This window comes from Rhinoderma darwinii, chromosome 3 (genome assembly GCF_050947455.1).
Source record: "Rhinoderma darwinii isolate aRhiDar2 chromosome 3, aRhiDar2.hap1, whole genome shotgun sequence".
Lineage (NCBI taxonomy): Eukaryota > Metazoa > Chordata > Amphibia > Anura > Rhinodermatidae > Rhinoderma > Rhinoderma darwinii.
In genome coordinates, this window is record NC_134689.1 from 326864101 (window position 1) to 326985996 (window position 121896).

The following is a 121896-nucleotide window of genomic DNA, read 5'->3' on the forward strand; positions in this document are numbered from 1 at the left end:
CTTAGGCCCTGTTCACACAGAGTTTTTTGACACGTTTTTGATGTGGAAACCGCGTCGGAAAATGCGCCAAAAAACGGCCGAAAACGCCTCCCATTGATTTCAATGGGAGGCGGAGGCATTTTTTTCCTGCGAGCAGTAAAACCGGCTCACAGGAGAAAGAAGCGACATGCCCTATCTTCGGGCGTTTACGTCTCTGACCTCCCATTAACATCAATGGGATGTAGAGATAGCGTTTTTTGCTGCGTTTCTGCCTACGGCGCCCAATGGCCGCAGGCGAAAAAGGCAGTGAAATACGTGGCAAACGACGTGCAGCAGATCAAAATCTGACTCAAAATTTCAGACAGAATTTTGAGGCAGAATTTTCTGCGTGCAAAAAAAACTCTGTGTTAACATCAGCGTTACCCTTCCGTTCATGGGTTCCGTCAGACCTTTCCATCGGAGGAACCCATGAACGAAAAGACAAACGGAAACCATAGCTTCCGTTTGCATAACCATTGATTGCAATGGTAATGCTTCTGTTGCAAATGGTTTCCGTCTGTCTCTGTTCTGTAAGGTTTCAGTTTTTTTGGCAGAAACAATAAGGCAGTTGACTACACTATTGTCTCTGGAAACAAAAATGGAAACCTTACAGAATGGAGACAAACGGAAACCATTTGAAACAGAAGCATTACCATTGGAATCAATGGTAATGCAAATGGCAGCAATGGTTTCCGTTTGTCTTTCCGTTCATGGGTTCCTCCGACGGAAAGGTCTAGCGGAACCCATTAACGGAAGGGTGACGCTGATGTGAACAGGCCCTTATAGTACAGTAAACTGAGATGTGGCCCTGCCAGATTGCATGGTTGGCATGCCCTGAATGTGGGGACTGGCGTAACAAGGTGTTAAAAAAAACTACAAAAACTGTTAAAAGAACAGAAAAACAAAAATGTCTAAATTATATACTTACCTTTGGTATTTTTTACAATGCCGCCAGCCTCTGTGTGTTCCCTTGGCCTCCATGACGCTTCATCCATATGACATCACGTGGCCACACATCTTCTAATGACTGTAGGCTGCAGTGATGTTTTTGTCTGTAGGGATAGTTATAGGAACACTAGTTATAGGAACCACAATGGCAATTATTAGTAGTTTTCATTTGTGAGAAATAGAGAGCGAAGAAACAAATATCAAGACAACGTTTGACAGACAGTCAACTCCAGGACTGCTCCAGAGTTATCATAGCGTCACTGTACTTATCACGTACTGTACATTAGCAGCATAGCACCAGGAACTGCATGGCATCACTGGTATCATCATATTGTTATTAGTAACAAGGGTATCATAGTATCTCTGCTGATTTTGCATGCATTTTTAAGCCAAAACCAAAATTGAATTCAGGAAAGGAAACAGAAAAGGCCTTCATTTACATCTTTCTTCTCTTCGGTTCCCTATCTGGTTTTGGTTTAAAAAGATACATGCAAAATAAAGGCCTTCATTTACATCTTTCTTCTCTTCGGTTCCCTATCTGGTTTTGGTTTAAAAAGATACATGCAAAATCTGCAGAAAATCTGCACTGTGTGAACAAGCCCTTAAGGGAAGAGGATTTCCACCCAAAGAAATAAACTGGCCATATATTGTTAGTATTTTGATAAATATGTTTTATTTATTTACAGAGATATTGGCATGTAACCTTCACTACATTTGACACAAATACTCCCCATGCCACACTCACAGGGGCTCAGGAAGCTGAGATATAAGGTGTTGTATGGTGCTGTCCTCACACTATAGAGTTCATTTAACTGTCCCGATGCCATCCTGCGACAGTGGAAAATAGATGATCACTTGTGAGTTTCTATTCTTATCTAAGAAAATAATGAAGTGCATAATTGTGACCCTGGAGAGCAACTGCATGATTAAAGAAAGTCACCAGGCGCCATCTTTTTTCCTCCACGTCAAAAGGCAGACATTGGAACATGCATATATTTTTACTTCTAACCAAGATTTTGGTTAGTTCTAGCACAGCAACCCCACTCCAAGCTACCTAGGTTTGTGTGGAATAACAGGTTAATAAAACAGCAAAAAATTTAACCTTCTGTACACTCAGCATGGCATTAAGCAAATAAAGATAAAAGTAGACTGAACACCCTAATAGAAGAACTGGATAAGTGTGGCTTCCTGTAAAATCACATCAGGAAATCCCTCAAATCTGGCCCTTATCCTCCATACACAGCCCAGTTAATCTAAGTATACATAGAGTCCTGATTTATATATACAGAGACTGAGAGAGATTATATACAGATGAAAATCAAAGCAGTGCATTCATGAGGTAGTACATCACTCCGAGCATATAGTGCATGAAAGGGAAATTCTGCTCAAACCGCAGTTCTGGGAATCCTACTGACCTTCACACTACATATAGAAACCCTTTCTCCATTCCTAAATCAACATAGTAAATATTTAACTGTCTAAATTTCAGGTGGACTGAATGGCTAGATGAACCAACCAACAGTGCCCACAATCCTACAGCTGAGGGCCAACTGGAACCCTCCTGTTTCATGTACTGTAGCTGGTGGGACTAAGGCGATCCCGATCTGGAGCTATTTGAGGAGTGCATTACTTTCCCCCTGCTCCAAACAATTGGTTGCTTTCAGATTTAGACCTCATTCAGACGGCAGAATTTAGGTCAGTATCTTGCATCAATATATGGAAGCCAAGATGTGCACTCAATCTTGGTTTTGTTTCACAAATACTGAACCAAAATACTGCCAAACTACTGCTATCTGAATGAGGCCTCTAAGCGGCCCTCCGGTCCCGGGACAACATTTTAAATATGATGGTGTATTTAGAGTAATAATATCTGATGGCCTCCAGTTGTGCCCCTTCGCTGTGGATCCACCGTTTTATGGACCCCTCTGTGCTGTCCCAAAATGGCTGCAGCGCTTCGTAATCTACGAGTCTGAGACATTCCCACTGTTCTCAGGTTGGCCAGAGCTTCTCACATGAGCAGTTCTGTCCAATCCATGAACAGAGGGAGTGCCTGAGAAGCGCTGTTGCCTTTTTGAGACAATACAGAGGGGACTCTAGGATGGCAGATCCATGGCAGAGGGGCACAACTGGAGGGCACCAGGTATTATTACTCCATATACACCATCATATTTAAAGAGGCTCTGTCACCAGATTTTGCAACCCCTATCTGCTATTGCAGCAGATCGGCGCTGCAATGTAGATTACAGTAACGTTTTTATTTTTAAAAAACGAGCATTTTTGGCCAAGTTATGACCATTTTTGTATTTATGCAAATGAGGCTTGCAAAAGTACAACTGGGCGTGTTGAAGAGTAAAAGTCCAACTGGGCGTGTATTATGTGCGTATATCGGGGCGTTTTTACTTCTTTTACTAGCTGGGCGTTCTGATGAGAAGTATCATCCACTTCTCTTCAGAACGCCCAGCTTCTGGCAGATCACGCTGTGACGTCACTTCCCCAGGTCCTGCATCGTGTCAGACGAGCGAGGACACATCGGCACCAGAGGCTACAGTTGATTCTGCAGCAGCATCGGCGTTTGCAGGTAAGTAGCTACATCGACTTACCTGCAAACGCCGATGCTGCTGCAGAATCATCTGTAGCCTCTGGTGCCGATGTGTCCTCGCTCGTCCGACACGATGCAGGACCTGTGAGTGACGTCACAGCGTGATCTCTAGAGAACACGCTGTCTGCACTGCCAGAAGCTGGGCGTTCTGAAGAGAAGTGGATGATACTTCTCGTCAGAACGCCCAGCTAGTAAAAGAAGTAAAAACGCCCCGATGTACGCACATAATACACACCCAGTTGTACTTTTACTTTTCAACACGCCCAGTTGTACTTTTGCAAGCCTCATTTGCATAAATACAAAAATGGTCATAACTTGGCCAAAAATGCTCGTTTTTTAAAAATAAAAACGTTACTGTAATCTACATTGCAGCGCCTATCTGCTGCAATAGCAGATATGGGTTGCAAAATCTGGTGACAGAGCCTCTTTAAAATGTCCTTGGCGCTTGTTACCGGGCACAAAATCTGTGTAAATGAGCCTTTAGTCTTGTCACTAGTACTGCTACAGGGGTTAAAGTTGGTCTCAGGCGGCCCTAATATTATGTATACTTAATCACAGGAAGCGATTACCAGTTGGCATGTAATAGTGTAGGTATGTCACCCTATAAATGAATCTGGGCTTGATATAGGTCCATGATGCAATTCGGCAAACTGTAGAATTGAAACATCTGGGTAGGTCTTCTACCTGGGCTAGCAGATATTGCCAAACCTTCACATCTGTATAAAGGATCGATACCAATTATCTTTTAGAATGGAGGTTAATTTATTAGCCACTTGAACAATTTCCTGTGACTATCATATTGTGTGGATTAGAATTCCATCTGGATTTGCTCATGCACTTGGCCAAGCCGTGTGCACAAAGCCTATACGGCAGTGCATGGAGGCTGTACAGTTCACTAGTGTGAAGCCGCATGGCCTCTGTGCACTGCCGTACAGACTCCGTTGGGTGCCCTATCTATGGAAGCAATGTTTCTAGGGGAGAATACCGCCTTACATACAGATGGATCACAATTTTTTTCTTTCGGATGTGTACGTAATCAAACAGAAAAAACTTCCGTATGTCCCTGTACAGTAAGGTGAGGTACAACAAAGCCCTATACACTTGCATGGCCATGTGCATGAGCCCTTAAAAATGGATTTCCATGATTGTAGATTCATGTTGTTAGTATATATGTTAGGGATCTGCCAGGTACTTCATCTAGGTATACTCCTGGGATTAATCAATCCACACCTGAGGCCAGACCTGTTCGACTGACACCATCTCCCACCAACCAGGGTGGCAGGCTCAGGAGTGGGAGAGCCTATCGCGGCCTGGTCTGTCGGAGTTAGCTCCGCCCCCTGTCCTTTATTACCTGCCCTGTTCTCTCCCTCAGTGCTTGTAATTCTTTTGGATTCCTGGCCCCACTGCTGCTTGCTCCAGCCTGCTTCTGCCGTGCTTCTGCCTTGCTGCAGTTCTGCTTGACCTTCTTTGCTTTGCCCCTGGCTTGCTTCTGTCTCCTTGCCCGCTTGGGTGTACTCACTTCGTCCTGGTCCTGACTGTCCGTTCGCCGCTCCGTTTCCTCGTGGCGTTCCGTGGCTACTGCCCCTTCCCTTGCATGTTCCCTGTTTGTTTTCCTGTGCACTTAGACAGCGTAGGGACCGCCGCCCAGTTGTACCTCGTCGCCTAGGGCGAGTCGTTGCAAGTAGGCAGGGACAGGGCGGTGGGTAGATTAGGGCTCACTTTCCCTTCACCTCCTTCCTGCCATTACATAATTACAAGCCCTTACCTAGTCTACCATTTCTCCTACGCTGACGCTATCATGGACCCCCTTGAGACCCTGGCCCAGCAGATGCAGGGCCTCTCCCTACAGGTCCAGGCCCTGGCCCAAAGGGTCAATCAGGGTGACGCTGCTTTAGTAGTACCCCTCACCTCACCTCTAGAACCCGACCTCAAATTACCTGACCGGTTCTCAGGGGACCGTAAGACGTTTCTCTCCTTCCGGGAGAGTTGCAGACTGTATTTCCGCCTAAAGCCCCACTCCTCAGGTTCCGAGAACCAGCGGGTGGGTATCATCATATCCCGACTCCAGGAAGGGCCCCAAGAGTGGGCCTTCTCCTTGGCTCCTGACGCCCCTGAACTTTCCTCTGTTGATAGTTTTTTCTCTGCCCTCGGACTCATTTACGACGAGACTGACAGGACTGCCTTAGCCGAGAGTCAGCTGGTGACCTTACGTCAGGGTAGGAGACCGGTTGAGGAATACTGTTCTGATTTTAGGAAGTGGTGCGTAGCTTCTCAGTGGAACGATCCGGCCCTAAGGTGCCAGTTTAGGTTAGGATTATCTGACGCCCTGAAGGATCTGCTGGTTAGCTACCCCTCGTCTGACTCCCTTGACCAGGTTATGGCCCTAGCAGTACGACTTGACCGACGTCTCAGGGAACGTCAGCTAGAACGCTTCAGTGTGCTCTACTCTGACTTTTCTGCGATCCCCCCCGAGGTCCCGTCTCCTCGCCCCTTCACGGAGGACTCCGAGGTACCTATGCAACTCGGGGCCTCCATGTCCCCTCGACAACGTAGGGAGTTTCGCAGAATGAATGGTCTCTGCTTCTACTGTGGGGACGACAAGCATCTACTGAACACCTGTCCCAGGCGCAAGAATAAGAAGCCGGAAAACTTCCGCGCCTAAGTGATCATCGGGGAGGTCACTTGGGCGCACAGGTATTTCCCGTTAATGTGAAACGCAATAAAATTTTGCTTCCCTTTCAGGTCTCGTTTGCTGGCCGGGCTGCCATGGGCAGTGCTTTCGTGGATTCAGGGTCATCTGCTAATATCATGTCTGCGGAATTTGCTATGTCTCTAAAGATGCCTTGTATTGATTTACCTTATCCTATCCCTGTAGTAGGAATCGACTCAACTCCCCTTGCTAATGGTTATTTTACTCAGCATACTCCTGTTTTTGAACTCCTTGTTGGCTCCATGCATTTGGAGCAGTGCTCTGTACTGGTGATGCAGGGATTATCGTCTGATCTGGTTTTAGGCCTTCCCTGGTTGCAGTTGCATAATCCCACGTTTGATTGGAATACTGGGGATCTCACCAAATGGGGTAATGAATGTCTTATGTCATGTCTTTCTGTTAACTCTATTTCTCCCCGGGAGGAGGTAAACACGCTTACTGAGTTTGTTCAGGACTTCGCCGATGTGTTTTCTAAGGAGGCCTCCGAGGTGTTGCCCTCCCATAGAGATTACGATTGCGCTATCGATTTGGTGCCTGGTGCCAAGCTTCCTAAGGGGAGGATATTTAATCTTTCATGTCCTGAACGTAAAGCTATGAGGGAATATATCCAAGAATGCCTGGCCAAGGGTTTCATTCGCCCCTCGACTTCTCCTGTAGGTGCTGGCTTCTTCTTCGTGGGGAAGAAGGATGGTGGTCTTAGGCCGTGCATTGATTATCGTAACCTGAATAAGGTCACCGTAAGGAACCAGTACCCACTTCCTTTGATTCCGGATCTTTTTAATCAGGTTCAGGGAGCCCAATGGTTTTCTAAGTTCGATCTACGGGGGGCATATAACCTTATCCGCATCAAAGAGGGGGATGAGTGGAAAACTGCGTTCAACACACCCGAGGGTCATTTCGAATACCTGGTCATGCCCTTTGGGTTGTGTAATGCCCCTGCTGTCTTCCAGAATTTTATTAATGAAATCCTGAGAGAGTACCTGGGTAATTTTCTTGTTGTGTACCTTGATGACATACTGGTGTTTTCCAAGGACTGGTCCTCCCACGTGGAGCATGTCAGGAAGGTCCTCCAGGTCCTTCGGGAGAATAATCTGTTTGCTAAGACTGAAAAATGTGTCTTTGGGGTACAGGAGATACCATTTTTAGGGCAAATCCTCACTCCTCATGAATTCCGCATGGACCCTGCCAAGGTTCAGGCTGTGGCGGAATGGGTCCAACCTGCCTCCCTTAAGGCGTTACAGTGTTTTTTAGGGTTCGCCAACTATTACAGGAGATTTATTGCCAACTTCTCGGTCGTCGCTAAGCCTCTTACGGACCTTACCCGCAAGGGTGCTGATGTCTTCCATTGGCCCCCTGAGGCCGTCCAGGCCTTTGAGACCCTCAAGAAGTGCTTTATCTCGGCCCCCGTGCTGATTCAGCCCAACCAAGAGGAGCCATTTATTGTGGAGGTTGACGCTTCCGAGGTGGGAGTGGGGGCCGTCTTGTCCCAGGGTACCAGCTCCCTCACCCATCTCCGCCCCTGTGCTTACTTCTCTAGGAAGTTTTCGCCCACGGAGAGTAACTATGATATTGGCAACCGCGAACTTCTAGCCATTAAATGGGCTTTTGAGGAGTGGCGGCACTTCCTGGAGGGGGCCAGACACCAGGTAACGGTCCTTACGGATCACAAGAATCTGGTTTTCCTAGAATCGGCCCGGAGGCTTAATCCTAGACAAGCTCGGTGGGCACTATTCTTTACCAGATTTAATTTCTTGGTTACCTATAGGGCTGGGTCCAAGAATATTAAGGCTGATGCTCTGTCACGTAGTTTCATGGCCAATCCTCCTTCTGAGAAGGATCCTGCTTGTATTTTACCCCCTGGTATAATCGTCTCTGCCACGGATTCTGATTTAGCTTCTGATATCGCGGCTGATCAGGGTGCAGCTCCCGGGAACGTCCCTGGGGACAAACTGTTTGTTCCCCTGCAATACCGGCTGAGGGTACTCAGGGAAAACCATGACTCCGCTCTATCTGGTCATCCTGGCATCTTGGGCACCAAACACCTCATTACCAGAAACTATTGGTGGCCTGGGTTGCCTAAAGACGTTAGGGCTTACGTCGCCGCTTGTGAGGTTTGCGCTAGGTCCAAAACCCCTAGGTCCCGACCTGCGGGCCTACTACGTTCCTTGCCCATTCCCCAGAGACCTTGGACCCATATCTCCATGGATTTTATCACCGATTTGCCTCCATCTCAGGGCAAGTCGGTGGTGTGGGTGGTAGTCGACCGCTTCAGCAAGATGTGCCACTTTGTGCCCCTTAAGAAGCTACCTAACGCCAAGACGTTAGCTTCTTTGTTTGTGAAACACATCCTGCGTCTCCATGGGGCCCCAGTCAATATCGTTTCTGACAGAGGGGTACAATTTGTTTCCTTATTTTGGAGAGCTTTTTGTAAAAAGTTGGAGATTGATCTGTCCTTCTCCTCCGCCTTCCATCCCGAAACTAATGGCCAAACGGAAAGGACCAACCAATCCCTGGAACAATATTTAAGGTGTTTCATCTCTGACTGTCAATTCGATTGGGTCTCATTCCTTCCCCTTGCTGAATTTTCCTTGAATAACCGGGTCAGTAACTCATCAGGGGTCTCCCCGTTTTTCTGTAATTTCGGGTTTAACCCAAGATTCTCCTCCGTCTCCCCTGGTTGTTCCAATAATCCTGAGGTAGAGGATGTTCATCGGGAACTGTGCACCGTCTGGGCCCAGGTTCAGAAGAACCTAGAGGCGTCCCAGAGCGCACAAAAGATTCAGGCGGATAGTAGACGTTCTGCTAACCCCCGGTTTGTCGTCGGGGATTTGGTCTGGTTGTCGTCCAGGAACTTGCGCCTTAAGGTCCCGTCCAGGAAGTTTTCTCCCCGATTTATTGGACCTTATAAGATCATTGAAGTCCTCAACCCTGTATCCTTCCGTCTGGAGCTCCCCCCATCCTTTCGCATACATGACGTCTTCCATGCCTCCCTCCTTAAACGCTGCTCCCCGTCCTGGTCCCCCTTGAGGATACCTCCTGTTCCCGTTCTCACCCCTGAGGGGGTGGAATTCGAGGTGGCCAAGATTATGGACAGTAGGATGGTCCAGGGCTCCCTCCAGTACCTGGTCCATTGGAGAGGATACGGGCCGGAGGAGAGGACTTGGGTACCTGCCCGTGATGTTCACGCTGGGGTATTGATCAGGAGGTTCCACCTTCTCTTCCCCACTAAACCGGGTCCCCTTAGTAAGGGTCCGGTGGCCCCTCATAAAAGGGGGAGTACTGTTAGGGATCTGCCAGGTACTTCATCTAGGTATACTCCTGGGATTAATCAATCCACACCTGAGGCCAGACCTGTTCGACTGACACCATCTCCCACCAACCAGGGTGGCAGGCTCAGGAGTGGGAGAGCCTATCGCGGCCTGGTCTGTCGGAGTTAGCTCCGCCCCCTGTCCTTTATTACCTGCCCTGTTCTCTCCCTCAGTGCTTGTAATTCTTTTGGATTCCTGGCCCCACTGCTGCTTGCTCCAGCCTGCTTCTGCCGTGCTTCTGCCTTGCTGCAGTTCTGCTTGACCTTCTTTGCTTTGCCCCTGGCTTGCTTCTGTCTCCTTGCCCGCTTGGGTGTACTCACTTCGTCCTGGTCCTGACTGTCCGTTCGCCGCTCCGTTTCCTCGTGGCGTTCCGTGGCTACTGCCCCTTCCCTTGCATGTTCCCTGTTTGTTTTCCTGTGCACTTAGACAGCGTAGGGACCGCCGCCCAGTTGTACCTCGTCGCCTAGGGCGAGTCGTTGCAAGTAGGCAGGGACAGGGCGGTGGGTAGATTAGGGCTCACTTTCCCTTCACCTCCTTCCGGCCATTACAATATAAAGTTTTTATTATATTACCCAGAGTCCTTTGTAGATAACTAGGATAATCCCTGTGTGAGTCTAGTAAGTTAGATGTTGTTTTGGATCTGTTTAGGGAAAATTAGTACTCGTGTATTATGAATCTGTAATGTGATCACAATAAATACTCATGCTTTACAAAGTTAAACAAAGATGGTATCCAGAAGATAATTCCCATGACCTCCGTCCTGCCGACTGACCTACCAGTAACTTTCTCTCAAACTTTGCTGGTTTTGTATCCAGCGGTTTGAGTAGAGGAATGTCATTAACACAGAACTGTGGTCTCATGTGGAAAAATACCCTATTGAATAATGCCTTCATATACATACATGATATATTTCATTATTCTCAGCAATTTTAGAGTTAATAGTATACACAGAACAAAAGCATCAAACCAATGCAGTCTTACTATACAACTCCTCATCCTCAAGTGTCTAATATTGTGATAATAAGCATTGAAAATAGAAAATGTAATGTAACCTAAGGCATGTATGCAGCCTGGCACCACTGGGTGAGTGATGGGGCACATGTGGGGTGTACGTAGATACTATTTGTTTGTATGTGTGCAGCTGAGAATAGCAGGGCCTGGGAAACCCGCATCACTGACATACTCATTAACCCTTCACAAGTATGCAGTCCCCACTGTATAATGGGCAGCAGATGGTGACCTCCTCATAAGCCGCCTGCAGTAATACAAACTCACACGATGGCTGCCAGTTATTTGACATATAGGTTATGTGCACAATGTGCGACTTTACAATCTGTTTGTAGAGGTTTGATGTCTGACACTTCCTTCTGAATGTATGATATTATATTTCTGTATGCTGTAGTAAGGAATCCAGCACTCACAGAGTAGTGACCTTGAAGGGCAAATCCATTGGATAATGTTGTAATATAAGGTCTGCAATGAAAAACAGCATGAAAGATAATGTTATTTTATTTATAGAATTAAAAGTTACACAATATTAAAAGTTATTCAATTCTCTAATATACGTTCTGTATTAATTTCTGTTTTTCAAGATCTCTGCTTGTTGTTATTCAGTAGGAACATTCCTTGTTTACTTCCAGTGGATAAATTCTGTCCATGGTCATGTGATGGACACACAGGTTCAGGGATTGTTAGATGACAGCGCTGATACACACACTGTAAGGCCTCGTTTACATGAGCGTGATATACGTCTGGAAACAGTGCGTGTGAACATACCCTGTTAAAATTAAAATTTTAGTTGTGTCGCCATATTCCGAGAGCCATAACTTTTTTATTTTTCCGTCGATTGAGCAATGTGACCGCAGCATCTAAGGGGTTAAACGAGCGGGATCCCGTTCGTTACACTGAAGTGTCGGCTGTAACATACAGCCGACACGCTCGTCTTATACAGCGGATTTTGCGAGGGGGTTATGTAACATTCCCCTTGTTCTCGCTGTCATTTTTCGTTAAAAAGCAGGGGACAGACTACAGAGATTATGAATGTGTGAACAAGGCTGAAATGTTATATAAATATCCTGTGGCCAGTTATTATGACAGCACAGTGTGGTTAGATGACATTATATGAATGCTATACAAAGTAAGCCCAGGTTCTACGTTACACTTTGTAATCTTGTACAGGGCAGGGAGAGGCTGGCACTAGTAGCTGCCTTGTCAGAAATAACAGGAGGTCTGCTACGCCTGGCGCATACCATCACATGAGCAATGCTATCTTTAGCAAAAGACATGTTAGCTCCTTCACTTCACAGATTAAATACAGAAACCCATCAGGAAGAGAAAGACACAGCGGCCTAAAGATACCCATGCTTTTTATCATTTTTAAAAATGGCCAAGCTTCATGTTACTGTAGAAGGGACAGTTTTTACCACGGATAAGGAATTGTTGGTGAAGCACAGTGAATATTTCCGTGCTCTTTTCCAGTCTGGAATGCGGGAGAGCTCCCAAGATGAAATCCAGTTGCACAACTTAGGCGCGATGGGCTTCTTGATAACACTAAGAGTATTGGATGGCGAGAGGCCTCTCTTGAGCTGTGAGGAGATCTTGGAAGCTGTGGAGTGTGCAGCCTTCTTACAAGTTGAACTCCTTATGAAGCATTTGGTCAATCTGATTGACTCTGACAATTGTCTGGTAATGTATGAAGCTGCTGCCACCTATGGACTGCTTGACCTGTTCCATGATGCGGCCTTGTACATCCGAGATATATATGACCTTTTGGAAAAAGAGATACAATCCTTGCCCGAAGATCTCATTCAACATGTTGACTCTCTTATGCCCAGCACTTTTGTTGCAGTGGGTGCTCACACTCCTACCACAGAGTTCCTTGATGATCCATCACGGACAATGTGCTTCTTAAATGAGAAAGATAATCAGTGGGTGAGTCTTGGATGTATCCCAGAGAATGCCAGCACATTTATAGCTGGTGTCACCACTCTAAACAATAAAGTTTTCATTGTTGGTGGAGCTCGAGGAGCAAACAAACAAGTGGTGGAAAAAAGTTTCTGTTATGATGCGGATAACCACACCTGGAGTGAATTCACAAGCCCACATCAGCTCCGCTATGAAGTGACACTAGTAGGACATGAAGGACATTTATATGCCTTTGGTGGGGAGTACGAGAGGGTTCCTGTTGCTTCTGTGGAGAAATATTCTTTATCTTCCCAGATTTGGACCTTTGGGAAGGAGCTACCACAACCTATGGCAGGTCCTCCTGCCGCAAAAGCCATGGGAAGGATTTTTATCTCTCTCTGGAAGCCACAAGATACAACTATCATTTATGAATATGATACCAACAAAGACGATCTAATTCCTATCTCGACAATAAAACGACTGCAGAGCTATGGTCATTGCATGGTGGGACACAGAGACAATCTGTACATCATGAGAAATGGTCCATCTGATGACTTTTTGCGCTGCACAATTGAGAACTTTAACCTCAGCACGCAACAGTGGACAACACTTTCTGGACAATACGTGAACAGTAAAGGAGCCCTTTTTACTGCCGTTATCCGAGGAGACACTGTCTTCACTCTGAACAGGGTCATGACCTTGCTCTATAAGATAGATACTTGCACCTGGAAGCCAATAAAGGAGAAGTGTGGATTCAATAAAGGAGGTTCTATGCACACCTTCTTCCTGAGACTTCCCATGAAGACAAAGCTAATGGCCAGCAAATTATACAAGAATCCTCACCAGAGCTATTAATAATTGTTTGTAGGTGACTCATTTGATACTTTATCATATTCTTTAAATATAATGTTTCTTAATGGGACTGAAATATTTGTATGTACTTTGTATTTGTCCAGTATTAATATTAAAGGGCAAATTTATAATGAATATTCTTGAGTATTAAGCTTCCATTTTCATACAGTACCATACTTTGCCTTCTCATCTACAGAATTATTTTATCTTCCCTTTCATATCTTGATAGACTGGAGATGTGATTTAGTGGTAAGACAAAAAAACAATGAAGAAATTGAGAGTTATATTTAGCATATACTGTATGCATATGTAAGGATTATTTAGCCAACATTTGGAGTTCACAGTAGTCTCCTTAACATGCAAATGTTCAGCAAAACAAAGGGGCAGCAGTGCTCATTGCCGTACCTGACTCATTGAAGTCCATATTCATGTGGTTCTGTCTGGTACTGCAGCTCAGTACCGCTCAGCCTATTCACTTGAATGGGCTGAGCTGCAATACCAGACAGAACCACACCTGCATGGATGTTACTGTGTTGGGTTCTGTTAATTGTTGGGTCAAACCCTAGAAAACCACTTTATTGACATTAAACCACTTTATTGTATGTATGTATGTATGTATGTATGTTTGTATGTATGTATGTATGTATGTATGTACGTACGTACGTACGTACGTACGTACGTACGTACGTACGTGAGTACAAAAACATCACACTTTGATGCATAGACAATGATGTCATATGACTGAGGCATCACATCCCATGGCAGTGATTGATTGCTGTGGTCAGATGACATGATGCCCTTATTGACAAGAAGTATTACAAAGTTTTGCCGTTTTTGTATTTTTGGAAGATACAAAGCTAATTAAGAATTGCATAAAACCCCTTAAAAGTTTATATTTCAGAGTTTAAATTCACATAAATTGTTGAGTAACTTTGCTTTATTTTGCATTAATTATGTTACATGTATTTTATAAGTAAAGCTAAATTAAAAAAATATTCTATTAATAGATTGCTGAGCACTGCATATATGTCAGAGATACAGTTCCTTTCCCATACCTCCCAACCAACCCGGATTCAGCGGGACAGTCCCAGATTCTGGGCGGTGTGCCGCTGTCCTCGGCGGCTGGTGGCGTGTCCCGATTTCAACTGTATCTGAGTCCCCAAGTCGCAGATACAGTTCTATCAAATGCTGAAGCAGGGAACCGTCAGCTCCCTGCTTCAGCATTCAACTATAGAGTCCCGGGCCAGAGCAGTGCAAGCTCCTTGCCCGGGGACTCCAGTCTTGAAAAAGCCCTTCTCGCCATTGTCCAAATATGGACAGTGACGTTAGTGGCTCCTCTAGAACCAGAATCCCTGGCCAGAGCATTTCCGATGCTCTGGCCGGGGAGTCTGACATCTTAAAGCCACTACCATCACTGTCCATATATGGACAGTGACGTCAGGGGCTCCTCCTGGAGCGGAATCTCTGTCTGGGCATAGGGATGTCAGGGGCTCCTCCTGGAGAGGAATCTCCAGCCAGAATGTTGCCGACGCTCTGGCCGGGGATTCCCCTCCTGAAGAAGCCCCTGGCATCACTATCCATATATGGACAGTTAAGTCAGGGGCTCCTCCTGGAGAGAAATACTGGCCAGAGCGTTGACGACGCTCTGGCCAGGGATTCCGCTCCTGGACAAGCCCCTGACGTGACCATCCATATATGGTAGCGCTATCTACAGGCAGGGTGGCGCTACCTTGAAGGGGGAGTATCTACAGAGGGGGTAGCGCTATCTACAGGGGGTGGCTCTATCTTCAAGGAGGGTGTGGCACTATCTAGATGGGCACTGTGGCACTATTTGGGCACCATATACATGGGCACTGTGGCACTGTGTGGGCACTAGCACTTTGTATTTGGGCACTGTGGTACTATGTGGGCACTGTGGTGGTATGTGGGCACTGGCATCATCTATGTGGGCATTGGGCACTGTGGCACTATCTACAGGGGAATTGTGGTACTATGGGGCATTATACTGTATGGGGGCATCTGTGTGGGCATTATATTGTATGGAGGCAGCTATGGGGGCATTATACTGTATGGAGCATTTATGGGGGTGTTAGGCTGTATGGGGGCATCTGTATAGGCATTATACTGTATGTGGGCATCTGTGTGGGCATTATACTGTATGGGTGCATCTATGGGGTATTATACTGTATGAGGCAGGTATTTGGCATTATACTGTGTGGGATACACTATGGGGTATTATACTGTGTGGGGGCAGCTATAGTGGCATTATACTGTGTGGGGGTTCTATGGGGGCATTATACTGGGGGGAGGCACTATGAGAGCATGATACTGTGTAAGCTGAACCAGGTTTTTATAGGTACGGATTGGGCAGAGTTAGAGGTGTGGCTTAAAATGAAAAAAAATTGCCTCACTACTATCACCTCATCGGTTGTTCCTTTGTGCGATACTTGAAAGTTGGGAGGTATAGGTTCTGTCACTAGGTCATATTAGTTACATAGTACGGTTGAAAAAAGACATGTCCATCAAGTACAGCCAAGGGATGGGAAAAAGGGAAGGGATGAAACAAAGATTCTACACATTGACACAGGAGCTGATATTTTTTCGTTCCAGAAATTGATGTAAGCCTTTTTTAAAGCCATCTCCTGTCCATGCTGTGACCAGCTCCTGCGGTAGGCTAATCCGCAGTTCTCACAGTAAAGAAGACTTGTTGCCTCGGGAGATTAAACCTTTCTTTCTCCAGACGGGACAGGGGGGGGGGGTTTACATGGAGCAGGTTTTCACTATATTTCTTGTTTGGGCCATTCATATATTTATGTAAGTTAACCTCTTTCCGCGCTGCGCCGCAATAGTACGTCCTGCAGAGGGGTTAGTTCCCGCATCCAGACGTACTATTGCGGAGTAGTTCCCGGCGCACACTGTTCTAACGGACAGTGTCCGGGAACCGGGAGGTCAGCTGCCCCTGACAGCTGACACTCCAGCCTTGCCGGTCAGCGGACCATCGCCGCTGATTTCGGCAATTAACCCCATAAATGCGGCAATGGATTGCCGTCGCCGCATTTAAGGGGTTTGAAGCACATCGCCAGCCCCCACAAAGTGATCGTGGGGGCTACCGATGCTTGTCACAGCAATCGGAGGTCAGACAATGACCTCCGGGTTGCCATGTACGGAAGCCTCCGAGGCTTCCTGTCAGTGTGACTGTCACGTCACAATGACAGTTAGAGTACATTACACTACGTGTGTAGTGTAATGTATTCCAGCAGCGATCAAAGCTGCAAGTCTAAGTGTCCCCTAGTGGGACAAGTGAAAAAAGTAAAAAAAAGAATAAAAATGTTTTCAAAAAAGTGTAAAAATAAAAGTTATAAGTTATATAAACAAACACTGCATTTTTTTCCTATAATAAGACTTTCATTATAGGAAAAAGATGAACACGTTAAAAAAAGTACACATATTTGGTATCCCCGCGTTCGTAACGACCCCAACTATAAAACTAGAATGTTATTTTTCCCGCACGATGAACACCTCAAAAAAAATCTATAAAAAACGACACCAGAATCGCTATTTTTTGGTCACCGCCCCTCACAAAATAGAGAATAAAAAGTGATCAAAAAGTCGCATGTACCCGAAAATAATACCGATAAAAACTACAACCCGTCCCGCAAAAAACAAGCTCTTACACAGCTTTTTTGACTGAAAAATAAAAAAGGTACGGCTCTAAGAATATGGTGACAGAAAATAAATTATTTTATAAAAAAGTGATTTTATTGCGCAAACGCTGCAAAACATAAAAAAAACCCTATATACATATGGTATCGCCGTAATCGTACCGACCCGCAGAATAAAATATAATGGTCATTTATAGTGCACGGTGAACGCCGCAAAAAATAAACTAAAAAACATTGTCAGAATTGCTTGTTTTTGGTCACCCGGCTTGCAAAAAAATTTAATAAAAAGTGATCAAAAAAAATCGCATGTACCCCAAAATGGTACCAATGAAAACTACAGATTGTCCCGCAACAAATAAGCCCTCACGCAGCTCCGGTGGTGAAAAAATAAAGACGTTCTGGCTCCCAGGAATATGGCGATGCAAAATGTGCAGTGTTTTCTAAAAGCGGGTAACATCCGACACCATTTATCAGTGCGACACTGGCCACACATCTATGAATTATTATTTATTTACTGCATTATTATACCCTCTTATTATGCCCTGATGTTCTCCGCACAGATTACATATGCCCCCACATTATAAACTGAAATACCAGCAAAACCCAAAACAGAAAAACTACCAACTTGAAATCTGCGCTCCAAAAGCAAAATGGCGTCCCTCCCTTCTGAGCCCTGCAGCGTGCCCAAACAGCTGTTTGCGTCCACATATATGGCATCGCCATACCCGGGAGAACCCGCTTAACGCTTTATGAGGTATTTGTCTTCAGGGGCACAAACTGGGCACGACATATGCACTAAAATGGCATATCAGTGGAAAATTGCAATATTCACACCATCCGCTGTGCATTAACCCCTTTGAGCACTATGACTTAATAGCACGTCATGGTGCGGGGGTTGATGTATGGAGCGGGCTCACGTGCTGAGCCTGCTCCATACGCTGCGGGTGTCAGCTGTCTATTACAGCTGACACCCGGGACTAACGGACAGGAACAGCGATCGCGCTGTTACAGGAGTCTGTAAATATAACAATATACTGCAATACATTAGTATCGCAGCATATTGTACCCGCGATCCAATGATTGCTGGTACAAGTCCCCTAAGGGGACTAATAAAATGTGTAGAAGAATTAAAGTTATTAGTAGTCAGAAAGAAAAAAGTTTAGTTAAATTGGAAAAGGTTTTTTTTTTTTTCTTCAAAAGTAATGTAAAAAAATAAACAGAATTGTTATCGCTACGTCCGTAAAAGGCCGAACTATTACAATATACCATTATTTAACTCGCACAGTGAACACCGTAAAAAACGTAAATAATTGAAACCATCAAAATCGCTGTAGTTTTTGTTTTTACTGCACGGCGAAAGCTGTAAAAACGAAAACCCCAAAAAATGGAATCAGATTTTTTTCCTATATTCCTATATTTTCCAGTTTTTTTACAGTTTCCCAGTACTTTTTATGGCACTTTAAATGGTACCAATAGAAACTACAATTCCTCCCGCAAGAAATAAGCCCTCACATCACTCTACTGACGAAAAAAGAAAAAAGTTATGGCTCTTGGAAGGCGGGTAGTGAAAAACGAAAATAAGAAAGCAAAAAATGGATCAGTCCTGAAAGGGTTAATTCATTTCTAATGAAAAAAATACATGACCCCATGTGGGGTATTTCCGTACCCGGGAGAAATAGCTTTACAAAAATTGGTTGTTTATTTCTCCTTTATCCCTTGTGAAAATGAGAAAATTCAACATTTTAGTGGAAAAAAATTGTGATATTAATTCTCTCCGCCTAATTCTAATAAATTCTGCAAAAGACCCGTGGAGTCTAAATGCTCACTGTACCCCTAGAAAAATTCCTTGAGGGGTGTTTCCAAAATGGGGAAACTTGGGCGGCTTCCACTGTTTTGGTCCCTCCAGGGCGTTGCAAAGGCGGCATGGCACCGAAAAACAATCCATCAAAATCCGTGCTCCAAAATCCAAATGGCGCTACTTCCCTTCTGAGCGCTGCCGTGGTCCAATCAGCAGTTTATTACCACATTTGGGATATTGCCGTAATCAGGAGAAAGTGCTTTACAAATGTTGTGGTTCTTTTTTCCTTTATTCCTTGTAAAAATTTAACATTTCTATGCTTTTTCAGAAAAAAAGTTGATTTTCATTTTCACTGCCTAATTCCACTAAATTCTGCAAAAAACCTGTGTCGTCAAAATGCTAACAATACCCCTAGATAAATTCCTTGAGAGGTGTAGTTTCCAAAATGGGTCACTTTTGGGGGGTTTCCCCTGTTTTGGTCTCTCCAGGCCATTGCAAACGCGACATGGCACCGAAAACCAATCCAGCAAAATCCGTGCTCCAAAGTCCAAATGGCACTCCTTTCCTTCTGAGCCCTGCTGTGGGTCTAATCAGCAGTTTATTACCATATATGGGATATTGCTGTAATCAGGAGACATTGCTTTACAAATGTTGGGGTGATTTTCTTCATTATTCCTCGTAAATATTACAAATTTCTATGTTTTTTCAGAAAAAAAGTAGATTTTCATTTTTACAGACTAATTCCAATATATTTAGCGAAAAACCTGTGTGGTCAAAATGCTAACTATACCCCTAGATAAATTCCTTGATAGGTGTAGTTTCCAAAATGGGGTCACTTTTGGAGAGTTTCCCCTGTTTTGGTCCCTCCAGGGGGTTGCAAACGTTACATGGAACCGAAAACCAATGTAGCAAAATCCATGCTCCAAAATCCAAATGGCGCTCCTTCCCTTCTGAGCCTTGCTGTGGGTCCAATCAGCAGTTTATTACCACATATGGGATATTGCCGTAATCGGGAGACATTGCTTTACATATGTTGGGGTGCATTTTCTATATAGACATATGGGAAATGTTAACTAGTAACTATTTTGTGTGGTATTACTATCTGTTTTACAAGCAGATACGTTTAAATTTAGAAAAATGCTAATTTTTGCAATTTTTTTCTAAATTGTGGTGTTTTTCAGAAATAAATACCAAAATTATCGACAACTTTTTTTCACTAACATAAAGTACAACATGTCACGAGAAAAAAATCTCAGAATCGCTTGGATAGGTAAAAGCATTCCAACGTTATTACTACATAAAGTAACACATGTCAGATTTGAAAAAATTGGCTGGGTCCTGAAGGCCAAAACAGGCTGGGTCTTGAAGGGGTTAATCATGTCCCGCCTTAGTCGTCTCTTTTCAAGGCTACATAGATTTAATTCTTTTAATCTTTCCTCATAACTTAGATTCTCCGTGCCCCTTATTAGCTTCGTTGCTCTTCGTTGCTCTTCTTTTTATTTTTTCTAACTCCTGGGCATTCTTTCTATGTACTGGGGCCCAGAACTGAACTGCATATTCTAGATGAGGCCACACTAATGCTTTGTAAAGTGGTAATATTATATCCCTGTCCCGCGAGCCTCTTATAATACACGACAATATCTTGCTGGCCTTAGATTCTCTGGCTGGGGATTCCGCTTCTAGAGGGAGCCCCAATGGTGCCATCTATAGAGGGGGTAGCACTATCTACAGGGGGGTGGCTCTATCTTCAAGGGGGGTGTGGCACTGTCTACATGGGAACTGTGGCACCATATGGGCACTATCTACAGCGAGAGGAGATGGGGTCCAGGACACAGAAAGGGAGGGGGGCGTGGACACTGCGAGAGGCGGCGGGAAGGCAGTGGGACCATAGGTGGAGCACTAAAGAGTTCTGGGGACATCCGATCGGCCCACTGCCCTGTTCATGTAATTGATGACGAGCTGTGCCTTGGCTCAGCCGGATGTACAGGAAGTTAAAAATTTACAGACCGCATTAAAGAACCCAGAACCCCTGGGACCTCGAAAAAGCAAGTATATTAGAAAATCACCTTAATAAAGCAAGTATATTAGATAATGACTTGTAATGGGCAAATTAATGTATATTAAAAAATTAAAATTATTCCTGGCCAACCCCTTTAAGACGTGCTCTACCCAGGGGCATAGCTGGGGGGCAGGCGGGGCATGTCCCCCGGGCTCAACTAGAAGGGAAGGAAGGGGAGGCGCCGGGCCAGACGGCACAGGCTTTGTTGCCAACAGTCCCGAAATTACGGGGACTGTCCCAAATTTACAAAGACAGTCCCGGCAAATTAATGTCCCGGACGTGACTCGGCAACTGCCATATTCAATTGTATCTGTGTCCTCAGGACACAGATACAATTGAATACTATGGCAGAGAAGGAAACTATCCACTCCCTGCTCTGCCATTCACTCCTCCTAGAGCGGAATCCCCGGCCAGAGCGTTGCCGATGCACTGGCCGGGGATTCTGCTCCTGTAGAAGCCCCTGACGTCACTATTCATATATGGACAGTGACGTCAGCGGCTCCTGCAGCAGCGAAACGACAGGCAGGAGCGTTACCGATGCTCTGGCCAGGGATTCCGCTCCTAGAGGTAACTACTGACATCCCTGTCAATATATGGACAGTTACGTCAGGGGCTCCTCCAGGAGAGGAATACCCGGCCAGTGCATTGTCGACGCTATGGCTGTGTATTCGGCTCCTAGAGGGAGCCCCTGTTGTCCCTGTCCATATATGGACAGAGGCATCAGGGGCTCCTCCTGGGGCAGAATACCCGGACAGAGCGTCCACAATGTTCTGGCTGGAGATTCCACTCCTAGAGGGAGCCCTAATGGTGCTATCTACAGGGAGGGGGAGGGGGTGTAGCGCTATATACAGGGAATGAGTGTAGCACTATCTACAAGGGGGCTGTGTGGCTTCATGTATAAGGGGGGTGTGGCACTATCTACAGGGGGTGTGTTCGGAACTATCTACAAGGGGTGTGTGGCACTATCTACTATGGAGGGAGTGTGGCAGTGTCTACAAGGGGGATGTGTGGCACTCCCTATGGGGGGGGGGGTTGGCACTATCTACAAGAGGAGGCTGTTCGTTATGTCGCCATATAGTCTCATTAGCCCCAGTTATACAATCTATTTTAATCAGGCACGCTGACCTCTTTATTTTCTTTTAATTTATTGTTATGTTAACTAGCTTATATACATGGGCGTAGCTAAAGGCTCATGGGCCCTGATGCAAAGGTTCTTCTTGGGCCCCCCAAACTTCTCATGGCCGACGGCCCTCAGCTCTCAGCTGCATCGCTGGGTCTCCTAAGTGACCCAACGATGCAGTACTAGCAGCCAGGGACGTCACTAAGGTCTTGAAACTTAAGGGGAAATATCCCCAATACATATCCCACCCCATATCTATAGCACTACGACCCTATAGCTATGGATAGGATTAGATATATGGGCTCAGCAGAAAGGTAAGTATAAGAATTGTTTTGCTTTTTTATGTGTTACTAATTATTTTTGTGTGTTGGTGTTTTTTTGCAAGTTCAGTTGTTGGACTACTTCGGATTCGAGGACTACTTGGATAACGGCTTTTTTTTGTTCTCAATAAAATGGTTAATGAGGGTTGTGTGGGATTTTTATTTCAATAAATTATTTTTTCTATGTCTTTGTATTTTTCTAAACTTTATTACTACCGCCTTAGTAATGGCCGCTGGTTGATTGACAACAACCATTACTAAGGCGGGGCTTAATGTTAGACATGAAGAGGCTAACACTAAGCCCCATTATTACCCCGATACCCACCGCCGCCAGGGGTACCGGGAAGAGCCGGGTACGATCCAATACCCAACCATCTGTAGTGATGGAGGGGCACTGGTGCGGCCGCAGGTTGGTATCATTAGGCTGGGAAAGCCCAAAAACAGTGGCCTTTCCCTTGTAGGCAATGACCCGTTTAGGGAAAGTGCCAAGGACTGCAAGGGATGGAGGAGGAGAGGTGAAAAGTTCATGAAATGCCTAAGGATCCAGGATTGGTTAAAGGGTGGTGCGAGGAGTGTGGTAAAGTTAATAAATATGAAGGTTCAAGTGCAGTTGGCGCGTTTCGGGGTGCCAATTTCTGAAGGAAAGACCGAAGGTCCATCCACGGTTTTGACCTTCCTAAGAATCGATATTGATACTGATAAGATGCTTTTTAAGTTAACTGATGATAAGTTGGCTAGTTTAGTGTCACAAATTGAGCAAGTGGCAGGGTCACGGAAGGTGACGCTGTGACAACTGCAATCCTTACTGGGATTGTTGGTTTTTGCATGTTGTATAGACCCTATGGGTAGGGTTTTTTCGAGGCGTTTGTCCCTGGCTACTAAAGGTGTGCGACATCCTGATCACTTTATACAGGTTTCTGCCAATATGCGTAAAGATTTGCTTGTTTGGCAGGATTTCTTGGCTTCTTTTAATGGGCGCACGGTATGTCAAGAAATGGAAGTCTCGAATGTAGATTTTCAGTTGTTTACTGATTCTGCAGGTGGTAATAGTTTTGGTGCGATATTTGGCCGTAGATGGTGCAGGTCCCCTTGGCCAGTTTCTTGGTTTGACCTCGGGTTGACCAGGATTTAACCTTGTTGGAGCTCTTTCCTGTCATTATTCGTTTTTGGACGAATAATATATCAGTGGTGCCCGCTGTAAATGGCTTGTCGTCTGGTTCATTGCCCGTGTTAGCTTTGTTGTGTTATTTAGTTTTGAAATGCTTGCATTTTAATGTATGGTTTCGGGCGAAGCGTGTACCGGATGTTTGTGATAAAATGGCTGACGCATTGTCTCGTTCGCAGATGTCGTTGTTCCGGGTCTTGCATCCAATGGCGTTTGGAGAGGGGGAGACCACCCCCCCGTCACTTATGGGCCCTGGTAGAAGAGAACTTGTAAGTCTGTTGATGGGGTCTGCTTTGCCATCTACGTGGAAGAGCCATTGTAAGTCGTGGTCCTTGTGGATGGAGGTAGCAGATGTTTTTCAGGCTAATGATAACCGGCATTTGGATGTTACTCTAGAATTAATGGTTCACTTGCGTAACTCAATCTGTAGCACCACTACTGCGGGCCGAAATTTGGCCGGCGTGGCTTTTATGTTCAAGTTATGGGGGGTTACTAATATCAAAAAATCCTTCACGAGATATGAGACGTCCTGGTTCTTTTGTATTACTAGCAGAGGCGGATTACAATGAGGGCAATATGGGCAAGTGCCCGGGGCCCGAGGCTGGAAGGGGGCCCAGTTCGCCCCGTTCTCCCTTACCGGCTGTTAAAATTACAGCCGGTTCAGAGAACCGGAGTGAAGCGGGACCGCTCACCAAACCAGTAGCGTAGATATACACTACACTACGCACTACACAATAAAAAAGTTACTATAGTAACGGGAGCCGCGGCCCATTACTATAGTAACTACAGTACTTACCTTCCTGTTTCCGGTGTGCAGTGCATGACGTCACCACCATCCTGAGTCAGGACATCCGCCACGGTTGAAGAGCAGGGTAAGTTTAATACCCCTTCTGCTTGAAGCTGATCGCTTGGGTTCCGACTCCCAGGACCCCCACCAATCACCTGTATTGAAGGGGAAGCAGCTATCGTACGAGTGCTGCGGCCCCTTCAAAACAGGTGATTGGGGGGTCCCGGGAGACGGACCCCAGGCCATCAGCTATTGATGGCCTATCCTGAGGATAGGCCATCAATGTTTAGGGACTGGACAATCCCTTTAAGCCTACGATGTTGCAGGCTTAGAGGGCCCATGAGACAGGATCACAGATTGTGTGATGCTGTCTGCTGGGCCCTGTATCTAAGCCAATCACATGGTAGGCTTAGATACAAGGCCCATGTGTGATCCTGTCTGCTGGGCCCTGTATCTAAGCCTACCACAGGTGTTACTAATCGTTTTTGTTGTGTTTGTGTTTTTTTACAGGTTCGGTCGTTGGACTACGTCGGATTCCAGGACTACTTCGGTGACGGCATTTTTATTATCAATAAAATGGTTAATGAGGGTTGTCTGGGTGGTTTTTATTTCAGTAAAATATTTTTTCTATGTCTGTGTTTGTTTTTTATACTTTATAACTACCGCCTTAGTAATGGACGCCGGCTGAATGACAGCGTCCATTACTAAGGCGAGGCTTAGTGTTAGCCGGTACAGAGGCTAACACTAACCCCCATTATTACCCCGTTACCCACCGCCACCGTGGTGCCCGGAAAAGCCGGGTATGATCCAGTACCTGACCATCTGTAGTGATGGTCGGGCAATGGGCGGCCGCAAGCTGGTATTATTAGGCTGGGAAAGGCCAAAAACTGTGGCCCTTCCCCCCTGGTAATGTTAACCTGCTGCTGCTGGGTGGTTATGAAAAATGGGGGGGACCCCGCCAGATACAACAGCAGCAGCCTAGCATTACCAGGGGGGGAAGGGTCACTGCTTTTGGCCTTTCCCAGGCTGATATTACCAGCCTGTGGCTGACCGGTACCCGACCATCACTACAGATGGTCGGGTACTGGTTCGTACCCGGCTCTTCCCAGTACCACTGGTGGCGGTGGGTACCGGGGTAATGGGGGTTAGTGTTAGCCTCTCTGCCTGCTAACATTAAGCCTCGCCTTAGTAATGGATGTTGTCAATCAGCCAGCAGCTATTGAGGCGGTAATAATAAAGTTTAAAAAAATACAAGGACATAGAAAAAATATTTTATTGAAATAAAAAAACAAACACAACCCTCATTAACCATTTTATTGAGAATAAAAAAAAACGCTGTCATTGAAGTAGTCCTCGAATCCGACGTAGTCCAACAACCGAACCTGTAAAATAACACAAACACACAAAAATAAATAGTAACACATTAAAAAATAAAAAAGCAAAACAATTCTTATACTTACCATTTCTGGGTCCAGTGCTGGAACCGCAATGTCAGCAAGCTGGTCCCTATATCTAATCCTATAATGTGTGATACTGTCTGTTGAGCTACTGTATCTAATCCTATCATGTGTGATACTGTGCTGAGCCACTGTATCTAATCATATCCATAGTTTGTAGGGTCGTAGTGGTATAGATATGCTGTCTCCTATACACACATACACACACACACACACACACACACACACACACACATATTCAGGAGCACAGTGTATAGTACTATTATATTCAGGAGCACAGTGTATAGTATTATTATATTCAGGAGTACAGTGTATAATACTATTATATACAGGGGCGCAGTGTATTGTACTATTATATTCAGGGGTGCAGTTTATAGTACTATTATATTCAGGGGCACAGTGTATACTAATATTATATTCAGGAGCACAGTGTATAGTACTATTATATTCAGGGGCGCAGTGTATAGTACTATTATATTCAGGAGTACAGTGTATAGTACTATAATATTCATTGTATGATACTATTATAGTTAGAAGTATAGAGTGTGGCATCATGAGAACTTTATCTTCGTTTACAGGTGCGGAAATGTTGGAAAAGTGAGGAGCCGAAGACATCTGAGCTGCAAACTGCAGAAATTGGCCGTGCCCGGGAGAAGTAATCATAGCGGTCTGGACCGGATGGAGAAGAAAATAGAAAAAGAACGAAAAAGAATCTGAGACATCACCGGTGAGTCATGTTTATTCTACCTGTGACTGATCAGTACTGTAGTCACTGCATAATCTGCAGCAAGATGACAGATGGTAGCATTCTTTTTGTTAAACAGCAACTCCCAGCATATCCTAACCATTGTTCAGGCTATACTGGGAGCTGTCGTTTTATGATGTACAAATTTATATGGCAGGGGTTTAACTGAATTTGCAAATGATCTCTGTACTGAACTGTATTTGTTCTGGTGCTGTATATATGTACTGAGCTTGATTCTGGTGCTGTGTGTGTATATATATTTATATATATATATATGTGTGTACTGAGCTTGGTTCTGGTGCTGTATATATATATACTGAGTTTGGTTCTGGAGTAATACTGAGTAGTACTGAGCTTGGTTCTGGCGTTGTATATATGTACTGAGCTTGCTTTCGGGGATGTATATATGTACTGAGCTTGGTTCTAGTGCTGTATATATGTACTGAGCTTGGTTCTGGTGCTGTATTTATGTACTGAGCTTGGTTCTGGGGCTGTATTTATGTACTGAGCTTTGTTCTAGTGCTGTATATATATACTGAGCTTGGTTCTGGTGCTGTATTTATGTACTGAGCTTGGTTCTGGGGCTGTATTTATGTACTGAGCTTTGTTCTAGTGCTGTATATATGTACTGAGCTTGGTTCTGGTGTTGTATATATGTACTGAGCTTGGTTCTGGGGCTGTATATATGTGCTGAGCTTGGTTCTGGGTCTGTATATATTTACCTTCTCTTAAAGAGGCTCTGTCACCAGATTTTGCAACCCCTATCTGCTATTAGCTGCAATGTAGATTACAGTAACGTTTTTATTTTTAAAAAACAAGCATTTTTGGCCAAGTTATGACCATTTTTGTAGTTATGCAAATGAGGCTTGCAAAAGTCCAAGTGGGCGTGTATTATGTGCGTACATCGGGGCGTTTATACTACTTTTACTAGCTGGGCGTTCTGACGAGAAGTATCATCCACTTCTCTTCAGAACGCCCAGCTTCTGCCAGATCACGCTGTGACGTCACTCACAGGTCCTGCATCGTGTCAGACGAGCGAGGACACATCGGCACCAGAGGCTACAGTTGATTCTGCAGCAGCATCGGCGTTTGCAGCTTACCTGCTAACGCCGATGCTGCTGCAGAATCAACTGAAGCCTCTGGTGCCGATGTGTCCTCGCTCGTCTGACACGATGCAGGACCTGTGAGTGACGTCACAGCGTGATCTGGCAGAAGCTGGGCGTTCTGAAGAGAAGTGGATGATACTTCTCGTCAGAACGCCCAGCTAGTAAAAGTAGTAAAAACGCCCCGATGTACGCACATAATACACGCCCACTTGGACTTTTACTTTTAAACACACCCACTTGGACTTTTGCAAGCCTCATTTGCATAACTACAAAAATGGTCATAACTTGGCCAAAAATGCTCGTTTTTTAAAAATAAAAACGTTACTGTAATCTACATTGCAGCGCCTATCTGCTGCAATAGCAGATAGGGGTTGCAAAATCTGGTGACAGAGCCTCTTTAAGGTAAAAGTATATGTTAAATCTACTTTTACCTTACGAGAAGGTAAATATATACAGTAAAAACTAAATCCAAAAAACCATGGAGGAATCTCAGTTATTTCCAATTCACCCATTATATGGTACTTTACATGGTGCCAATAAAAACTATAACTCCTCCTGAAAAAAAAAATCCTTCTCACACCCCTACATTGACGTAAAAATAAAAAAGTTATAAAGCTCCTGACCACTTCAGTGTCTCAAAGTATTCTGCTTTCTTTCTTCTATATGGCTCATTCTGCTTTTACAGCTAAATTAAAACCATGCCAGATCTGTGGCCGCCTAAACAGAAATCTGCAAATATATACGGTACAGCGTCTTCGGAGTTCGCGCGGGGGTGGCGGGGGGGTCCCAGACCTGAAAAAGTGCCCGGGGCCCATGGTACCCTTAATCCGCCCCTAATTACTAGGTAAAATCTTGGTGGCAGTGTTGCAAGTGTGTCGAGATCATTATGAAGCTTCACTGTTTCTTGTAGCATTTTCCTTGGCTTTCTTCGCTGCATTGCTCATTAGCGAATTGGTGCCCCCTAGTGCTGTCAAGGCAGGGGGTCTGGCATTTTCGGATGTTGTGGTTGGTTCAGAATTCTTGTAAGTTTGTGTGCGTAGATCTAAGACCGATCAGTTGGGAAGGGGGTTCCTGGTTATCCATCGGTCAGTTAGGTGGGTGGCATTGCCCAATGGCTGTGGTGTCTGAGTTTTTGAAGGTACGTGCCCCAGGGCTGCAGTGTTTGTTATACGGAAACTCCTCCCCCTTACTAGTTCACCTCAGTTGTTAAGTCATGCCTACGGCAAATGGGTCTGCCCACACATGAATTTGGGACACAATTCTTCCACATAGGTGCAGCCACTGAAGCGGATGCGCTGGGTTTGGAAGACGCTGCAATAATGCGGTTAGGCAGGTGGACTTCTGGGAGTTTTAAATCTTACGTATGCCCGGATTTAGTGGTCAAGGAGGGTTGAGATGTTTTAATTCTTGTTTCGTTTTCTTGATTGTTTGGTTGGGAATGGTTGGTGATATTAACTTCCTGTTTGTGGCACATTAGTATATGGGAGGGGGGGAAACTTTTCAAGCTGGGTGTTGACCATGGTGGCCATTTTGAAGTCGGCCATTTTGTATCCAACTTTAATTTTTTTCAATGGGAAGAGGGTCATGTGACACATCAAACTTATCGAGAATTTCACAAGAAAAACAATGGTGTGCTTGGTTTTAACGTTACTTTATTCTTTCATGAGTTATTTACAAGTTTTTGACCACTTATAAAATGTGTTCAAAGTGCTGCCGATTGTGTTGGATTGTCAATGCAACCCTCTTCTCCCACTCTTCACACACTGATAGCAACACCGCAGAAGAAATGCCTCCCGATCTGACCCCCTTAGACTCTTATCTTTGGGCTCATCTGAAAGCAATTGTCTATGCTGCGAAGATACGAGATGTGCAGCAACTGAAACTACGGATACTGGAAGCCTGTGCTAGCATTTCTTCTGCTGTGTTGCTATCAGTGTGTGAAGAGTGGGAGAAGAGGGTTGCATTGACAATCCAACACAATGGGCAGCACTTTGAACACATTTTATAAGTGGTCAGAAACTTGTAAATAACTCATGAAAGAATAAAGTAACGTTAAAACCAAGCACACCATTGTTTTTCTTGTGAAATTCTCGATAAGTTTGATGTGTCACATGACCCTCTTCCCATTGAAAAAACTAAAGTTGGATACAAAATGGCCGACTTCAAAATTGCCACCATGGTCAACACCCAGCTTAAAAAGTTTCCCCCCTCCCATATACTAATGTGCCACAAACAGGAAGTTAATATCACCAACCATTCCCATTTTATTTAGGTGTATCCATATAAATGGCCCACCCTGTAGAATAAAGAGTTAACTGATCCTGGGCGGTATGATGGTAAATATCCTTGCAGTCTTGTAGGCAATGAACCGTTTAGGGTAAGTGCCAGGGACTGCAAGGGATGAAGGAGGAGAGGTGAAAAGTTCATGAAATGCCCAGGGATCCAGGATTGGTTACAGAGTGGTGTGAGGCGGGTAGTAAAGTTAATAAATGTGAAGGTTCAAGTGCAGTTCCCCCTCTTACCTTCTGCTCCAACGAGAAGTACACCCGCCCTACCTCCCCTGTGGTTATTACGGTCTTGAGTGTGGTTAAGTTCTGTATTTTTTGGCGTTTTCTTGTTGCAGATGTCACAACTGGCTGAGTTTTTTTTGCTATGAATGCAGTTTAGTACCCTACATGCCCACTGTAAGGCCTCATGCACACGACCGTGGTGTTTTTCTGGTCCGCAAATTCCAGGACCGTGTTCCGTGGAATGTCATCCGCAGTTCATCCGTATGTAATCCGCAGTTCATCCGTATGTAATCCGCAAAATGCGGATGAAAAAAAAAAAGCCTAGGTAAAACAGGATGACGACAGAACTCATTCCCGGTCGTCGCCTAGCAACATTTCCGCAAATCCGCAAACTGCGGATGACACACGGAGGTGCATCCGCAATTTCCACGGGCCCATTGACTTCTATTGGCATGTCCGCAGCGCATTTGCGGCCCGTAATAAGACATGTCCGGAGTTTCTGCGGCACGGATGTGCGGACATGCGGAGAGCCGTGAAAACACGGATAGTGGGTATGGCCACATAGAAATGAATGGGTCCGCAATTAACCCGTGGATTTGCGGTGGAATTGCGGACGCAAAAACACGGTCGTGTGCATGAGGCCTAACAGGTTCAATGGCATCTCAGGCTTTGGAAGAACATTAAAGAGGATAAAGCCTTCAAGCTGATTCAATTGTTATTTTATTAATCAAAATATATTGTTTTGAAATAAAGCTGTGGCCACTTCCACTTTCCAATACAACGTGTCTTGGTTTTATTATAGAATAAAGAGTTAACGGATCCTGGGCGGTATGATGATAAGAAGTTGAATATCCTTGCAGTCACCCTGGTAATGCTAGCCTGCTGCTGCTATGTTGTATTTTACTGGTTATAAAAATGGGGGAACCCCACATCATTCTTTCCAATTATTATTTTTATTTTTTAAATGACGTGGGGTCCCCCCCATTTTTCATAACCAGTCCGATACAACACAGCAGCAGTAGCCTAGCATTACCAGGGTGGGAAGGGTCACTGTGTTTGGCCTTTCCCAGCCTAATAGTACCGGCCTGCGGCCGCCCCAGTTCCCGGCCATCACTGCAGAGGGTCGGGTACTGGATCGTACCCGACTCTTCCCAGTACCCCTGTCGGTGGTGGGTACCGGGGTAATAATGGTAGTTAGCGTTAGCCTTTTCACCGGCTAACACTAAGCCCCGCCTTAGTAATGGACGCTGTCAATCAGTCAGCGGCCATTACTAAGGCGGTAGTAATAAAGTTTTAAAAAAATACAGACATAAAAAAAGGTTTATTGAAATAAAAAACCCCCACACAACCCTCATTAACCATTTTATTGATAACAAAAAAAAGCCATCACCGAAGTAGTCCTCGAATCTGACGTAGTCCAACGACCGAACCTGTAAAAAAACACAAACACAAAAAAAAAAATATTAGTAAGGGCCTGTTCACATCACCGCTGAGATCAACGGTGAGAGAAATGGAAGCCGAGGTTATAGTTTGCCTTTCCGTTGAGGGGAAACCCGACAGAACCTCTCAACGGAAGGGCAACGGTGATGTGAACACAGCCTAACACATATGGTAGGCTTAGATACAGGGCCCATGTGCATGTGTGATACTGTTTGCTGGGGCCCTGTATCTAAGCCTACTACATGGTAGGCTACCCATTGATGGCCTATCCTCAGGATAGACCATCAATATCTGATGGGTCGGGGTCCGACTCCCGGGACCCCCGCCACTCAGCCGTTTTGAAGGGGGTACAGCGCTTGTAAAAGCGCTGCTTCCCCTTCATTTCCCTTACTTTCTCACACTGTGAATCGCTGAAACGTCCATGTCAGCAATTCAGAGTGTGAGAAAGTGACTGGAATGAAGGGGAAGTTGCGCTCGTACGAGCGCTGCACCCCTTTCAAAACAGCTGATTGGTGGGGGTCCTGGGAGTCGGACCCCGACCTATCAGCTCCAGCAGACAGTGGTATTAAACTTACCGCCCTCTTCGGCCGCAGCGGAGGTCCAGACTCCATCCAGGGTCGGGATGTTGTCCGTAGCGCATAGCGTTGTGACGTCATGCGCTGCGCACAGCGTTGTGATGTCAGGACCTCCGCTGCGCTCCGGAAACAGGAAGGTGCGAACTGTCAGTTACTATAGTAATGGGGGCCCATGTCGTTTATTACATAGGCTCCAGTTACTATAGTACGTTTTCATTGATGTGGTGCAGGGGGCCATGGGCCCCCTGGTTACGGGGCCCGGTCGCAATTGCGACCACTGCGACCCCTATAGTTACGCCACTGCTTATATAACTATATTGTTTGGCTTGAGTTATATAAAAAAAATGTGCAATAAAAATGACCCCTCATTGATTGGTAGAGAAAGCAAACATGGCGAGGGGGAAGGAGATGTCGGGAAAGAAGTTTGGGAAGGGGGCGCCAAACTAAATATTTGCCCCGGGTGCAGGAGAACGTAGCTATGCCTCTGCTCTACCTTTCACTTGTGTGTTCATTGTAGATATATGAGTTATTAAAAAATATCAGCAGATGTGAATGATACAAGAGGAAAATGCTTAAGACCTGCATCCTAATCGTTCACTATAAGTGCCTAAGCAGATCATAAACACTTCCTCCTACAGGAAGAATAATAAATTGGAGGGCATTTCAGTAAACCATTGCCCCAATTAACCAGACAGTGATGTGTTAAGGATATATACCATTATTCCCGCTAGCAGCTTCCTGGAACCAATCGTTCCCTGTGACTCATGATGGATGCCACAGAATATAATCATTCATTAAAAAATAATACTATTAGGCCTCATGCACACAGCAGCATTAGGGATCTGTGTTGTGTGGCTCCATATTACGGTGTCAATAGTCTTTTATGGGCCTATACTGTACTAATTTCATACAGATGGCATACAGATGTCTTTTTCATAAGAATAAGAATGTGGCACGTATACTATTGTACGGAAGTATTCTTCTTTAAAAGCATTGCTACTGAGCCAAGATGGCCGACCGGAACGGTCGCATGAAGTGAGAGTTCCTGCCTAACCTGTGCTTCAAGTGGCCTTCAGCGGCTCCCAGCGTTCATATCCCGCAGAACGCTGCTTTATATTGAGCGTTACACTGACCTTTGCAGATGGGAATTTCCGAGATCGACTGAAGAGTATAAGAACACAGCGGACATATTACATATCCCGTGACATTTTACCTACTTGGTGGTAGCCCTGGACACAGCGGACACAGCGGACGCAGAGGATACAGCAGACACAGCGGTGGTGGTGGTGCACTTACTAGTTCCTGGACGACTCTGACGGTGCATTGGTGAGGTTCCGAGGGACTTCTGGTGCCTCCACGAGGCGAGGCTCCGGCTCCTGTCGGCATCCGCAGGCAGCAACTGTTTCCTGGGACTTCTGGTACCTCTGCAAAAAAAGGTTGGTGGCTATACTTACCCCGGGCTTTTGGGAGATCCCCTTTCTGTAAGAACCCGCTGATCGGACCTCTGGATTAAATCACGTTGCGGTCGGCCTCACTGGCATTTCCGGCATTTGCGCATAATTAGCTGGCCTTGCTCTGCTACACAGGGAGTCCTGTGTGTTCCCCGCTATTATTCAAGCAGGGGCTATGGTGAAGCGGAGGGGCAAAACAGTGGGTCCATAAAAGCTGACAGCTTATTTTTACTAATGTGGAGTCTGAAATTGAACCAGCCACAGGAGGGGAGGCCATACTTGGTGCATCTCTATCTCCCCCTGCTCTTTCACGCTTGGGGAGACCTTCTATTTCTCGGATGGAGCCTGAGACATGTCTGCCGGATATAAGTCCCTTATCACAGTAATCTCATACATGTGTTGGAGCAGCAGATTCCCATGGAAGGGGACTGTGTAATACCACGACTATGGGCTCCGATACCTTGGAGGGGTTCCCGTCCTCCTCAGCTCCGCTGACTGAAGACTTCCTTAAATCTATGTTGATTATGTTGCAGAATAATATTTCACAGCGTATCTCTGCTCTAGCTACCAATCTCCAAACCAATATTGGGGTTAGAACTGACCAAGTTGAGAGAAAGATGGCAGAGTTTTCTGCGGCTCATAACGAGTTAGTGGATGCCCATACCGCATTTGAAGAAGAAGTTCATTGGCTTAAATCTAAGGTTGCAGATGCGGAGGATAGGTCCAGGCGCAATAATATAAAAGTGAGAGGGATTTCTGAAAGTGTTCCGCCACCTGATATTCCGGGCTACCTTGCACAAGTGTTTGAAGCTTTGATCCCTACTCTTACGGACATGGATTTGATTCTTGATAGAGCTCACCATATACCCAAACACAAGATGGTTCCGGATAATGTTCCTAGGGAAGTTATAGTGAGAGTTAATTTTTTCCTTATTAAGGAACAATTGATGTTGGGGCTAGAAAATTGGATCGTCTTCCAGCTCCTTTTAATGATGTCTCTCTTTTTCCGGATTTGTCGGCAGCAACGTTACAGGCCAGGAGGCAATTGTCTGTTATTACGCAAACCTTGCGTGAATCCCACATCAAATACAGATGGGGGTTCCCAGTCAAGCTTTTGATTCCTAAAAATGGAGGCCTGACAGTGATCTCTTCAGTAGAAGAAGGTTTCTCCTTGTTAATACAGTGGAACATCTCCTTAACGCGCCCTGCTCTTTCCTCTGACCATCCCTTGGCCCCTTCACCTTCGCGGATCACGGAGGAATGGTTCTCAGTTGCCCGAGCTGGGGGTATTACCTGAACTAGGCTGATGTTTGTTATGTCTGATGGTGATTTGTACGTTGTGTACTTTTATAAGAATGGGAGTGCATTGAATTTTTTGTTAAACTTTTTGTTTTTCCCCCTTGGGGGTTTTGCTCTTCTGGCTATTACCCCGGCGGTTTGGTGTGATGGTGCACCAAGAATTTTTTTCCCCTTTGTTCTCCCCTTATTATTTTTATTTGTCTTACTTGTTTTTCATTATGTCAGAGTCTAATTGTTTTCCTTCACAGGGATGCTATGTACAGCTCTTCTCATGTTATGTACAGGATATCGGGCCTTTCTTTTTTCCAATTTGTAGGTTGGATTATTCTATCGGCTGTCTCGTGGTATTTCCTTTCTAGATTTAATGCCTCTTAAAATCTCCTCTATTAACGGCCATGGACTTAATAGTCCGTTCAAACGTAGTTTGTTATGGAAAGAAGCTCGTAGTTTAAAATGTGATGTTTTGCTGGTTCAAGAGACTCATTTCCATAAGTCCTCGGCCCCCAGCATGTACGCATAAGGCCTTCCCTCATGTTTTCGTCGCTTCAGCTGATATTAAGAAAAAAGGGGTGCTTATAGCGGTTAAAAATTCTGTAGTCTTTGTTACTCGTATTGTGGTGTCGGACCCCTTAGGTCGTTTTCTTATATTAATCTGTGATATGAACAATGTGAAATATACTATTGTAAATTCGTATTTTCCAAATAAGAGGCAAGGCAAGTTTTTTTTTCTAAATTAGCTTTAACCCCTTAATGACCAGCCTATTTTAGACGTTAATGACCAAGCTATTTTTTAGGTTTTTCTATCGTCGCATTCCAAGAGCTATAACCTTTTTATCTTTGCGTCGACATAGCTGTATAAGGTCTTGTTTTTTGCGGGACAAGTTGTATTTTTTAATAGCACCATTTTGAGGTACATATTATTTATTGATTAACTTTTATTAACTTTTTTTTGGGGGGGGGGAATAGAAAAAAATCTGAAATTTCGCTACTCTTTTTTGCGTCCTAAATCTACGCCGTTTACTGTGTGCTATAAATAACACAATAACTTTATTCAGCGTGTTGTTACGATACCAAATATGTATAGTTTTTGTATGTTTTACTACTTTTACACAGTAAAAACGCTTTTTTTTCAAAATTATTTGTTTTTGTGTCTCCATATTTGAAGAGCCGTAACGTTTTTATTTTTTCGCCGATGCAGTTGTATGAGGGCTTTTTTTTTGCGGGACGACTTGTAGTTTTTATTGGTACCATTTTGGAGTAGATGCGACTTTTTGATCACTTTTTAATCACATTTTTTTAAAGTCAGGATTCACAGAAAACAGCAATTTTTCCATCTTTTTTTATTAAATTTTTTACGGCGTTCACCGTGCAGGTTAAGTAATGTAATAGATTTATAGTCGGGGTCGTTACGGACGCGGCGATACCAAATATGTGTAACTTTTTTTACTTTATTTTGGTCTTTTAATACTAAAGCAGTTTGTAAGGGGAAAAAGTGGGTTTTTCATTTTTTTTTCACATTTTTTTTTTATTAACTTTATTAAACTTATTTTTTTACTTTTTTACTAGTCCCACTAGGGCACTTTAATATGCGATTCTGCGATCGCATTTATAATACACTGCAATACTTCTGTATTGCAGTGTATTATGCCTGTCCGTTTAAAACGGACAGGCATCTGCTAGGTCATGCCTGCGGCATGATCTAGCAGGCATTCGCTCCAGGCAGACCTGGGGGCCTTTATTAGGCCCCCGGCTGCAATGGGAGACACTGACACTCGACACTCGGCGATGAATGGACTGCCCAAGGCCATCAATCCTGTTCTGCTGGGCCTGCCTTGGCTTCGACTGCATGCCCCAGTCCTGGACTGGAATTCTGGAGAGGTTCTCCAATGGGGCTCCAAGTGCCTTGGTCGTTGTCTGTTGCAGATTCTTCCTGTCCAGCCTCCTCTGCCTCAGTCATTGGCAGGACTGCCCCCCTAGTTCGCTCAGTTTGCAGATGTCTTCAGCAAAAGGGAGACTGAGACGCTGCCTCCACATCGGACTTATGACTGCCCCATTGAACTGGCTCCTAATGCCTCTCTCCCCCGTGGCCGAGTATATCCTCTCTCCTTGCCAGAGTCTCTGTCCATGTCGGCCTGCATCAAGGAGAATTTGAAGAGGGGTTTCATATGAAAGTCTTCCTCCCCGGCCGGGGCTGGGTTCTTCTTTGTTAAAAAGAAAGACAGATCCCTTCGACTCTGCATTGACTACTGTGGTCTCAACCAGATCACGGTCAAGAACAAATACCCGTTGCCACTTATATCTGAACTGTTTGACCGTATACGAGGAGCTAGAATTTTTTCTAAACTAGACTTGTGTGGTGCTTGTAATTTGATCCGAATCCGTCAAGGGGACGAGTGGCAGATGGCGTTCAACACTAGAGACAGGCACTATGAATACCTGGTGATGCCATTTGGACTGTGTAACGCTCCCGCAATCTTCCAGGAATTTGTTAATGATATCTTCCAAGATCTCCTCTATATCTGTGTTGTTGTTTATCTTGATGATAATTTAATTTTCTCCCCAGATCCGACGACTCATCGGAGGCATGTCCGTCAAGTTCTACTACAATTAAGGGAGAATCGTTTATATGCCAAGCTGGAGAAGTGTGTCTTTGAGAGGAGTTCTCTGCCCTTCCTGGGCTACATCATCTCAGATCAAGGTCTCAAGATGGATCCTGAGAAAGTGAGAGCTGTCCTGGACTGACCACGTCCACAAGGCCTGATGTCCATTCAGCGTTTCCTGGGATTCGCCAATTTCTACCGGCAGTTTATCCCAAACTTCGATTCACTAACATCTCTCATTTCCACCCTTACCAAGAAGGGTGTGAACGCCAAGGTGTGGACCCCAGAGGCAGAGTCCGCATTTATTAGTCTCAAAAAAAGACTTCAGGTTGCTCCGCATCATTCCAGACCTTATCTCCCCTGATCAAGTGGGCTTTATTGCTGGGAGACAGGCACCTGATGGTACCAGACATTTCATTGATTTAATTCAATGGGTTGAGCACAACAAAACACCCCCTTTATTATTAGCTTTGGATGCAGAAAAAGCTTTTAATCGAGTGAGCTGGGCATATCTTTCTAACACCTTGGAGAAATTTGGTATTTCGGGTTATATAAAATATGCCATTCTAGCGTTATACTCCAAACCTTCAGCTAAAGTGTTAGTTTCTGGTTTCCTCTCTGAGCCCTTTCAGATTACGACTGGTACTCGTCAGGGGTGTCCACTCTCTCCACTTATTTTTGCTCTAGTGATGGAACCTATTGCTGCTGCAATTAGAGAGAATAGGGAGATTCAAGGTATACAGATAGGAGGGATGACTCACAAAATCGGTTTATATGCCGATGATGTTCTTTTAGCATTATCACATCCTGAGTCCTCTTTAGCAGCAGTGCAGGCTACTTTGGAGGAGTTTGGCCAAGTCTCTTACTATAAGGTTAATCCAAGTAAATTTCAAGTTCTGAATATGGGAATATCTACACTACCGTTCAAAAGTGTGGGGTCACCCAGACAATTTTGTGTTTTCCATGAAAACTCACACTTATATTTATCAAATGAGTTGCAAAATGACTAGAAAATATAGTCAAAACATTGACAAGGTTAATGATTTTTATTTGAAGTAATAATTTTCTCCTTCAAACTTTGCTTTTGTCAAAGAATGCTCCATTTGCAGCAATTACAGCATTGCAGACCTTTGGCATTCTAGCTGTTAATTTGCTGAGGTAATCGGGAGAAATTTCACCCCATGCTTCCAGAAGGCCCTCCCACAAGTTGGATTGGCTTGATGGGCACTTCTTGCGTACCATACGGTCAAGCTGCTCCCACAACAGCTCTATGGGGTTGAGATCTGGTGACTGCGCTGGCCACTCCATTACAGATAGAATACCAGCTGCCTGCTTCTTCCCTAAATAGTTCTTGCATAATTTGGAGGTGTGCTTTGGGTCATTGTCCTGTTGTAGGATGAAATTGGCTCCAATCAAGCGCTGTCCACGGGGTATGGCATGGCGTTGCAAAATGTAGTGATAGCCTTCCTTATTCAAAATCCCTTTTACCTTGTACAAATCTCCCACTTTACCAGCACCAAAGCAACCCCAGACCGTCACATTACCTCCACCATGCTTGACAGATGGCGTCAGGCACTCTTCCAGCATCTTTTCAGTTGTTCTGCGTCTCACAAATGTTCTTCTGTGTGATCCAAACACCTCAAAGTTTGATTCGTCTGTCCATAACACTTTTTTCCAATCTTCCTCTGTCCAATGTCTGTGTGCTTTTGCCCATATTAATCTTTTCCTTTTATTAGCCAGTCTTAGATATGGCTTTTTCTTTACCACTCTGCCCTGAAGGCCAGCATCCCGGAGTCGCCTCTTCACTGTAGACATTGACACTGGCGTTTTGCGGGTACTATTTAATGAAGCTGCCAGTTGAGGACCTGTGAGGCGTCTATTTCTCAAACTAGAGACTCTAATGTACTTGTCTTGTTGCTCAGTTGTGCAGCGGGGCCTCCCACTTCTCTTTCTACTCTGGTTACAGCCTGTTTGTGCTGTCCTCTGAAGGGAGTAGTACACACCGTTGTAGGAAATCTTCAGTTTCTTGGCAATTTCTCGCATGGAATAGCCTTCATTTCTAAGAACAAGAATAGACTATCGAGTTTCACATGAAAGCTCTCTTTTTCTAGCCATTTTGAGAGTTTAATCGAACCCACAAATGTAATGCTCCAGATTCTCAACTAGCTCAAATGAAGGTCAGTTTTAAACTGTTTACAGCGGTGCTAACATAATTGCACAAGGGTTTTCAAGTGTTTTCTAATCATCCATTAGCTTTCTAACACAGTTAGCAAACACAATGTACCATTAGAACACTGGAGTGATGGTTGCTGGAAATGGGCCTCTATACACCTATGTAGATATTGCATTAAAAACCGGACGTTTGCAGCTAGAATAGTCATTTAGCACATTAACAATGTATAGAGTGTATTTCTGATTAATTTAATGTTATCTTCATTGAAAAAAACTGTGCTTTTCTTTCAAAAATAAGGAAATTTCTAAGTGACCCTAAACTTTTGAACGGTAGTGTACCTCTTTACAATCGAGGCTAGCTGTTAAGTATCCGTACAAGTGGAATTCCGATAATATACAGTACTTGGGAATCAAACTTGCATATAAAAAGCTCCTTGCTGTTTGGTCATAATTACTCTCTGTTAGTTTCTAGAGTGTCGAACCTATTGGGGAAACTGTCTATTCCATTTATTTCCTGGGCCGGTAGGTCTAATTAAAATGGGGGTCCTTCCAATCATTTTATATACATTTCGGACGTTCTCTATACCCTTACCGCCCTCCTTTATTCCAAGATTACAAAGGGAAATGTCCCAATTTATCTGGAGGAAAAAGCCCCCCAGAGTTAGGATGTCTCCTTTGATTAGACCATGGCAGTTCGGGGGGATGGGAGTTCCTGACCTGTATAAGTACTATATGGCGACTATCCTAGATCAGGTTGGCAGCTGGTGGATGTCTAATAGTGGGAAACGATGCGTGGGCATAGAACGGTGTGCGGTGGGTTCATCCCTCATAGCGTGTTTGAGAAAATCTTCTCTTTCTCTGGTGCCTCCTCGAGGGTTAAGCTGTTGGGGATACAGGCCTCAATTCAAGCGTGGTCTTATTTGCTTCGCTGCTATACAGGTGATGATGGTGGGTCACTGACAGATCTGCCTCTTAGATACCTGTATTCTATGTTAGATAATGTTAATATTGACGCTTGGGAGTCTGCAGGTATGATGACCATTTTGTCTCTCTATAGTGAATCTACCTTTAGATCGTTTGAGGATTTATCTTCTTGTTATGGAATTCCTAGAACAGATTTTTATAAGTATCTCTGTATTAGACATGCGCTTTCCTCGGTGGATATTTTTACCTCGCTTCTCCCACGTCAGGCTGTACTCTTTTATGCTAATAAGCTTCCTGCGGTTAAAGGTATTTCTTTATTTTATGGCCTATTTACTACTTATTCCCCTACCACTAAACTTTCGTATATGTCCTCATGGGATATTGATCTGGGGCTGGATATTTCTCTTCAAGATTGGTTTAAAGCATTGGCTTGGGTGAGAAGATCTTCCAAGAGTTCGATACATTGGGAAATGTCTCGGAAAATTGCTTTCCGTTGGTATCTTACACCTGCACGTGTCTCTAAATTGTTGGGTTCGGGTTCGGAGTCATGTTGGAGGGGATGTGGAGCAAAAGTTACATACATGCATATGTGGTGGGAATGCCCAATTGTCTTCTCCCTCTGGCTGGCTGCTTTCCAGCTCATCTCAAAAATTTGGAAATCTAAGATAACGGTCTCTCCTGGATTGGCCTTATGCTTTCTAGGTGTGGACCTCCTTTATCCCTCTGGGCGTATAGTTGTGTCACATATTATTATGGCTGCGAGACTTATGATAGCACGCCAATGGAAACTGGCTGACCCTCGGAGTAAAGCGGAGTTAGTTAATCAAATTAAATTTTCCTATCATGTGGAGAAGTCGTGGGCCTTTAGATCCACTCGATAGCCAAATTCGAAACAGTTTGGAAACTTTGGAGCGAATTTGCTCTAACCGTAGACTGAAACCCCCCTCCCCTCTTTACCTGACTCTGAAAGTAGAATATGTATTTTGGCGGTTGCATGTATATCTTATATTGCCCTATCCTTTAGCCTTACAAATGGTTATATGTAAATCAATGCTTTATTTTCATATTTTCTGTATATTATACTGGATTATCTATGAATCCCTGTGATGTTTGTTTTGCTTTGTATGTGATATTCTATGTCTGTGTGACGAGGAGATCCTCATGTTAAGCATTCTCTCCCTTTGGTTGTTTTTGTTTCTGTCTAAAAAATTCAATAAAAACTGTATTGGAAAAAATAAATAAAAGCATTGCTACTAGGGAAAAATACAGTGTCTCACATAGGTACCATACAGTAGTAGACACAGTGCCTATGACTCTGTAATATGAGATTTAGGAGTACAAATATTATATATTACAGACAAATAAAAGAACATTAGAATCCTTTATCAGGGAAGCTAGAGTGGTGCCAGATTACCAGATTTTCTGTATGATAGGACTGGGAAAAACCCACTCTGGAAATTAACATGCTTGTTCCTACTTGTGATACATAGGCAGCCAAACAATTCTTGATGAAACGGTTTTAAAGAATTAAGGCTGTGGCTAGATGTCCAAACCCTATTTAGCTTCAAAGGACTTTGTGTGCCACAGTTTTAAATGTATGTATATATTTGCTGCATATTAAAAGGGGTTATCCACTTTATAAAAACTGATGACCTATCCATAGGGACCCTGTTACGGATTTTGCATTGGGGCCCAGGTGCTTCAACTTATGCCTCTAGGTTCACAGGCATGATTGACAGGCTGATACTGGCTTAACTAGTCATACTGTAAATCTGGACATAAATTAACCTCTTTTCCATATGCATTTGTAGATGTTTTCCTGGCTTCTGTTTTTCATCAGTGTCCTCGCATTAAGGAAGAAAAATTGGCACAAAAATGCAAATGAGAATACAGGTATAGGGAATGTAGTGTAAAAAATGCAACATAGCATATAGTTTTGAAATACATATCTTCACGAAACATCTGGATGATGCGGTAAAATGTTGCAACAGTCAAAACACACTAGGGCAGATATATTTTATGTGTGTGAAATTGAGACAGCTTAAAACTAGATCAGGCAGGCAAAAGATTGGCCAAATTTATCACACTAGTGCACGCTGAATGATAGATTTGGCGCCTTTTGCTAGACATCTTAGACATTTTACTCTTCTATACACCACCTCTCGACTAACTTACTGTACGTTGCTCCTGTATGTTGTGCCCAAATTTTGGTGAACACCATTAATAAATCCGGCGCATTTTAAGACTCCACGTCTTCATTTCTAGACACTTTTCAACACTGTCTAGTGAGGCACAGAAAGTGTCTAAAACACATTATAAATCTAGCGCACCAGATTTTTGGCGCAATTTGAGCCAGAGTTAGTAAATCTGCCCATTGTGTGTGAGTGAAGACTAAGGGTATGTTCACACGCTTACAAAAAAACTTCTGAAAATACGGAGCTGTTTTCAAGGGAAAACAGCTCCTGATTTTCAGAAGTTTTTTAAGCAATTCGCGTTTTTTGCGGCGTTTTTTATGGCTGTTTTTGGAGCTGTTTTTCTATAGACTCAATGAAAAACGGTCGAAAATAAGCCGTGTGAACATACCCTAAGGCTATGTTCACACGCTTACTAAAAAATTCTGAAAATACGGAGCTGTTTTCAAGGGAAAACAGCTCCTGATTTTCAGCCGCTTTTTTAATCAAACTCGTGCTTTTCGCAGCGTTTTTTACGACCGTTTTTGGAGCTATTTTTCTATAGAGTCAATGAAAAACGGCTCCAAAAATGGCTCAAGAAGTGACATGCACTTCTTTTTCGCAGGCTTTTTTTTAACGTGGGCATTTTTCAAAGCGACCGTGTAAAAAAACGCCTTGTCGCAACAGAACGCCGTTTTTCCCATTAAAATCAATGTGCAGATTTTTGGAGGCATTCTGCTTCCGATTTATCAGCCTTTTTTCGGCTGTTTACGGCCCGAAAAATGGCCGAAAATAAGCCGTGTGATCATAGCCTAATACCTTCTTTCCAGATTTATAAAAACCACAGAATGGGGCACATTTATAACAAGTGTGGTACTTGTGACATTTGCTAAATTAATAAAAGTGGTGTCTGCACAGTAGTAAAATTGGTGCAAGTACAGCACTTTTCCTCTTTTACACTGTACGCCTTGTCTGGCTTCGCATTTTCAGTGCAAAACAATTTCAGACAAGCTTTATAAATTTTGTAAACTTTCAAAATATGACTGAATGGCGGAAGTCCATATTCCAGAGTATAAAGGGAAAGTCCAAGGTACCCTGTTTAATGAACAAACTTCAACAAAAATAAAACTCGGTGTATTAGGGAATATTGCAACAGATCCAGTTTGAGTAACTCACCACCCTTTTACACTCAAGGGAAAAAATTTTGTGTAAAGTGGTTGATATGTGTCCAATCCCTTTTTTCTGAACATCCGCTGGCAGAATTCAAAGCCTCATGTGCTGATCCTATATAAGCACTGTGCAGTATCCCTGCATTAAGATGGGAAAACACTTCCAAATGAAAGTAATTTTATTTCAGGTTTTATCATAAACTCCAATACAAAAATATATGGCGTGCTGAAAACAGACCGACTCTGGGGATCATGGGTTCTTGGCTTCTTCAATAAGAATAAACACAATAAGGGTATGTGCACACACAAACTCCTAAACCGCTCCAAAAACGGATCAAGAAATGACATGCACTTCTTTTTCGCGAGCGTATTTTTACGTGGCCGTTTTGAAAAATGGCCACGTAAAAAACGCCCCCTCGGGACAGAAGGCCGTATTTCCCATTGAAATCTATAGGCAGATGTTCGGAGGTGTTCGGCCTCCGATTTTTCAGCCGTTTTTCGAGAACGTTTACGGCCCAAAAAACGACTGAAAACACTATGTGTGCACATACCCTAAGAGAGTCAAACTCTATGCTATAGCTACATCCAATTGTTTAATACATACATATATCAACAAAATATAAAATCCATAACTTTATATACAGTTTATAAAACGTCTGTCCGGTGTTAACTGCTGTTTCCCCTTAGGTGGTGTTGTAGAGGGAGAGTGGTCAGTCTAGCCACTGTGATGACAGTGTTGGAGGGGAAGTGGTCAGTCCTTTCACTGGAAGATACTGTGCTGATATGTTATGTTGTATAACCCTGTTTTAATGTAACTGAGTGATGACGCACAGCAGGGCTACGTCGTGTCATCACGACGGTGGACGGAGCTTAAAGAGGCTCTGTCACCACATTATAAGTGGCCTATCTTGTACATGATGTGATCGGCGCTGTAATGTAGATAACAATAGTGTTTTTTATTTAGAAAAACGATAATTTTTGACCTATTTTAGCTTTATGCTAATGAGTTTCTTAATGGACAACTGAGCGCGTTTTACTATATGGCCAAGTGGGCTTCAACTAGCCAATGTAACCTGAAGGAACACCGATTGTCTAACCTTTTAAACCACTATTTTTGTCTTGCAAAATAAAACTTGGAAGAAGTTTCTGATTTTAAATCAATTTACCTGGTCTCAGCGCTGGATCCACTACTTCACCTTTCTTGTTTATTCACCACGTGTGCCGACACGAGGACCCGAGCGCTACGGACAGTGTGACTGCCATATTCAGGTGAGCTGGAGGATCCCTCCTATTCCCCACTTATAATGTGGTGACAGAGCCTCTTTAATACACAAAACGGTGGTGAGCCTGCTGAACTGCGCTCAGTGTTGGGAGGAATTTGGTGTGACCTGGGCTCATCTTTGCTGTAGAGAGAAGGAGTTGTGTGAAAGCTGCTGAGGAGGGGAGCTGTTGTGAAGAAAGCTGCTGGAAGACAACGGTGCCTATGGTTGGACCTGTGGCAGAGGTCCTGAAGAGTGAGGGGAGGGTTGAAGCTGGTGTGTCCCCATTATCTGGTGCCTCATTGTGTGAGCAGTGGGGGAAGGGAAGTAGTGAGCAGCCATTTTGTGGCCTACTAGGCCTAATTGCCAGACCAACCCCTATACCAGGGAGGGGCGCCCTTGATCCTGTCAATGACACTTACTAGAGTAAGCCTACCATCTTAGCCTGCCTGAGCCGTGTCTAATTGTTGTGTCTTCCATATTGGGGAGAACTGAATTTACATGTGGCCCTGTGGACCATTCGCACCTGTCTGAGAATGAAAGTTTAAAGTTCGCAACTACCACCTTTGTTCTATCTATTCTGCGACATTCCTGCCGGGACCGTATACCACCTGCTCCACATGCTATTGGCATCAAAGACAGTTCTTGTGCAATTTTCTACTCCATATTGCTGCTAAACAACTGTCTTTGGGGACATATAGGTGATTTTATAGTTTACCTAATAAATAGCCTTCAATGGTGTAATGTCATGCCTGGAATAGGGGACCACTGGTCACAATGTATTTGCAATATTGAAAGTGATGAACATTTTTCCAAGCAGGTTTTTGCCCTTAACAATGCTGTAATATCTTACTTTATAAATTGATCCAAAATATTGAGACTGTAGATTCCACATGCCAGATATAATAACTTACTGGCGCCCGCTCAGTGCTCCCCGACGTATCCAAATATAGGCTCCACATAGGCCCAGAGCATTACAGCTCGGATATTTTAAGAGCTGCTTATGAGAAACACTTAAATGATATAAACATTTACATACTTTCTCCTCTCTCAAAGCTTTTCCTTCCAGTACAAAAGTCATTAAGAACACAAGTCTCCGCTGAGCGGCCCACATCTGCAGCTACTTGTTCCAGTGATTAATGACAGATATGGAGATTGCTAAATTTATATGGGGCTAATAATTACTTTACATTCTATCACATTCGCAGACTGACATGCTTAAATACACAGACACTCAGACACAGATGCAGAATTACTAACATGCACGTAGAAACATATGCAGTTACTAAAACACACATACAGATGCATATAAACCTAACACTGCATGTATAAACACAACATTTTTGCTTTTTGATGTAGTACTGGGTAGGATACATAGAACATGGGCAGAGGCGTAGCTAGGTTCTCCAGCACCCGGGGCAAAGATTCAGTTTGGCGCCCCCCCCCCAACTTCTTTCCCGACATCTCCTTCCCCCTCGCCGTGTTTGTTTTCTCTACCAATCGACGTGTCATTTCTTTTTATGTAACGCGAGCATAAAATTATTTGTACATTTCACAAGCAATATGGTTCTATACACAACACCAGAACCAAGCTCAGTACATATATACAGCACCAGCACAAATACAGCTCAATTTAGTGCGACCCCTGCCGTATAGGTTTGTACGGCGTAAAACTACAGCTCCCAGCATAGCCCGAACAATGGTAAGTATATGCTGGGAGATGCCGTTTCACAAAAATAAATCCTATCATAATCACACCACCCATCATCTCGCTGCAGATCATACAGTGACTACATTACTGATTAGAGGCAGAATAAACATTTACATTAAGTGACTCACCGGTGACGTCTCAGGTTCTAGTTCTTTTTCTCCATCCGGTCCAGACCTCTATGATGAATTCTCCCGGTCACAGCCCATTTCTGCAGTTTGCCGCTCACATGTCTTCAGCTTCTCACTTTACCAACATTTCTACACCTATAAATAAAGATAAAGTTATCATTATACCACACACTACACCCCTAAATATAATAGTGACATACACTGCACCTCTAATTATAATAGCACCATACACCGTGTCCCACACACACACTGTGCCCCCTGTAGATAGTGCCTGCCATAGAGCCCCTGTAGATAGTGCCCCCATATAGACCACCCCTGTATATAGTATCCCACAAATAACTCCCCCTATAGTGCTCTACAGATAGCCCACCCCTGTATATAGCCCCCTGTAGATATAGCCCACCCCTGTATATAGAGCTCTACAGATAGCCCAACCATGTATATAGCCCACCCCTATATATAGTGCTCCACATATAGTCCACCCCTGTATATAGTGTTTCACAGATAGCCCACCCCTGTATATAGCCCCCCCCTTGTACATATAGTCCACCCTTGTATATAGTGCTCCACTAGATAGTCCACCCCTGTATATAGTGCTCCACAGATAGCCCACCCCTGTATATACTATATACAAGGGTGGGCTATCTGTGGAGCACTATATACAGGGGTGGACTATATGTACAAGGGGGCTATATACAGGGGTGGGCTTTCTGTGGAGCACTGTAGGGGGGAGCTATTTGTGGGATACTATATACAGGGGTGGGCTATATCTACAGGGGGACTATATACAGGGGTGGGCTATATCTACAGGGGGACTATATACAGGGGTGGGCTATCTACAGGGGGACCATATCTACAGGGGGACCATATCTACAGGGGGACCATATCTACAGGGGGACCATATCTACAGGGCTGGGCTATATCTACAGGGCTGGGCTATATCTACAGGGCTGGGCTATATCTACAGGGCTGGGATATACACAGGGGGGCTATATATACAGGGGTGGGCTATACACATGGGGGCTATATCTACAGAGGGGGGCTATACACAGGGGGGCTATATCTACAGGGGTGGGCTATATACTGGGGTGGGCTATATACAGGGGGAATATATCTACAGGGGGCTATATCTACAGGGCTGAGCTATATACAGGGCGACTATATCTACAGGGGGGGCTATATACTGGGGGGGCTATCTATGGAGCACCATATACAGGGGTGGGCTATATCTACAGGGGGCTATATACTATATAGCCCACCCCTGTATATGGTGCTCTATAGACAGCCCACTCCAGTATATAGCCCCCCTGTAGATATAGTCCCCCTGTATATAGCCCAGCCCTGTAGATATAGTCCCCTTGTAGATATAGTCCCCCTGTATATAGCCCAGCAGATATAGTCCCCCTGTATATAGCCCAGCCCTGTAGATATAGTCCCCCTGTATATAGCCCCCCTGTAGATATAGTCCCCCTGTATATAGCCCAGCAGATATAGTCCCCCTGTATATAGCCCAGCCCTGTAGATATAGTTCCCCTGTATATAGCCCAGCAGATATAGTCCCCCTGTATATAGCCCAGCCCTGTAGATATAGTCCCCCTGTATATAGCCCAGCCCTGTAGATATAGTCCCCCTGTATATAGCCACCCTGTAGATATAGTCCCCCTGTAGATATAGTCCCCCTGTATATAGCCCAGCCCTGTAGATATAGTACCCCTGTATATAGCCAAGCAGATATAGTCCCCCTGTATATAGCCCAGCCCTATAGATATAGTCCCCCTGTATATAGCCCCCCTGTAGATATAGTCCCCCTGTAGATATAGTCCCCCTGTAGATATAGTCCCCCTGTATATAGCCCAGCAGATATAGTCCCCCTGTATATAGCCCAGCCCTGTAGATATAGTCCCCCTGTATATAGCCCAGCCCTGTAGATATAGTCCCCCTGTATATAGCCCAGCCCTGTAGATATAGTCCCCCTGTATATAGCCCAGCCCTGTAGATATAGTCCCCCTGTATATAGCCCAGCCCTGTAGATATAGTCCCCCTGTAGATAGACACCCCCCGTAGATAAAGTCCCCCGTGTAGACAAAGTCCCCCCCGCAGATACAGCCACACTTCTATTACAATTTAAAAATAAAAATAAAAAATAAAAAAATTTCAAACTCACCTTATTCCCGCTCCCACGCCATCCGGCAGCCATGGAGACCTGCTCTCTTCTGCGCAGGTCTCCAGGGGGTTGAACACAGCGTCTATGAAATGCGCTGATTGGCTGGGCAGGATGACTTTCCCTGCCAGTCAGTCAGCGCCTTTCATCGACGGAAGCGTCACTGGTACAAAAGGTACCAGTCGCTTCATTCGTGGAGAGGCGCTGAATGGCCGGGCACGGAACGTGCCCGGTCATTCATTGCTTCTAATTGTACCGGTGTCCTTGCGACACAGGTACAATTATAGTGCAGGAGGAGGGGGCGCCGGCGCCCCCCTCTGAACTGCGCCCGGGGCACATGCCCCGCTTGCCCCCCCCTAGCTACGCCCCTGACATGGGGCACTGTTAGATGTTGGCCGGGGCACACAGGGAGGAAAGCAGGCTCTATTGTACCACCACCCCAGTTTATCACCTCTCTCCCTGTCACTTGTAGGAAAGTAGGCAGGCTTTGTATTTAGGCCGGTATGTAAGGGGCATACTTACCTGTCTCTCCGGGGGACAATGCAGGGACACTGCCGGTCTTTGGTTCGGGAGTTCGGCTCCCGAACGGAGGAGCATCCTGGTCATCATGGCAACGGCCGCTCTGCCGACAGCCACGAGCAGGCGCTCCGGCGGGGGGAAGCAGGCGAAGTCTCGCGATGCGAGCTTGAAGAGAGGAAGTGAGGAGAGACCGTCATGTGGCAGGTCAGAGGAGGACCAGAAGTGAAGAGAGGAGTGTGTGAGCGGGAAAGAAGGGAAGAGAGGTGCCGGCAAGGTCAGAGGGAAGGAGAAGAACGGCAGCAGGGTGCAGAGGAGTTGCCGACCAGTGAGCAGAGGAGTGAAAGGGGAGAGAGGCCAGCATAGCCGGTGTCCGGTCAGGGTAATTGAGGTCCGCAGTGAGGGTTGGCTGGCAGAGTGAAGCGGGAGCCTGCCAGCACGTATGTTTCCACTGCAGCCATCCTGAAGAACAGAGGAGGACAGAAGCGGAGTGTGTCTACCACAGTCATCCAGAAGGACAGAGGACCGTCCGGAGCCGAACGGAGTGTGCCAACAGCCACAGGTACCGGTCATAGACCGCAAACCCCCCTGACCAGGATTCTAGGTCCCTTCCTAGAGAAAGTGCCTGTGCCCTTGTCATAGCAAGTGACTCTTCCCAGAAGTGAAATCCCTCGTTAAACACAGCCACAGTGCGCATAGAAGACTAGTCCTTAAAGTGACACACAACTCAGCCTGAGCTAGGCCCAAGATCAGTCGCGCTATCTCATTACCTGTGCCGGCGTCCCTGCGTTTACCCAAGAGTGTATAACTTCTGTAATCACCGCCTGTAAGAATGCTCTGAACTGTTATTGGCGAATATTGTTGGGATAGGGGCAGACAGAAGGAACGGTCATGTTGACGGGACTTATTGGACTATTAGATGGACTTGCACAACCATTAGTGTCAACCTCACCTGTTCAGTTGCGTCCTAGGTGTGTCCAACGTTCGGACCGCCGACTGAGGAGAGAGAGGGTTTGTCACGAAAGGTAGCGGATAGCTCCGCAAGGACCCGTGACGGTGCCAGTAGGTACGGGTAGTTCACTGATTCCCACAATGCGACCCATGGGCCGAGAGTGTGACTCTTACCCTAGGGTAGGCTGCCAGTAGTGGGTAGCTCCCACCGTTACTCGCAACGTGGGTTCAGGCACAACCTATCTCCGGGGGACTTCCAGCGGGATCGAAGTCCCCAACCTCAGGATTCCTGTCTGCTCCACAGAAGAGAAGTTCCTGTACGTGTTTATTACTGAAGAGAAATTCCTGTACGTGTTTATTACTGAAGAGAATTTCCTGTACGTGCTTAGAACAGTAAAGAAGTTGAACCAAGGAGTTGTGTCTCTTGCATTGCGTTATCGACAGTGGTGATCCCTCCTACAGGTATCCCAATCGCTTATAGTGCATATACTAGTATACAGGTAGAGCCCTGTGCAGGTTCACAGGATTCATGGGCAATGGGCCAACCTGAGCAGGTACCCTCTCTCCATGGGTGTCCACTGGCGTAGCTATAGGGGTCGCAGCGGTCGCAATTGCAACCGGGCCCCGAAGCCAGGGGGGCCCACGGCCCCCCGCACCACATCAATAAAAAGTTACTATAGTAACTCGGGCCGCGGGCCCCTGTTACTATAGTAACATACTTTACTTACCTTCCTGGTTCCGGATCGCAGCGGAGGTCCTGACGTCAAGCGCTGTGCGCAGCACATGACGTCACAGCGCTATGCGCCGCGCACAGCATCAAGACGACAGAACTCCCGCCGCGGCCGAAGAGGAAGGTAAGGTTAGCCCTGACTGGCGGGGTCCGACTCCCGGGACCCGCCAATCAGCTGTTTTGAAGGGGCCACAGCACTCGTACGAGAGCTGCTCCCCTTCATTCCTGTCACTTCATTCCGGTCACACTGTGAATCGGTGTCCGCGATTCACAGTGTGAGCGAGTAGTGAAATGAAGGGGAAGCAGCTCTCGTACGAGTGCTGCGGCCCCTTCAAAACAGCTGATTTGCGGGTCCCGAGAGACACATCAGCTATTGATGGCCTATCCTGAGGATAGGCCATCAATGTTTAGGGACTGTACAACCCCTAGCCTACGATGTAGCAGGCTTAGGGGGCCCATGAGACAGGATCACAGATTGTGTGATCCTGTCTGCTGGGCCCTGTATCTAAGCCAATCACATGGTAGGCTTAGATACATGACCCATGCGTGATCCTGTCTGCTGGGCCCTGTATCTAAGCCAATCACATGGTAGGCTTAGATACATGGCCCATGCGTGATCCTGTCTGCTGGGCCCTGTATATAAGCCAATCACATGGTAGGCTTAGATACATGGCCCATCTGTGATCCTGTCTGATGGGCCCTGTATATAAGCCTACCACACTGTAGGTTTAGATAAAGGGCCCCAGCACACAGTAATCTTATACTGTATAAGATTACTGTCTGCTGGACCCTGTATCTAAGCCTACGTTGTGGTAGGCTTAGATACAGGGTCCCACAGACAGTATCACACATGGGCCATGTATCTAAGCCTAACACATGTGTTACTAATCGTTTTTCTTTTGTGTTTTCTTACAGGTTCGGTCGTTGGACTACGTCGGATTCCAGGACTACTTCGATGACAGCTTTTTTTAAATTATCATGTGTGGGTTTTTCTTTTATTTAAATAAAATGTTTTTTCTATGTCTTTGTGTTTTTTTTTAAACTATATTACTACCGCCTTAGTAATGGCCGCCGGCTGATTGACAGCGTCCATTGCTAAGGCGGGGCTTAGTGTTAGCCGTTGCAGAGGCTAACACTAACCCCCTTTATTACCCCGGTACCCACCGCCACCAGGGGTGCTGGGAAGAGCCGGGTACGATCCAGTACCTGACCATCTGTAGTGATGGTCGGCCACTGGGGTGGCCGCAGGCTGGTATTATCAGGAGAGGAAAGGCCAAAAACAATGGCCCTTCCTACCCTGGTGATGCTAGGCTGCTGCTTTATTGTATCTGGCTGGTTATGAAAAATGGGGGGGACCCAACGTCATTTAAAAAAAAAATAAAAAAAAAATAATTGGAAAGAACGATGTGGGGTCCCCCCCAATTTTCATAACCAGCCAGATACAACACAGCAGCAGCAGGCAGCATTACAAGGGTGGGAAGGGCCACTGTTTTTGGCCTTTCCCAGCCTAATACTACCAGCCTGCGGCCACCCCTGTGCCTGCCCGTCACTACAGATGGTCGGGTACTGGTTCGTACCCGGCACCCCTGGTGGCGGTGAGTACTGGGGTAATAATGGGGGTTAGTGTAGCCTCTGCACCGGCTAACATTAAGCCTCGCCTTAGTAATGGAGGTTGTCAATCAGCCAGCGGCCATTACTAAGGCGGTGATAATAAAGTTTAAAAAGATACAAGCACATAGAAAAAATATTTTATTGAAATAAAAAAACACAACCCCCATTAACCATTTTATTGAGAATAAAAAAAACGCCGTCATTGAAGTCCTCGAATCCGAAGTCCAACAACCGAACCTGTAAAAAAACCACAAACACACAAAAATAATCAGTAACACATAAAGAAGCAAAATTATTATTCTTACCTATCCTGGGTCCAGCGCTGGAGACGCAATGTCAGCGAGCTGGGCCCTGTATCTAATCCAATCATGTGTGATACTGTCTGCTGAGCTGTGTATCTAATCCAATCATGTGTGATACTGTCTGCTGAGCCACTGTATCTAATCCTATCATGTGTGATACTGCCTTCTGAGCCACTGTATCTAATCCTATCATGTGTGGTACTGTCTGCTGAGCCACTGTATCTAATCCTATCATGTGTGGTTCTGTCTGCTGAGCCACTGTATCTAATCCTATCATGTGTGATACTGTCTGCTTTGCCACTGTATCTAATCCTATCATGTGTGATACTGCCTTCTGAGCCACTGTATCTAATCCTATCATGTGTGATACTGTCTGCTGAGCCACTGTATCTAATCCTATCCATAGTTTATAGGGTCGTAGTGCTATACATATGCTATGCTGTCTCATATACACACATTTTTTTTGGGCGGACACATATGTATTGGGGCTATTTCCCTGACATTTTAAGCCCTGAGGGTATGTTCACACGGCAGCGTCCGTTACGGCTGAAATTACAGTGCTGTTTTCAGGAGAAAACAGCACCGTAATTTCAGCCGTAATGGCATGTGCAGGCGTCTTTCGCTGCGTCCATTACGGACGTAATTGGAGCTGTTTTTCTATGGAGTCCATGGAAAACGGCTCCATTTACGTCTGAAGAAGTGACAGGCGTCTTTTTTACGCACCGCCTTTTGACAGCGGCGCGTAAAAAAAATGACCGTCGGCACAGAACATCGTAAGACCCATTCAAATGAATGGGCAGATGTTTGCCAACGCTTCTGAGCCGCATTTTCGGACGTAATTCAATGCTAAAACGCCCGAATTACGTCCGTAGATAGGGTGTGTGAACCCAGCCTTAGTGACGCCCCGGCTGCTAGTGCTGCATTGTTGGGTCACTTAGGAGACCCAGCGATGCAGCTGAAAGCTGCAGACCGTCGGCCATGAGAAGTTTGCGGGGGGGGGGGCCCATTAGGAATTTTTGCATCGGGGCCCATGAGCCTTTAGCTACGCCCCTGTGGGTGTCATAGTACAGAACTATTCTGTTCCTTATTCTTTATCCATTTTCTCGTACACACTTCCTTGCTTGTCATAACACAGTTAAAATAATTAAGGTAAATGTCCACCTTTTATTACCGTGTAGTTTTTAGGTCCAAAATTCTGGGCAGATTAATTTCTTAACATGTCTCTATGCAGGTGATGTGGAGCTCTCTATCAGAAAAACAGAGTTCCACATCAAAGAATTTTCAACCTATTTACATTAAAAACAACAAAATTGTGTTCAATGTTGGACACTTACTTTAAAGTATACCTATCACCAGAAACGGGGGGCCTGTTTTATTTTATAACCCATAAGCCCCCTAAGAAATTAATCATTTTCTAAATTTATATTATTACAAAAATGCAAACATACCTCCAGTAGAAGTGTACTTCCATTGTGCAAATGAGTGGTAGGGGTATCTCGGCATCCCCTGCATCCTACCGGCATCACCATGGCAGCATTCAAGCTCAGAAAGTGAGATCTCGCTGGTTATCTCGATATCTTGCATTCTGTCTTAACCCCTTTGTGACCTTTAGGCCCTAATGACCAAGCTATTTTTTTTGTTTTTCTATAGTTGCATTCAAAGAGCTATAACTTTTTTATTTCTCCATCGATATACCTGTATGAGGAAATTTTTTTTTGCGGGATTAGTTGTACTTTTTAATGGCACCATTTTGGGGTACATATCATTTTTTTATTAACTTTTATTAACTTTTATTAACTTTTTTCGGGGGGAATAGAAAAAAACCCTGAAATTCCACCATTGTTCTATGCGTTTTAAATTGACGCCGTTCACTGTGCGGCGTAAATAACACGTTACCTTTATTCTATGGGTCGGTGCGATTACGACTATACCACATATGTAGAGGTTTTTTATGTTTTACAACTTTTGCAGAATAAAAACACTTTTGAACTAAAATTATTTGTTTTTGCATTGTCGCTTTCCAAGACCCATAATTTTTTTATTTTTCCGTCAATGTAGTGATTTTTTGGGCATGTTTTTTGCGGACGAAACATAGTTTTGATTGGTACTATTTTGGGTTACATGGGACTTATTGATTTTTGCCAGAACTGCTGCTGAGAAGGATAATCGTCCTGGCACGCCTGGAGGCGATGTCTGGTCATTCTCCCGACGCTCCAGTGAAGGAACTGCGGGAGTAAGTGACGTCACAGCATGATTTTGCGAGATCACGCTGGGCCGTGAGTAAAGCTGGGCATGAATGAAGAGAAGTGTATGACGCTGATTGGTCAGCGTCATATACTTTTCTTTACAATGCCCACTTGGTTAAACGGAAAAAAAAAAATTGTTCAGTTGAGCATTTAGAAAATATGAGCATAAATCTAAAAATTATCAGAACTTTGTCAATAATAAAAGTTTAAAAAAAAACAACAACACAGTAGTTATCAGTATCAAAGAGTTTATTAGATTAGGTAGGAGAGAGAGAAGTATTAAACTGGTGACAGAGCCGCTTTAATATAGCGCTTACCGATCGGTAACTGCTTTAATAATGCTTACCGGTTGGTAAGTGCCATATTAACTCCTTCCCGACATCCGCCGTATATGTACGGCGCACGCCGGGTGGGGGAGTATGGAGCGGGCTCACGGGCTGAACCCAAACCATAGAGCGAGTGTGTCAGCTGTGTGTTACAGCCGACATTTCCGGGTAACGAGCGATATCCCGCACGAGCACGATCCTGCTCGTTTAATCCGTTAAATGCCGTGGTCAATAGCGACTGTGGCATTTAAATTACTAAAAACTGGGGGGCGGACCCCTGTAACGTTGCATTGCCCCCCCCCCGTGGCAAGATCGCGGGGTGACGTTGGTTGGCATGGCAGCCCGGGGGCCTGATGAAGGTCTCCAGGTCTGCCATCTTTGTACTCCTATGAAGTCCTGCCTCCGGGCTCATAGGAGTACAAAGCCTCAAAGCCTCATGCCTCCCTGCCCCATGCCCCGGGGCTTCATATGAGACTGTCAGAATCACGATATACTGCAATACATTAGTCTTGCAGATTATCGTGTAAGCGATCTAACAATCGCTGGTTAAAGTCCCCTAGGGGGACAAGTAAAAAAAATAAAAGACAGTAAAACAAAGTAACCACAATGTAAAAAAAATAAAAAGCTAACATAACTGTTATCGACATGTCCGTAAAAGCCTGAACTAATACAATATATCATTATTTAGTTTGCACGGTGAACGCCGTAAAATATAAAACATGAAAAACATCTCCCACAAAAAATGAACAAACAACAGCTGGCCCTGCAAAGAATAAGCCCTCACACCGCTAAATCGACAGAAAAATAAAAAAGTTATGGCTCTCAGAATGTGGCGACAAAGCTTAAATTGTATTTTTAACAATCAGTTTTTAACTTGTAAAAGTAGTAAAACATGAAAAAAACTATATAAATTTGGTATCGCTGTAATCGTATTGACACGCAGAATAAAGTTAACATGCAGTTTTTATTGCACGTTGAACGCCGTAAAAACAAGACCACCCAAAAAAAATTGAGAAATCGCTTTTTTTTTCCTAATCCACCCCACATATATTTTTTCTCATTTCCCACTGCATTATATGGTGCAATAAATGGTGCTGTGAAAATCTACAACTCGTCCTGTAAAAAACAAGCCCTCATACGGCAATATTGATGGAAAAATAAAAAGTTACGGCTTTTGGAAGATGGGGAGGAAAAAACAAAAGTGAAAATCCGAAAAATGGCTGCGGAGGGACGGGGTTAATAAAGCGGTTAGCGTTCTTTGAGACAGAACGTGAGTTATCGAGATAACCAGCAAGATCTTGATTTCTGAGCTTTATTGCTGCCGTGGGGGATGCAGAGAGGACACGGGATGCTGGGATAACCCTACCCGAAACTTTGGGGTGGTACCTGGATTGTCCATATTTGGCCAGCCCATCTTTTGTATTATCCATGCTGCTGGCACAGAGCCCTGTTTTTCTCCCTCTTCTGCTCTCAGTACCTGCCCGTAAAAAGATAGAAGAGTGTAAACATATGTAGGTGCCCATTGAACACATGAGGGGTCATCCTGCTGCTCGTTGCGACCATCCCCACTCAGGTCTGGTTTCATACAAAATGGGACATGTGCTGCAAGCGAAGTTGGGCTTCCATATGCCATTTCTAGTCAGCATTTCTCTTAATTTAAAAAACCTTTGTGGTCGATGGTAGTCAAAGGGTTAATTGTAAATTTCCTAGTGATCAAAGGCAGTTACATAGGTAGATAGGTTGGAAAAAGACCCGTCCATCAAGTTCAACCTTTCTCAGATCAATTATACGTCATTCATTGGTAAATTATTTATATCCCTTTATGCCATTTGTTATTACAAAAGTGTCCTACTCTGTCCTGAATGCTGTAAATGTCCCTGATCCTTTGTACAGTTCTTGGCATTAATAAATCATGTGCTAATTCTTTGTATTGACCACACATATATTTTTACATGTTAATAAGATCACCTCTAAGGCATCTTTTTTCCAAGCTGAACAAGCCGGATTTTTCTATCCATTTAAGAATCTAGTCACCTGTCTTTTGAACCCCCTCCAGCTCTCCTATATCCTCTACATCCATTAAGTAAAGGGCTTAATGTTACATTTAATGAAAGTTTCAGGCAGTGAAGTGGTCAGTGGTAAATTCAGGTTGCTCCTAGGAGTCCCATCCTGGGGGCAGGGGAGGCATGAAATTGGGGCCCGATGGCAATTGCCCAGTGTGCCACCCGCTAAATCAGGCCCTACTGTTATGACAGTCTTAGGCCCCATGCACACAAACTTATTTTTTCCCATCCGTAAATACTGGAGTAAATATGGGTCCTTTGCCACCCGTATTCCAACAGTATTTACGGACCTGTGCCTGTAAATACGGGTCCGTTGTCACCTGTATTCCACCCGTATTTACAGACCCATTTTCTCTGCACTAATCAGCAGCCCCTTCTCTCTATCAGTGCTGGATAGGGAGATCGGGCAGCCTTTTCGGGCAGGGTTTCCGCAGCGGAACGCAGTGATTGAGTTCATACCTTCCTCCGGCCGTTATCTTGATGACGCGTCCCTCTTTTGACATCCAGTCCGACCTCCCTGGATGACGCAGCAGTCCGTGTTACCGCTGCAGCCTGTGATTGGCTGCAGCGGTCACATGGGCTGAAACGTTATCCCAGGAGGCCGGACTGGAGGAAGAAGCAGGGAGTTCTGGGTAAGTATTAACTTTTTTTGTTGCGGATTTTTACTCCCTGTCCAGCAGTAGTCACTGTCCAGGATGCTGAAAGCATTACTGCTGATCAGTGCAGGCCCTTCTCTCTATCCTGCACTGATCGTTTGACTCTTTCAGCACCCTGGACAGTGACTATCCCCGGACGTCGCCTGGCAACGCTCCCATAATTACGGGTGCACACACGTAGCCACCCGTAATTACGGGAGCCCCATAGACTTCTATGGGCCTGCCCGTGCCGTAATTACGGCCTGAAATAGGACAAGTTCTATATTTTTCAATGGCCCTGGCACCTTCCCGTAAGCAAACGGGAAGGCACCTGTGGCCAATAGAAGTCTATGGGCCCGTAATTACGGGCCGTAATTATGGGCGTTTTGTATGGTTTGTGTGCATGGGGCCTTACAGTAATGACAGATTGATCAATCTGTACCAGGACTTTGTCCATGCTACATTTTATAAGCAGAAACAGGCAATGATGATATCAGAGCGTAAGAAGAAAAATCTTCAGCTGAGCACAGCTTCTTATTCTTTAGTATTGTTTTCCACTAAATTTTTTTGTCTATATTAGCAGAACTTGCAATTTAATTTCAGGAATATTAAAAGATTTGTTAATGTAAGGCCTAAAAATAATGTAAAATGGATGTATTGTTCATATTCATATCTATTCGTTTGAAACAGTAGTCAAAATCTCCATAAAAAACGTTATTTAGTCCAGATAGAAAGCTATGTAAAATTTAGCTCAATTGTCAAAGGATTATAAATTTGTTTAAATTATTTCCCGTTGTCATTTATGGCCATAGAAGACAAAAATTGGATATCTTTCATGGGACACTTGAAAAAAGTGTAACCCTTGCTTCACGTGTAAGACACAGCTTGAGAAGACAAACCCATGTAAATTCAGATTGCCTCAGGAACAATCAGAGCATTGCAGTATTAGGTTTAGGGACAATTCTCTCGGTCTGGGGATGATCTGCGACAGACAGAAGATGATTCTCATTCTTCTCCTCTGGGGCATTGAAGAAATACTTCCCATACAAGGAGTTTGGCACTGTCCCAGCCTGTCCAGAACAGTAGAGCAGCACTGCCCCATTTGCAGAATGATGGAATAGGAGACCGACCAAAGACAGTGAGAAGGAAACTGGGCACTGAGACATCTGGCAAGAGAAAGCAGGACTATGAGACATCTCAGCTACAGACAGGAGTCGCAGCACCTTGACGGGAGGAAAGGAAAATCCAGGCAGAAAATTGAGTCAATATTTATTGGATTCACTAGAGATAACTGAATAGTGGACATTGAGCATCTGCAGTGACTACAGTGACTGGGAAATAGTGGAAGCTTGGAACATAAATTGATAAACACCCGACAAGATCAGCGAGAGGGGGATACAGGGAGGGGAGCTGTGTGTCTACTCCAGCTGTTGGGAAGAGGCAGCTGGAGCCGTGGTAGCAAAAATCAACAGGAACTTAGTGCAGAGCCCAGAATTACACAGGATTAAGGAGCGACTCAGTCTGGCTGCACCTTTCATCTCCGCTAAGGGGACAAGCGCTGGTGTCTGATGCCCCTGACACAGAATGTGCTTCTCATGCATCTGTCCCAATGGATTTATAAAGCTCTCAGTGTGGCTTGGGAAATGCCAGGGTCTTTAACTATTTAGACCCAAAAATCTTTCCTTCTCACCAATGCCAGGTGAGAAATCATTGTATTTGAACTATTGATAATACTGATCTAGCAGGCTGACTTTGTTATTTGGAAAAATTTATTGTGATATCATGATGTGTTCTGTGGCTCTTCATAGGAATGCAGATGAACCTAATTAATTATTTTAACTAAAACGTGATTTTACCACGTAGAGTTAAATGACAAATACAGCTATATCTATATTCACTGATTCACTTGAAAGAAATTAGTATAAAATGTGCTGTCTTGGATATGTCTTTTGTTATCATATAACTCTAAGATGGGTCCAGCTTATATGCGGATCTAGAATATATGGAATAGTAATCTAATGTATGTGACTAAACACCTTCCCGACATCCGCCGTACATGTACGGTGGAAATTGGAGGGAGAAGTATGAAGCGGGCTCACGGGCTGTGTCTGTGCCATAGGTTTCGGGTGTCAACTGTATATTATAGCTGAAACCCCGCTCTAACGACCGGAATTCGAAGTAACTCAGATTCCAGGGATTTAACTGCTTAGATCCCTTTATGCCATTTGTTATTAGCGACCGTGGTATCTAAGTTGTTTGACAGAGGGGGGCCTCCTATGTTACCCTATCAGCCCCACCATGACCCATTAGCGGGGTGCCGATGGTTGTCATGGCAGCCTGGGGGCCTAATGAAGGTCCTCCTAGAATCGGGGCTTAATAGGAGAATGAAAAAAAGTCCAATACACTGCAATACATAAGTATTGCAGTGCATTGTACCAGCGCTCTAATGTTCCCCTAGTGGAAAAAAATAATAATAATAATTAAACAAAGTTTTTAGGAATATACAAAAAATAAAAAATATTACAAGTTGAAAAAAACATTATACAATTTTGCCCTTAAAGTAATGTAAACAATGAAGCAAAAGTCTGAACTATTATAATATAGCGTTATTTATCACGCATGTTGAATGCCGTAGAAAAAAAGAAATATTTCAGAAATGCTGTTCTTTGATCCCCTTACCGCCCACAAAAAAATGTATAGAAATGTATAGAAAGTGATCAAAAAGTTGTATTGACCTGATAAAAACTACAGCTTGCACTGCAAAAAACAAGCCCTCGCACTGGTACATCGACAGAAAAATACAAAAGATATGAGTCTAAGAATACAAACTGTATTCAACAAATTGTTTTTATTTTGTAAAAGTAAGTACAGTGTATTAAAAAATAAAACAAATAATATATAGATTTGGTATCACCGAAATCGTATTGACCCGCAAAATAAAGTTATTTAATTTTTACTGCTCATTGAATGCCGTAAAAACCAAGCCCTCCCCAAAAATGGAGGAATTGGTGGGGGGTTTTTTGCATTCCACCACACAAAATAATTTTTTAACATTTCTCCAGTAGATTATATGGTACATTTTACTTAACTTTTGGATGGTGGGGATGAAAAAAACAACAATTAAAAATTGAAAATATGGCTGCTACAAGAAGGGGTTCATGTGATGCATAAAATCTGGCATTTAACTTTTTGTATTGTATGTGCATTTGGATAACTCTAACATCTTCAGGTCAACATGAAAATATTTGTCATTTTAGACAAATATTACAACATGGATGATAAAAATGTAAAATGTAACTGCAAATTTTTCAACAAATTTTGCATAAATCAATAGTACAAGTGAATATAAGAAACTTTGTAATATATCTTATTAGAGAAAGATACCTCTTTCCAGGGGCGTAGCTAAAGGCTCATAGGCTCCGAGGCAAAGGTTCTTCTTGGGCCCCCCCCAAACTTCTCATGGCTGCCGGCCCGCAGCTTTCAGCTGCATCGCTGGGTCTCCTACGTGACCTAACGATGCAGCACTAGCAGCCAGCGGCGTCACTAAGGTCTTCAAACGTCAGGGGAAATAGCCCCAATACATATACCCCCCCCCAAAAAAAAATGTGTGTGCATGCATGTATATGTGTAAATAGGAGACAGGATATCTATAGCCCTACGATCAGCAGACAGTATCACACATGATAGGATTAGATACAATGGCTCAGCAGACAGTATCACACATAATAGGATTATATATAAGGCCCAGCTCGATGACATTGCAACTCTAGCGCTGGACCCAGGAAAGGTAAGAATAATAATTGTTTTGCTTTTTTATGTGTTACTAATTATTTTTGTGTGTTTGTGTTTTTTTACAAGTTCGGTTGTTGGACTACGTCGGATTCGAGGACTACTTTGATTACGGCTTTTTTTTATTCTCAATAAAATGGATAACGAGGATTGTGTGGGATTTTTATTTCAATAAAATATTTTTTCTATGTCTGTATTTTTCTGAATTTTATTACTACCACCTTAGTAATGGCCACTGGCTGATTGACAACGTCCATTACTAAGACGAGGCTTAATGTTAGACATGAAGAGGTTATCACTAACCCCCATTATTACCCCGGTACCCACTGCCACCAGGGGTACCGTGAAGAGCCAGGTACGATCCAGTACCCGACCATCTGTAGTGATGGTCGGGGACTGGCGCGGCCACAGGCTGGTATTATTAAGAAGGGAAAGCCCAAAAACAGTGGCCCTTCCCACCCTGGTAATGTTGGGCTGCTGCTGCTGTGTTGTATCTGGCTGGTTATGAAAAATGGGGAACCCCACATCGTTCTATCCAAATATTTTTATTGTTATATTTTTTTAAGAAAATTACGTGGGGTCCCACCCATTATCCATAACCAGCCAGATACAACATAGCAGCAGCAGGCTAGCATTACCAGTGTGGGAAGGACCACTGTGTTTGGCCTTTCCCAGCCTAATAATACCTGCCTGCGTCCGCCATGTGCCCGACCATCATTACAGATGGTTGGGTATTGGATCATACCCGGCTCTTCCCGGCACTCCTGGTGGCGGTGGGTACCGGGGTAATAATCTGCACCAGCTAACACTAAGCCCTGCTTTAGTAATGGATGCTGTCAATCAGTCAGCAGCTATTAATAAGGCAGTAGTAATAAGGTTTAAAAAATATACAAAGACATAGAAAAAACTGGTTTATTGAAACAAAAAAAACACACAGCACTCATTAACCATTTTATTGATAATAAAAAAAAAGCTGTCATCGAAGTAGTCCTAAAATCCGACATAGTCCAATGACTGAACCTTTAAAAAAAACACATTAGTAAGGGCCTGTTCACATTACCGCTGCCCTTCCGTCTGAGTTTTCCGTCGGGTAACCCCTCAACAGAAAGGAAAACTGAAACCTCAGCTTCCGTTTCCCTCACCATTGATCTCCATGGTGACGGATCGTTGCTAAAGGTTTGTCACCGTTTTGACAAGGTTCTGTTGTTTTGAAGGAATCAATAGCACAGTCGACTGCACTATTGGTTGCGTCAAGAACAACGGAACCCTGTCACAACGGTGACAAACGGAAACCTTTAACAACATTTCCGTCACCATGGAGATCAATGGTGAGGGAAACGGAAGCTGAGGTTTCAGTTTGCTGTTCCGTTGAGGGGTTACCCAACAGAAACCTCCGACGGAACCCCTCAACGGAAGGGCAACGCTGATGTGAACACAGCCTAACACATATGGTAGGCTTAGATGCAGACCCCAAGTGCATGTGTCATACTGTTGGTTGGACCCTGTATCTAAGCCTAAGGTAGGCTTAGATACAGGGTCCAACAGACAGTAATCTTATACACTATAAGATTACTGTCTGCTTGGGCCCTGTATCTAAGCCTACCACATGATAGGCTTAAAAGGGGTTGTCCAGCCCCTAAACATTGGTGGCCTATCCTCAGGATAGTCCATCAATAGCTGATGGGTCGGGTTCTGACTTCAGGGACCCCCGCCAATCAGCTGTTTTGAAGGGGGTGCAGCGCTCTTACAAGAACTGCTTCCCCTTCATTTCCCTTACTTGCTCACACTGTGAATAGCTGACACGTCCGTGTCTGCGATTCAGTGTGAGAAAGTGACCAGAATGAAGGGAAGTAGCGCTTGTACGAGTGCTGCACCCCCTTCAAAACAACTGATTGGCAGGGTTCCCAGGAGTCGGACCCCAACCCATCAGCTCCAGCAGATAGTGATATTAAACTTACCCTCCTCTTCGGCCACAGCGGAGGTCCTGACTCCATCCAGGGTCTAGTCTGGTGATGTCAGGACCGCAGCTGCGCTCCGGAAGGAGGAATGTAAATACTGTCAGTTATTATAGTAAACAGGGGCCCGTGTAGTTTATTACATAGGCCCCAGTTACTATAGTAACTTTTCATTGATGTGTTTTGGGGGGCCGTGGGCCCCCTGGCTTCGGGGCCCAGTCGCAATTGCGACCGCTGTGACCCCTATAGTTATGCCACTGTGCTCTTTCTCCACTTATCACGTGCACCCGCTGCAACGGCCAGGATTGGAGAGAAGTCCAATCCCGCCCGTTCAACCACTTGAATGCAGCAGTCAATAGAGATTGCAGCATTTAAGTGCTTTGACAGAGGGAGGGGGCTCTCTGTGTCACCGATCGGCAGCCCACGAACATGATCACCGGCAACCGTTGGGTTGCCATAGGAGCTGAAGGCCTAACAAAGGCCCCGTGGCCTGCCTTAGCTGTATGCCTATTAGCAGGGCTGGCCTTTGGGGTGTGCAACCTGTGCCATCGCACAGGGCGCATCACTCCAGCAGGTGAAAGAGGGTGCTGTGCTAGCTCCCTTCCCCTGCTTGTGTTTGTGAAGTGCCCGGGCCCGGCGACTCTGCAGCTGCCTTTCCCCCCGGGCGCCCCTTCTCTGCTCAGTGGCATAACTACCACTGTAGCAGCCATGGCGTCTGCTAGCGGCTCCACTGGGCATGAGGGCGCACGTGCCGCCTGCCAGGACAGGCCACCCCATGCCCGGTGGTGCCACTATGGCTGTAACAGTGGTAGCGATACTACATTCAACAGTATCTGCGTCCTTAGGACGCAGATACCATTGAATCCCATGGCAGAGCAGGGATGTATCTTCCTGTTCTGCCATTTACTAGACTACAGTCCTATCAGGCACAGGGAGAGGATCCCTGCGTAGACCTGCATGATGACGTCACTGAATCTACGCAATTGTCCCGTCGGCATTGTGGAGCAGCCCTGTTTGTCGCATGAACAGGGCCTAGGTGAGTGCAATTTTTGGGTTTTATTTGTTTGGGGGGACACTGTCTACAAGGGGGAGGTGGGGGGCTGCATGGCACTGTTTACAAGTGGGAGGTGGGGGGCTGTATGGCACTATCTACAAAGGGGAGCTGGGGGACACGGTCTACAAGGGGGAGGTAGGGGGCTATATGGCAGAATCTACAGGGGGGCACTATCTACTAGTCGGGGCTGTGTGTGGCACCCAAGGAAGGGGGACATTATACTGTGTGGGGGCACTAAGGGGGCATTATACTGTGTAGGAGCCACTAATATATGTAGGTGCACAACAGGGGGCAATATATTGTGTGTGGCACTTAGGGGACATTATATTGTGTGGGGGCACTAAAGGGGGCATTATACTGTGGGGGGGCATTATAAATTTTTATGGGGCATTTTTTTTAATATGGGGTGGGGCGCCGAAAGAAAATTTCACACGGGGTTCCATCTATCCTAAGGCCGGCCCTGCCTATTAGACTGTGCCAGAGGCAAGATGGGGGTTTGCAATATACCTCCCTCTAACCCCGTCCAATCCCCGCCTATACACACTCGGTCAGCCCACACAGTATCATGCTCCCATAGAACCCCCACACAGTATAATGCCACTATAGCTGCCCTCCACACAGTATAATTCTAAATAGCTGCCCCCATACATTATAATGCCCCGTAGATGTAGATGCACCTATACAGTATAATGCCAACACAGATGCCCTATACAGTATAATGCCCCATAGCTCCCTCCATACAGTATAATGCTCACACAGATGCCCCATACAGTATAATGCCCCATAGTGCCACAATGCACCTGTAGATAGTTCCACATTGCCCATTGTAGGTAGTGCCCACATAGATGGTGCCAGTGCCCACATATCACCACAGTGCCCACATATAAAGTGCCAGTGCCCACGTATAATGTGCTAAAGCCTAAATATAAAGTGCCAGTGCCCACATAGTGCCTCATTGTCCATCTAGATAGTGCCCATATAGTGCCACAGAACCCATGTAGATAGTGCCACAGTACCCACATCTGCCACAGTGCCCACATATAAAGGGCCAGTGCCCATGTAGATTGTGCCTATATAGTGCCACAGTGCCCATGTACATAATTCCACACCCCCCCCTTGAAGACAGCGCCACCCTGCCTGTAGACAGAGCTAACCCCCCTGTAGATAGCTCCACCCTGCCTGTAGATAGCGCTAACCACTCCATCCCTGTAGATAGCTCCATTGGGTTTCCCTCTAAGAGCAGAATCCCTACCCAGAGCATCGGCCACGCTGTGGCCGGGGATTCTGCTCCAGTAGGAGCTCCTGTCGTCACTATGGAAGTTCCTGTCGTCACTATGCATAGTGATGCTAGGGGCTTCTTCAGGAGAGGAATCACCGGCCAGAGAGGCAGCAACGCTCTAGCAGGGGATTCCGCTTCAGGGATAACCCCTGACGTCACTGTCCATATACGGATAATGATGCCAGGGGCTTCTTCAGGAGTGGAATCCCCGGGCAGAGCGTCGGCAACACTCTAGCCAGGGATTCCGCTCCAGGAGGTGCCCCTGATGTCATTGTCTATATATGGACAGTGATGTTTGGGGCTTTAAGATGTCGGAATCCCCATCCAGAGTGTCTGCAACACTCTGGCCAGGGATTCCGTTCCTGAGGGAGCCACTGACGTCACTGTCCATTTATGGACAGTGACGTCAAGGGCTTTCCCAAGACAGGAGTCCCCGGCCAGAGAGTTTGCGCTGCTCTGGCTCAGGACTCCATAGTTGAATGCTGGAGCAGGAAGCTGATGGTTCCCTGCTTCAGCATTGGATTCAACTGTATCTGCGTCCTGAGGACACAGATACAGTTGAAAGCGGGACATACCACCCGCCGCCCGGAATCCGGGACTGTCCCGCTGAATCCGGGACAGTTGGGAGGTATAATTGTAATGACCTGAACAATAGAGTTAATAAAGATTATTCAAGTCATATGATTGGTGCCATTGAAAAATTCACCTCATCCTGCATAAAACAAGCCCTCATACAGCTATGTTGACGGAAAAATAAAAAAAGTTATAGCTCTCTGAACAGAAAAACTAAACAATTCCTGAAGGCCTTGGTACTTAAGGAATGGGCTTGGTACTTAAGGAATGTTGTCCAAGAGAATAAAAAAACAAACTGGGTGCAGGAAATGTGATAAAATATCAAACTTTTTTTTTTCTTTTCTGATACTGCCTGAGGAAGGAGCCGGTTCGGCTTCGAAACGCGTCGCCTGTATCTATCTATTGAAGACTATTTGACCTACACAGTGTCTGCTTCTTCACTATGCGACACTAGGAACCAACAGCGAATTACGTTCTAAGGGACCAGTGCCGTTTCAAGGGTTGATTTTTGAGTTTTTCACCTACACAAAGTGTTATTCTCACAATCCCACTAATCCTACTAAGAACCGGTCTAAGTTTTTGGTTTCCGGTACAACCCGTGGCTTGCAGTTCTCTGACGATTAACTACAAATTCAAAGTCTACATCTCCAGGGGTGTTGTGCTCCGAGCATGACATCACCAGGTGAGCATATTCATCACCACATCATCTATTTTACACCTTATGTAGGTAATGCCCTATGGTTGCGCCGGTTTATATTCCCTTTTTCTTCCAGTGAAAATAACAAACCTAACATAACTCACCTATGGTGATGCTAGCAAAGACGGCAAGTCACCGAGACAGTCATTGGCTGCAGTGATCACGTGGATTAACAGTACAACATCAAAGTAGGACTAGTAAACAAAGACCGACGGGGACCACAGGAGCATTAGAGAGTTATGTTTGGTTTATTTTAGTACATTTCCTGCAACTAGTTTGTTTTTCTTATTCTTTTAGACAACCCCTTTAATAAACTTGTCTCTTTTGAGGCCACGCCTATTTTTCTAGTAATATTTCAAAATTGCTGGGTGCTTAGAAAAGTGGCAGCTTTTTGCACAAATTTGTCACAAGTCACATGTGTAATTTATTTTTTTAAATTTCCACCAAATAACGTAATCTCATCTGTAAATATGGTAAAAGGCCCCAGCAAGGCCAATTAGGTCTAGCAGCTGACAACCTTAGCTAAGTTGGACCATGAAGCATGGTACCTGTGGACTGTAAATATTTCCTGTACTCCGCTAAATTACCCAGCGAGGTCTGTTATTCGTATATTTAATTGTTAAATGTTTTGCTTTTATAACAACAGATAATGTCTCTGATGTTTGGGAAACCCAGAACAGTCAATGCTTCCCATTTCTCTGCTTGCAATGACCGCAGCCTGCACTCAGAATGCAACCTTGTTTTGCTAGGATGCCGAGGAGCTGGAAAGTCAGGTAAGACAAATATCAATGTGTATTTAACAACTATGAGAGTATGCACTTACAGTGCATTTGGATAATAAATTCTGTATATGGACCTAGCATATGCAAAACAGAAACATAAATCCCTATATATGCATGCAATGTGGTGCTCAGCTTCCATTCCTGCTTCAGTCCAGTTTTATTTGACTTAAAACCTTTCAGGTGACTTTTCAGAATAAGCTGTCATATGTGTGTACATGAAGCATAACACTATTTCTCATAATTATATGACTGTATCCTGCATTTTTAGCAGTTTTCCCCTCTGCAGGCTCTATCTCTGATTCTCGGTTGTCTCGTAGCTAGTGGGTGGAGTTTAACTGCTATCATGTCTTCTATACACACACATAGAAGAGGAGAATCCTGCGCTTCTATCTCTATCACATATATAGAGCCAGCAGCAGCATGGAGGTCATTATGCAGCAGTAATGGTCCGTGTAGCTGTGAATCCAGCACTGGGGTTACATATAACACTTACTAGAAGCTGCAGCAGCATCTATGTGTGTGTCTCTCCTCTGTCTCACTCTACTCCCTCCTCCCTCTCCATAGACTTCTATGGGCAGAATGCAACCTGATCCCTCAGTGTGCTGATAATGTGTCTCTATTCTCAAGATAGATTTTAGCAGTGTACTGAGAGTGAATGATCAGTGCAAGGGGGAGGGGAGAAGAGCCTGATAAGTGGAGAAAGAGGGATTTTTCTCTCATAAGCTGTATTACAAACGTTCTTATATTTGCATGTACTATTAATTTATGCAAAGTTTGTTAAAAGGTTAGTGACTATTTAACAGCGAAAAAAACAGAACAAATGGAAAGAATCACATAGACAATATTATTCTTATTGTTGTATAATAAGTTTTGAGACAAATACCACACAAGTTAAAAAAACGTTTTATTGATGCAGATCACTACAGCAAAGATTTTAGTACAGTGCCACAATACTCCTCATCCCCTTTACCACTTGCTCTATGAAAACTAATGCAAAGGAAGAAAGAAGTTTTGACTATAGCAGACCTGAAATGCTTGGTTAAAGGGGTTATCCTCTACCGGACAACTGATGACCTATCTACCGGATAGGTCATCAGTATATGAGTGGTGGGGGTCCGACACCGGGACCTCGCACTGATCAGCTTCTCTGGCTGGCTCCAGACGTCCATGCCGGAAGCAGATGGCTCCGGCCACAGAATAGCGGCCGAGCTATTTTTCGCACTAGAAGCATAGTAATATAATCTCCCATAATAAAATATATTTATCATAATAGTAGAACCTTGAACATGAGAGCCCTGTTACTGTCAGTCAGTTGGTTCACATACGAGACCGACAACACCAGCGCAGAACCAAGGTTTGTGGAGACTGCTGGGCTATAAATTGGGCAGGAATCGCTCATAGTCTGTGAAGGTCAAAAAATTGTGTGTGAGCGTCCCCCTTCAAAAGAAGGAATCAGAGTTTAGCAGAAATATCTGGCCACAAGCAAAAGATTAAATCTATACAGCTATATAATGTTACCATATACAGTATTGCCAAATATCACTTGATTAGACTACCTAATAATTCTCAGTGTGCCAAGCAGAAAATCAAGTCTGTTGGGTGCACGGCATGGCAGCTGTAATTGTCAACATGTCTATAAAATAACAATACTGAAGACAAAACCAGTTTTACAAAGTAAAACAGTGACTTACTAAATAAATTAAGATAAAATAGCTCAATCAAATTCAGTGCCAAATATAATGTACAAAACATATCTAGTAGAAAAACTGAACCATATCTGGTGCCAACAATAATAAACTGATCTATATGTGATGCCAACAATAACAGATTGATATGTATGTCATCCAGAGCAAATTGTGCCATCTCTTGTTCCAACAATAATATGCTTTGCTTACATTCCATCAATACAATTCCTATGTCGTGAGATCTACAGAAAAGTGTCTGGTGCCAAACATAATATGATAACAGTATAGAGGGCAAGAAAACACGTATATTAGACTGCACCTCCTGTATGAAGGAAATCACTTTATTACAACATTATAAAAAATGGTCAGGCCACAGGACGATCACTCATGGAGAGGAACAATCATGCATTATAAACCATAAACTCGCACTATTGCAAAAAAACCTCTATGACAAGAAACAATGAGTGTGAAAGGTATACAGTACAAAATACAAAGATATGCAATAATATACAACCATCAACTAGAGAGCTAATGAGTGGCTATGGCTCCATGAGGATCAAAGGACCCCACACGTATCACCAGACCCTGACGCAGCATTTTTTTATAATGTTGTAATAAAGTAATTTCATTCATACAGAAGGTGCAGTCGAATATATAGTCAAGATAAAGACGGCTACATCTGTAAGGTCAGTGGACCCGGGTGTATGGAGCCTGGAATCAATGGTGCTTTAAAATAAATCATACAGTGGCACATGAAGTACCTACAGTTCCATATGAGGCATCTGTAGGCACTTCATGTGCCACCGTATGATGCCTCCATACATCACCGTATCTACCCTAGAAGCAATGTAGATAACGCCTAGAGCAAATGCTCAATAAACATTCTTCTCTGTTTCTTGCACTTATGTCTAAATAAAGAACTCCCCAACACAAAAAAAAATAACCGCAGTAGATAGAAGTCACTGAGTTGTCACCCAGCTTTCCAAGATTTAACTAAAATGACTAGACGTTTTGACAGGTTTACATTGGACTGATAGTGATGGGTTTTTTTCTTCTTTATTTTTAGTGTAAAGTAAAAGCTCTTTAATGCTTCTATATTGTCATAGATATAATAACATAGGGATGGACAGAAGAAGCAGAGGGCCCCCATGCAAGATCATTTTATGGGCCCCTTGCTCTCACATCATAGAGCATCCCCCTTATCATAGAGAATCCCTCTTACAGATGTAGCGATCTATAGCTTGACTTTTATTGCATTAAATACACAGTGACTTTAACTTGAATTTTATTAATGGTTTTCATTGGCTTAAGTAATACGTTATCATTCTGCAGAAACTTATCAGAGTCAAGATAAGGATTGCTACGTCTGTATGTCTCTCCAAAACATTCACCAGTAAATTTGAGCTATAAAATTCATTAGCTCAGTCCCTAACATGGCATCTAATAGACAGTAGGATTCTGCTCGTTGTTTTTGAGGCATCAGAGGGCCCCCTTACCTGCTAGGCCCCTGTGCAGCTGCACAGGTTGCACATATGGCATCACAGCCAAGTGCAATATGTGTAGGAAAATGTCGCCCCCTCATGGTCTTAGAATACTGTTTCGTTAAAAAAAAAAAAAAGGAAACCGACCTATTTTACAACGTATTGTCATGATTCACTGTCCCCAATGGGTTTCTGAATTTCCTAACTGTATGTTTTTGGAGTGTAGGAGGAAATGGGAGTACCAGGAGAAACCCATTGAGGACAAACTGCAGATATGAGATTTAGTGTATGTTACTCGTCAGAAGTCCTCATGACTGATCTATTAGCTTCACATTGGGTGATTGAACGTCATTCAGAACACATAGTAGATGCAGATGAAATAAAATCATTTACAATTACTTCTTTGCAGCATTGACAGTAAAGTTCCTGACCAGGAGATTTATCAGTGAATATGATCCCTTCCTTGGTGAGTATTCTGTATCATGGATGTAACAATGGAACATGTGGACATTACACTACACATTCACGTGGCATTGAATTGTGATGAATTGTCTTCACTTTATCTCCCCCCAAAAATTGGTAAAACAGCAGGGCTGGGCAAATCCCAGAAGCCAGGTAGCCAAAGTGCTTAGAAATTTGCTGCTGGCACTTAACTATATGAAAAATCAATCTTGCCCCCAAAATGGTCTAACTAGCACCTAAAATTTGTAATAATGTGTGCATAACGGTCTTAAAGGCATATTCATCTGTCAATACCTGAAATAAAAGCCACTGAGCTTGGTAATGCATTTTGAAACCGGAGGCGTAGCCTAAAGCTCCTGGTCCCCAATGCAAAATCTGTAATAGGGCCATCTCAACTATCATGTATCATAAATAGTATTGGTCTGCTCATATGGGGCAGTGACCACTTGTGCCTACTCAGGCTACCGAAACCTGGTGCAGCCATTAAAGAGGGGTGAAACGGTAGGTTAGATAATGTGTGTCACGGTCACAGATTATGTGGACCCACTAGGCCGCTCCGCCGTAGCGGAGAGGCAGCTGGCCAAGTCACAGTCTATACAAGTTAGTAGCACAAGGGTACCTGAAATGGTCCAGACAGTTGCCGAGGCTTTGGCACAGATGGAGGTGGGTACAGCAGGTTACGCCAGACGTGGTGGATGACAACAGGTACAGCAGGTTGCGTCAGGTGTGCAAGATAACACTGGACGTGGCAGATGACACAGGATGTGGCAGATGACAGCAGGTGCAGTAGGGAACGACTCCAACACTAACAGGCTCAGGAACAAGGACACAGCACGGGATACGAGATACAGATAGCAGGGCACAGGAAACAACCAGAACAGGATAATACTAAGGGACCATTTGCAAGACTAACATTGGAATACTAACAACACTCAGGCAATGCGTGAGAGGGCAGAGCCCTTTTTATAGTCCAGAGTGCAATGGGGATATGGTAGGGAGCTTTTAGGAAGTGTGCGCGCTGGCCCTTTAAGACCGAGGACGAACGCGCACACTTTATCAGGAAGTCCAGGACGGGGAGGCTGCACCAGCTAGCGTCTCTGAGGAGGGTAATGTTGGTGGACAACAGGGAAGTTTCGGTCACGGCCATTCCCCAGGGGTGAGTGGCAGCGGTCCATGACCGCGTTCATAACAATGCGTATTAATGGTGTGTGTTTCGTTATGTTAACGGTTTGATAATTTTCCCATTGGGTAGTAGGTTCTTCTCGAATGGCATCCCTTGGAAGTTAGTCTGGCTAAGCACCCCAAATGGTGTGATCTTGGGGTTAGGAAGAGGGTATGCTCCATAGTTAATGTTAGGCGAGTCCCTGAGGGGCTCACGGCTGCCAATCCGTTGAGAGACATGTGTACTTTGAGTGCTTTGGGCCTCAGGCAGTGATAGTCCCTGGCATAATTTTGGGCTGAGGTGTTTATTCCCCTAGGGCTGAAGCCCAGACACTCGCAGGTGCAACAACATTGTCCCGCGTCTTGTGTGAGGGAGGTGAATCCTTATCAGACATTATACAAGGGTCTGGAAATTGGCGCCAAGATGTTGGGCATACATACTGGTGAGCAGAATAGAATTGTCTTTATCTGGCCTGTTCTACTGAGTATACAGGTGGGGTGACCAACATCCACGGCCACCCGAGATACAAACAAAGGTGTGTGAGCAATGCCAAGACTTAATGCCAGGTGGGTCCCGAAGCCGAAGGCTGTAAACAGTCATATTGCCACCGGGGTGAAAGCCATAGTGGCCTGCTAGAAACGTAATGCCAGACAGGGTGGGAGTCGCTGTGAACAGGACTAACAGCGTTGACAGTTGGACTGAGGAACATAAAGTCATCATCACCACCAGCCATTGTACAGTTATGTTTGTAGAGACTTCTATTTCATTTGTAACGTTCAAGGACATTGCCTCTCACTGAGAGTTCCAAGTAAAGAGAAACCAGTTCCCTTTATCACTGTTTAAAGGGGCCGCAAATAGACACCTGTGTGAACTCGGCGTGGACTTTAAATCTGCTCACCATAGTAGGCCGACTGCAAAACACCACCAGGCTGATTTCCCATTACCTGTGCCAATGAGGCCTGGGCCCCCATTACAACCGCATCCCCTGTACTCCCTATAGTTAAGCTCCGTATGAACCCACTGGAGATTTTTAGAACCTAGAGCAGAAAAAAATATTGCTTTCATTCATGCTATGTCATGTTTATCTGATAAAGGGACATTTGCATTAGAGGCTTTTTCTAACAATGTCCTGGAGACTCTACTGGAGCTTTCTAGCTCACCATCATTTTCAGTTGTGAATCGTTTTTCCACACAAGGTACAAGTAAAGAAGGAATAAATTATCTAGGCAAAACACACACTGGTAGTGAAAAGTTGTACAGTAGGCAACATGCACAATAGAGATCCGCTTTGTACTATATGTGCCGCCATATGGGGCTTCCGTAGTCAACCTATTACAGATTTATTCTTGCATTGCTTCTAGGGGAGAATACCTCCATGATTCCATGTCAGATAGAGCATATGAATAAATCTATAGCATATGGAGATCAACCAAGCTCTGTGCTATTGCCAAACAATTCTATTAAATTAAAGAAGCACTCCGGTGATTTTTTTTTTCCCCCTCTGTTATATAAATAGTACTAACCAACAATCAGTTTCACACTAGGTGTAGTACTTATTCCACACTACAATGTTATGTCACTACACTTGTACACTGATGCAGGAAAACGTCCAAAATTGCGATGGACCGCGAAGGAACCGCTCTGGGATATAATTTTAGATAATAGTTTATAAAGTTGTATTAGCATTTTGCTTATGATGTCTGTATGATGGTAAGAAAAAAACAAGAAAACACGCCGGAGTGCTTCTTTAATGACAGGTTCGAACTAAATTCTACCTTGTACAACTGGAAAATTAGTTATATTTGGAAGGAAAGCCATGCCAAAGAAAAGTTATCTGGACTATGTCTTATGGGAATAATTGCCTTTATTAATGTGACAAGATGCAGAAATTGGTCAGGAATTAGTTTGATAAATGGCAGAGATTAAAGAGATATGAATCGTTCCTCTGATGCTTAAAAATGCCTCAAGTGCCCAGACAGGCTGTGAAGTAAATGTTTTCAATCAGTTGTTGAGAACATTTCTCCAAGGAAATGTAATTATTTTCCATAAGAAATCCAGTGGAGGACATTCATATTATGTTAAGTGGATTAACTGTTTCTTCCATATGTTGGTCTGCCCATTTATCCATCTCACTAAGCTGTGGCACACACAACAAAGTGACTTCCAGGGCCGCTACATTGTTACATTTGTATCAAACTTACCAGTTTCCATTGATTAACAGATGTCAGGTGTAGCAGAGATGAGTTTTCCACATGGCACTACTCATTGTGACATCATGTTGGATTAATTTTGGATCTACCGTAGATCAGGGGCGTAACTAGAAAACACTGGGTGCCATAGCAGGCTTTTGACTGGGGCCCCCTGAGTGCTACACACAGCCCCCCTTGGTAAATAGTGCTCCTCTGTAGATTGTGCCATATAGCCCCCCTGTAGACTGTGCCATAGAGCCCCCCCTGTAGACAGTGCTATACAGCCCCCCCTGTAGACAGTGCTATACAGCGCCCCCCTGTAGACAGTGCTATACAGCACCCCCTGTAGACAATGCTATACAGCGCCACCCTATAGACAGTGCTATACGGCGCCACCCTGTAGACAGTGTTAGACAGCCCCCTGTAGACAGTGCTATACAGCTCCCCTGTACATAGTGCTATACAGCCTCCCCCCCCCGTAGGCAGTGCTATACAGCCCCCCTGTAAACAGTGCTATACAGCCCCCTTGTAGATAGTGCCATACAGCCCCCTGTAAATAGCACCATATATCGCCCCCAAACAAATAAAACCAAAAAATGTCTACTTACCTAGACCTTGTTCCCGCGACGAACAGCGCTGCTCCTCAACGCCGAAGGGATCCTTGTGTAGGCTGGCGTAATTTATTGACATCATCATGCCAGCCTGCACAGGGATCCCTGCGCCGGATTGTGCACATCCAGCGCTGTGCCACTTAGTTTCTGATTGGCTTTCCTTGGCTTTCCCCGGAGTGGTGTACAGGATAAATAGAAAGTCTATGAGCCCGTACACCGCTCACTCGACTTTCCGAGGAAAGTCAATCAGAAATGAAGTGGCACATCGCTTACCCAAGCGCTTCTGCCACTTAGTTTTAGCGATCTTTGGGGGTCTCAGTGCTCAGACCCCCACCGATGAAAACTTCTGACATGTCACTATGATATGTCAAAACATTTTTGAATGCTTAGTTACCCTTTAACTGGTTGCCGACACAGAACGAGTATGCTCGTCCTGAGCGGCGAGCACTTCGCGCATTAGGACGAGCATACTCGTCCTGTGTGACAGCCGTCTGTGCGCATCTGTGCGCGCGATCGAGAGCGCGGCAACCGCTGTAATACACAGCCACGGCCCCGCTCTGACAGCGGAGAGGAGAGAAACATCTTCTCTCCGCCGTTAACCCTTTGAACGCCGCGGTGAAAGCTGATCGCGGAGTTCAAAGAGGGGGGACTGCACATTGATCGCGTCACAGAAAATAACTGTGACACGATCAAAGCCCACAACTCATATGGCCAGACAGCCCAGGGTCCATTGAAGGACCCCAGGGCTGTCTGAACATATTTTCTGTTGTTAGGGCATACTGAGGTATGCCCTAACAACTGCCTGTGTACAATCAGTAACAGGCTAATGTACTGGCATATAGATCTATGCCAGTACATTACAGTTACAAAATAAAAATCAAAATGCTAAATCCCTTTATGGGATTTAAAAAAAAGTTAAATGAATGTAAAAAACTTTTTATGACAAATAAATAAATAAAAAGTAAAAAAAATACACAGAAACACACATTTTTTATAATAAATAAACTTTTTAAAATATAAGTCCCAAAACATGAAATAATATAGACATATTTGGTATCGCCACGACCGTAACAACCTGTACAACAAGTGTATAACATTATTTATGATGATCGGTGTATGGTGTAAAAAAAAAAATATTAAAACTGCAGCGGAACTGCTTTTTTTCTGCATTTTCGCCAAAATAAAAATTAATAGAAATTAAACGATAATGTATTTGTACCAAAAAATGGTACCTACATAAAGTACAACTCGTCCCGCAAAAAACAAAGTCTCATACAACTACGTCGTACAAAAAATAAAGGAGTTATGAGCGTTGGGATGCAAAAAGGGAAATGTAAAAAAAATTGCTCTGTCCTCAAGGCCAAAATTGGCCGTGTCCTTAAGGGGTTAAGTGAAATGTAATCTTTGTTGTTATCATTGTACACACAGGACATACGATCAATAAAGTCTGATGTGTTATTTGTAAATCAGCCCATAAGAAATAGAACCTAGTATCAAGTGATTGGCTCCAAAGTCAGCTTTAAATAGAATTGTCTTCTACTAGAAAAAAAAAAAAAGTCACTGCCTGAAGAGAACGATTAAAATTCTTTTAATAGTATTATTCCTAAAATTGTCCTTTGAAGCCCAAAAGTATCTAAATGCAGGTACAAGCAAATGGTCAGAACGTGTGAGAGAGGTCTATGGGTGGTAGATAATAAACCCACGTAGACCGCGATCTCTGCTTATGATATAACTGATACACTAGACCATCTGCTACAAAATAATCCATCTACCACCCATAGACCTCTCTCACACGTTCTGACCATTTGCTTGTACCTGCATTTAGATACTTTTGGGCTTCAAGGGACAATTTTAGGAATAATACTATTAAAAGAATTTTAATTGTTCTCTTCAGGCAGTGACTTTTGAATTCAATTGAACGAAACATATTATCAGTGTGCACAGTGACCCATTTGTCTTCTGCTAGACCTTTAGGGCCCTTATTGTGTCAGAGCTTGGGCCCACCAGAGGATCCTCTTGTACTCTGGTGGGCCAGACTGACGCTGGCTACATCTATAATTGTGGACTTTCCAGATCTGTATGGTCAGCAGTGTTCAAAAATTGAGAGTACATATATGGAGTTATTGCAAAAATACCATCAGATTGGTATAGACCAAGATTGACTCAACTGACTTGTCCATAAGCTTAGCTTTCAGTGTAATCTGGGAAATTATACACAATATTAAAATTAAAGCTCTGGTTTTAGGCCATTTTAGGTTTTTCATGAAATAATTGCATTCTGAGTACTTCCATTTTCCTCCCTATATACAAGCTCAAGCAATTGGGATGAGAGTGTCAAACCAAATTTCCCACAGAATCCAGCATGAACTGTTATAGTCTGCTTGTGGTCCATGAGGACCTTAGCTAGGAAGAGTAAATGGACAGATAAGACACTGAGCTTCTGTGAATCTTCCGTGAATCTTCATATACTGATGGTAAGAACATGGCCAACAAGTGCATGTATTATAAATGAGAATACTGGGATTGGTAGGGAAGGGGGTGTCATGGGTAATTAAATCAATGATTGTCCATCTGCCAGTTATCGTGCTGAACTTCAGGGACCAAGATGGGTCATTCGGAAACCCCTGCCTTGGGCACCCAGAGAGCTTGTCCCATACTAGTTCTATTTTACTATATGTAGGGTAAAGAACCAAAGTACTTTGTTTATCTACATATTTTTCCGAGGGGCCTAGATATGCTAAACTGTTAATTTTTGTTTGGTTGATGTTGCAGAGGACACATATACCAAAGAAGAAATTGTAGACCAGGAACCAGTGCTTGTAAGAGTTATGGACACAGCTGATCCGGTGAGTACGGTATGTAAAAACAAGTCCAAACAAGTTGTGGGGCTTTTCTGTAGAGTATTGTGTCCTGCAATACTGAGGAACTTTCTAGTAATCAACTTCGAGATCAATAGATGGAAACCCTTTAGCGGTAATTGTATTGCCAGGTGAGGGACATTTTCTAGTGTTTCTGAGGTCGTTTTTGATTTTACAAAAACGTCAAAAACTTGTCCCTAAGTCTGTGATCCTACAAAGTCTGCTATTTCTAGTGTTAAATATATATCAGACAATTAGAAAAGGTGTTGGTTCTGTTAGATCAGATATTTGTAAATGAGAATGAGTTGGGTTTCATGAATTGACATTGTGTATAGAAATACAGCCATACTTCCTGGGCAGTGTTTGTCGCTGTTTTAAAGCCAATTACCAAATACTCAAATAAATGACATCAAGATACCCTCAATGCAAATACCCGCTAGGGATATGGTGTGTACACCCTGGTTACCATAAACCAGTTCAAGACTGTGGATTCAAAAACCAGATGTGGCCCAAAAATGTTTCTTGATCTCCCACCCAGGGTTGAACTGAAGTAGCTTGGGCATAATTCAGAGGGCCCATGATTGAATTACACATTGCATATGTACGTCCTCTATAAATGTAATCTCTGCTGTTATTATTGCACACACCATATCATAAATAAGAACTAAAAGTTTTTGTGAAATAAACACCAGCATCAAGTTTCACTATCAGCCTTAAAGAGGCTCTGTCACCAGATTTTGCAACCCCTATCTGCTATTGCAGCAGATAGGCGCTGCAATGTAGATTACAGTAACGTTTTTATTTTTTAAAAACGAGCATTTTTGGCCAAGTTATGACCATTTTCGTATTTATGCAAATGAGGCTTGCAAAAGTACAACTGGGCGTGTTTAAAGTAAAAGTACAACTGGGCGTGTATTATGTGCGTACATTGGGGCGTGTTTACTACTATTACTAGCTGGGCGTTGTGTATAGAAGTGTCATCCACTTCTCTTCACAACGCCCAGCTTCTGGCAGTGCAGCACTGTGACGTCACTCACAGGTCCTGCATCGTGTCGGCACCAGAGGCTACAGATGATTCTGCAGCAGCATCGGCGTTAGCAGGTAAGTCGATGTAGCTACTTACCTGCAAACGCTGGTGCTGCTGCAGAATCAAGTGTAGCCTCTGGTGCCGACACGATGCAGGACCTGTGAGTGACGTCACAGATCTGCACTGCCAGAAGCTGGACGTTCTGAAGAGAAGTGGATGACACTTCTATACACAACGCCCAGCTAGTAATAGTAGTAAACACGCCCCGATGTACGCACATAATACACGCCCAGTTGTACTTTTACTTTTCAACACGCCCAGTTGTACTTTTGCAAGCCTCATTTGCATAAATACGAAAATGGTCATAACTTGGCCAAAAATGCTCGTTTTTTAAAAATAAAAACGTTACTGTAATCTACATTGCAGCGCCGATCTGCTGCAATAGCAGATAGGGGTTGCAAAATCTGGTGACAGAGCCTCTTTAAATGAGGTTTTCCTTAGCTTAGCTTCATGGACCTTGATGTTAGGATCGCTTATCAAATCAGAACCAGGACCCACTGGAGGATCCTCCTGTGCTCTGGTGGGCTAGTCTAACCCTGCTTTAACCCACTATGGAGTCTTCAAACACTCTAATTACATTATCCGTTGAATATGAATTTGTGAATACTTACGTCACAGTTACCTCACGACGGTGGTTTTAGCATGGGGCTGGATTATAGGGAGGTCACCTGGGATACGTGCCCTGGGGTCTCCATCTTAGGGACCCAAGGGGCCTCCACCACCCACCCTCCATCATGGCCATTCAGCTAAGGAAAGGTTGCCATGAATGAGTGTGGCTCTGTAAAGGGGTTGTTGGCTCAGCTGTTTCCATAAATCCCACAGACTTCAGTTAAGAATGCCAAGCACATGTGTGGCTACCACTCATATATAAATGGCTGTGATAAAGGATCAGGTGGGGTCCAGGTCCTAGAGGTGGGATAGTGGCCCCTGTCTAAGGCCCTGCTCACACCTGCATTGCTGTTTCCGCTGTTCTGCTCCATCAGAGGAGCAGAACAATGAAAATACCAGAACCGCTAGTGCTAATGACTTTAATGGGTTCATCAAGTTCGTGGTGTCCGTGGTCTTACCGGAAACAATAGCACAGCATGCTACGCTATCGTTTCTGGTCAGACTTGTGACGGAGACCCCTAACAGAGCCTCAAATGAAGATATGAAATTTTTTGCCCAGAAGTTTTAACTAACAATAATAGTAATAATAATAATAATAATAATAATAATAATAATAATAATAATAATAATAATAATAATCTAAGCCTATACTATCATATCAGTAATAAGATTCTGGAATAAGTCACTTTTCATTTCAGTCATCATACATCAGCTTTATTTTCAAAGAGCAATGAAGGGTTAATTGTGAAGCATGTTTGTACTGTACACATAGGATAGTAAGCCTCTTTGTTGGACACAAATAGCTCGGGATCTGGCGGACTCTGCTCAGGTTGTAAGACAGACAAGGTGCTCCTGTATTGGACAATGAATCTTTTGATCTGACTCTTGGGCAAGGGGCCTTTGAAGTGAGTTAGAAATGATCAGGATCTCTTGGTATTAGCTGAAAACGCATAAACTGTATTAGCTCTACTCAAACCTGCTGACCTTGGCTGAGGACTCGTGACCAGAGTGCAATAGAATTCCAGGGAACTGAAATCCACCATTAGGTCAAGGGATTGGAGTTCACTGACATTCTGCTTCACTGTGACATTTAATAGTTAGAAGAGGTGAGGAGAAAAAAATCTAGCTATATGCATGGCTAAGAAACTTTACAAGATACACAATTTCATCCAATTCACCACCGTGTAACATCTGCCTAGCTGACCGTTGCTTTTAACAGCAAATAAATCTGTGCTGAAATGTAATAAAAATGTCATTAAAGGAACACTCCAGGCAACGCTGTAACACTTCATTATGTCTAGTGCAGGCCTGAAGACATGACACAGATTTAAAGAACACCATTGTAATGGCCGCCGCTCCCTGCCACTGTTCTACAGTTACCCGCTCCCGGCGTCTTCTCGCTCCTGGTCTTCTCCAATGTTAGCGTCTGACTGCCTCCCACGCCGACTACACCCTCCTCTGACTTTCTCTGCCTTAAGGAGACTGCGCACACCAAATTACCCACCCAGCTTTTCCTAGTTATAAAGGGTCCTCCCTTTCCTGTGTTCCTTTTCTGAGCAATTAGGTTCGTCCAAGCTAGTCTAATGATACTCTGCTATATAATTTTTGGATTTCCTGTATTTGACCTCTTCCTATACCTTTTAACTAGCCTTGCCTGCCGCCTGCCCTGACCGCTTGCTAGTGACCCGTGACAAACCTCTGCCGCCTGCCTTGACCTTTGCTATACCGGACTATGCATACTGTCTTTTAAGTTTGCACTACGTTAGTTAATGTTGGCTGTCCCCATGAGAGACCACTTTGGGGGTAGCGACCTGTGGTTACCGCATCATCAAATTCCTGATCAATATATAGGGGTTTAAAGTGTAGCTAAACGTTTGTCATAGTGACAAAGTTTGGATTGGTCTGGGGTCCGAGCACGGAGACCCCCACCAATCGCTAGAACAAAACAGCTGAAATGTTTGTGTGAACACTCAGCCGCTTCGTGTCTGTTCGGCTTTTTCCGGAAAGCCGATGCATCGGAGTACGGGCTCATAGACTTTCTATTGAGTCCGTACACCGATACATTTATTTCCGGAAAAAGCCGAACAGACACGGAGCGTCTGAGCGCTCACATGAGCACTTCAGCTGCTTTGTTCTAGCGATTGGTGGGAGTCCCAGTGCTCGGACCCCACCAATCCAAACAATCAGAAGTTTGTCAAACGTTTAGCTACACTTTAAGGGTGAAAAACAGGGGTTTCTTTAGACTCGGCTGATCGATTTAGCCCTACGTCAAAACCCTTGGTTACAAAGTTGGTTCACACCACCCTCTGCTGGCCGCGCGACAGGATTATTCCACGGGCCCTGTGACAACAAAAGAGAGAATCCCTGTATTATGCACCATCTCCTCTGGCCTTGCACTAGGCATAGTGTATACATCTTGCCCAAAGACTTCCTTTTTAATTAGGGTTGTTTCTCGCCCCCAATAGCTCACTTATTGCGTCCCTGTGAAGAGAAGATTTTATCTGATACTTTCTTATTAAATGGTAATTGTTGTTCTTTTCGCTGTAGGATGGGCCAGTGAATCCTGAGCGGTACTTACACTGGGCTAATGCCTTCCTGGTGGTATACAGCATTGATAACAGACAGAGTTTTGAAGCATGCTGCCAATATTTGGAGATCATCACTCAGTATAACAAGGGAGCAGTACATGAGAGCCCGATTCTGTTACTAGGGAACAAGCTGGATATGGAACGATATAGGTATCACCCCCATCCTTTATACTACTGCTATTTGTGTTTGGTTTAGCAAAGTGTGGACCGGGATTACAGAGTGGACAGGTAGTACACATTGATGTAGCACAAACTGTAGGGTGTAATTCACACATTAATTAAAGGGAACCTGTGTGCTTTTCTTTACTTCTTCTCCTTTAAAGAGGACCTGTTGTGACGTATATTTTATACTTGCATTCCCATGAAAAAAGCAATTTTGCAGCAACTTTTCTTAGAACATGGCATTGTGTAGTTCCACTGCTATTCCTCCTGGAAATGTTTGCATAAATTGAAAACTGTATGTTACCATTCCCCTTTGTCAATATGGTGTGTCCCTACACACTTTGACACTGTCAGCACTGATTGGACAGCATCACACTGATGAGGAGAACGGTAACACCCAGTTGTCAATAAATTCATAAATTTCCAGGAGGAATAAACGGGGAACAGCTCTAAGAAAATGTGCTCCCAAATTTTTACTATAGGTGCTAGTTATACTATGTATATATATATATATATATATATATATATATATATATATATATATATATATATATATATAGTTACTGAAGTTTAGTTATGCTTTACTGTCAAACAGATGCACATATACCACTGAACACTGTATATGTTAATGGCCACCCTATAGCCTTGCCGTCTACAATTTTCATATTTTTCTGCAAGTAGAATGTGATCCTGTCCTATCCATTGAGTTCATATTCATAAAATGATTGTATGATGCTTTCTCTTTATCTTCTGCCTCATCCTGTCCCGCTAGGACCTCTTCTACTCTCTCCTATCAGAATGCTTTGCTTATATTCAAGGAGTGAAGGTATCAAAAGGGATTTTTTTTTTTACCTAATTTCACAACTGTTTTAGAGCGATTGAATTTTTTCTGGGCGTGATCCATATACATTAATTCTAGTGCCGAACTATGGAGTCATATAAAAAATAAATGTTTTGTCTGGTAATGTGATAGAGCTGATATAACCCCCACTATTTACAGTGAACAAAGTGACCGTCCCTTGATCGATGGCCAATTGTTCATCAAATGGGTACTGGCTGGGGGAGGAGTAAACAAAATCCTGATCTCTTGCATAGTTACATAAGGGTATGTTCACACGTAGTCAACAAAAACGTCTGAAAATCCAGAGCTGTTTTCAAGGGAAAACAGACCCTGCTTTTCAGACGTTTTTTTACCAACTCGCATTTTTCGCGGCGTTTTCACGCCGTTTTCGCTGCGTTTTTTACGTCCGTTTTTGGAGCTGTTTTCATTGGAGTCTATGAGAAAACAGCTCCAAAAACGTACAAAGAAGTGTCCTGCACTTCTTTTGACGAGGCTGTATTTTTACGAGTCGTCGTTTGACAGCTGTCAAACGACGACGCGTAAATAACAGGTTGTCTGCACAGTACGTCGGCAAACCCATTCAAATGAATGGGCAGATGTTTGCCGACGTATTTGAGACGTATTTCCAGACGTAAAACGAGGCAAAATACGCCTCGTATACGTCTGAAATTTGGCCGTGTGAACATACCCTAATGCATAAACCAAGAAAGTAGCAGGTCATCTTTAAAAGGATTTTTCAGGTTATAAAACCAATATTTTATACCCTATTGGGGAATTCTGAAGTAATAGAGGGGGGTCCTCTGTTTAGGATCCTCATCTCTTGGCCAGAGAGCACTTACAAAGAGCTTCTCTCGCTCTGGAAGATCTGTCCTGTCTTGTATTATGCAGATGACTTATTGATTTTAATTGGCACTGTGTAATGCTTAATTTTTCCTGTGGTGGCGCTGCAGGGATATTAAGCACTTACTGGCAGGTTTCCCGACAGATAACAGCTGATTGTTGTGTCCAGCAGATGGACCCTTTGTGTTGAGCTTATTGTTGAGAGACCCATCTAATAAGTAGGGAATGTCCAAAGTGGACAACCTTAAAGAAAAGAAAAATGGCCAGAGGATAGCAGACGTCTTTAAAGATAAATATATTTGGATCACAATATGTGGAAATTGTTTTAATCCATTAGTAACCACTAATACGCTTTTTCACGTCGGTCACTAATGGGCTTTATTCTGATGCATAAGCCTTTTTACAGTGCTGCATCAGGATAATTAAACAGAGCAGGGAGCTGTCAAATCTCGAACATATAAGTATCGATCTCAGCCGTTTAACCCTTCAGATGCGGTGCTCAATAGCGTGCACCGAATCTGAGTTGGAGAGAGGGAGGGAGCTCCCTCTCATCTCACTGACACCCGGCGATAAGATCGCCGAGTGTCTGTGTCTGCGATGGCAGCTGGGGGCCTAATATAGGCCCCCAGATCTGCCTGTATTGAATGCCTGCTAGATCATGCCGGAGGCATGACCTAGCAGATGCCTGTCCGTTTCAAACGGACAGGCAGTAATACACTGCAATACAAAAGTATTGCAGTGTATTATAAAAGCGATCGGATGATCGCATATTAAAGTCCCCTAGTGGGACTAGTAAGAAAGTTAAAAAAAAGTTTATTAAAGTTAATAAAAACAAAATGTGAAAAAAAAAAGAAAAATGCTTTACTATTAAAAAACCAAAATAAAAGTTAAAAGTTACGCATATTTGGTATCGCCGCGTCCGTAACCACCCCGACTATAAATCTATTACATTATTTAACCCGCACGGTGAACACCGTAAAAAATAAATAAAAAACTATGGAAAAATTGCTGTTTTCTGTGAATCCTGACTTAAAAAAAATGTGATAAAAAGTGATCAAAAAGTCGCATCTACTCCAAAAGGGTACCAATAAAAACTACAAGTCTTCCCGCAAAAAAAAAAGCCGCATACAACTGCATCGGCGGAACAATAAAAAAGTTACGGCTCTTCAAACATGGAGACACAAAAACAAATAATTTTGAAAAAAAAAAGCGTTTTTACTGTGTAAATGTAGTAAAACATACAGAAACTACAATTTGGTATCGTTGCAATCGTAACAACCCGCTGAATAAAGTTATTGTGTTATTTATATCACACGGTAAATGGCGTAGATTTAGGACGCGAAAAAGAGTGGCGAAATTTCAGGTTTTTTTCTATTCCCCCCCCCAAAAAAGTTAATCAATAAATAATATGTACCTCAAAATGGTGCTATTAAAAAATACAACTTGTCTCGCAAAAAACAAGACCCTATACAGCCATGTCGACGCAGAAATAAAAAAGTTATAGCTCTTGGAATGCGACGATGGAAAAACGTAAAAAATGGCTTGGTCATTTAGGTTTAAAATAGGCTGGTCATTAAGGGGCTAAAGAGTAAAGGCCCTTTTACATGGGCCAATGATCGGTTGAACGAGCCCTCGTACAAACGTTGGTTCCCAATCATTGCCCTGTGTAAACGGCAATAATCAGTCGATGAACAAGCAATGCTTATTCATCGGCGGATCGGCTCGTTTATGCGGCCAATAAACTTGTTGCTAGAGATCTCCCTGTGTAAACAGGGAGATTTGCTGCCGACATAATGGAAATGTATGGGGACAAACGATTGTAGTAACGATCGCTCGTCCCCATACATAACTGATAATTGCTTCTTGTGAAAGGAGCAAACTAGCACCAATCGATGAGCTGTCTTGTCGATTGGCGCTCATTTTCACGGCCCATATCGGACCATAAGGCATTTTGATGGTGGGAGGATGGGATTAGATTAGCCTGCATTCATAATGATTGATTTAGTATCCACAACCTGTCAAGTAACTGGATTTAGAAGAATTGCATTAAAATATCCCTAGAATGAAGAACATAAGGGAACCTGTAGATTATATTTGTTGGCAGATAAAAGGCGAATTTGCTGGTCACATTATTTAATGACCTATTGATATCACTGTTAACTGAGCAGTATTTCTGTGTCCCCTTGCAGACAGGTCAGTATAGCAGATGGTTCAGCTCTGGCATCCCGTCATGGCTGTCTGTTCCGTGAAGTCTCTGCTTGTCTGGATTTCCGGTTGGTGCAGCAAGTGTTTTATGATGCCATACATGAGGTGAGGAGAGAAGCAGATAGATGCGGATCCATCAGACCACCACTCTACATCAGTGAGGAGAGGGCGCTACTTGGTTTGCCTCCTATTTCCTCCACTTCACCCTCCAGCCGCCATGGAATGCCTACACTCAGCACTTTGTCTCCTCTAGGCTACAAGGAGATTCCCTCTGTGGCTCAAGCCAAACTTGTCACCGTGAAGTCGTCTAGAGCAATGAGCAAACGCAAGGCACCTACACTCACCCTCCTTAAGGGTTTCAAGATCTTTTAATGTTAAGAATTCCAAATATCAGTATTGATCACCATATCTACTTGTTTTTTATATTTATATGATGGATTTTAGACTTGCTCCAATCAATGAGCATTTTAAATGAAAAGTTAGGACAACACATTTAAGAACAAAAGCATGGCGTGGAACCTAAAAAAAGGGTTTTTAACCTAAATTTATTTGATAAAAATCTGATCATAACACAGATGGTGATGGGAAATGGTTTGGCTATACTATTGCCAAGCTCCCTCACCTCTTTTCAGCTTTGATCACAGTGCCAATCTAGGCTTGAGCTTAAGAGTTGTCACCAGACAGACTGGTTGTTAGGGATACAATGCCTAAAAACTACAGCCTTTTGAGTTGCGTCTTTAGGGAGCTTGTCCATAGCAACCAGTATGTACTAAGTCTTCAGCTCAAGGCAAAATTGACACTGGAGCAAGGGCAGAAAAGTGGTAATGAAGTTTGGGGTACTAAAATCATGCTTTATTCTATGACTCTGTTTACATTTGTGTTATTCTATTTCTGTCAAGGGTTCCGGCAAGAATAACAGTCTGCAGTGTTATTCTTGCCATAAAATACAATTATAAGTCAATGGTATCCATCAAGATTTGTCATCAACGGAAGCCATGCTAGTGTGAACGGCTCCATTAATCAGATTTTAGAAACACTAAATTTGGTATGGAGGAACTCTTCTTGGTGCATCATCTTTACTCTGCAGCTTAATACTCCACTGCCGGATACTTTTATTTATCAGCAAAAAAATGAGATGTTTACTTGAAACAGGATTAAGCGTAAGGTATGCTGCTTGCTGATATATGTTATATAGAGTGTAAACCGAATGTGATTATACGTCAAAGTCTTTATACTTCCACGCAGAATATTCGAGTCCTGGTGATGATGTGTTATCCAGATGTTCCGACTACTCTGTTGCCAACCATTCATCCCACACTTTGTTATCAGTGAGTTATGTTTGGTTCTGAATTGTGATGAGCAGATGGAATGTACTTGTAGCTTGCTTAGTTGCCAGCTTCTGTGATACACAGCATCCTTCCGCAATCAATCAGAAGAAGACATTTAGGGTGGAATTTATTAACCTTTCTACGCCAGTTTTCTGGAGCAGATTAGTCACAAACAGCTCAAAAGTTGCAATTTGAGGTGAAAATTCCTTTGATAATTTAGAAAAATGAATGGGGCTTAACAAAAGAGGCCTTATAGATTTATTAAAATGAATGCCAGAAAAATTATGTAAATCATAGTGAAAATCTACGCCAGCTCCTAGCTGGCGTAGATTTTACTCATTGCAACGTATCGAAGTAGAGGTCCTTAATTTTGCCCCCCAGATCAGCCTATCCCCTACCCCACTCTCAGACTACCCCCTCCCCCTTGGCCAGTAAATAACATTAAAAAAATAAAAATGTACTCACCTCACCGGATCTCCTAAGACTCTCACAGCACGCCCCGGTGCATACAAGGCACTGATGGCGGGCAGCGTCAGGATGTTGTATGTGATGCAGCACTCAGGACATTGATATAAGTATATAAGGCCCTGACGCGGCGTGCTGTGAGAACCTGAGGGGACATGGTGGGGAGAAGTGAAGCGGATGTGGCAGCTTCTGCGATTGTTACGCCACAACCTACTGAAAGATGTGACACATTTATTAAGAGGTGTTCGCCTCTTGATAAATGTGTTACACCTTACTCTAGCGAACAGTTTATTAATACTGGCGGATAAAACAAGATACATCTTACCCTTAATATCTTAATGTAAATACTTTTTTTTAATCAGTGTTTAATGTCTGAAAGAAGACTTTTTACATGCACTAATTCTCACAAGTACTGTATGTCTTTTAATTTAAATCAGTTGCTTTTGGCCAGCAGCATTCAAGTCCTCCTTTGTTAAAGAGAATGTATCACCGATAAATTTTTTTACTAATTAAAACCAGATACTGAGACATATTCTTTTTACTAATCTGTTTTTATTTTTTGCTTGTAGACTTTTTTATTCTATTTTCTGTACATGATTATGGGGACAGCCATTTTGCCTGAGCTACTGTTAACAGCATTTAGAGATATGCTTTACAGCAGCCACATGGACCATAGGAACCTATGAACAGGAGTGGACCCATTGACTTCTATGTGAGAGCAGAAGCGTAGCTAGGTTCTCCTGCACCCAGGGCAAAGATTCAGTTTGGTGCCCCACACTCAACTTCTTTCCCGACATCTCCTTCCCCCTCGACATGTTTGCTTTCTCGACCAATCAATGAGGTGTAATTTTTTTTATGCAACTCGACCATAAAACCATTTCTACGTTTTACAAGCAATATAGTTATATAAGGTAGTTAACATAACAATAAATTAAAAGAAAATAAATGAAAGAAGTCAGTGTGCCTGACTAAAACAGATAGTATAACTGAGGCTAATGAGACTATATGGTGACATAAGGAACAGCCTCCTCTTGTAGATACTGCCACACCCCCCCTTGTAGATAGTGCCACATCCCCCCAGTAGATAGTGCCACTCACCCTCTTGTAGATAAAGCCAAACAGACCCCCTTTTAGATAGCACCACACGGCCCCCTTTTTAGATAGTGCCACACAGCCCCCCTGTAGATAGTGCCATACAGCCTCCCTGTAAATAGCGCCACACAGCCCCCCCTGTAGATAGTGCCAGACACTGCTGTAGATAGTGCCACACAGCCCCCTGTAGACAGTGCCACCAGTCCCCTGTAGATAGGGCCACACAGCCCCCTTGCAGATAGTGCCACACACTCTCCTGTAGATAGTGCCACATCCCCCTTGAATATAGTGCCACACCCCCTTTGTAGATACTGCCACACAGCCTCCCCTTGTAGATAGTGCCACACAGCTCCCTTGTAGATAGCGCCACACAGCCCCTTGTAGATAATGCCACCCCCCTTGTAGATAGTGAAACACAGGCCACCCTTGTAGATAGTGCCACACAGCCTCCCTGTAGATAGTGCCATCCCTTCCTTGTAGATACTGCCACACAATCCCACCTTGTAGATAGTGCCACAGTCCCCCCTTGCAGATAGTACCACACGGCCCCCTTGTAGATAGTGCTACACCCCCCTTGTAGATAGTGCCACACAGCCCCCTTGTAGATATTGCCACACTCCCCCTTAGTAGATAGTGCCACACTGCTTCTTGTAGATAGTGAAAAATACCCCCAGTAGATAGTGCCACACACCACCTTGTAGATAAAGTGACAAAGCTCCTCTTATAGATAGTGCCACACACACCCCTGTAGATAGTGCCACACACCCTCTTGTAGATAAAGCCACACAGGCCAGATTTTAGATAGTGCCACACAGCCCCCCTTGTAGATAGCACCACACAACCCCCCTTGTAGATAATGCCACACACTCCCCGTTGTAGATAGCACCACATGGCTCCCTTTGTAGATAGTGCCACACAGCCCCCCCTTGTAGATAGCGACTGACAGCCCCCAAACAAATAAAAAAAACTTGTACTCACAGAGCCCCGTTCCCGCGACTAATGGAGCAGATCCGCATCCTCCTCAGTAGCCTATGAAACGGAATCGTTGCATAGGCTGGTGTGATACCATTGACGTAATCGGGCCGGACTGTGCAGAGATCCTGTCCCAGCTCCTTAGTAAAAGGCAGAGCAGGGAGATATCTCCTTGCTCCACCATAGTATTCAATTGTATCTACATCCTAAGGACACAGATACAATTGAATGTGGCAATCACCTGGGGCCCCGGATGCCCGGTTCAGGCAATGCGAAAACTGGCATAGAAGAGTTGATAAATTCCCCCCCAATAACTTTTTGTTTCAGGAAAGATTATAGGTACATATAATACACATCCAAAATATACCAGTGTAGAACTAGTTAACTCTATGTGTGCACAATTTCCTCCCCATCAGGAATGACTGCTTATAATAAAATATATAAATAGAACAGGAAGACAGCAGAGATAAAAAAAAAACTAAGGGGTGGATTTTTTTTCATGTTTGATTGTCTATATTAAACGGGATCTGCACTGATGTAAATGTATATGTTCTATGAATCATAGACGTAGATACAGTAGTAAATCTGCCCCAATGTACAGTATATTACAAAGTGTACTACTTGATGTGCTGACACTTTGTAACATATATTTATATAAAGAACAGAACTACTTTATAGTTCTGTAATGAAAAGCAAGGAAAAAGGCATTTTAAATAATCTTGAGATACAGATTTATGATGTCAAGGAAACTTTAGTTTCAAAGTCAATATGGTCATAAAAAGACACGTCCATATAGATATAAACACACACACACACACACACACACACACACACACACACGTAACCACATACGTATCCGATATCTACAGCATTATTGGCTTAAATGGCATTACAGAACCACTATCTTTTGATATGGAGTATGTAGTGATAAATTATAGGTGGGGAATGGGCCTATACTTTAGTGTCAGCCAAATCCACAGTTCAGATACACACTGAGTGTACAAGCACACTGCGTAAAAGTGCACAGCTTATCCGTCTTGGAAGTTGCAGCGAATTCCGCCAGAACAAAACGCACCAAATCGTGGGGCAGTTTTTCGGCCGGGATGTGCACTGCGGAAATCCTGCAGGAATAAAAAAAAAAAGCTTATACATACCCCGGAAGCATTCATGGCGATGCGTCCCTCTCTTCTGATCGTAGCCTAGCCTCCCGGGATGATGCTGTAGTCCATGTGACCGCTGCAGCCTTTCATTGGCTGCAGCAGTCACATGGGATGAAATGTCATGCCAGGAGGCCGGGCTACGCTCAAAATAGAGGATCGCGTTACTAGGACTACGGCAGGGGGTAAGTATAAGCATTTTTATTCATTTAAAATAAAAAATTGCTTTTTTTTCCCCTCACTTGCGATTTTTGTGGCAGAATCGCAGCATTTCCCCCCGCAAAAGTCACAACACATGCCTCTTTCTTGTTGGTTTTACCTCCATTGAATTCAATGGGGAAAACCTGCAACAGAAAAGCAGCGATTCCATAGCATAAATTGAAGTGCTGCAGCTTAAAAAAAAAAACACTGCAGGTCAATTTATGAACGTTTTTTTTTTGGCACATTTTTGCCGCTGTGTGGGGATGACATTTGTTCAACTCTCATTCACTGCTACGGTACTACACTGCGGATTTTCCGCAATTAAATCGGTTGCAGAAAATCTGCAGTGTTTATGCTGTGTGTTCCTATCCTAATATTGCAGACTGTAGTAGGAGACTTCTGCTGAACGTTAGCATTGTGCCCTTGCATTTTACTCTAAAGCAATGGATCCAAGAGAAAACGGGATGCTAAAACTTCACTAAGATAAATATGTCATGCTTTATTGTTATTGGGGAAAAAAGAAAACGTAATACATTTTGGCGGGGTTAATGCGCTGCGGTAGTAATGGAAAAAGATTTCACCTGGAAAAACCTGGGCGGCCAATAATCACGTCACAAAACTGAAGCAATTTGTGGTAAAACGCATGGTTTCTGCCCTTGCGGCACACTACTGCAACGTGTGAACACAGCCTTTAGCAATGCAAAATCCACATAATTACTAACAGGATTGGATTTGCCCACAGGAAGGCAGGAGGGTCCTCTGCTGGGCCCACGACCAGAGTGTAACCCATGTGGTTCAACAAGGACAACCTCATTTACAGATTATAACTCCACTCGCAGATCACATGCACTTGTTCTGTATCATTTATGGGTAGCCTTTTAAAATAATTTCCCTTGGTGGCCCCAATGTTATGTAACCCAGTCCAACATTGGTTATAATGAAGTGTCAACAACGCAAATCATGTTATTAAATAATCCCCAAATTTATTTTAGTAATATTCTGTGCCTGTTCACTATTGGTTAGTAGAACAATTCTGAATGAGATTCTATACTCATGTTACCATTATTGCACAGAAGAAGATATCTGACATCTCTGGATGCCCTATATGGACCCGAGGACAAAGAATATCTTATTTTTGCTCAATGCACACGATGCGTATTACGTGCGGTTTTGCTCTGCACGTAAATTTACCTGCTGGTGCGTATTTTAGAATCCATCAATTTATTTTGTTTCCGATTGCTAATTGTATCTGTCTAGTTCTAAAAGAAAACGCAACAAAAACTGCAGCATGAAAACGCACCTATTTACGTATCAAAATTTTCATGCGTATTTTCTGCGTGCATGTAGCTTTGCCAGGAGCTACAATCATTGTAATAAGCGGAGTATTGAGCAGTGCATTGTCAGTAACGCTACACTTGTGTCCTGGCTGCTTTTGCTGATGTGGTTTGCAGATTTCTTCAATAAATTCGGACTTTGAGCTCCACAAAGTTCCAATGTGTAAATACACAGTTTACATGTTTTAAAAAAATATTCATATTATCATGAATAAGGTATATTCTGATTTGTTACATCATAATCCCTATTGTGTTTTAATGAAAAGCTGAATGTTAACACTTAGGGTATGTTCACACGAAAAAACTAAAAACGGCCATAAAATACGGAGCTGTTTTCAAGGGAAAACAGCCTCTGATTTTCAGCCATTTTTAAAGCATCAAGCGTTTTTTAAAATGTTTTTTACGGACGTTTTTGGAGCTGTTTTTCTATTGAGACAATGAAAACGGCTCCAAAAACGGCTCAAGAAGTGACATGCGCCATTTTTTCAAATGGCCGTGTAAAAACGCCCCCTCGGAACGAACACCATTTTTCCTATTGAAATCAATGTGTAGATGTTTGGAGGCGTTCAGCTTCCGTTTTTTCAGCCATTTTGTGACTTGTTTACAGCCGTGTGAACATACCCTCAAACAACAGTTTATTACCATGAGGCCTTTCTTTTTATGCTCACTGTTATTTCTAAATGTACAGACGTATTGTTGGGACACCCACTCCTTAGTCAACCTATCTCTCCTATATTAATGTACATTTTACTGACATTTGCAATAAACAAAGTTAAACTGTTATGAATGCCCTGTTATTTGTTTTCCCCAGGACTGTATTTTTGCATGATATTGGGTTAAGCAGTACTCCTATAGGAATTTTAAGTATAAAGGATTTTTTAAAAGGGTTTTCGGAGCACATTGGTGGCTAGTGGCTACGATAGAGATGGCAAAAGGAATTTAAAGCGTACCTAACCTTCCAGGTGACTTTCCAGAATAAGCTGTCATATGTGTGTACATGAGGAATAACACTATATCTGACCTTTATATGACTTGTGTTCTGCATAATTTATCAGTTTTCTCCTCTGCAGACTCCATCTCTAATTCTCAGGTGTCTCTGACTAGTGGGTGGAGCCCAATGGCTATCATGTCTTCTATACACTGCCCACATAGAGAAGAGGAGACTCCTGCTCTCCTACATCTATCTAACACACACACACACACACACACACACACACACACACACACACACACACACACACGGCGCTGCATCAGCATGGAGGATATTATACAGCAGTACTGAGCAATGTAGCTGTGAATCCAACACAGGGGTGAGATATAAATCTTACCAGTGTCTTTCTCACTCTGCTCCTGTTCCCTCCTCCCCTCTTCATAGAATTGCATGGACAGCTAGTCTGACTCACTCTTTCTCTCTGCTCTCTCCTCCTGCCCCCGCCCCTCCATAGACTTGTATTGGCGTGCAGTGAAGAGACACCAACCCAACTTTTGCAGTCTGTCTGTAACTAGAGACAGATTTTGCTTGGCAACACAGGGCGGACAGCAGATTACAGGAAGGGAGACACCTAGTTTCAGTAACTTTACAAATCATTTTTATGGATAAAAAACACAAATTTGAATAGTAAGTAAATCACAAAGTTGTTCTATATCAGGTATACTATTAGATTAACAGAAGTTGTTTGAAAACTTAGTGTCCATTGTAGTACTGGATGGGATGGTGATTGGGTTTATGGACCAGAAAATGTACATATAATTTAATTTTACTTACTCTAAATTCTTTATAGGGGTCAGAGTCTTGTTTTCATTATAATTCTCAATAAAATGGTTAATGAGAAATGTGTGGGTTTTTTATTTCAAGAAAATATTTTTATGTCCTTGTATTTTTTTTAAACGTTTTTTTACTACCACCTTAGTAATGGCGGCTGGCTGATTGACAGCGTTCATTACTAAGGCGAGGCTTGGTGTTAGCCGGTGCAGAGGCTAACACTAGCCCCCATTATAATCCCCATTATTATCCTAGCAGCTGCTGCTGATATGTTGTATCTGGCCAGTTATAGAAAATGGGGGGGGGGGGGGGGGGGGGCAAACAACATTTATTGGTTTATTGTCCTTTTGTCACCTGGTGGCAGTGGGTACCAGGGTAATAATGGGGGTTAGTGTTAGCCTCTGCATCGGCTAACATTAAGCCCCGCCATAGTAATGGACGCTGTCAATCAGCCAGCGGCCATTACTAAAGCGGTAGTAATGAAGTTTAAAAGTAAATACAAACACATAGAAAAAATATATTTTATTGAAATAATAACACCCCACACAGCCCTCATTAACCATTTTATTGAAAATAAAAAGAGCCGTCATCGAAGTAGTCCTCGAATCAGACGAACCAGCTACCAAAGCCTGTAAAAAAAAAAAAAACACAAAAAAAACCCAATTGTAACACATGTGGTAGGCTTAGATACAGGGCCCATGTGTGCATCACACGTGGGCCCTGTATCTAAGCCCATGTGTGATGCTGGCTGTTGCACCCTGTATCTAAGCTGACCACAAGGCAGGCTTAGATACAGGACCCCAGCAGGCAGTAATAATGTTACACTTGCCCAGCTCTTTGGTGCAGCGGATGTCCCGGCACCAACCAGCGTCGTGACGTCATGCTCTGCGCATAGCGTCATGACGCGAGAAGACGTCAGGACTTCCACTGCGCTCGGGAAGGAGGGTAAGTATGTGTTGTTACTATAGTAAAAGGGGCCCTTGTATTTTATGAAGCGGCCCGGTCACGATTGCGACTGCAGCGACCCTGGTAGCGGCAGTAGCCCTGGAATTCGGGGCACCGGGCCAAAGATATGGGTCTTGGGCCCCGGAGGTCTGGTGCTAGCGACGCCCCTGGAGATCAGGTTCCATGCTGCCTATAGAAGTCTATAGAGAGGGGAGTGCAAGGGAGCTGCTAGGGAGAAAGACACACAGAGATGCTGCAGCAGCTTCTAGTAAGTGTTATATCTCACCCCAGTGCTGGATTCAAAGCTGCACTACTCATTACTGCTGTAAGATCTCCTCTTCTCTTGCTACAAACAGATTGGGGGCAAGATGTTTTCTTCTCTATGTGTGCAGTGTATAGAAGACATGATAGCAGTTAGGCTCCCGTGACTAACCCAGGGAAAACTCAAATTAAAGAGATAGAGCTTGCAGAGGGGAAAAGTGCTAAAAAAAAAAAATGCGGGATGCAAGTCATATACTGGCCAGAAATAGTGTTATTACACATGTACACACATATGACAGCTTATTATGAAAAGTCACCTAAAAATTAGGTATGCTTTAAAGGGAACACTGATGGGCATTTCCCACATATATAATGTGTAGGATGCCTTATAGCACATGTACATGCATGGCTTGGTGCCTGAGCTATTGAAGAAGTATCCATCCCTCTTATTTTCTATTGTCAAAGAAGGCAATAGAGAAGGGGATGGATTTTACATTGTCCATGGAGTATCAAACTGTGGTCCCAAAGGCCCACCCTTCATTTACCGTATACAGTCATCTCATCAGTAAGGACTAATATTAATGGACACGTATGACCTGTGTCAGAACCTGGGCCCACTGGAGAATCTTTGGGTAGGCCAGACTGACCATGTGTCAATGTGCTAAAGTTAATAAACCCTTGTCAAAATGTAGAGCAGATATACAAATCAGTTTTACAATTATTAAAACAGACAGCATGGGGCAAATGTATGTTTATTTTACACGCAGAGAGGGACATATGAAATGGTAATATATAGAAAATGTATTTTTGAACAAGATTCAAACTACTGAAACCTATAGGCAACATAAAGCTACATACTACTCAAACCTTTCTACTATGTTAAAAATGCAGCCCCCTCCCCGTTCTACAATGACCACATCGATGTCAAGCAACTCCAAGTTCCTTTTGCAATTAAAGGGGTTGTCCAGGATGAGAAAAACTTGGCTGCTTTCTTCCAAAAACAGCACAAAACCTGTCCACAGTTTGTATCTGATATTACAGCTTCGCCCCGTTTACTTCAAAGGAGCTGAGCTGCAGTATCACACACAACCCATGGACAGGTGTGGCGCTGTTTCTGGCAGAAAAAGACATGTTTTTTCTAATACAAACCCTTTAAGGTCAAGTGTTGGTTACTTTAAATGCTACATTCAATTCAATAAGAGAGAAGGCATCAAGAAGATTTAAGTCATAAAGTAATGTTTTATGTGACCTTTTTTACAGACACCTTGGATTGTCCTTGTACTTCGCATAATAAAATGCTATAACATTTCTGTGTATATATATTCTGCTATGATACGATGGCATTTCCAGAAAGGAAGTAACATTTTACAATATGTAGCCTATTGTGAGCACATACTTAAATAAATACAAGAAAACCAGATCTATGGTACCTTCAAACTCCTACCCAGAAGTGACCCATTATGCACGAAAAACATTCTATAAAAATATCCTATATCCAGTTGCACAGTGTGACATTGAGCTGATCTTTTAAATGTCATGTAAGTCCCAAGTGGAACAAGACTGTAATAGGAACATTTTGACCTCACGGTTAAAGAGCACTATACAATCACCGCTAGTCTCAGATATTGTATAGGACAACTGAAGAAGACCTGGTGCTCTGTAGTGGGAATGAAATAAATATGTCCTAGTAGTTTATACATCCTCCTCTGGTGCATCAGTGTAGAGAGAAGTGATTTGCCCATCCTTCCACTGAACCGTTATGTCACCTGGTTGAACTTCCTTCTTGAGTAGAGCGTCCTCTTGTGGTAGGTTCTCTTTTTCCAATGTCAGCACAGCCTGTTTGCCATCAGACTCTTCATTTTTAAGAGCCATGTTCATCTTATACATAGCAATCATTTTTCTTTTTCTGCAATTCGAAGAGTAAAATAAGTAAAGTGAATAAAGCTACAGAGTGAACTAGTGTTTGAAAGACATATACAGTTAGGTCCAGAATTATTTGGAGAGTGACACAAGTTTTGGCCTTTTAGCTGTTTACCAAAACATTTTGAATATACATTTATATAATCAATATGGGCTGAAAGTGTAGACTCTCAGCTTTAATTTGATTAGTATTCACATCCTAATTTGAGGAAGGGTTTAGGAATTACAGCTCTTTAATATGTATCTGCCTCTTTTTCAAGGGACCAAAGATAATTGGACAATTATCTCAAAAGCTATTTAATGGGCTACATGGGCTATTCCCTCGTTAATCCATCATCAATTAAGCAGGTGAAAGGTCTGGAGTTGATTCCAGGTGTGGCATTTGCATTTGGAAGCTGTTGCTGTGAACCCACAACATGAGGTCAAAGGAGCTCTTAATGCAAGTGAAACAGACCATCGTTAGGCTGAAAAATAGAGGAAATCCAACAGAGAGATAGCACAAATGTTAGGAGTGGTCAAATCAACAGTTTGGTACATTCTTGAAAAAAAGAGCGCACTGGTGATCTCGTGAACTCCAAAACAAGAAAAACCCCTTCACAACATCTATCAAAGTGAAAAAAACTCTCCTGGAAGTAGGTGTATCAGTATCTAAGTCTACCATAAAGAGACTTCATGAGAGAAAATACAGAGGGTTCACCACAAGGTGCAAACCATTAATCAGCCTCAAAAATAGAAAGGCCAGATTAGACTTTGCCAAACAACTCGTAAAGAAGCCAGCCCAGTTCTGGCACAGCATTCTTTGGACAGATGAAACTAAGTTCAACCTGTACCAGAATGATGGGAGGAAGAAAGTATGGAGAAGGCTTGGAGCGGCTCCAAAGCACACCACATCCTCTGTAAAACATTGTGGAGGCAGTGTGATGGCATTGGCATGAATGGCTGCCAAAGGCACTGGGTCACTAGTGTTTATTGATGATGTGACTGAAGACAGAAGCAGCCGGATGAATTCTGAAGTGTTCAGGGATATACCGTAATTTTCGGACTATAAGACGCAGTTTTTAGCAAGAGTAAATTTTGCTAAAAAGGTCCCTGCGTCTTATAGTCTGCAGTCAAGGGACCCGGCAGCGCCAGGCCCCCTGACGGCTCCTTACTTAACCCCTTCCCGACCCATGATGTGCCGTCACATCATTGAGCGGGGAGGGGATGATGTATGGAGTGGACTCACACGCTGAGCCCGCTCCATACACTGCGGGTGTCAGCAGCTAACACGCTGCTCTAATGGCCAGGAACAGCGATCGCACTGTTCCTGGCCGTTTAACTAATTAAATGCCGCGGTCAATAGCGACCGCGGCATTTATAGTGGTTTTTACATGAAGGACACTTATGACATATCCACAGGATATGTTATAAATGTCAGATAGAGGCAGGTCCCACCTCTGGGACCCGCATCTATTTCTAGAACGGGGCCCCGTTCTATCTTACCTGGCTCCGCTGTCTTCTGGCCACTTCCTGGTTACATGGTCGAGTTACGCAAACAGCATAACTCAATGAACTGTGCAGTTTCCGCAACTCCCACAGAACAGAATATTAGTTACGGAAACAGCGTAGCTGCAAAATTCTCTGGTGGTGTGCCCACTACCACAGAAAAGGCTTTCTGTTGAGTTTTTTTGATAAGACGAGATTGCCTCAGAGGAGCGCCACTGTCATGTCCATGGCCGCGGGCCGTGAGGCTCACTCACCTCCTGACGGCCGCAGCCATGAGTCTGCGAGCGCTGGCCCCAGTCTCCTCCTCAGGAGACGCCAGTGCTCACTTCCGTTTACCTCGGCCTGGTCCTGTAGTGTGCGCGCGAACGCTTGTGCACACTCTTAAAGGGCCAGCGCGCATCTGAAGTTAATGTTATAATTAGCCCATGAGTACCCTGGACTATAAGAAGGGCTCGGCCCCTTCCTCCCTTGCCTGAGTGTTGTTGTCGTACCCAAAGTTTGTCTATGCAAATGGTTTCCTAGTGTTTTCTAGTTCCCAGTGTTCCCCGTTCCTGTATCCTGTGCTATCCTGGTCAAGTGCCGTGCTGAGCTGTAGTTGTGCTGTGCTGTATACCACGCCTGTCCTGCTACTCCACGCCTGATGTCTGCCTGCTGCCTAGTCCCAGCCGAGCGTGCCTTTCTACTGTCCTAGCTGCCACAGGTACACTATACGAACTATGGACTGTGACCCGCGCCCTGTTGGCCAGCTGCCATACCGTCAAGGCGGTACGGTCCAGTGGGTCCACGAACCCAACGTGACAGCCACGTTTTCCCTTTTTCTTCACTTTTTCACCTCTAAGAATAAGTGCCTTGGGGATGAAATTTTGAAGCTCACCTGTTGTTTAGGATATTCTTGCTAAGTAGGAATAGTCCTAAAAGCAATCCAAGCAAGGATAGGGCCAGAATAGTATAGTTCCAGGCTGTGACTGTCAATAGAAACAAAAAACATTTCAGAACTTTACAAAGGAACTCAGCAATTCTTCATCTCTTATTTATTTTAAACCAGGTTTCCATGCAGTCACCCCTAGCAGTAAAGACTGCAGCACTATAATCTACTCTGTAACTAAACTCTCATGTCATCCAATTTTGTGCTTCTCAAACATCATCCCAGGCCCATCCTTTGGTTGGTATCCTGAACATTACCTTCTATTGACACCCTATGCTTTACCACATAATATCAAAATAATACAGTCATACAGTAACAACTAACATTGCTATAAGATGCTTAAATGACACTGCCAGTGGCGCCCCCTCAATAGTGACAAAAAAACTGCACTGTGTGACCACTCAGGTTGTACACCCCTAAGGCTGACCCAGTATTCTTACATTCTGCTTACTGTTTGGGTCTTGCCCAAGATACATCTCATCTATGATAATACTTACGGTCTCCAGTGCGATAGAAATAAATAGCTCGTTCCAGCCTCTTCTGGGCTTCAGAATTAGGAGTTATCGCCTGATTTTGCCCGCTGCTTGCATCAGTCATGATTGATAGTTACTTTTGTTTATTCTGCAAAACAGAATTTGAGGAGTACCTTATAAACGATATGTCTATCAAGTGTCTACTGTCATGGGTGATATATGAAGAAAACGGTCTGTTTTTTTATCCTGAAACAGTCAATCTTGTCCATGAGCTTTGTCTGGTATTGCAGTTGCCATTTAAGTGAAAGGGTCTGACCTGCAATACCAGAAACAGCCCATGGGCAGGAGTGGCACTGTTTCTGGAAAACAAAGTAGACCCTTTTTTTCCAATCTGATACAGTAGTAAGCCTAATGATATTACAAATTCCTTCATTTAAGGATGGCCTGAGGCTTTTTACTAGCACCAGTTTTGACCCAGTACTCCGTGCAACAGTTCAGATACATAACTGTTTTAGCAATGCTTTATATCAAATACCAAACAGAGTTTGGCTTTAAATGAAAGTTTTATAAACTACACTAGTCCACAGACCAAGACATGTCTTCTTAAAAAGAATACAAGTATACTAGTCTAATCGAGACAACTTTTGACTACTACTTTTTGATATCCTTAAAGAACAGGCAAATTATTTAGTTGTCTTGTCAGGATGTCCTATGTCAATAGGTCCATATGTCCTATTATGGCTCTGCTTCTGGTAGACTCTCTCTGGCCATGTATTACATGCTCGCCCATTATTATGAATGAAATGCTATATTTGTATGGCCGGACGAGACTTTCCCTGGCTATACCAGCTGACTGTTAGGTAGGCTTTTTTAGAGAAGGGGTTTTCTTAGTGGGAAACTGCTTTTAAGAAAACCTGACTTAAGAGAACAGCAACAACTAAAGTACAAATCTTACAACTATATTTGAGTAGTCCCTCAAAAACACAGCCATTAAAAATAATAATAAAAAAAAATAACCAAGTTATTGCAGGTGGTGTGCTGGGAAAGAGAATCTAATATACTTTAGCCTGCAGTTCTTTGGGCATCTATTCTGCGGGCACGTATTGGAGTTGAACCAGAAGAAGCCATGCGCTATACACTATATAGTAGGTAATCATTATTGCTGTATTCTTTAGTGTAATTTACTGTAACAACTACTGACTTGCATCATATAATGCAACCACTGTTTGCTTCATATAGGTGAGCGCCCTGCAGGGTACAATACACTTATCTATTTGCTCATTTTTACCGGTACAGTATGTCACAGCATATCTAAAGGTTATATCTGACACTGCTATATAGATAGGGCAATCTATGTATGCACTTCAGAAAATCCATACAACATACCGCCTTACTTTCAACAATCGCTAAGCATGCAGCATGCAAAGCCATACCTTTCAATCCTGCCCATTTCTTGTTCATATAGACTTAGTTCCCTTTGTGTTCCCACACAGTATCATGCACCCATAGTGCCCCTATTCAGTATCCTGCCTTCATAGTGCACTCACACAGTTTGCCTCCATAGTGCCCCTGTATACACTATAGTGCCCCACCACTCAGTATAATGCCCCCATAATGACACTTACACAGCATAATACCCCCCATAGTGTGTCACACACAGTATAATGTCCTTAGAGTGGCTCTGACACGCAGTATATCCCCCATAGTGCCCCCATTCAGTGTCCTGCGTTCATAGTGCCCCAACACAATATCATGCCCCCATAGTGCATACGCTATCAGGCCCTCGTAGAGCCCCACCACTGTATAATGCCCCATAATGTCACCCATGCAGGATAATACCCCCATACTGCTTCTCCACAGTATAATGCCCCCATAGTGCCCCCACTCAGTATAATGACCCCATAGTGCCTCCCACACAGTATAATGGCCCCATAGTGCCTCTCACACAGTATAATGCCCCTATAGTGCCCCAACACATTATAATGACCGTATAGTGCCTCCCACACACAGTATATGCCCCCATAGTACCCCGCACACAGTATAATGCTCCAACAGTGCCTCCCAACACAGTATAATCCCCCATTGTGACCCCTGCACAGTATATTGCTTCCATATGGCCTCCACACAGCCCCCATAGTGTCTTTCCATGGTATAATGTCCCCATAGTGCCACCCCCACACAGTATATATGGCCCCAATAGTGCCTCCTAATAATAATAAAGTAAATACTCGCCCAGCCCTGTTCCCACGACAAATGGGGAGAATCCTATGCAGGTCTACAGTCTGTGCTGTGTTTAGCTTGGCGCAATGAGGTTTGATGACGTCACTGCATTGCGCCTCTCTGTTGACTGCTCCCTGTTCCACCACTGGATTGAAGTGTATCTGTGTCCTTTCAAAACCCCATTCATTGATACTGTACTGTAATTTGATGCAGGATTTTAGGTGCAGAATCCGCAGCAAGAATCTGTAACAAATTACTTGTGCTACGCTGTTTCCAAAAAAAAACCGTCCTGCTGTGAATTGCTGCTCCGTCTAAGTCATAGCTGCCAACAGTCCTGAATTTGCTGGGACTATCCTGAATTTACAGAGACAGTCCCAGAAAATGACTGTCCCGGCAACTGCTGCATTCAATTGTATCTGCGTCCTCAGGACCCAGATACAATTGAATACTATGGCAGAGCAGGAAAATTTCCTCTTCCTGCTCTGCCATTTACTCCACCTGAAGTGGCAACCCCACCAGAGTGTTGCCGATGCTCTGACCGTGGATTCCGCTCATATGGGGAGCCCCAACATCACTGTCCATATAAGAACAGTGAAGTCAGGGGCTCTTCCTGGAGTGCCGGAATCCACGGCCAGAGCGTTGCCGACGCTCTGGCCGGGGATTCCGCTACTGGAGAAGCCCTTGGCGTCACTGTCCATATATGGACAGTGACGTCATGGGCTCTTCCAGGAGAGGAATCCTCAACTAGAGCGTCAGCAAAGCTCTGGCTGGGGATTCCCCTCCTAGAGGAAGCCACAATGGCTCTATCTACAGGGAGTGAGGGGTGTGGCGCTATCTACAAGGGGCTGTGTGTGGCACTATCTACAGGGAGGGTATGTGACACAATGTACAGAGGGGAGTGTGTGGCATCATCTACAGGGTGGCTGCGTGGCATCATCTACAGAGGGCTGTGTGGCATTATCTACAGGGGGCTGTGTTGCATTATCTACAGGGGGCTGTGTGACATCATCTACAGGGCGGCTGTGTGGCATCATCTAGAGGAGGGCTGTGTGGTATTATCTACAAGGGGACTGTGTGGCATCATCTACAGGGGTTTGTGTGGTGTCATCTATATGGGGCTGTGTGGCATCATCTACAGGGGGGCTGTGTGGCATCTTCTATAGGGAGGCTGTGTGGCATCATCTATAGGTGGGCTGTGTGCAATCATCTACATGGGGCATGATGGGCATAATCTACAGTGGGGCTGTGTGGCTATATCTACAGGGGGTGTGGCACTATCTACAGGGGGCACTGTGGTATTATCTACAGAGGGTATTGTGGCACTATCTACACAGGGCACTGTGGTATTATCTAGAGGGCACTGTGGCACTATCGAAAAAGGGTATGTGTGGCACTATCTACAGATAGCACTGTAGCACTATCTACAGGGGGGGCGTGTGGCATTATCTACAGGGGGCACTGTGGCAATATCTACAGGAAGCAGTGTGTGGCAATATCTACAGGAAGCAGTGTGTGGCAATATCTACTGGGGGCAGTGTGGAGCACCATCCACAAGGGCCTCTCAGTGTGGCATGATCTATGCTGGTTTTTACGTTACCAGTAGTGGTCAGCACATATCGGCTAGCTCTAGTGATAAAGTGGGACATCACCTGCCTGTAAACAACCGGATAACAAAAGAGATACTGGCCACCATAGTATTTGTCAGCCAAACTAGCGCAGAAATTTATGTTTGTTTATTTGTATGCAGGAATTCTGGAAAGAAAGCCACGCCACACCCACCAGATAAGCAACACCCCTAAAGACAAACCCATCAAAGACACCACACCCTAAGTGTCTCTGAATTTTTTTTCAAATGCTGGCAACTATGCGTCAGCTAGCGTCCACCTCACCAAGCGGGACAGGAACAGGGGACTCCCGTTTGGGAGATAGGTGTGGGTCCCAGAGATGGGACCAGGGCCGGCCTTAGAGGTGTGCAACCTGTGCCATTGAACAGGGTACATCCCTCCAGCAGGTGGAAGGGGGTGTAGCGCTGTCTCCTTTCCCCTGCTTCTTTCAAAAGCACCTGGGCCCGGCGACACAGTAGCCGCTTCTTCACTCAGTGGCGTCGCTTCTGCTGCAGCAGCCATAGCAGCTGCTAGTGGCGACATCGGGCTAGCGGCAACACGATGCCGCTCGTCGGGGCGGGCTTCCACATGGCCGGCGGCACCCTGGCAGCCGCTGCGGCTGCTACAGCGGTAACAGCGCCACTATAGCAGAGCAGGGAGGTATCTCCCTGCTCCGCTATCTACTAGCGCCACTGTAGCTCCCTGAAGGAGCGCTTGATGTCTCTGTCCATATATGGACAGTGATATCAGGGGCAACTCCTGAAGCAGAATCCCCGTCCACAGCGTTACCGAGTCTGTTACTGGGAATTCCACTCCAGGAGACGCCAGTGACGTCACTGTCCATAAAGGGACACAAACGACAGGGCCTTCCCCTGGAGTGGAATCCCCGGTCACAGCATCGGCAATGCTGTGGACGGGGATTCCGCTTCAGGAGTTGCCCTTGATGTCACAGTATGGACAGAGACATCAAGCGGAGCGCTGCAGGAGCGGAATCCCCAGCTACAGGGGGATTCCGCTCCTTCAGGGAGCTTCGCTGGTGTTATCTACAGGAAATGGGGTGCTATCTACCAGGGGGCTGTGTGGCACTTCCTACAAGAGGGCTGTGTGGCACTAAATACAAGAGGGCTGTGTGGCACTACCTACCAGGGGGCTGTGTGGCACTACCTACCAGTGGGATGTGTGGCACAACCTACAAGGGGGCTGTGTGGCACTACCTACAAGGGGGCTGTGTGGCACTACCTACAGGGGGCTGTGTGGCACTACCTACAATGGGCTATCTATAGGGGGCTGTGTGGCAATACCTACAAGGGGTCTGTGTGGCACTACCTACAAGGGGGCTTCTGTGGCACTATCTATAGGGGGCTGTGTGGCACTACTTACAAGGGGGCTGTGTGGCACTATCTATAGGGGGAATCTGTGAGTGGTAGGCTGATGGTCATTTTACTGTGAGTGGGGGCTGATGGCTATTTTACTGTGAGGAGTGGCAGGCTGATGTTCAGTTTACTGTGAGTGGGGGGCTGACGGTCATTTTACTGTGAGTGGCGGGCTGATGGTCATTTTACTGTAAGTGGTGGGCTGATGGTCATTTTACTGTGAGGGGGGACTGATGGTCATTTTACTGTGAGTGGGGGGGGCTGATGGTCATTTTACTGTGATTGGCGGGCTGATGGTCATTTTAAAGTGAGGGAGGGCTGATAGTCTTCAAGTGGTTTCCACCTCTGAGCTCCAATTGAAATTAATAGGAGGCAGAAAATACCCGCGACGCTCATTTGGTGCTTTTTTACCTGCGTCTTTTGCATTAGCTTCAACGGCATAAAGAGAACCTTTCACCTCCCCATACATGTGCAGCTGAGTGCAGCATGTAATGGGGAGGGCTGCACAAACCTTGGGGCACTTTATATTTTTTTTCTACCTCCCTCCGTTATTTAGATATCGGTGCAGTTATATTTGGCGGCCGATATTTAAATACCCCCCTGAACAGTCAACAGTGTTACTATGGCTGTGACTTTCCAATCAGATATGGACAGTGCCACAGCAAGAGCGAGGAGAGTGTGCGATTGCAGTCTTTTCACCCGAACTGGCAAGGTGGCGTGTCACTGCTACGGACAGTGTCAGAGCTGTGGAGAGGAGTGCGTGCTCTCATCTCTTCAGCTCTTGTGAGAGATCAGTCTTGTACTTTGTCTGCCGAACTGGCAAGGGAGCGTGTCACTGCTACGGACAGTGTAAGAGATGGGGAGTGCTTACACTGTCCGTAGCAAAGACACGCCCCCTTGCCAGTTTGGCAGACTATACAAGACTGATCTCTCGCAAGAGCTGAAGAGATGAGAGCGTGCTCTCCTCTCCACAGTTCTTACACTGTCCGTAGCAGAAGACTAATCTTGAAAGCTGAAGAGTGAGAGCGTGTGCGCGCGCACACACACACACACACACACACACTCTCTCTCTCTCTCCTCGCTCTTGCTGTAACACTGTCCATATCTAATTGGACAGTGTCACAGCCATAGTAACACGCCCCCTTGCCAGTACACACCCCGTTGACTGTTCAGGGGGTTATTTAAATATCGGGCGCCAAATATAACGGCACCGATATCTAAATAACGGAGGGAGGTAGAAAAAAATGTAAAGTGCCCCAGAGTTTGAGTGCACATGAATGGGGAGGTGAAAGGTTCTCTTTAAAAAAAAAAACGCAAAAAAAAAAAAAGCTCAAACAACGCTGCCAATTCAAAATCTGCTTCAGAATTCCTAAAGGAATTTTGAGGCACATTTTTTTTTGCCTTACAAAAATGCATTGTGAACGTACCCTACGAGTGTAGTGCTTGTTTTTAGCCGTTTTCTTTCTTTTTTTAAACAATTCTTAGTAGGTGTACTTTGAGGAAATTTTATTTTTCCAGTGGTGCCTCGAGTCCGAAAAGGTTGGGAAACTCTGTACTAGGCTACAAGATCACGCCGGCGTACGCAAGGATCTTGTAGAGGAGCAGCTCAGTTCGTCATGGGAATCTACAGGGGGGCACTATCTACAAGGCTACAAGGGGGAGCTGTGTGTGGCAGCCAGGGGAGGGGGGCATTATGCTGTTTGGGGGCCACTAAGCGGATATTATACTGTGTAGGGGTACTACAGGGGGCAATATAATGTGTGTGGTACTTGAGGGGCATAATACTGTGTGGGCACAATTAGAGGACAAAATACTGTGTCCTTGAAGGGGTTATAATATATTATTAAATATTATTATACTGTATGGGGGGCACTAAAGGGGCTTTATACTGTGTGGGGGCACTATATAGGGCATTATACTGTGGGAGCATTATACTTTTTTTATGGGGAATTTTTTTTATGATGGGCTGGGGCGCCGAAAGATAATTTCACACAGGGCACCATCTATCCTAAGGCCGCATCTATCAGACATCTATGGCCTATCCTGTGGATAGGCCATAAATGTCTGTCATGACACAACCCCTTTAATGATTGCACCATTGTACATCTAAAACAGTCTTACAATTAGCTTCAGCTATGTTCACACACTCAGAATTCATTGGTATCCGTTTGTAAAAACAGATTCGGCAGGGTTGGCACAGCTCCATTATGAAGCCGGTACAGAACTTATCAGAGGAAAGTAGATAAACAACTTATTTTTCTTCTGCTGTTGTACACCTTTCCCTAGACCTGAACCATATTGGACTTGATGTACAACCCTTTGGTGAAGACAAGGGACAAATCTGAAGTGCCAATATTGTGGCAGATTGACCTCTACTGCTATAACCTGCTCTAAAACAACTTGTAGCATGCTGATGGATCTTCAGAAAGGCGGTACAGAATTTTACATTTCTCCGAATGCCCTGCTTTATATTTGGATTTCTCTTACGGTCAATAGTACAATTCCATTGTTAACGCTATCTAGAGTTTTTCTTTATTTATGAAACTAGCTATTCTGTGAAACTTGTCTATGAGAAGGTAGAAACCTTTGTATGATAATTTTCCTATGCAAGGAGATGATGGCAGTGGTTTAATGTATAAAGCCGGCTAAGGTCAGATCCAGTTTCTGCAAATACCCCCTTATCTCTCGTGTTATCATCATGGCTCACGTACTGATTCTCTGCAGGGTATTTGTCCCCCAGGTCAGCATTTGTGACTCACGGCTTCTCTCTCTCTCTCTACATTTCTCTTTCTGTTGTCTTATCCAAGTAAACACACCCCGAGGTGAATGGACAGTAAGACTTTTACCCAGGAAACTCCCACATGAACTGTCAATGTGAACAGTATCAAGTCAGCCCTAACCAGCCAGCTAGTGGGTGAAAGGGAACATTCAAGGGATTTAGGGTGAATCTGAATAAGCCACACATAATGTTTTTTTGTTTCTTGCGTTTCCGTTTCAGAATTGAATCTGACAAGTTTATTGAAAAAAAACAAAACATCAAAATCTGCAGCCTAAAATCCACACCTGTTTCCACATCAAAATGTGAAATCCATACCTACAATTTTAAGAGTAGATTTTACCTGCATTTATCTGCGGGCTTTGATGCAGATTTTACAAATCAAATTCTGCAACGTGTGCATGTAGCCTGAGGAATTCACACTTCTGTATTTTTGATCCATAACAATTCAGGTTTTTTTCATTGAAAAAACGGTGGCAATACATTTAAATGGTTTTTATTCAAGTCTTGGTTTTTTATGCACATGGCGTTACCTTCAATAAGCAGCATGTTTCAACGGATCCATATGGATACTGCTTTAAGCCCATATAAGTCAATAGATTGTATTTAAAAGCGCATGTTCCGTTTTTGTATAGTTCACATGTGCCTCTTTGTTTAGTTTTTTTTACATTTGTAGTTTAACATAATAAAAAAAAGAAAAATAGTAGTTAAAACCGAACAAATACGGACGAAAAACTGACAAATTCTAACAAAATACGAAACAAAAATGGAACAAATTGTAAAAAAAACAATCCATATTTCACATTGAACCGTATTTTCATACGGAAGTGTAAAGGAGCCATTTAAGGCTGCTTTCACATTCATTTTTTTTCCATTCGCTTTTTTCTGTCCATTATATGGACCTAATGTTAATATTTGGGTCTATTCACATGGGGGTATAAAGTATGTGTGTATTTTAAAAACCCAGCATGCACTACTTTCATCTGTTTTGCGCATGGAAAACACCCAGTTTTGGAGAGTGATTAAAATACGGATGCATTCGAATGTGATCCATATCAGTATGTTATCAGTATTTCATCTGTATTTTAAAGTGGCTGTCTGAAATTCTCTGCCTAGAAAACAACCCATCAGTATAACTGATGCAATACTGATGACATACTGATGTAATACGTACGTATTGTGAATACATATTACGGACGTTTACCAATATGCTGTGAAAGAGACCTCAGCCTCATGCGGTTTTGGCTGCATGAGGCTGCCACTACAGCGGACTGTGCCCTAAAGGGCTTATTTACACGAGCGTATTTCTTGTCCGTGCGTTGTCTATGTGTCCGCTCACGAACAGCACACAGACACAATAGGCCCCCTGCACTATTTTCATCCATGTGCGGTCCATTTCTGACAAAATTAAAACCAGGAAGTAGCAGAGGAGCGGACAAGAAAAACTGATGACATAGAGAAGTAAAAAAACGGACACAAGGAACACAGGGGAACGCAACACTCAAAAAGATGAAAAACTGCAATTTACCTGCGAACACAAAACAGACACATTTGAACACATAATGCTTTGTTCACATCTGCCCTACAATTTCCATTATTCTGTTACCGAAAAAAAAAAAGCGCCAGATGACAGAAACAAATGGCACCCAACAGAACCTAGTGACCTTAATGGGTTCTGTCGGACTTCCGTCATTTTACTGGACAAAATAACGCTGCACTATTTTGTTCAGCAAAGGTGACGGAATCTGCTGAGCGCCACAATTATTAACTTTTTAAAACACTTTTTGCATGACGTGGTCTAGTGGCCAGGGGGCTTAAATGAGCCAACGTGTACTAAAATTGAGTCAAAATTTTGGCACAAAAAACTGGCATGAACTAAACCAACCAAGAGGTGGTATAAAGTATCTAACATGTCTAACAAGATGCGCTAAATTTATCATGCAGCGTACGCCAGTGTGATAAAATTGGTCTAAATCTTAGACTTAATTAGTAAATCTACCCTATTTTGCTAGTAAGTCCTAGTTATCACAACCAATTAGAATTTAGTTCCACACGACCATAGACATGTCCTATTTTTTATTTTACAGACCGTCCTCCCATACTTAATAATGGGAGCACGGCCCGCAAATGCGGACGGCTGTGGCCGTAATCACGGACTGTGATTACGTACATGGTCGTGTGCATGGGGCCTAAGCAAATGTGTGCTGGATTGTGTAAGGCTCTGTTCACACTTGCATCGGAGCCTCCGTTAGGAGTCTCTGTCGCAGATTCCTTTGTTTTCCCCAGATAAAGTAGTGCAGCATGCAGTGTTATTTTGTCAAGCAAAACGATGGACACCATGACCGAAACCCGACAGAACCCGTTAAAGTCAATGGGTTCCCTCTGGTGCCGTTAAAGTCAATGGGTTCCCTCTGGCGCCGTTGGTGTCCGTCATGAAACAGGTCTGGCACTTCCGATTTTTCGTTGTTCTGCTCTAATGATGGAGCAGAACAATGGAAAACCTTGATGCAGATGTGACCAGACCCTAAGGAGGGTAGGTCCCCACTCGATTAGATGGAAATTTTCATTGGAGACCTTGGATGTTCCTAAGAAATAATCTATACAAGCACTGGGCCACCCGACCAGCAGACTGGATCTTCCTCATTTTCTTAGGGTAGTGCTGGTAAACTGTATTGCTTATGTGCCCCCACCACTTCTGCTCCCTGCATTTTTTTAAGGGGAAGATGGCTGCCGAACACTACATCTTTTTTTGTATTTTTAAACAGATTTCACCCCTACATTTATTATTGCAAAAAACAGATTAAAGGGGCAGCTAACAGAAACAAGTACTGTAAGCTTTCCAGCCATCAGATCTGTGTCTATACATACATAAGCTGAAGACCTGGACAGTCCAGCACAGACTGGTAAGCGTCCTCACTGCATAGCAACCAGTCTATCTTGGCAGTACCCAACCTAAGCTTTTAGCATTCTCTTACTGCCTGTTTATTAGATATTTGTAACATAAATTCTGACAACCCACACAATGTTCTATTAGGGAATACTGAGCTGACAGAGTGTGCGCCAAGAGGTGTGTGCCGAGCACAGGTCTCATCTATGGAGGACTACTAGCTTATTTTAGTGGGTACAATGTGATGATTCATTCTACAGCATTTACGGATGTAGCCATCTTTATCTTGACTTATAACTTGCTGCAGCGTAAAATCACACAACAAAAGCCATTGAAAAGTCATTAAAACTGTCAGAATGAGGGATCTTGCCACTGTGTATTTAATGCGATAAAAGTCAAGATAAAGACGGCTACATCTGTACATTGCACTACTCTTTGTGATCTTGTGATAGCAGCTGCTTATTGAGGTTTTCAGTGGAATAGTCTTTGGCAATCACCTTGTGAATACAGGTTGTCAAAATAAAAAGCTTTAGGCCTCATGCACACGACCGTGTTTTTGCGTCCGCAATTCCCCCGCAAATCCACGGGAGAATTGCGGACCCATTCATTTCTATGGGCCCATACACACTATCCGTGTTTTCACGGGTCTCCGCATGTCCGCAAATCCGTGCCGCAGAAACTCAGGACATGTCTTATTACGGCCCGCAAATTCGATGCGGACATGCCAATAGAAGTCAATGGGCCCGTGGAAATTGCGGATACACCTCCGTGTGTCATCCGCAGTTTTGCGGATTTGCGGAAGTGTTGCTAGGCAACGACCGGGAATGAGTTCTGTCGTCATCCTGTTTTACCTAGGCTTTTTTTTTTTCATCCGCATTTTGCGGATTACATACGGATGAACTGCGGATTACATACGGATGAACTGCGGATGACATTTCACGGAACACGGTCCTGGAATTTGCGGACCAGAAAAACACTACGGTCGTGTGCATGAGGCCTTAATAAAGTATGTGGCCTCATGTTTGGAGAACTGCTGGTCCTTCCTGGCTCTAAAGTCTCCTTCACAGACACTATTCTATTATCCTTAAAGGCTTGTAAAAAACACAGTGAGTTTCCAGTGTTTTTCATAGCGTTTTTTTACATTTTGTACATGCGTTTTTTTCTGTCATTTTACAAGTTCCATAGAGAAGCCTATGGTAAAAAAAAAAGCCCCAAACATGCCATATATAGAGCATGCTGCATTTTAAAAAAAAAAATGCCACTGAACCCCAAAAATAACACAAACAAATTGCTTTGTATGTAGACTTTATAATAATTTACTATAGACTTAAAGTAACTTCTGGCAGCAGAGTTTCTGACCTAAAAAAATCCTCAGTGATAAATGGCAACAAAAACACCCTGAAAAATGCAGCTAAACGCTGTGTGTGATTCCAGTCTAAGGCCAGGCTCACACGCACAGTTTTAATGCCGTTTTTGTCTTAATTTTTTTGTGCCAAACTTAGAAGTGAATCCAAAAGGATGGAAAGGTATAAATAGTCAACAACTGTATGTTTGATCCTGGCCAGAAAAGGTAACATGCAGTTTTTTTTTTTTATGGCATTTTTAAAGTCCTACAGAGAAGCCTATAGGAATAACGCCAGAAAAAATGGCAAATCCAGAGCATGGTACATTGTAAAGAAAAATGCCACTGACCACAAGAACGCCACAAAACAAAAAGCTTTGCATGTAGCGTTCTCTATATCTCACCATAGACTTTAAATTAAGACCTGGCCGCAACATTTTTCACCTAAAAAAAAAAAGCTGTTTGTGAATTAAGTCTAAGGCTGGAAACACACATGCAGCATTTGATGCAGTTTGAGGTGCACCAAAAACGACATGTGTGGTTCCAGCCTTTTGATTCTAGATCCATATCATAATACACGTAGTAGTATAAAAAAAATATTTGTTTTTTATAACACCCAACCAGAGCCTGTGCTTCATTTTTCCAGTGCAGTTAAAACAATGAAACCTGATCTAGCTTCTATTGGCAACAAGGTCACCATTTATCTGATACACTGGTTGCTATTGGCAACAAGGCCACCATTTCTCTGATATACTGGTTACTATGGGTAACAATGCCCCTCTTTCTGATACACTGGTTGCTATGGGTAACAAGGCCCCTATTTCTCTGATACACTGGTTTCTATGGGTAACAAGGCCCCTCTTTCTCTGTTACACTGGTTGCTATGGGTAACAAGGCCCTTATTTCTCTGATACACTGGTTGCTATGGGTAACAAGGCCCCTCTTTCTCTGATACACTAGATGCTATGGGTAACAAGGGCCCTATTTCTCTGATACACTGGTTGCTATGGGTAACAAGGCCCCTATTTCTCTGATACACCCTGGTTGCTATGGACAGTGTGGCTGCAATTTCTCTGATACATGATAACATTGTTTAACATACAAGTCAATAATCAGATAACATGATAAATATTGGTTTGCTCTTGAAAAATCTTTTTTTGCTGGACACTAAATCGGATCCTGTATCATGGAGAGTGAACATGATGTTCCTGGTCTACAAAGCTCTAAATAAAAAAGAATTGTTCTAAATCTAGAAGCAGTCTTATCCTAACATACGTGGTCATGAAAAACACCAAAAGCAATATACACTGTGGACTGATAAGCAGAGCATTCTCTATGCATGCAGATATAAATGTCTTACATGTACCTTCACAGCTGGGTGGTAGTCCTGGTAGGTTAGAAGTCATTGGCAGACTGGCAAGCTCTGCTCAGCGTTTTATATTACAAGGTAGATATACCCAGTGCCCTTGGCATACAACCCTGCTTATCTGTCAGTGCAATAATTTTTTTGATTCCTCTAGTGTCTTTGACCTTAAGTTTCTGGTTATACTATAACCAGCCCATCCCCATTGTGAAGGCAGATGATAGGAAAAGTTCCTTTAACTCTGTCATTTCCCTGGACCTCGGCTTTAATTGAAATCAGTTCATAAAGTTCAAAAATCTTATAAGGTTTAATAGATTTCTGCAAAAAAAAAACAAAAAGAAAACAACAACTTTTTGAGTCCATAATAAAGTCTTAGTTTGATATGACGTGTACTGAGTATATTGCTTGCACTGGAAGGCAGTATTTGTAAGCATGCCAGATATGTGACTTCTTCGTCTTACTCCACAGATATTTTCTGTCGTTTTAAAACTGCATCAAAAACACTTCTAAAACCGCCAGCATTATTAAGATGTAACATGCATTTTTTTATGCCGTTTTAAGTCACGTTTTTGATGCTCCTTTCGTGCATACTTTTCTTCTGCCGTTTTTTAAGTCCTATACAGAAGCCTATGGAAACAAAACATCAGAAAAAAACGCTACACCCAGAGCATGCTGGGTTTGGAAAAAAACATCACTAACCATAAAATTGTCTCAAAACCACCATAAACAAAAACGCAGTGTATGTAGTGCCTTTTATATTTTACTACAGACGTTAATGTAACATCTGGCTGCACAAAAGAACACACCAAAAAAATACCCAAAAAAGGCAGCAAAACGCAGTGTGTGAAACCAGTCTGAGGGTATGTTCACATGCAGGGTTTTCAGGTGTATTTCTGGGCGTAAATGCCTCGAAATACGCCTGGAAAAATGCTAGCTAAACGCTTACCAACATTTGCCCATTAAATTCAATGGAAAATACGGCTTTCAGTTCACGTAAACGTAAAAAAACGCCCCGTAAAAAGAAGCATTTCACTTCTTGAGCCATTTTTTTAGCTGTTTTTCAATGTCAATGGAAAAACAGCTCCAAAAACGGCTCTAAAAAACGCCTCAAAAAACATTTTCGGCTACAAAAATAGCTGAAAATCAGAGGCTGTTTTCCTTTGAAGGGGCTGCGACGCTTGTACAAGCGCTGCTTCCCCTTCATTACTGTTACTAGTCGTACGGAGAATCGCCGAGACACTTGTAGCGGCGGTTCACAAAATGACAGCCTTCTCCCATTCACTTGAATAAGAGAAGGGTGTGATACTGAAAACTGCTGCCAGAATTGTGTCGGCGTTCACAGTAACGAAGGGAATGAAGTGGAAGCAGCGTAAGGATAGGCCATACATTTCCTATAACTGGACAACCACTTTAAGGCTCGGTTCCTGGTTTGCATCCAAAACTACGGACACCATTGTCACCGTGTTCCTTACATTTTATAGGAAGAATAGCGATTCATGCAATTCTATTATTCCTGTCAAATCTAACAGGATCTGCGAACGGAGCCTAAGATTGAAGCCTCCGACGCAGATTTGATCATAGTCTTACCTGTTTTATTGGTGCTTTATAGAGTGTATAGAAAAATCTTGGCGATGTAGAAAACAGGGGGGGGGGGCGTAATAATCTCAAGCTGCGCGGAATCCCTGAATCCGTAGCGCCGGAAGACTTACACGACGCGGTGACTTCCATCCATGGCTGGCCTTAGCTATGTTCGACCAGTGCGGTCGCACAGGGCGCCAGCCGCCACACGGCAAGAGGGGCGCCAGCGGGTTTGTGTATCCCCATCCTGTTGCAACTACAAGCGGCGATACACACACTAACTGCAGTCACCTTTCCACCCGGGCGCTTCTTCACTTAGTGGCCGTCGCTACCGCTGTAGCAGCCATAGCGGCTGCTAGCGGTGACACCGGGCATGAGGGCGGTGGCGCCGCTAGCAGCCGCTGCTATAGCGGTAGCGATGGCACTATAGCAGAGCAGGGAGATATCTCCCTGCTCTGCTGTCTACTAGCGCCACTGTAGCTCCCTGAAGGAGCGGAATCCCTGTGTGGCCGGGGATTCCGCTCCTGGAGCGCTGCTTGATATCTCTGTCCATATATGGACAGTGACATCAGGGGAAACTCCTGAAGCGGAATCCCCGGTCACAACCTTGCAGACTCTATGACCGGGGATTCCACTCCAGGAGAAGTCAATGACGTCATGGACACAGACGACAGGAGCTTCTCCTGGAGTGGAATCGACGGTCATAGCGTCTGCAACGCTGTGGACGAGGATTCCGCCTCAGGAGTTTTCCCTGATGTCACTGTCCATATATGGACAGAGGCATCAAGCAGCGCTCCAGGAGCGGAATCCCCGGCCACACAGGGATTCCGCTCCTTCAGGGAGCTACAGTGGCGCTATCTATACTGGAAGGACGGGGGGGGGTGTTGCTATCTACAGTGGGGCACTATAGCAGAGCAAGGAGGTATCTCCCTGCTCTGCTGTCTACTAGCGCCACTGTAGCTCCCTGAAGGAGCGGAATCCCCGTGTGGCTGGGGATTCCGCTCCTGGAGCGCTGCTTGATGTTTCTGTCCATATATGGACAGTGACATCAGGGGAAACTCCTGAAGCGGAATCCCCGGTAACAGCATTGCAGACTCTATGACCGGGGATTCCACTCCAGGAGAAGCCAATGACATCATGGACACAGATGACAGGAGCTTCTCCTGGAGTGGAATCGACGGTCATAGCGTCTGCAACGCTGTGGATGGGGATTCCGCCTCAGGAGTTTTCCCTGATGTCACTGTCCATATATGGACAGAGGCATCAAGCAGCGCTCGCTTCAGGGAGCTACAGTGGCGCTATCTATACTGGAAGGGGGTGGTTGCTATCTACAGGAGGGCTGTGGGCTGTGTGGCACTACCTACTAAGGACAACTGTGCAGGAGCACACAAAATACCCAGCTTTCCCGGGTATCAAAAAAAGTGTGGAAATAAACTAAGATATAACTTTTATTTAATCTAGCTAAAAGGATTAATCCTTTACTCCGACTAAATAAAAGTTATATCTTAGTTTATTTCCACACATTTATTTGATAGCTGGGAAAGCTGGGTATTTTGTGTGCTCCTGCACAGTTGTCCTTTTTTGAATGTCTATTGCCCACCAGCTATCAGGGTCATTTCGTAGTCCTTGCACTACCTCCAAGGGGGCTGTGGGCAGTGTGGCACTACCTACCAGGGGGCTGTTTGGCACTACCAACCAGGGGGATGTGGGCTGAGTGGCACTACCAACCAGGGGGCTGTGTGGCACTACCTACCAGGGGGCTGTGTGGCTCTACCAACCAGGGGGCTGTGGGCTGTGTGGCACTACCAACCAGGGGGCTGTGTGGCACTACCAACCAGGGGGCTGTGTGCCACTACCAACCTGGGGGCTTTGGGGCACTACCAACCATAGGGCTGTGGGGCACTACCAACCAGGGGGCTGTGGGGCACTCCCTACAGGGGGCTGAGTGGCACTTCCTACAGGGGGCTGTGTGGCACACCCTACAGGGGGCTGTGTGCATTCCCTACAGGGGGCTGTGTGGCACTCCCTACCAGGGGGCTGTGCGACACTCCCTACCAGGGGGCTGTGTGGGCCTCCCTACAGGGGGCTGTGTGGGCCTCCCTACAGGGGACTGTGTGGCACACTCTACAGGGGGCTGTGCGGCACTCCCTACAGGGGGCTGTGTGGCCCTCCCTACAGGGGGCTGTGTGGCGCTATCTACAAGGGGGCTGTGTGGCGCTATCTACAAGGGGGCTGTGTGGCGCTATCTACAAGGGGGCTGTGTGGCGCTACCTACAAGGGGGCTGTCTGGCGCTACCTACAAGGGGGCTGTCTGGCGCTACCCACAAGGGGGCTGTGTGGCGCTACCCACAAGGGGGCTGTCTGGCGCTACTTACAAGGGGCTGTGTGGTGCTACCCACAAGGGGCTGTGTAGCGCTACCTACAAGGGGCTGTGTGGCGCTACCTACAAGGGGGCTGTGTGGTGCTATCTACAAGGAGCTATGTGGTGCTACCTACAAGGGGCTATGTGGTGCTACCTACAAGGGGGCTGTCTGGCGCTACCCACAAGGGGGCTGTGTGGTGCTATCTACAAGAGGCTATGTGGTGCTACCCACAAGGGGGCTGTGTGGCGCTACCCACAAGGGGCTGTGTGGCGCTACCTACAAGGGGGCTGTCTGGCGCTACCTACAAGGGGCTGTGTGGCGCTACCTACAAGGGGCTGCGTGGCGCTACCAACAGGGGGAATATGTGAGTGGGGGGATGATGGTCATTTTACTGTGAGTGGTGGGCTGATGGTCATTTTACTGTAAGTGGGGGGTTGATGGTCATTTTACTGTGAGTGGGGGGCTGATGGTCTTCAAGTGGTTTCCACCTCTGACCTCCTATTGAAATTAATCGGAGGCAGAAAATACCTGTGGCGCCCGTTTGGAGCTTTTTTTTCCTGCGTCTTTTGCATTCACTTCAACAGCTTAAGAAAAAACAGAAAAAAACGGTCACACAACGCTGTCAGTTGCTGAAGGAATTTTGAGGCAGATTTTTTTTGCCTTACAAAAAACGTGTGTGAACATACCCTACGAGTGTAGTGCTTGTTCTTAGCCGTTTTCTGTCTTTCTCAAAACAATTTTTGGTAGGGGGGCCCTGAGGAAATTTTGTTTTTCCAGTGCTGCCTCGAGTCCGAAAAGGTTGGGAAACTCTGTATTAGGCTACAGGGTCCCGTCATGGAGCAGCTCAGTTCGTCATGGGCCTAGGTGAGTACAATTTTTGTTTTTGTTTGGGGGCACTGTCTACAAGGGGGAGGTGCGGGGACTGTATGGCATGATCTACAAGGGGGAGGTGCGGGGACTGTATGGCACTATCTACAAGGGGGAGGTGGGGGACTGTATGGCACTGTCTACAAGGGGGAGGTGGGGGGCTGTATGGCACGATCTACAAAAAGGAGGTGGGGAATTATGGTACTGTCTACAGGGAGGCTGTATGGCAAAATCTACAGGGGGCACTATACTGTGTGGGGGCCACTAAGCGGACATTACACTGTGTAGGGGTACTTCAGATGGCATAATACTGTGGGCACAATTAGAGGACAAAATACTGTGTGCTTGAAGGGGTTGTAATATATTATATTATGAAATGTTATTATTATACTGTATGGGGGCACTAAGGGGGCATTATAATTTTTTTATGGGGCATTTTTTTTTTAATCATGGGGTATGGCGCCGAAAGATCATTTCGCACAGGGCGCCATCTATCCTAGGGCCGGCCCTGCTTCCAACTTCAATAAACTGATGGACCACCCGAAAGTGGGCCCCCTTGAATTGGATAGGGTTCATCGCTCTGCTGGACCCAGAACTAGAGAACTAAACCGCCCCAGAGATGTGCTTCTTTTCCTCCCCCTTCCTTACCTCACCCTTCCTTTCCTTCCATTCCCTTTCCTCCTATTCTTTTTCCGCCTGTTCTTTTTCCGCCTATTTTCTTTTCTTCACCTCTTTCCTCTTGGAAGTTTTGTCTAGTACAGTCTGAATGGTCTACTCAGCTGATTGCATTGTATAACGATTTACGTTATGATCGATCTGCATAATTTGTTGTATACTACATTTGTCTTTCAATAAGTTGTGCACTCGTTATTGGAACTTGTTATATGCTAATAAACATGGAATTTAAAAATACATATGCCCCAGTGTATATTAAGAATTTGGAGCATTACATCTCCTCTTAGCTCAGATTATAAAATCTTAACATTATTCAATTTTCGGTTACAAGTATGGTAAAACAGTTATTGTTCCACTAATATCCGCTTGTCATGAGCTTGAAATATGGAAGTCAGTATTATAGCAGACCATCGATGGAAAAGTTGGAAAGTGGTTTTAGGAAACTTGGAGCACATGGAAGTTCAAGTAAATCTCTTTGGGAACTCTCCAAACCAAATTGGCTTAAAGTAAAACTGCAGAACCTACAGATATTAACAACTATTTTGCCAGTCAAAGCTCCACTGTCTATTGAAAAAGAAAGAAAAATCCCACACGAATAGCTCTTGTAATCAGAGCATAACTATAGGGGGTGCAGACGTATGAGTTGCACCCGGGCCCTATTGCCCAAGGGGGCTCAAAGTTCCTTCTGCCACAAAGAAAGATACCAGTACTATACATTGTCGAGTCACATTATTATGACCACTTCCTACTTTCGACGTCGTCAGCGTGTAGCCCATGTAGGAAGTGATGTGTCGTGGTCTGGCTTGGTGGGTATATGGGTATATAAGGTGTGCGATCGGCTGTCTGAACACATATCACTCGTTGTTGCCATGGGTAAAAGGGGCGATTTATCAGAGTTGCAAAATGGGATGATTATTGGCTTTCGGGCCAAGGGTGGCAGTATTTCTCAAACAGTGCAGTTTGTGAATTGTTCGCGTGCTGCGGTTGTGAAAGTGTATCGTGAGTGGACAAATAGCACCTTTGGGAATAACTGACGTGGAAACTGCGGAGAACCACGTGCCATTGATGTGAGAGGTGAATGTCGACTACGAAGGTGCGCGAGGGCTGAACG

General features: G+C 44.2%; 3 protein-coding genes across 4 annotated transcripts; 2 read left to right on the plus strand and 1 right to left on the minus strand.

Moving 5' to 3' along the window:
• The first annotated feature begins 11916 nt into the window (after nt 1–11916).
• KBTBD13 (kelch repeat and BTB domain containing 13) lies at nt 11917–13357 on the plus strand. Its single transcript, XM_075855289.1, has one exon. It carries the CDS (start codon nt 11966–11968, stop codon nt 13340–13342), a length of 1377 nt encoding a protein of 458 aa, XP_075711404.1. The 5' UTR covers nt 11917–11965; the 3' UTR covers nt 13343–13357.
• Nucleotides 13358–59596: 46239 nt separating this feature from the next.
• RASL12 (RAS like family 12) lies at nt 59597–94738 on the plus strand. The gene is made up of 6 exons (XM_075858282.1): nt 59597–60207; nt 68502–68628; nt 72213–72269; nt 79000–79073; nt 83329–83519; nt 87402–94738. Exons 2-6 carry the CDS (start codon nt 68505–68507, stop codon nt 87787–87789), a joined length of 834 nt encoding a protein of 277 aa, XP_075714397.1. The 5' UTR covers nt 59597–60207; nt 68502–68504; the 3' UTR covers nt 87790–94738.
• Nucleotides 94739–97670: 2932 nt separating this feature from the next.
• Nucleotides 97671–115412, minus strand: SLC51B (SLC51 subunit beta). Of its 2 annotated transcripts, none has more exons than XM_075855290.1 (4): nt 115306–115412; nt 101762–101885; nt 101214–101304; nt 97671–98840 (listed from the first exon to the last, which is right to left on the minus strand). In XM_075855290.1, the coding sequence occupies exons 2-4, from the start codon at nt 101859–101861 to the stop codon at nt 98627–98629; spliced, it is 405 nt and encodes a 134-aa protein (XP_075711405.1). In that variant the 5' UTR covers nt 101862–101885; nt 115306–115412; the 3' UTR covers nt 97671–98626. The 2 variants fall into 2 exon arrangements, with proteins under 2 accessions (XP_075711405.1, XP_075711406.1); XM_075855291.1 differs by having other exon boundaries at nt 115300–115376.
• Between the last annotated feature and the right edge of the window lie 6484 nt (nt 115413–121896).

What these genes read in the sequence shown, in the direction of transcription:
- KBTBD13 (XM_075855289.1), top strand. Translation starts at nt 11,966, where the DNA reads ATGGCCAAGCTTCATGTTACTGTAGAAGGGACAGTTTTTACCACGGAT.
- RASL12 (XM_075858282.1), top strand. Translation starts at nt 68,505, where the DNA reads ATGTCTCTGATGTTTGGGAAACCCAGAACAGTCAATGCTTCCCATTTC. An exon ending in TTATGGACACAGCTGATCCG is followed by an intron (nt 79,074 to 83,328) that starts GTGAGTACGGTA and finishes TTTTCGCTGTAG; the next exon opens with GATGGGCCAGTGAATCCTGA. An exon ending in CTGGATATGGAACGATATAG is followed by an intron (nt 83,520 to 87,401) that starts GTATCACCCCCA and finishes GTCCCCTTGCAG; the next exon opens with ACAGGTCAGTATAGCAGATG.
- SLC51B (XM_075855290.1), bottom strand. Translation starts at nt 101,861, where the DNA reads ATGACTGATGCAAGCAGCGGGCAAAATCAGGCGATAACTCCTAATTCT. An exon ending in TTTCTATCGCACTGGAGACC is followed by an intron (nt 101,305 to 101,761) that starts GTAAGTATTATC and finishes TTCTATTGACAG; the next exon opens with TCACAGCCTGGAACTATACT. An exon ending in AAGAATATCCTAAACAACAG is followed by an intron (nt 98,841 to 101,213) that starts GTGAGCTTCAAA and finishes TTCGAATTGCAG; the next exon opens with AAAAAGAAAAATGATTGCTA.